This window comes from Chelon labrosus (genome assembly GCF_963514085.1).
Source record: "Chelon labrosus genome assembly, chromosome: 11".
NCBI classification, from domain to species: Eukaryota; Metazoa; Chordata; class Actinopteri; order Mugiliformes; family Mugilidae; genus Chelon; species Chelon labrosus.
The window spans coordinates 5,782,645-5,918,920 of record NC_140344.1 but is presented as its reverse complement, the minus strand read 5'-3'; the positions used below and the strand labels follow the sequence as shown (position 1 = coordinate 5,918,920).

General features: G+C 41.0%; 4 protein-coding genes across 4 annotated transcripts; all 4 read right to left on the bottom strand.

The window, feature by feature from the left end:
* Window positions 1-6,767: 6,767 nt before the first annotated feature.
* borcs5 (BLOC-1 related complex subunit 5) lies at window positions 6,768-13,009 on the bottom strand. Its single transcript, XM_084555070.1, has 5 exons — window positions 12,436-13,009; window positions 12,031-12,174; window positions 11,572-11,729; window positions 9,847-10,121; window positions 6,768-9,714 (listed from the first exon to the last, which is right to left on the bottom strand). The coding sequence occupies exons 1-4, from the start codon at window positions 12,491-12,493 to the stop codon at window positions 9,888-9,890; spliced, it is 594 nt and encodes a 197-aa protein (XP_084411196.1). The 5' UTR covers window positions 12,494-13,009; the 3' UTR covers window positions 6,768-9,714; window positions 9,847-9,887.
* Window positions 13,010-13,320: 311 nt separating this feature from the next.
* smc1b (structural maintenance of chromosomes 1B) lies at window positions 13,321-31,482 on the bottom strand (the record flags this gene model as incomplete). The annotated part of the gene is made up of 25 exons (XM_084554975.1): window positions 13,321-13,645; window positions 13,749-13,859; window positions 14,217-14,286; window positions 14,668-14,819; window positions 15,091-15,245; window positions 15,413-15,569; window positions 15,658-15,756; window positions 15,923-16,076; window positions 16,885-17,030; window positions 17,206-17,347; window positions 17,655-17,761; window positions 22,486-22,602; window positions 22,706-22,843; window positions 23,234-23,380; window positions 23,500-23,691; window positions 23,809-23,994; window positions 24,294-24,501; window positions 24,693-24,775; window positions 24,949-25,089; window positions 25,288-25,546; window positions 25,810-26,048; window positions 27,056-27,259; window positions 27,645-27,757; window positions 30,820-31,008; window positions 31,374-31,482. 25 exons carry the CDS (start codon window positions 31,480-31,482, stop codon window positions 13,526-13,528), a joined length of 3,738 nt encoding a protein of 1,245 aa, XP_084411101.1. The 3' UTR covers window positions 13,321-13,525.
* A 3,957-nt stretch (window positions 31,483-35,439) lies between these two features.
* LOC311495813 (carboxypeptidase A2-like) lies at window positions 35,440-41,535 on the bottom strand. Its single transcript, XM_084555425.1, has 11 exons — window positions 41,413-41,535; window positions 40,660-40,741; window positions 40,089-40,223; window positions 39,850-39,948; window positions 38,648-38,749; window positions 38,349-38,450; window positions 37,919-38,029; window positions 37,593-37,683; window positions 36,833-37,032; window positions 36,182-36,266; window positions 35,440-35,951 (listed from the first exon to the last, which is right to left on the bottom strand). Exons 1-11 carry the CDS (start codon window positions 41,475-41,477, stop codon window positions 35,764-35,766), a joined length of 1,260 nt encoding a protein of 419 aa, XP_084411551.1. The 5' UTR covers window positions 41,478-41,535; the 3' UTR covers window positions 35,440-35,763.
* A 17,784-nt stretch (window positions 41,536-59,319) lies between these two features.
* LOC311495953 (copine-8-like) lies at window positions 59,320-134,779 on the bottom strand (the record flags this gene model as incomplete). The annotated part of the gene is made up of 20 exons (XM_084555636.1): window positions 134,694-134,779; window positions 117,164-117,204; window positions 111,147-111,193; window positions 108,374-108,477; window positions 97,807-97,846; window positions 91,508-91,584; window positions 84,196-84,259; window positions 80,042-80,145; window positions 79,314-79,418; window positions 78,302-78,343; window positions 77,408-77,483; window positions 73,832-73,888; window positions 71,048-71,109; window positions 70,730-70,776; window positions 68,500-68,681; window positions 64,857-64,984; window positions 62,149-62,251; window positions 60,504-60,561; window positions 59,709-59,782; window positions 59,320-59,532 (listed from the first exon to the last, which is right to left on the bottom strand). The coding sequence occupies exons 1-20, from the start codon at window positions 134,774-134,776 to the stop codon at window positions 59,320-59,322; spliced, it is 1,707 nt and encodes a 568-aa protein (XP_084411762.1). The 5' UTR covers window positions 134,777-134,779.
* Window positions 134,780-136,276: the final 1,497 nt, after the last annotated feature.

Below are 136,276 nucleotides of genomic sequence, written 5' to 3'. Positions count from 1 at the left end.
AAGAAAGTAGTTGTGCGAAAGGGAATGTTGGAAATGTCAAGGATGCAGAAGGCTCTTCAAGTTTGCAGAATGATTTTCATGAAAAAGAAACCTCCAGGGTTTGGTTTAAACAAACTGTCACCTGGATTTCTACACACATGCACATAAAAGCGGGTCTTTTTGTGACATTGACCGCACAAGGCAAGCAAATGGCGAAACAGATTTTGTTTAGATTTTTTTTTCTAAGAAAATTCATATAATACCTTATAATATGAATGGAATACCTTCCCTGTCCTTGGGTCCTATTGACAATGTGAATCTTTACAAAGAAGTCGCAAACACATTCATTTTGATGAAGTAAAGAATCTGGAGGCTGAGCTCTGTTTTTTTTTAGCAAATGTTACTACAGTAAATAGTGCATTCGAGGATTATTTTCATTATTACCACACATTTTTGTCATCTGATTCCCAGCGGAAGGATGATGCACATGGAATCGAAAGAAAATAAACTGCAGTGTGTGTGCGTGTTTGTGTGATTTTTGTAAATACCTTGGGTATTTGTCTGTGTTATGGAAAACGGTAAACCACAGAGGACATCGGGCCAACATGTTCACCAGGGCCTGCTCTAATCAAACCCAGAGGGTCCTCCACAGCCTTTTCACCAACATACACGACCCGCCTAGCCGCACCGTGTCCCTGGAACAAAGCATTTGGCTCGGCCTCTTATCACCGTGAAGAGACCACTCAACATAATTGATATAGGATGTGATGCTTTTTTATTCCCCCTATAAACTGTAGCACAGACTCACATATACACAAAGCTGGAGCGCACGGCTAAGTGGAAACTGAAGAGGAGGGCGTTCTTGTAGAGGATAAGTTCGCATTAGCATATGAATAACAGGGAATCATGAATTCCTCCTACTTGTTATTGTTCGAGGTGAAGCAGTACATGTGTTCCCTCTTAAATGAGGCCGCAGTGAACTGTGTGGCTCTCACTGGCATTGTTTGAGATGTATAATAACTAGGGCCTTATTTTATGAGTTCTAAGCTAATTCATTATAAAGCATGTAGGTCTACGGTACAACTTCTGCATGCTGCCATACCATAGATGTAATGACATTTAACTTTAGTGACACTGTTGTGTTTTGCTTTGTACTCACAGTAGGACGACTGCTATCTGCTTGCATGCTGATCTCGATATTTTATGTATTCTGCATTCAGAGCAGCCATTAAGACGAGAGCAGGAGCAGAAACGAGCTGTAAACAAAGAGCCACATTTGTAACCAACAGTTGTAGGCAGAAAAGCAAAACATCAGTGCTTTGGGACTTGAATGAAAATGTCCTACAGTTAGTAACACTGCGCGTTTTGCTCTGAAAGAGAGCAGAACTCCCGGCGGGTTGTTTGACTCACTCATCTGAGCGAGTCAAACACAACAGAGCAGTGATGGACGTGGCTCCTGTCTCACAGGGTTTTCTCCACTCCTCTATGAATTATGGATGAAGTATTTAGACTCCAGAGAGGACTTCTCAGCGCACCAAATCAAGTGCTGCCTTTTTTTTTAACCACGTTACGTCCAAGCCCGGGCCTCACTGTGGCTCAATCAGTTTCAAAACAAACAATCCGGCAGCTATTCCCTCTTCGTGAAGCGCTGGGTCGGCTGCGTGGATGAGAGAAAGTAGTCAGGGTTTGGACTTCTCTTTCCGGCTCTGTTTTTCACTTCTCTCACAGCCATCCCTTTCTGTGTGTTCAACCAAATGGAATGGCCTTAATGCATTCAAAGTAGGAGAGTGTCAAAATGTGCACTCTCAGTTTGTGACATTCACTGCGTCTCAGTTTTTTGACACAGTGCTTAAACAACTTAATCATACTGACACCTCCAGGTAATTCACTTACCAGATGGCAAATACCAAAACATGTCTGAAAATTCTTTCAATGAGGTTTTAAAAACAAGTCACAATGTACCTGCATATCTACAGTGTATATTAAAAATCCCGAAGGATAGGTGTGGAGGTCGGGGTAGTGGATGGGCGCTTAGATGCAGAAGTTTGCTGTCGCAGTTTGTTGTTTTTTATCAACGGCTACCATGATCTTCAGCTAATGCTATGGTCACACTACACGCAACAAAGTTACAGTGAAGCCAAGTGTGGTCAGCTAGATTATTGATGAGCGCCGTAGAGGTGTCGCCCAAGCCCATGCGGTCGACTGTTTGAAGAGGAACTGGCAGAACGAGCAGATGTGATCGCTTAAAGCTTCACCACATCACCGGAGCGCTGAAAAGCGTTTAGCCAGCTCAGCGTGGGTCTGTAATGGCCATCACCAGTAATGGCCATCACCCTGGGACAAAAGCTGGCTTAACTTGCAGCCAGTTGCTTTTTCATTGGTTGTTTGAACACACCATTATCATACGTATTTCTACGTAGTTTACTTAATCACTGTGTTGACCTTTTTTTAATTAAGTTTAATGACTGGTTAAAAGTCATTAATCAAACCAACTTTGTTCATTGTAAATAGAAAAACGTCTGCTTATATGAAATTGAGGTCTTTCATAAGTTCTCATTATATTTTGAGTTTTACACACTAAGAAATGAATTAAAAAACTAATTAACTGATGACCAGTATAGTTACTGGGCCGAACTCTATGGCACAACCTTGTTGACTGCACATCAAAATCAGCATATAAGATCCGGAAACTCTGTGACATGGATGGATGTCTCTGAAAGGTTTAAGTATTGAAAATGTGAAGGACTGTAGCGCACAACGGTGACACAGCTACGTTACTATGATGTCAAGCAACTACTTCCCTAATTTGTTGCAGATGTAGAGTGGTAGATCGAGGCCTCTTGTCTGCATTAGCGGCTCACATCTCAAACTGAAGAGACTACCTGACTGTGTTTTTTCACCAAATTGACTTGATCCGATACTCAAAAGCCGGTGCATCTAAAGTTCAAGTGCTTTTGGTTCGACATTGCGATTGCTGAGACGTAAAGAAACGTTAAACTATTCGTGGCACCAGACCGCTCCCCCTCCACACGCAGACGCACAACTCCCTACTGCCCATTATGAGCCAATGTCACCCCTCTCCCGTCGAGCGCTAAAACTAATGCCGTAATGGACTGCTGTTTGTTTGGCTGCAGGCTGTCTCAGATGAGACACGATGGCGTCACTTGGATTTCATGGCAGCAGCCCCGGTGGCATTGAATCCCCATCTGAGTCTCAGTCGCCATCCTACTTTTGACTAAAGGCAAGATTTCAGACAATATCCCTGTTATCAGTGTTCTGATATTTCATTCTGTTGGGTTTATTTCTTCTTTTATTATGGCTGTCAAACCTTTTATTTATCCTGCAGAGTCTGGAACATGTTTTTGTTTTTTTCAGACTAATGATTTATGGAAGTTAACTTTGGGGGAAGATGTATTATTCATTTGCCAATACCCACATCTACAACGATTTTGTGCTGTTGCTGCTGTGCTGGAGCAGTTGCGGGCAAAACTGTGCTGTAAGAGAAATTTGTTTCTCATGGAGTGAGATCAACAAAATCTGTACTGTAACCTAGATGTTTAAAGAAATCATTTAAAAGTTCATGTGGCAATCATGAAGATTTCCATTTCAAAGGTATGTCTGTTAACTTATTACTGCCAAATGAGTTAACTGGGCATCTGTGGAGACATTCTTCCATCCATCCTTTATCTGTAACTGGAAGGTTCGAACAAATTCCCAGTAAGAAATCAGTATTAAGTTACTGCTAATGTAACCTTTATAAACAGGGAGTAATGGAAAAAGAAGGAGCAGCCACAGTGAGCTGTTCGATGAAGAGCTGCCGGCGACAACAGGAAACCAACTCCTTTCACTGTGTCCAAGATCACAGCTGCTCACAGAATGTTGAGAAATGGACAAATGGTCAATTATTTCCTGGAAATAGTTTGTTATGCTGCTTTCACTATTGACTGTGACTCAAAGTATTAAACTGCATTTGATGTTACCCATACTACAGGTGTCGCCAAATCAACCAGGACTAAAATGTTTGAGAAGTTATTAATTATATTTTTTGAAATACATACAATATGTGACAAATAAAAGGCACCAACGGACCCAGTCCTAACAGCTGAGCGGGGCCACAGCTGCTGCTCCTAATCAGGGCCAACATCTTCAATCACTCAATACAGTAGGCAATTTTGAATTTGTTCATTCCACAGGAACAGACAGTTGTCCTCCTGAACTACTAGAGCAAAGGCGTGTCAGTAGAAGGACATTTCACTCCGGGTGTGCCGAAGCAGCTCAGTGTCCTTCAGACTACAAGTGTGCAATGAAGCAACAAAGTGCTTTATTAGATCTCCCCTGATAGATCGGGTGTGAGGCAGATTTCATGTCTCCAGCACGAGAGATAACGTTTGGCTGAAACTCAAGAAGGAGGGTCCATCAGGTATGTATCACCGAGGGTGACTGGCGGTCAAATAAAAAAGCAGCGCTGGGTAATTTTACAGGACGAAAGTCAATACAGGCAATCGTCTAAAGGACGCTTCTCGCCTTACCTCAGGCTATTCACTAAATAATGTTTACAACAGTCCTGGGCCAAATGGGTTTAACCTGCTCAGAAAGGGGGGATTGGATTTGGCACTTTTACAGTAGGAAGGAACTCGTACAGTAGATGTTGACTTAATGGTATTAATAAAATAAACAGAAACGCATTTAAAGTGGAGGAAAGGTTACAGGTTGGCTTTTCTACCTGTTGGTAGTCAAACAGCTTTACTGTCACAGTGACATTTACCCCTTGGTCGCACACTTTTGCAGCATGTTTCAGTTTCTTGTTCAAGGGCACTTCAGCATGTGGTCCACGTACTGGTGATTGAACCTCTAACCCTCTGGTTTGTGGACACCCCATTCTACCTGCTGGTAAACAGCAACCTCAGGATTATGCAACCTTACGTTGTATAGACAGGCACCACTTTCTAAAACCGCTAAATAATAAGTAGTTTTGTATTCATATAGTGCTTTTCTACCTACAGTCACAATGACACATCTACCCAATTGTTCACACAAGCACAAACATTCACACACCAGAGCAACTCAGGGTTCAGTGTCTTGCTCAAGGACGCTTTGGAATGAGGGATTAGATTATAATGCTACCTGTTGTTGGCTGTTGTTGTGGGTGAATCTGTAATGAGTGAATTGTTGTACTTTCAGTTGGATTATTTAATTGTGGACATTTGATTGATATAGGGTTATGGCTGAAAAGCATATTGTGCAGTTAGAGCCATGTATGTCAGATACTGACACATGTATGTTCTTTTAACGGTTTATCAACACATACTCAAGTTACAGTTATACAGTGTATATACTGAAGGCTTAAAGCTCAAGTGTTTCAGGTTAGCTGATATTTTCTGAGCTTCTACACAAAGGTAAGCTACCCTGCTGACTTAACAGTCCAGTATTCTGACTGCTATCAATTAGTCTTATTGGCAGAGAGAATAGGACTAACTTTGTAGAAGCAGCAAATTGGAAAAGCTACACTTTAGTAAAAAATTTTGAAATACTGTTGAGTTGATAAAATTGGTGTATATTCATTTTGTTCACAGATGAATGAACAATTGTCTCATTTTACAAAACATACACTAGATATCCTTAAGAGAACCAGAGGATTAGCTGCTAATCAACTTCCTGTAAATTAATTAAAAGACCATTTAAAACACAATTCACAGTGAGAAAAAATGCCTATTACAAAAGCTCAGACAGAGTAAACTATGCTATTAATTATGTATTTTTCCTACTTCAATGACGAGCTGTCTGGAAAGGCAAAATTCTAGTTTCAGGGACGCAACCAGTGTCTGTTTACATTTCAGGCTAAAAGATGATTGGGATAAGAAGCCTGGACTTATTTTTAAGTTTCTAATTTTGAGTGTGCAAAACAGGAAGGAAAAAGGCAGCAAAGCAGCCTTTGATTTATATTCAAATGAGAACTATACAGGGGAAATTGGATTTCTCTTTCATTTCAGAGAATGAATTTCCTGGTGGCAGATCATATTGTATCATCTTGTGGCGCTAATATCCAGCTCTGAGCACCAGGACCTACTCTTAATCACAAAGACTCGAGGATTTTTTACACCTCCTCTCCACCAAACGCAGAGACAATTTCCATTTCTGTTCCGACGTTCAAACAATACCCCCAAGGCCATTTAAGACATTTTCGTCCGTTTTAATTTACACATGAAAGGCGATATCATATCAAAGGACTTCTACTTTAAATTCAAAAGAAACTTGTCTCTGCCTAGCGTCCCATATGTCAACGAGCCAGGCTAATTCTGTACCTCGCAGCGAGCCAGCCGGAGGAGGATCCTTTTGTAGGTGTAATTGAGTTCAGCGTGTTTATACACTGATGAAAAATTCAACAACAATTCTAATCACACTCCACTGGCTCAAGGGAAAAAAATAACTAATCCACCACTGACTACAGAGACGAGCTGCTCACCATTAGCAGCAAGACTTTTCTGGCAAAATCTTTTAATCCCTCATTTTGATTTGGTCTCGAAGATTAGTACAGACGTACGTGTTGTAAAGCCCAAAAGAGCCAAGCATCTCCCAGGCCTCTGTGATAGTTCTTACCCAAGTACACAAAGGAAATGTTTGATTAAGCTGAAGTACCCAAAGCTGACACCAAAGCTCCATACGTAGTTCAACATGTAAAAGAAATGGGGCAACATTTACATTAGCTGCTTTTTATGTTGATGTTGATGTTTCCAACACCAAAATAGAGGTGGCAGGAAATTCTTAATAATATACACTGTGCGACAATCAATGTCAGACTCAAAAAATGATGTCTTTGGGAGCACAAAAGTAATAAAAAAAAAACTAAAAATACACAAAAAGCAAAGGAAAAAATGATCCAAAGCTGGTTAATTATGCATTCACACTCCTACCCTCAGGCCAGAGGTACAGGAGTGTGAAATGCAGGATCTCAGGACTGAAGAAGTCATTTTCTCCCACTGCCATCAGATTTTTAAACAGCTGACTCTAGGAGTCTAGAATCATGGACCAAAATCATGGACTACTTCCTGCCATACAATGCACTGTTTTTCAGTTTTTGTTTACATTTCAGTTCATTGTGTTTCATTGTATACACTCTCATTTGCACTAGTTATTTTATATTTTGTATTATATGTATCTTTTTATATTCTATTTTTATATATTAGGTATTTGGGTGGGCGGCGAGAAGAATTTACAGGGAAACATGTTTCTACACTGTGTATGTGACAATGAACCCTTTAAATCTAAATTCATGGTGTGGTTAATCTAGTCACATGACTGCTAGTGGTTGCAAAAATGTTTTTGCTTTTGCTGGTGAGTTTTCCAGATACACAGTAGTAAGCTGATCTGCCTGTTAAAAAATTAAAAAATTAAAAAATTAAAAAACAAAGTTGTGGAAAGCACATGCACATCAAGCCGCCAGAGCGGTATCTTTAAACTGCAGACCATATTTGATTATCGTATGTAATGAATACAAGCTAATATTCCCCCTACGCAAGAAGATGGATTAAAAGCGTGTTAGGAATTAACCGAGTGATTATCAAAAGCACCGCCAATTAACTTTGTTTCAATCGGCAGTTTATTGCTGCTCTGGTCAACACTTAAAGCTTTGTTTATTTGTCAGTGTAAGTTTTCATCTTTATTAACTGGTTTTGGCTGGTTGTTAGACATGAGTATCTGTCGCTGTGCAGTGAGTCACTGTGGTATTTACCTGTGAGCTGGTTGGTATTTAAGAGTTTTTTTAAGGATGTAAGCAATCATAGTCATAAGGCAATCCCATAGAAAAAAAAAATGTCAGCCGTCAATCACACATGCTTTGATGAAGGTTTTTTAAGGTTGAGCGCAAGTAATGGAAATGACAACAGGTGGCCTTGTAGATGTTCAGGCTATTTAATACCTTTAAAGTCCTGCAACACCATGTGTGTGCAAAGTAACAGAACTCAGGTGTCCTTCAGGATCACGCTTAAGTACATACACCGATCAGGCATAACATTATGACCACCTGTCTAATATTGAGTAGGTCTCCCTTGTTCCAGGAGTGCTCCAGTACATCCCACAGGTACTTAATCAAGTGTCAGGCTGCACCCTGCTGGGGATGGCTGCTGCCATCAAGGAGTGTCATATTGTTATGGGGTGGGGGTGCCTGGTCTGGTCTAGGTGGGTGCTACATGTCTAAGTGACATCCACATGAATGCCAGGTCCAAACGTTTCCCAGCAGAACACTGTATTGTCACAAGATGGTCGGTGTTATTCACTTCTCCCGTCAGTGGTTTTAATGTTGTGGCTGATTGGTGTAGACCTCACTAAAACATTTGTTGGACTCCACAGTGTTATTTTTGGCACCACCTAGTGTTTCCATTCTGAAACACCGCTGCAATAATAACAACATTCACCTCTTTTCTGTTGCTGCACTGTAAACTCACCAGTAATTAAGTAGACTGGCTCTTAGCTTTGATGACATATAATTATGCAAATATTTTAAGCAAGTTTTGAGATTTCTGCTACCACAGTGTTACATGAATACAATGTTGTTAGTGGTGGACACATTTAAAACATTATAATAAATATTGGTCATGGATGTGGTTTTCCAGGAGCAAAATCTTTTAAGATTATGGTTAAACTTGCGTATCAGGGACATTTAATTTCTGATGTGGTGGTGCATTGGCAGAGAAAATCAGATTTAAGCATGAAGAGAACCACTTATGGTACGGAAACAACTTTTCAACCGATTGTTGTTAAACTGACATTTAATATTTAACAACTGACATTTAATATTTGCAGCGTTGGTAGGTGAGATGTTTGGCTATCAATGCAACAAACCAACTACGTTAATGCCAAAATTTGCTACAGTGTTAAAAAAAAAAAAAGCGTGATTGGGGCAAAGGTATCTGGTGGATCGGGTGAAAATGTTTTCCAACCATCTCTGCCTCGATTTTCTGTACCAATCTGCTACAAAACTAAAGTGTCCAAGTCTCTGTGCGATCATCAGTTTTAAATTGTTCACTGCATTCCATACAAACACGGCTGACACTCAAGCAAAAGCACCAAATAAATTAAAAGGCAGTTTCTCTCCACACAACATTTGAGGTTAGGTTTCTTATTTTAATTCCACTGCGCACTGAGTACGTCCATTCTCCTCGTGTAACCCAGTGGCAAAAAGACTTTTCTGTTCTCTCTGAGAGAATCTTCATCTTAAAATCCCAAAACACAAGAATGCATGCAGTTCCCAGGCTGTATCTTCCAGCAGTGAGCGCAACATATGGTGAAAGATGAATACGAGCAGCAAACAACAAATATTTGTAATGAGAAAAAATTCATTCATGGCAAGATGTTTTGGGAGGTGTGCACAAACCTCCAGAGCAGCAGTCTTAAATGTTTGCATATTGCTCACATCCTTATTGGAGTCTATAAAACCTGCAAAACATCTGCAGCACAAGTTTTTAGAGCATATTGATTTCCCTCTGACTCCTGAACAAATGTTTCTTCCTTCCTTGCTTTTGGATTGTGGCCCCAGGCTCAAAGGCAGCCAGTTTGATTTCCTGCAGTCAAGCGTACAGTTAGGGTACAGCGGTACAGCCCCTCGTAAGCTGGCAACTGTTCAAATAGAGCTGCTCGGGGACCGTAGCAGAGGATTATGGATGATGTGGGCAGCTTGCAGGTATAACTGGATCTTTTGAGTGGGACGTTATTGATTATTGGGATGTCAGCTCGGCACGCCTTTATGCATAAAATAAAAGAAGGAAATGAATAGTTTCTGACTTGGAGAGTCTACCATGAAAAGGAAAACTTCAACAGCTGAAGAATTTCTTTGACTCTTTCAAGTCTTATATTCCCTATAGGTGGACAGACCTGCATTATCTCCTGGATAGAGCAGCTGTGCCTTCAGGGGGCTACTTGGTGGCCGATTCCCCATCAGGCCTCATGCTGAAGGGTTCCAGGCGCTCACTCTCAGGCAGCATGTTGTTAAGGCGCTCCATCAGTGGCACCGTCTGGTCGATGCCCATCTGGATGCGCCTCAGGATCATGGACATCTCATTGACCTTCTGGATCTGCTCGGCATACTTGGCGTAGCGTTTCTGGCGCTCCTGCATTATGCTGAACAAGGTTTCCACTGACAAGTCCATCTGGAAAGAGACAGACAGCAGGGAGACAGAGAGAGATAGTTTATGACTTTTGATGGCACTTTTAATTATCTCAAAACCAAATAGGAAAATAGATTACATCAGCTAAATGCACTGTATAAGAACAACTTCTTAAATGTTTGAACAGTTTTATCAGTTTGAAACATTTATAATAAAAGATAAAGATTGGAGTGAACATCAGAAATCCAAAAAATAATCTAAAGGCACTATCATTTAGACTATAGTACTTATAGTCCTGAAATTGTAATTATTTTCATAATTCATTGTGAAATAATTATTATATCTTCTACATTAGTTGTTCTGTCCCAAGACAGACCAGACTCCAAAGACAATATTTACAGAGCAGCAGTAGGAAATACTCACCCCAAAGATGCGGGAACAAGTGAATATGCTAAATATTCACTTATTTTTAATTAATCAAAAATTTAACAAAAAATTAATAAATAATTAAAATAAAATCATTTAAAAAAAAAAAAAACCTGAATATCCATACAATCATTTTAGCACATAAATGAAAGTTTAATGGGCCCAGTTCGGCTTCATCTTCTCTGGTGAGCTGTGCTTTTTGTTCCAGATGGCGAAGTGAATTCCTTCTTAGTTATCCTGAGTAGCTGAGTACACTGGGCTCAGGGGCCTATAAATCAGGACTTGCCAAATCCTCTCACGTTCCGTTCATACCTGGCATTAACATGCCGGTTACGTGATCTGATCGCAAATGGTCAGTGCTAAGCACATCTGTAACTGTCTACAGTGACCACTTGTAATTGGATTTATGTTCTGGGCACAAAATAAACAAACACAATTTAGAGAGCACGCATACCAACTCATATTGAATAATGAATTAATGGTTAACTTATTCTTGTTTGCATGTATTTATTAGTTTTGTTGGTTACTAGCTAAAAGACTAAATATTTTAAAAGGCTTTCCCTACTAATGAATAGGCAACACGTATGCCGCTTTTGCCTTTTCTGGTACTTCATGTGCAGGCTCACGGTACAAGTCACCTTTTGTGCTTATGCAGAGGATGTCAGCTGAGTAGGTGTTCCTTCAATAACACGAGGGCGCTTTTTCTCAGTGCATCCTCAATACGTCTTGACATCAATAAGGCATTCACACCTATACTTAGAGTGTGGACAGGGCTTCATGGTCTACAAGACACCATGTTCTTTTATTTGTGCTTCATGTTTAAAATCCATTCCTCTCTTTCAAACATCAGATATATTCCATATTGTGTTCATTTCAGAACTATGTGTGATCACCCACCTTTGTCACCCACTTCTCAGCCGGGTGTCAAAATATCTAGCTGCAGGAACAAAAATCATGACATCCAATATATAGTATATGTAGATATAGTAATGTTGTTTTGGAACATAACCAATAGCACACTGTGTGTGTTGCTGTAAATATCCCACGCTGTAGCTGGCAGCCTTACCTCTTTGATTCTCTTGACGAGGGCGTTCTGGTCGAAAGCCACAGCCTCGGCACACTGGTGTAGGTGGTCCTGGTATCTGATGCAGAGTTGTAGGACCTGAGCAGCATCCAGCCTTTCCAGACACACGCTGCTGGGTGACGTCTGGCCACTCAGCACTCCTGTGGTGAGAAAAGAGGACTTACATGGACATTCTGGAAGAGAGTAACGCTTGACAACACCGTAACACTTGGTAATTACTGTAATTAGAAATGCACAGGATCTGACAGGACTGACCATCTTGCTATTTCAGGAGTGTGCCTACACAGGAAATTTGGCTCATTATCCACCTGCTAACGCAGTTCTGATGGGTTGCAGTGACAATCAGCTTGACTACAAAGATTTGAAAGCAATGAAAACTATGTGCACTGTGAAGACATAAAATGACCTTAAACCACAGCAACTGTAAAAATGAAACATTACCTTTCAAAAGTGGCTGAAAAGTTGGTATCTCTTGAAGCTTGATGACATCAGGGTCGTTGTGGATATTTCGCATTGACTGGGTCCCCTGAGCCACAACCACAATATCATCCATCTTTGCCTTCTGTTTGGCTGGAGATGGAACCACTGCAAGAACAACAATGTCATGCTGATATCGAACCAACGGACGTGTAATATCTTTCTGTTAGGAGCTCAGGCATTTTATTATAGAACCACTGTTTGTAACTGGATATTTTACATTGTGGCATTGCTTTAAGTGAGTACTTCTCCCACAACTGGAACTAGACTACCTTCTGTAACACTAAGTGCTAACGTTACCTTCGTTTACTTCTGTGAACAATGAGTTAATAATAAATATCAGAAAGCCACAGCAGAATGAAGTCTTACCAGACGAGCTGTAGTCGGAGTGTTTGTGCTCCGCATCTCCACTCTGTTCGGCTCCCATGGTGCTAGCGTTGAGTTAGCAAGCTAGCAAGTTAGCTTTGATAAACTTTCCCAGAAACGACAGCAGAGGAACCTGGTTAACTGTGATGATCCGTTTTCGAAGACCTCATACGAACTTCAGATACATCCGAAGTGACTGCGAGACGACCATGTCCACGGGAGGAGAAAGGCAGTGATATCGTGTCTGTGGTGTCAAGCTAGCTAGCTAAGACTAGGTCTGACTCACACTTGCAGTAAACACTTGTTTAGCAGAGCGCATTTGATGCTAGGCTAGTCCAGAGCAGACATCTGTCTAGGCTGAGGTATATAAATTAAAGAACTGACAAACGGTGACTTTACACGATGCAACATAAATGACTGGACACTTGACTTCTATTTATGACGATAATACACTTCCGTAAATAATGATCACGAGGTCAAACCTTCGGACCGTAACACTACTGCCCCCTACTGCCACTGTCTTATAGAAATAACTGCAACAGTAAAACTATTCTTCTGTGTTACTGTATTTATTAGTAATACTAATAACAATATGAATAGTGAGTAACAGTAATGATACGGTAACAGTTTACCTCTAAAATAAGACCCTGAGAAAATATGACAGTATGAAACACATAGTGTCATCTATCCAATCTGAATAATTTGACATGCTTTAAAGCAACTTAACACAAAACACCTAAGGTAAAAAGAAGTTAACATGCCAACATTCATCACCCTGGAAAAACTGAGAACTAACACATTAAGAAACATACGTTCTCTTCACATTTGAAGAGAATGTATGTCATGAGGATCAGGATTTATAAATGTTAAAACACACAACCTGTTCATGAACTGGTTTGTAAATCCAATCAAGCAGAAACTGAGCTATTCATTAAAATCCTAAGGGAAAAACAACCTGACGTGAAACATAGAGAGGAGAATTTGGTATTTAAGATAACTACTTTTCCTTGACAACTAGTCAAAAGATAAAAACATTGAGAACATAACCACGACTAATCAACAAAAAGAAAAATGAAACATATAGAACATAGCTTTATGCAGGTGATTCCGCTTTTCTGGACTCCTTGTCTGTCTGTTTCCCGTTGTCATCTTCAACCAGAGGGTAAGGACGCAGGTCCAGGGTCAGAATGCGGCTGAACATGCATTCATCAAACTGCGATGCAGAGAAAACCATAGTAACTGCACTGTTGTGTAATATATAAATCAAAACTTGCAACAAAAACTCCAACTTTCAACATGGTTTAAAGGGTTGTTACATCTGAATAGACTCCCAGCAAAGCGTCAGCCTTGGAGAAAAACTCCTCCTTCAGGGAGATGACAATGATCTGCATGCTCTCCCTCGACACCTCTCTGATGAAATTGGTCATCTGGATGGGTCAGAACACCCACACAAAGCATGCACAAATATGAGCCATAAAATAAGAACTGCTCTGCAGACAATGCATAGTAGCTTTGCCCTTCATTGATATGGTGAATATAGACTGTGAAACGAATCACATTTTTGTGTATAAAATGTCAAAAAAAAAAAAAAAAATTGATAATTTCCCTCATTTCAAGATGACAGGACATAAAGAGAAAAGCAATAAATTCCCACAACAGACAGTATGGACAATACGTTAGTTTGAGATAGCGTATTTTCACCTTGAACAACTTATAAATGAATCTTTCTTTACGGCAAAACTGTAGATACTAACAGTAAACCCGACGTGCAGCTGGAACCATACCTTGCTGATGTTAGTGTTGTCCAGGGCTGCATCCACCTCATCCAAGATGAAGAAAGGAGCAGGACGGTAACTGAAAGGAATGACATCTTCCATTAAAGATGAAGCAGTATTTTCAATACATGATAAAAGAAAAAAGAAACAACAGTGATAATTGGGATTCGGGTGAGATGTCCAGTGTCACTTCAGAAACTGGTCGATAGCATGAAAAAGCTGTAACGTCCTCAAAACTACAAAGCTTTCACTTTATTAGTTTAAGAATTAATGGTTATTATAAATTAAGTATTATATGGAATATTTTTTTTTCATGAAGTGTCAACAGCAATCTCTTTATTTGGGGGTTTTGAGTCATTTGATGTTTATTTTACTCATGAAACGTAGTCTGTCTGTGACCATTTTGATATATTGTTATCTAATCTGCTTTAATCTACAAGGCTTGTGAATCCAGTATTACCTGTGTATGGCAAATAGCAAGGCCAGGGCAGCGATGGCCTTTTCTCCACCAGACAGATTGTCCATGGACATGAAACGTTTCCCTGGTGCCACGCAGTTGTAGTTGATGCCACCCAAGTATGGCTCATCTGGATTCTCTGCACTCAGAATAGCCTGGAGCACATATTGCAGAAATTTCAATTTCTTTTACTTGATTTTGTTGTCACAGCTTTTATACTTTTAACAACTACTGAAATGCTCACCAGCATTGACAAGAATATACAATCATCCCTGAGGTGACCTTTCAAGTAAATATTATGTAAGAATGATTGTTTGAAACAACACTTTGGAAGAGGAAACAAAAAAGTACCTAAATGTAGATAAAAACAATAAAAACAATGAATCTTCAGTGCGTGTTACTGTGATTGTTGTTTTGTTGCCTCACCTGGGCGCTGCTGTTCCTGCATATTCTTTTATAGATTTGATCGATCACCACAGACACATGCTCAAAACACTGGCTGAAGAGGCGGAAGCGCTGTGCTTTGACCTGCTCGAACTCCTGACTGCATTTCTTGGTTGCTCTAGTGCTGGCATCAAAGGCTGAGTGAGGAAGAATAAGCTAAATCAGGTGCTTGACCTTTCACAATCCATGTTAAAGAGGCTGTCAATTAAGTCGTTCGTATGGAAAACCACTGTTTACAGAGATCTTAGTAAAACACGCTACCTACCAATATGTAAAGAAAAACTTTCTGAATGAAACATAATACCTTCTGTCACTCCCTGTAGTTTGTCCTTGACCTCAATCATTTTCTGCAGAGCTTTAAGATTGGGGGCAGTGGTGCGATGTAGCACTCCCTCCATGGAGGAGACTGATTGCCTCAACTTTTCCAGATAGTCATCCATCTCCTTCTCAGTCTTTAGACTCTGTCAACACACGTTTTCAATGATTGTGATATATGCTGGAAAATAAAGAGCAGAGAGAGAGCGTAGAAGATGAGGCTTGATGTCTTACCCTGAAATCTCCCTCCAGTAGAGAGTAGTCAATTATTATCTGTGCCTCTCTCTCATAGATGTCCAAAGTCCATGAAGAACCTTCAGATTCTGTGTCCAGCTGCATAGACCAGACAAATCAGACATCTCATTAGACTCTAGGTCCCTTCTTTACTTTTGAATATGGGATAATTTGAGTTAAATGTATTTTTCCAGTGCTTTTCCAAATTATGCTAGACTGGCGCTTAGAGGGGAATTGTGAACGCACTTCTTCACATGTGCCCTACCTGCACCTCAATGATGTCATTCAGGTTTCCTGACAGCAGAGTGATGGGCAGGCCCTGGATTTTGCAGGCCAGCAGCAAGTTATGTCTGGCCAAGCGTTTTTGCTCCAAAGCAGTTTCTGCAGTCATCACCTCCCGCTGAAGCTTCACAACCTCCCTAAGAGAAATAAAGACAGAAAGAATGTCAACATTTGGTACATTTTTGCTGGTAATATTGACATCTTTAAGTACAGAATAGCCTAGCTTATGTATCAGACCTCATACATGAACTGTCATAACTCATCATAACTGTTCTTTTAAATGAATGTGGTCTTATGTACTACTGTTGGAAACGCTTTTAAATGAACCAGAAACAATTGTCAAGCTTTAGTGTCAGTCTGTATTAGTTCATTCAATTAATATATTACTTTTAGCAGTGACTTTGTAATAATCTTGTGAGATGTTCTGTCTGTGGGCAAATCTTGTGCAAATGATAGCATCATGACCATGCGAGATAAAGTCACTAAACTTCACAGGTGCGGAGTTGAGATCAAAATAAAGACAGATGGATGTAGTCCAAGTCCTAATGGGTTGGAACGTCTACATGTTGATGGGCTGACATGATCCCAGTGCACAATAGTCCCTGGAGATTTGTTGTTGTTGGTGCAGCTACTCTTTTATTTTATATTTTTTTTTATCACAGATGACCCTTATGAAAATGAGTGGAATCATTTTCAAAAAATAATAAAATCACACGGTACGCCATCAACTGACTCTCTTCCCTCCATAACTTAAGTGATATTAAATTATAAGAGCAGCTACAGTGGGTTGAGACATAACTTCTTCTTGTACTTGGAAAAGGGGAAGTCTCCATACGGTAACACTTGTAGTATTATTATCAGTAGTAGTATGAGTGGTGACAGTAATAACTGCCATACAGGAACAGTGGCAATAGTACAATTAGGTAAAATTAGGGAGATATTTACTTGTTAATCTCCTGAAGGATTTGAGCTTTCTGGTCCAGCTCAGCTTTGACAGCAGACAACTGGCTTTTCTTTGAGAGCAGCTGGTTCTTCAGCCCCAGCAGCTTATTCTGACCCTCATCCACCACCATCAACAGCTTCTTCTCATCCTGCAAATGAACAGAAACATTGGGCTAAAAAAGTCTACAATGGCCTAAAGGACCACCAAGTCAACGGTTGTTTTTAGACGGGGTGTTTCCAGCTATAGCTAACCACTAAACAGCTACGTAAATACAGAATTTGTTAGTGACTGATATTCCAAGGAAGGAAGGGTTAAATTATGACCTTTCTCTGTTTAGCCACAGTTCCCTCCTCCTTTTTGATGGTCTCCTCTATTTTGTGGAGCTTCTTCTTATGCTGTACCAGTTGGGCTTGTTCATACTCAAGTTGTGCATTCATGCGAGCGTGCTGACTCTCAAACTCCAGGCTGAATGGATACATGTAAAAGATGTTAATGTTGCAAAACGATTGAGAACTCACTTTGAGTTCTGTTTAGAAACAAACACTACACTAGAAGAAGAAAACTAGTGAGAAATTTCACTTTATTACACACAGCTGTAATACTGTGATTAGACTCCATACAATTCACATAGAAACACAACAGTGAGGACCCATGCAGCTTTTTTAGTTTGAGGCAAATATCTTTCAGTGAGTTCTTTTTCATGAAATATTTACAGATTTAGCTGGTTAGGTTTAGCAAATGTGATACAGACAGTTCTGGTGTGTGTGTGTACCGTTTCTTATCGAGCTCTTCCTGCTGTTTCAAGTGCTCCTGCTCATACTCTCTGATGTTGTCGACACCGATCTCAGCACAGAAGTCAGAAAACACCAAGTCCTCCATCTAAATACAGAGTGTGCTGTTACATTCAAGATTCAAAAATTGTGTTGTGTTTGTGTGACAAAACACACACAATAACTACTATAACTGCAACTACCACTGCACTACTCCACTACAATACACGGCGAACAGAGTACAGAAAGATTCTCTAAACAATTCAATTCAATTTTTCAATTCAATTTTATTTATATAGCGTCAATAACAATACAAATCGTCTCAAGACGCTTTACAAAAACCCGGCCTGAAACCCCCAGAGCAAGCCTGAAGGTAGCGGTGGCAAGGAAAAACTCCCTTTTAACAGGAAGAAACCTCGAGCAGAACCCAGCTCATATGGAGGGACCCATCTGCCTAAGACCAGCCGGGTACAGACAGAAGAAAGAGAGAAGAGAACAGCAAAGAGAGAAGAGAACAGCAAGATAAACATACATCTGTCATAGATACACATATCTGACTAAAGTGTACATGTGGAATCTTATGATACAAACTGATGATGTTACATGACAGTTTGAAAATGGAAGAGGAATCATAGGCAGGTTGGAGAATTGTTCATTCAGGTAGGAGTGGATAACTGCAGGATTCCATGAAGACTGGGCAGGCTGATGAGACCACGACAACAGATGTAGTATAGAGCTCCACGGGAAACACACCACTCCAGGCCAGAGATACTCACAAGAAGAGGGGGGAAGAGGGGGGAAGGGGGGGGGAAGGGGGGTGGGACACACACAGCAGTAAACATTCTACATAGTAATAGCACAGAATTGTATGACTAGTAGTATATAGGAAATTAGAGGGCAAGAGCTCTGTGCCAGAGAAAAGAAAGTGGAGGATGCGAGAGAGGAGAGAGAAGAAAGAAGGAGGACATGTGTTTGGTGCATCGTCCCCCAGCAGCCTAGGCCTATAGCAGCATAACTAAGGGATGGTTTAGTCCAGCCCTAACTATAAGCCTGATCAAAAAGGAAAGTCTTAAGCCTGACCTTAAAAATAGAGAGAGTGTCTGCCTCCCGAACCCAAACTGGGAGCTGGTTCCACAGGAGAGGAGCCTGATAGCTGAAAGCTCTGCCTCCCATTCTACTTTTTGAAATTCTAGGAACCACAAGTAGGCCTGCACTTTCAGACCGAAGTGATCTGCTGTGATGATATGGTACAATAAGGTCTTTAAGATACGATGGAGCTAGGCCTTTAAGGGCCTTGTATGTAAGGAGGAGGTTTTTAAATTCTATTCTAGACTTTAAAGGGAGCCAGTGAAGAGAAGCTAAAACTGGAGTAATATGATCTCTCTTGCTAATTCCTGTCAATGCTCTTGCTGCGGCATTTTGAATCAACTGGAGGCTTTTTAAAGAGCTATTTGGACAGCCAGACAGTAATGAATTACAATAATCCAGTCTGGACGACACAAATGCATGAACTAGTTTTTCAGCATCACTCTGAGACAGGATGTTCCTAATTTTGACGATATTACGCAGGTGAAAGAAGGCAGTCCTGGTCACTTGCTTTATGTGACATTTAAAGGACATATCCTCATCAAATATAACACCAAGGTTTTTTACAGTAGTACTGGAGGCCAAGGTAATGCCATCCAAAGACACCATGTGATTAGATAATGAATCTCTGAGATGCTTAGGACCGAATACAATAACTTCTGTTTTGTCTGAGTTTAAGAGTAGGAAATTACAGGTCATCCAAGCCTTTATGTCTTTAAGGCATGCTTGGAGTTTAACCAACTGATTAGTTTCATCTGGTTTCATAGATAAATATAGCTGGGTGTCGTCTGCATAGCAATGAAAGTTTATGCCATGTTTTCTAATAATCTTGCCTAATGGCAACATGTATAACGTGAAGAGTATTGGTCCTAGCACAGAACCCTGAGGAACTCCATAACTTACTTTTGTATAAGTAGAGGAATCATTATTGACATGAACAAACTGGAATCTGTCAGATAGATAGGATTCAAACCAGTCTAATGCAGTTCCTTTAATCTTGACCTCACTTTCAAGTCTCTGTAGTAAAATATTATGATCAATAGTGTCAAATGCAGCACTAAGATCTAGCAGAACAAGTATAGAGACAAGTCCACTGTCTGAAGCCATGAGGAGATCATTGGTAACTTTAACCAAAGCTGTTTCTGTACTATGATGAACTCTAAAACCTGACTGAAACTCTTCAAACAGACCATTCTTGTTTAAGTGGTCACACAACTGATTAGCAACAACTTTTTCTAGAATTTTGGAAATAAAAGGAAGGTTGGAGATTGGTCTATAGTTGGCTAAAACATCTGGATCTAGAGTGGCTTTCTTGAGTAAGGGCTTAATTACAGCAATCTTAAAAGACTGAGGCACATATCCTGTTAATAAAGATAAATTTATCTGGTTCAATATGGAGGTGTTAATTAATGGAAAAACTTCTTTGAGCAATTTAGTTGGGATTGGATCTAGAAGACAGGTTGATGGTTTAGATGCTGTAATTGTTGAAGAGAGCTCAAGAAGATCTACTGGGGAGAAGGATTCCAGATATTGATAAGGTCTTACAAAAGTTTCTAATGTCGCTGTACTTGCATCTTTAACAGCTGTTGGAAGGATGCCCTGAATATTTTCTCTAATGCCGACAATTTTATTAGTAAAGAAGCTCATGAAGTCATTACTACTGAGGGCTAAAGGAATAGATGGCTCAACAGAGCTGTGGCTCTTTGTCAGCCTGGCTACAGTGCTGAAAAGAAATCTGGGGTTGTTCTTGTTTTCTTCTATTAATGATGAATAATATGCTGTTCTAATACTACTGAGAGCTTTTTTATAAGTTGTTAAACTATCTTTCCAGGCTATGCGAGCTTCTTCAGAATTAGTGGAATGCCAAATTCTTTCTAGCTTTCGGGCTGCCTGTTTTAAACAGCGCAACTGTGAATTATACCATGGAGCTAGCCTCCTCCTATTTATGACCTTCTTTTTCAGAGGAGCAACTAAGTTTAAAGTTGAACTAAGCGATGCTGCAGTGCCATCGACAAAATAATCTATTAGTGCAGGGGTTAAATTGTGGTTGCTGTCGTCCACAACATTGGTACATGGCACTGAGGTAAATAAAGAAGGAATTAATTCTTTATATCTAGTTACAGCATTGTCAGACAAACATCTACCGTAATGAAATGTCTTTTCAGTTCCTGTGTAATCCATTATTGCAAATTCAAAGGTTATGAGGAAATGATCAGACAAAAGAGGGTTATGAGTAAATACTATTAAACCTTCAGTTTCTATGCCATATGTTAGGACAAGATCTAAGGTGTGATTAAAACTGTGAGTTGATCCGTTTACGTTCTGAGAAAAGCCAATTGAATCTAATAATGATGTAAATGAGGAGCTAAGGCTGTCACTGACAACATCAACATGGATGTTAAAGTCACCTACTATAATGACTTTATCTGTTCTAAGAACTAAATCACATAAAAACTCAGAGAATTCAGCTAAAAACTCAGAATAAGGAGCAGGTGGGCGATACACCACAACAAAAAGAATTGGTTTTTGTATTTTCTGGTCTGGATGGGGAAGACTAAGAGTAAGACTTTCAAATGAATTAAAGCTCTCCTTAGGTCTAGGATTAATAGATAAATCAGAGTGGAAGATTGCTGCCACTCCTCCTCCTCTACCTGTGTTTCTAGGAATATGATAATTACTATGACTGGGTGGAGTAGACCCATTTAAACTAACATATTCATCATCCTGTAGCCACGTTTCAGTCAAACTAAATAGATCAATCTGATGATCAGTTATCAGATCATTCACTAAAAGAGATTTAGATGAGAGAGATCTGACATTTAAAAGACCACATTTAATTTTCCTATTCTTCTGTTCTACCAATGAACTTGTACTGATTTGCATCAGGTTCCTATGAGAAACTCCTCTGTTGTTATTTTTTGGTTTAAATAATCTGGGAGCAGACAGCAAACAGAAGATATACAGAATCTACAAGTGGAACTTTGAACTATACAACTTCGTTGTGTCAAGGAATGCTACAGGAAAACTTTCCTGCCTTGAGCCATCAGTCTGTACAACTCCTCATCTGTGTGTCACAGATGACACTGGACTGGTCTTACTGTTACTGCACATCTATCTATCTATCTATCTATCTATCTATACCGTGAATGTACACTGCTATTGGTCAATACTACTGTATATAAAACCTACACAGGATAACTGCAAGTTTAAGAGGTATGTATACAATGAATGAATAAATGAATACTGTTATTGGCAAATACCACTGTTAAATACCAATAGTTAGGCCAGTCCTCAAAGAGTTTAATATTTTTTTTATAGTTTATTTATAGTTTATTTGTAAGTATTCAGTGTGCTGCACAGAACAATCTTAATAGCCTTAGTTAATCTGAAATGCTTGTTTCTATGTGGGATGTCTAAATACATAAAACTCGACAAAATACTTTGTTTTAGACAGTGCTAGTAGTAGTTGATTGTGGGAAATGACACCTGAGAATGATACTCTGACAGTTTGATGAGGCATAATATAACATTCTAGTTTTATCAGTTTATTATTCCTTTGAGTTATTTACAATTTTTATTTTTATTTTTTTAACTAAAAGGTACATTTAGAAATTTAGAGACCGACAAATTACTTAAAAAAATAAAATAAAAATATATATATACGTATATATAGAAAACGCTAAGACAAAGTTCTAGTCCAGGACAGCATGTTGGCCCATGTTGAAAAAGTTCTACAGACAGCAGTACCTGGTAAATCTGAAGTCTTATCATCTTGATCTCTGCACTCTTTGCCTCCACACTCTCCTGCTGCATCTGAATCTGAGAGTCCAGGTTTGCTAACTCACTCTCCATACGAGAAATCTCCTGAAAACAGTTGGCAGGACAGATGAGAACTGAGAAACTGTTGTCAGTTCATTTCTGCACTTTTGTCACTTTGTTTCAATATATCCTTGTATGTCTAACATACCGCTTGGCATTTAATGATGCTTTTCTTCTTGAGATTTTCCAGCTCAGTTTTGGAGTATTTGAGGCGGATCTGAGCCCCCTGAGCCTGTGCAATGATCTGTTTCAGGTCTGACTCCTTCCTCCTAAGCCTCATCAGATCCTGTTATAGAATCAAAACAAAACTTTTATCATGTTCCAGACGAAAGTATTCAGCAGCCAATATGTGTTTGACAGGACATAATGTACGGCCACACAACAGCACTCAGTCAGCACTCTATGAGGAACTACAGTCTGTGTTGACAACAGCAAGATGCGATTGTTCATGCAAAATTACCAACTGTGTGTATGTTTAGAAACAATATTTCTTTGCAAACTCCTAATATGTGATGTAGTTCATTGATCTGACTGATTGAAATGGTCTTATGAAGACCGTGACAGACATCCAGTCACTTGCCAAGTATTTTTTATCTATATAAAAACAAAATCAGGTTAACAGAATTCAACAAAAATCACTGACTTTATCAAGTTCCTAAAGTCTATGTCAACTAACGCGTAACTCTGTGGTCAGCTGGTCTTTGCGTTCCGTCAGCTTCCTCATGTCCTTCTCATCCCAGACACGAGCTTTGGTCCGCAAGTCACTGGAACCTCCAGAGATTACACCCGACTTTGCAAACAATGTCCCATCTAGGGCTACTGTCTACAAGAAGCACAACCAATAAACATGTCAGTTGTTATGTTAACAAGCAGAAAAAAAATAACGCTAGTACTTCTAGTTCTACTCAACCTTCACTGATTATCTGTGGGAGAGAAGTTTACCTTAAGGCGCTCACGTCTGTCAAAGGCCACACTTCTGGCTTCTTTGATGGTTTCACAAACCAGGGCATTGCCACAGACGAACTGCACCACTTTCTTCAGCTGTGCAGCACCTGTGGCAGCATTAACCTGCACCACATCCACCAGCATCTTGGCGCCAGGCACCTCTCTCAGTTGCTCATGCAGAGGACTCACCTGTGCACACAGTAGTGATGGTTATTAATGATACAGGGTCATGTATGTCTACTTCCCTGGTTACCAAAGATACAACTCACTGTGATATAAAAAAAAAGTCCAACTATTTCAGCTTACATCCAAGTAGTCGATAGGTAGGAAGGTCTCAGGTTCCATTCGCTCCTCTTTGATGAAAGTGATACAGTCACGGGCTATTTTCTCTGTTGCCACTACGATAGCACTCATATAGCGGCCAAACACCTTGGTGACAGCCAGCTGATACTTCTTATGGATAGGGCTACACAGGTCAGACAGTCTGCCATACTGGGACAGGAAATCAGAATCTGGGTCAGAACAGGGTCAGAATACCTTACACAAATGAAACAGGTTTCTGACTTCAATAGTTGTAAGACATGAAAGTTATTAACAAATAACTGGCTAGTTCACAATAACTATTCTTCAAAATTCACCCTAATTATGTAGGTAGACTTAATGTATGGTCCTTAAGTTGTGTCCTACCAGTATCTTCAGCCAGACTTAACATACTGGCAAGGTTTTGAATGGTGGGTGACTATGCACGTACAAGATATTTAGTTATTAACTGTCCTCTGTCTGATTCTTACCACAGTTTCAGGGTAGAGTCTGCGGAGCTTCTCCAGCAGCTCTTTGCGCTGCAGCTGGCGTTTGCTCTCCTGCCTATCCAGGCGAGCATTCCCCAGCTCATCCATCACCTGGCCCAGCTCCTGGTTCACCACCTCGCAACGCTGGCGGCCTTGATGCAGCTCTGCACTCAGGCTTTCCTCCTGCCGACGGTACTCTTCTAGGGATGCCCTGAGTCATACAGTGCTTTTATAATAAACTATGCTCAGTTCAATTTTATGAAATTACAGTTTGATTTCAAGGTATGTTATTTGCCACTAATAAAAAAAGGAGTTCAACAAAGCAATAAACATAGCAATAAATTCAGTAAGGGTTTAGTAGCTAACTTAACAATTCAGCAATTTGTCATACATATGACATACATGCACGTCTTGGTGTATTCCTCTATCTTCTCTGCTCTGCATGTCAAATCATCCAGCTGAGTTTGATTGTTCTTGATGGCAGCCTAAAAAAGATGGTGGCCTCAGTTTTGTATAATTAAGGTTAAATAGATCACATATTTGTCACAGTGTGACGTGTAGATAATTACATACATACGTTTTTCAAAAGCTGTTTAATGTGTGCTCAGGAACATTGTGGAATATGTTTAGGTTACCAGAAATATGTCACGGACAGTACCTCCACTTCCTTCTTTCTACGCTGGTCGAAGGCCATCTTCTCACTGTCTGCTCTCACCTCCCAGTGCAGCTTCTCTGCTTGCTGGCTGAGGACAGCCCCCTGCTTCCGGGCCAGCTCCTTCAGTTCCTTATATCGCTCTAACTGTGACAGAAATACATACAAAAAACAAATGGGGATGTTATGGATTTTAGATTATGAAGACAGTTGATTCCTTCGATGTATTGCAGTTCACCAGATATTCCAGAAAAAAAATGAAATTACAAGAGTTTATCAAGTCCAGCTGCCTTTGTTTCAGCATTGTTTTTTGGATACCTTCATTAATAGTATATGTAATATTACCTGATCCTCATCCAGCTCAATGTCTCTCCCCCTGCCGGCTTCCTGTTCCTGGACCTGCTTCTCGTAGGTCCGCCAGGCCCTCTCAAGGTCAGCAATCTCCTGCTGACCCTCCGCCAGCTCCTGTTCTTTAATAGCCAACTGCTTCTGACTCTTCTTCAGGGCATCACACAACTCCTCAACCTTCTTCACGTGATGAGAGGTGTTCACTTTGGCTTTGATGTACTGGGACCGAGACTGGGACAGGATATGCTCCTGGGTGCTGAAACAGCATGAAAAGAGGCCAGTTAAATATGGTAAATAAAATAAAAGACTTGTTAGATCGCACCACCTAAAAATATGTTCTGATCAGGGCCTGTTAAACTGGACTGCTGAGAAGAATAGAAATAAACTTGAGCTATACTTTATATTTTAAGGGATGTGTATATTCTTACTAAAAATCTTGCTGTTGTGAAATGCACAACACAACCGCTTCACATTCCGTTAACACAAAATTTCGAAAAACACACACAAAGACAAACTCACCGGATCTCCTTCTCAATGTGCTGCTGTTCTCTCATGAGCCGTCCATGTTCCTTCTTGTGGCTTTTGAACTTTTCCTCGCAGTTCACCAGTTTATTGTTCTTAGCAGCAGCAGCGTCCTGTCTCTCCCTAAGTGTGTCACTGAGAGCACTGATGCCCTTCTCATTGCTGTAAAGCTCAGCAAGGGTCAGCTGCAGATGGTTTTGGTGGAGTTCATCCACCAATGCCTGGTACTTCTGAGCCTGGAAATAGGAGTGGAGTCAAAAGACAGACGACAATGAGAAGCCAAGATTAAGGCAGAGGGTTAATGCAGTCCATGATGCCATTTTTGGGACAACACATACATTAGAAATTTAGGACACAGTACATTATCAGAGTGGTGGGACTCATTCCCATTAGAGAAACAACATTCAAAGGAACTCAGAGAAAGTTTTCAAAAGTTATCAGGTGGAGTTCTGGTGTAGCAGTTGCCAAACTGTTGCCAAAACTGTATTTTGGCAACAGTGTTAGGGAGGAATTTGTGGTGATGCCGATGAAGAAGAAGAAGTACCAAAGTCCTCTATGTCTTATGCTGAAGGAGTTTAATTAGGCTCGTACGAGGAGAACAGAAGATTCGTCATCACAACATAAGTGCATGAGTCCACCACAAACTATCTATAGGCAAGTGAAATTATTCTCTAACAAACAGGCATTCTCGCTCTCTCTCTGTCATTCTCTGACATGAGTCTACATGCAACTTAGAAGACTGTTTTCCCAGACTCATAACCTGTTACCTGTTTATTAAATGCTTCTGATTACATACAGCTGAAATTTAATTCAAGCGGACCGCACTGATAACGCAATAGCATAATAACCTATAAATAAAAACAACTCCAAATATTTCCCTTTGTTTTAGTGCAAAGGAGTACATTATGAAAACATTTAATGAACTATCCCTTTAGAAAACATTTTATGAACATTTTTTTTGTACTACTGTTTAGTTCTGGGTCTCAGTTGTGTTTGGGTTTGTAACTCTTACTAAAACAGTGCAACCCTTAGTGGACAAATTAGGAAAATGTTCTATTTTATTGAAAATCAGTGTCTTCTAGGGCTGTATGTTTGAACCCCTATAAATAGTTCTTATTAGTTGGAATAACATCAAACTAGATATTTATTACTTTTATTAAGACAGTGGAACTTGATCAGCATGTAGAACTATGTTCAAATGTCTATAGACAGTAAAATTATATTTTTTTGTATGGTATGTTACCTCGATCTTTTCCTGGGACACCTGTTTCCTCTCAACTGTGGCAGATTTCTTTTTATTGTAGTGAAACTGCGTGTCCTCTTTGGCCTTTAATAGGGCCTCTTTCTTCTTCTGGTATTCTGCAGCGTATTCCTTGGACTGACTAATACACTCCAGCATTTTGGTCCTCTCTTTCGGGTTCTTCAAAGCTATGGACTCCACTGCCCCCTGGTGACGATCATAATAAGATGTTTGTAAAACCTTCTACAAGTTGCGCCTATCTCTACGGTCCACATTACATCATTTATTAATATGGTGATAGTCCTGTTGCTGTCATTTTTGTCCTGTCCCAGAACAAACTTATTCATCTTTTTAACAATTAATTCACACATTACATTGGACATAACACCATAAAATGTGCCATTATGTTGAATCCAAAGAGATAGTAATGTATATTTTTCAGTCTGTCATGTGTTTTTCCTGGCAGGAAAACTGTATAACAAAAAAATAATTAATTACAACAACTTTAAATAAAGTTCATGTGGCATTTCATCATGCTTTTAAAGATTAAAAACACTGATATACATTTCAGTGTAGTTAATTGGCATGTTACCTGGAACACCAGACAGTTCTGAGCTTTGGTCACGATGCCAATCTTCTCAAGCTCCTCCATGTATTTGGCAAAGCTAACATGTACGTCATTGATGCGATACTCAGAGGAGTCACCTGAAAAATGCAACACAGGGAAGTTAAGACTGATTTATTTAAGACTGTATTTTTCCTAATTTGTGATGAGAGTGAGACTTCAGCGTCATAACTGATGCAGAACGTCTGACTGACTTGTTTCCTACTGTTTCTTCGATGACGATGTTGTGGCTCAATGTTCCAATGTTTTGAGCAGGACGAACAAACTACAGCTCTAATAGACTACTGTACAGACATGGAAGATGTAAGCGCCCCATATTTATATGAAAAGTAGAAAGAAAGAGACTGAAGCAAATTTATCCTTGAAAAAATAAGAGTTGCAGCAACAGCTTACCATACAAGATATCAAGACATTTGAATTGTGATGTGACTGTAATTGCAACCTCATAGGATAAGAGGTGAACAGGTCAGTGATGGGCAGTAGCGTCGTTACTTGTAGCGACGCTACTAGCTTAACTACTTTTGTCAGTAGCTTGGCAGTAACGTCGCTATTTACAAAACCAAGTAACTTTTCAGTAGCTAAGCTCTTTTATTGATCAAGTAGCGCGGTAGCGTCCTCGAAAGCTAATTTCTCCTGGACATTTCTGACATTTCACACACAACAGCATTTCCCTGCAGCCAACAAACACATAAATTAGGAAAACAGGATGTTTCTGGTTGACAAAAACACGCCGGGTACAAGCGCATGCGTAGGCCTACAGAATGTTCACGGTGACGACATAGACAAGCGACACACACATACTGGAGAGAAAAGAGAGAGAGCCCAAGATCCGTGGAAGAGCATGAGCATACACCGTGGCCATACCTTCAAAAATATGTCACTTTAGTGGCCAATGTTCCCTCTAAGCTGCGCGCTTGCGCAATCGCGCACTGCTCGCACGTTCTCCGCGCACAAGAAAATCAATGCAGCGCATAAAAAAATCCAACATGAACTATAAATAAATTAAACAAGTAAATTGTTATTTGTTTATGTACCATTCTGCAATGTAACTCAGTGAGTGACAGCTGTCCAGCCAATGATATGATGCGGTTCACTTACGCTGCCAATCATGACAGTACGTGCCCCGCCCATATGCGCCGTGGCGCCGCTGTTTTGCAGGTTAGCTAGGTAACAGTGCGGTTAAGGCAGTGGCGCATCCACTCACCAAGACAAAGCAAAAATTAAATGTGGTTCTTTTAAGATGGAATGGCTGTCGGAGTGTGTGTCTACAACTTTTCCTCAAATTTTCTGTTTGAACTTTTCTTATTGCACTATTACAAGAGGAATGCTCTGCTTTCTATTGTTTTATATTCATTTATACAGTTTTAAGTTAAGCAGGACAGGTTTTAATCTGTTAATTTTAATATTTTTTTAATACAGGGTTTATTTTATCTCTGAAAGGTGTACATGTGTCAGTTCTTCCAGAGCAGGACTCTTCCTCACCCAGACAACAGCAGAACCCTCACACTGACATATACTACACGGCTCATGAACAACAAGATTTTTGTCCTTTTTATGTTAAGTGGGCCAAATCACTTATATTGAAAGTAACGGAAATTACTGCTATAATGGGATTCTTTTGATTAACTATGTAACTTGCTATGATCTCAGGTTTTGGACAGGTGTGATACTGGTGTGTAGCCCACAGTGGTCCACAGTGTACTCACAGAGTTTTTGTGTATGCCCAGACACGTGAAAAATTAGATGGAACATTGGTGGAGACCATGTTTTTTTATTTACTTACTGTATTTTATTTACAATTTCAGAGGGCATTCTTGTTGAAATATATCATTTCAGTTAAATTACAGTTAAATAACAGTTCTTAGGAAAATACAATTACAGTGTTAATTTGTAATGAAAATACAATGTTAATTTGGAAACTAAACTCATATTTTTGTCCTATTCAGGCTCATTCCTATAATTTTTTCTTTATTTACATACTTTATTTTATTTACAATTTCAAAAGGAATTCTTGTGTAACTAGAGCTAAAAATGTGCTATGATTTGTATTTATTTTTTTGTGTATTGGGCTATTGTTCAATGAATAAATCATATTTTAGCCTTTATCTGACTGACAGTTGTGTTGATCACTAAAATTGCATTGACTTGGCATGCAGTTTGATTAACTGAAAGTAGCTACTAATGTAGCTTATCAAGCTACTTTTGACAGACTGTAACTTAGCTTGCTACATTTTTATGGGTGGTAGCTTCTGTGTAGTGAAGCTGAATTTATTGTAGAGTAGCTAGTAGCTTAGCTCACTACAAATATCAAGTAGCTTGCCCATCACTGGAACAGGTGTGTGCTGGCAGGATGGAATAGGTGGAGAAAGGTGTTAAGTGTGTTGTGTGATAGAAGAGTAGCAGCAAGAATGAAAGGAAAAGTTTACAGGACAGTGGCGGGACCAGTGATGTTGTATGGTTTAGAGACAGGGGCTCTGAGGAAAAAACAGGAGGAGGAGGTGGAGGTAGCAGAGCTGATGATGTTGAGGTTTTCTCTGGGTGTGACCAGGATGAATTGTATTAAGTATGTGTACATTAGAGGGATAGCTCATATGGGATGTCTCAGAGATAAAGTTAGAGAGACAAGGCTGAGATGGTTTGGACATGTTCAGAGGAGGGACAGTGAATATATTGGTGGAAGGGTGCTGCTGCCAGGCAGGAGGTCTAGAGGTAGACCAAAGAGGAGGTTTATGGAAGTCGTGAAGGAGGGCATGAGGGTAGCTGGTGTGAGAAAAGAGGATACAGAGGATAGGACGAGATGGAAGCAGAAGATTTACTGCAGCGACCCCTAAAGGGAATGGCCGAAAGGGAAAGAAGACGATCATGACAACACTGTCAGTAACTTATTGCAAAAGTATTAAATGTTTAAATTGTTTTCAGGCTTGGATATACTACAAGTATTTGAAAACACCTGCTACTAACTATTTGGTAGTCTGCTGGATCAAATGAAGGCCTGTTAATTTATTATTATATATAATCACATCAAGTCAGATTTCCTTAATAAAACAGTGTGTTTCCCTGGAGGTGTTGTGGCTTCAGTAACTGCAGAATTACAGTAGAATCTGAATTAACACTAAGACAATGCAGCTGCTGTTGCACTGACCATTGATTATCCGACTGAAGACCGTCTCCTGATCCTCGTCGTCGCAGTACCGCATGGCGACGCGGGCGGTGCTGGAGACGGGCTGGCGTATATGAGCTCCATGAATCAAGTCTCTGAGGTGCTTCACTCGGAGAACGGCGGCCCGCTCCCCCATAACGAAGCTCAGGGCATCCATCACATTGGACTTGCCTGTCGTGATTTTACATGTTGAGCATACTGTGTTAAAATGCATTTGTCTTAGCTACATATATGCACACGTTAATTAGCCAAACTTAGCAGCAACACATTAAGCTCGCCAATCAATAACGCTACACATGACTACTTACGTTAAATAAAACAAGTGTGTTTTATGTTTTTACAAATTCGGCCATTATATTCATAGAATGACATAAAGCTTATTTTTGTAAACATAATATCTTCAGACCCGTTAGATTATACACCCCGAGCACTTAGCAGGGCCGCGATTAACTAGCCTAACATTAAGCTAGCAGATGTGGCTGCTAAAGTTAGCTTGATAGAAAATTAGCAAAGTTCACTCCACAGAGTTAACTTACCAGAGCCATTTGTACCAATTATACAACTGAACTGCATGAATGGACCAATAACTTGCTTTCCTCGCCATGACTTAAAGTTTTCAATGTCAATTTGTTTCAGGTAACCCATCTTAATCTCAGGAGCTGAGGTGGATCAAGCAGCTAATCGTCCAGGGAAGTAGGCAGGGGGGCGAGAGGCGGGAAATAGAAAACGTAACAGGGAAATGCAATTTTATTTTATTTTATTTTATTTCTATACAGTATATAAGTTTGAACAGGGTCAGAGGGAGTGCTCAGACCACATGCTGTGTTTTCTTTCTTTTTTTTTTTAAGCAAAGGGGAGAAAGGGGACAAACTAAATGCTAGATTTTCCGTTTTGAAGTTGAACTGAATGTTGTACTTACACAGTTTCTGTGTTGTTATGTGCTTATATTCCATATACTGATCCATAACAAATATCTACAGTAGAGTGGTTGAGTTGAGATTGGAAGTCATCTAGCAGTGTCACATCTCGATTTCTTGCTGATCTAGTCTATTCTATAAATCTTTTCAGAAGCAGCTTATTTAATAACTCATTTAGTTTGTTTGTACAGTATCTGTCCTCCATGTGATACTTTGGCTGATTTTACCAATAACACATATAGATTGATAGGCTACTTGAATCAGTATCAGGGGTGATCCTGGGCTGGTCATACTGGATATCAGATTTAAAAAAAAAAAAAAAAAAAAAAACATTCAAACATTCAATGTTTTGCATATTTCCCAAAAATATCACACAAAAGCAGGAGACAGCCTAAGAGACCTAACACCTTTGGATCTTTACTGGCTCTTCATAAGATTGTGTTTTGAACATTGTCTGTAACCTTGTTTTCCTGATGTTTTCTATTTCATTTTGAAACGATCCCTCACTGTGTCAGAGTTAGTCTAACTTGTGTTTCCGCCTATTTTTTAGCTCCTCTCCCATTAGTTTCACCGGTGTCTTCCTTCTCCATTAGTTTAATGTGTATACTGTATGTCTTACCTCAGTCAGTTTATCTGTTCTGTTGATGCTGACTGGATTTACCATGTGTTTGTATTTAAAGTGTCGAGTGTCTGTGAGATTCAAACCTGTACTAGGTGAACAGGGAGAGCTTAAAGACAATTTTAGGATCTGTGAAATCTTTTTTATACTTATGACCGATACAGAAATTGGAAAGAGGGTTGGAAACAAGCTTAAGGTTTCATGTGATAGCATTTGAGACACTTTCAAGTCATTATGTAGTTGACAGTCAAGGATTTTTTAAAACACTATATGTTGTTTAAAAAAAATGGAATATTTTGCTCATTGATGTCATTTAAGTTTCCTTCTGTTAACCCAAATAAATGCAAAATTGTGATTCCGTTCATTTTCATATGCCACAATAAATATAATACTATGAAAACTACATCTTACTTAATCATGCAAGGTTTGTTTACAGTTTCCTCATTCTGGGACACAATTTTAGAGCCAAGGACCTGCCTACAGATACAGTATCATTATATCCAAAAGACTTCATGACATGCTGATTCAACGACGAGTAGTCCTCCACTGGATAGACAGTAGATCTCATATCCACTCATATCCATGAATGCTCATCAGCTAAGTTTTTGATAGCTTATTGTTAACTGAATGTTATGGTACAGACAGATGATATAGTGCACGGTCGGGTTATGGCCGTGGTAAGCCTTACAAATTGCTTCTAATGAGCTCTGCCTCCTTTTGCTTACTTCTCACACATAGAAATGATGGACTTCAGTGCCTGTAAAACAATACACATCTTTATTCAGAGTGTTCTTCTGAAACCAAACCCTCAACCTTGTGTTGTCTTGAGATGTACATCATCCAGGCCGGTACATCCTTTGATTTTACTCCACCGATCTGTATTGGCATACAGCATATGATGGCCAGTTACTAACTACAAAATGTAGTGCGGAATCTCTAAGGATATGCACGAGGCAATTTAGCCACAGATAGGACCACATTGCACCATGGTCTCAATATTTGCAAAAAACAAAGACAAGCAGTGTTGACTGATGTTATGTTTTCAAAACTTGTTTAAAAGAACAGCTATAAAATGGTTTGTGCTTTAGTTGTGGTCATAACAGTTACCTCTTGTGTGGTATATTGCAGAGATTTAACTGGAACCTTAACTTTTAACATATGCCTCAAGTTAATCAAACTAGTTTATAATGACCACTTTGTAGACCTGGACAGGTCTCTTAAGAATCATAATGACCATTTTATTACTGAAACAAATGTAAGTAGTCTGACCTCTAAAAACACATACAGAACACTTTTAACAATATATTGCAATGATTCAGATTTTATCAGCAGTAGACCGCACTAGCAGTTTGAGACACAGATTAAAAGTTGTGAAATGTTTTATTGCTATAAACAGATTTTGGGCGATTTAACTGCCTTTTCCTCAACCATCCTTCATCAGACCAGATCTTGATAACAGGCACCTAGTTTTCCTATGTTCCTTGTGTTTTTTTGACTTTTCATTTTTGGGTTATCTTTCTGTTACCCTGCCATGCCACTACAGCACCTCTTTCACCCTGCTGTAAGATCCCATTAAACTGAATTTTCTTCATCCTGCCTTTTTTCCTTGTGCCTGAACAGAGTACATCTGCAGTATGACAGCTTTAAAGTAATATTTGAAGACTTTACTCACATCCATCGTTTATAAGAAACACAATGTTTGATCATTCAGTGTTAATTTTACAATTTTAATTTATCAGTTTTATATAGTGAAAAAAAAAACTTCTTTCTTTGGCCATTTGTGTGACTTTTTTTTTTTTTTTTTTTTTATCCAGTCACGGCGACATCTGCAAGCATCTGTGATGCTTGACAAAGCACTGTGTCAGAAGAAGTCTCAACTGCATTCAATCAGCCTGATAACATCTGGAACACTGTCTTGTTTCCAAGAAAAATAGAAATTTATAGAAACTATAAAGTACTATCCACTATAAATATTGCAGGTGACTAGTTGTAGGAGTGATGTGGTGGGTGGTGAGCATGGAGCAGTCTGAATGAATAAACACTGCCTCAGTTACAGTGTGTGTTAATTAGGCGGGACACACTGAAGTCAGCTGGACAGAAAGGGTTTGTGACTTCAGCTCCAAAGCACCGTTAACGTTTTAATGGAGAAATATTGGATATCAAAGCAATTAAAGTGTCCAGTTCTGTATATATCTACTGTACATTTACCAGTCCTGTCTTACTATCTAGTCTTTTGCAAAGAAAACAGGTGCAGGCTCAAAGTCAGAAGTGTTACAGGAGCTCATCTTGTCTTCCACACCCTCACAAGTAGTCTACTCCCAAGTAGACCTTAAACTCAGTTTATAAATCTGTGGGACGCCGTAACCTACACACGTAGCCTATACCGGTGCGAACCATTTATACTTGTGAGCTCGTCAGTCTGGCTCGCTCTGTGAAAGCGCCACCCAAACGCCAGTTGGCGCTGTATATTTTTTGAAAGTTGAGTTCATTTTTGTTTCTACTTCCTGCTTCACTTTCAGCAATGGTGACTGAAACTTTCACTGAAATTTCCCAAGACGAGTCATACTAATGTTTGTATCTCATTAAAGATACCTCCTCTGTTAACCTTTCCTTGATGTGTTCCATCTTTATTCATCCAAAACAATCACTTCAAAAATTGCAGAGATGGAGAACAGCTGGAAACATTAAAGTAGAAATACGCTACTACCAAGCGGACCAGTCAGAGCTCTTGCGGTCTGCGTCGCAGTGACGTATAGTTACATTTCTGGGGAGGTGCATGTCAGGCTACGGCATTAGGGTCTGCATAGGGTCTGGGCTGTTCCTGTAGCTACGGCATCAAATTGATGCAGAGGTATAAACCACGCATTGTATATCAGACCCTTCATCATTCATACATTCATTCATTCATCTTCTGCGACCGCTTGTCCTGTGAGGGGTCGGGGGGGCTGGAGCCTATCCCAGCTGTCATCGGGCGGGAGGCAGGGTACACCCTGGACAGGACGCCAGTCTATCGCAGGGCTAACACAGAGAGACAGACAACCATTCACACTCACATTCACACCTACGGCCAATTTAGAATCACCAATGAACCTAACCAGCATGTCTTTGGACGGTGGGAGGAAGCTGGAGTACCCGGAGAGAACCCACGCAGACACAGGGAGAACATGCAAACTCTACACAGAAAGGCCCAGTCGGCCCATGGATTCGAACCCAGAACCTTCTTGCTGTGAGGCATCAGTGCTAACCACCTGACCTTTTACCAGAGAGAGACAAACTTGCTGAAACAGGATATTTATGACTTTATTGGTCACAGAATAATGCGGCATTAGGAGAAAGCAGCAAAAATCTGAGTCGGTGGATTTAAAATATTATCATCCATCTATAAAGCCATCAATAAGGATGGTCACGGACGTACTCCATGATGTGCTTCAGAGCCAGCCAAGTCTCTGAAGCAGTGGGGATGATCTGATCAGCTGGCAGGACGAAACCATAATAGCCAGTGTCCCTCAGCTCAAAGGCAAAGGAGTATTTGATTCCTTCATCGTAGGACCAGTCAATGCTACCGCCACTGGCTTGATCTGAGGAGAAAAGAGACATGGCACTTCTATTACTAGCAACAGCACTAAAGATAATACTGTAAATAAACATACAGATATTGTACATGTACTAAATATAAATATTTACTTTTGTTACTAGTTGTTAATGAATAAAAAGTACTGTAGCATAAAGTGCAATGCAACTACATACAACTACTACAACAGCTAATGATTTGAGGTGGCACAGACAATTAGGAGAAAAGGTTACTCACAGATGATGTTACAGATGCTTCCAACCTTGTAGCTGGTGCCATAGAGGGATGTGAGTTTCTTCACTGCTGCTCTGCCAACAGAGTCCTACAGGGAAACAACACATTCAGACAAAACTGCCACAGGAGAGAATGAGGTATTAAATTTTAAGGCTTTACACACAAGTTTTATTGATATAGCCCCAAAACCACAGATTTGTGTAAAAAGTCGTAAAGTTATGTATGACTAACTACAGGGCAATGGGTCCATTAGGCCCCACATCAGAGTTCATTTGCACTGCTGTACAAACATGAAGCAGAATATTGCTGAAAAAGAGAGTAGATTAGAGTAGTTATGAGAGATGTGGTGTTATATGTGAGGAGTTTAGAGTCCATCAACCCTGAAGCAAACAATTTTCAGCAATAAAACTTTAATTAGGTGAGAAATTGCAACCTCCAACTAATGCTATCAAGCCACTCTGCACTCAAACAGCAAGATACAAGGCTGTGTTCATAATAGCTTACCAGAGTCGGAGGAAATTTAATGTGCAGGAACCCCCTTGCAGCTGCAGTTTTGATTTCGACCGAATTCACGTCAGAAAACTTGTCATAATCAATTTGCCACGTGCTTCCTCAGAGTTCCCTCCATTTTCTCAATTTAGTTATTTTTCTTACCAGCTCAGCCTGGTCAGGCACACGGCTGCAAGAGTAGCCGTAGGGGTACATGAGCAGCTGGGAGTAGGCGTGGACAGAGATGAAGGACTTGAAGTTGCCGTGGCTCTTGACCAGGTTGACCATGTTCGCCACCTCGATCTCAGAGTGAGCCGATGGGCCATGGTAGGAATCGGAGCAGGGGTTAGTACTGGCGCCGGGGCCTGGATGGAAGAAGTGATATTAAGACACAGATCATGATCTGCACAGCAGCACGGTCAGTACTGACAAACTGCGGACATCGGTGGGGTTTCATGCAACACAGCTCAAGAAGGGCTGAGAAATTTCACAGAAACATTAAGTTCACAAGCCTGAGTAATCTAATGTGAGCAAATACACCTGTTCTGCCATAAAGTCTACTTAAATGATGCATATAATATTCAGTTTTTTTAACCTTTACATATTTTTTTAGTACTGAAATCATTGTTAGCTGGGGTCTTGTATTAGTCTGCATTATATTCTGAGGGCCTTCACGTCTCAGTGTAATCTACTCCAGCAGCACCTTTAATTATGACCTCACTGCTAATTTTTTCAACGAATGACCAAACTGTTGCACTGAAGTTCGAGTTTAAAAAAGTTACTTCAGTCAGTCACAATACAATGACTGTAATGTAGCAGGTCATTTCTGTGTCCTATAGATTTATATTTGTATTTTTGGTCTCTTAAGAACAAATGTAAACTCATACATCACATTTTCATACATCGGCGACTTTACAACACTTACCACCAAAGCCTGCATTCCAGTTCCTGTTGGGATCGACTCCACGGCACAAAGAGCCCGGGTTGTGGGAGCGGGTCTTACGCCACATACGATTCTGTACGTCACACAAAGTCAGTCAGTACATCTCGCCTTTTTCTTTTCACAGGACTTCATAACAAGGAGAAACTAACTCTATTTGTTTCTTTAAAAAACAATATGATCAAACTTCTGGCTTTAACAACAGTATCAACTCAAAAATAACAAAAATCATGGCAAAACAGGCAACTGGAGGAGAGAAAATGCCACTTTTTACAAAGCCAACAGGGTCTCATTGAGTGGTGAGGACTTACATCGGTGTGGGTGAAAGCGTAGCCGTCAGGGTTGGCCAGGATCAGCATGTAAATGTCCATGGTGTTCAGAAGGGAGGTCAGGGAGGCATCGGTACCGTAATCAGTGGCAAGCTAAGAAGGAGATCAAATAGGCATGCCAAAAAAAGAGCAGTCTCTCATATCTTATACATTTTTAGTGACATTTTTATACAAAAACAATGTCTGCTACAATACAGGAAAGAGATGAAAGGAGTGTATGGAATGTGATACTCATTGAACTCCATCACTTACTACTGAGTCCCAAAAATAAAATAACACTATTATTTAGGATTTCCGTTTTTAAAAAAAAGGCATTATATGTACATTAATTACTTAATTACATTAAGTGCCTGAGTATGAATGGTACTGGTTGAGTAATAATTAGGGCAGTTATGACTGAGTTTGGTTGTACCTTGTTGGCTGTCCACACTGCCGTAGCAGGAGACACCCACTCTCTGGCGTGGATACCAGTGTCGATCCAGATCGCAGGGCGCTTAACGCCGCCAGTGCTGAACTAAACACAAAGTCAACAGAGGCAGATTCTTGTTACTTTAGATAAGCTTTGTACAAGTGTATGACATATGAAGTTTGTGGAACATAAGGTTTTCTCACTCCTAGTAAGCTACCATTGATAATATATATATATTTTTTAATAAACCTTTTATTATAAAACTAATTAACAGGTACTTGACATTTGCAGTGTTATCATACCTTGAGGACATACATGGGCCTGTTCTCATAGGATCTACCAATTTCCTGCTTCTCGACCAGATTAGGGTACTGAGCCACCAGAGTGTCCATCCAGCTGTAGATCTGTATGCACAGAGAACAGTCATCACAATGCAGACGAATGTAAACACACATACTAAACACACATATAAGACACACTTAAAAATCTGCAATAATTCTAAATAAGGCTGACCTGACTAGTTCAGGAAATGCCCATATCTACATTAGACCGTACAGCTGATAGTATGGCCTTTACTGAATTTCAGAATATGTACTGCATTCTTTATTAGAAAGGTTTATTTATGCACTACACTTATGGTTGTTACCTTAATGATTTCAGCATAAAACAAAATCAGTAAGTTACCCCTTTAAAAACTGGCAACTAATATTGCATTAATAGTAAAAGTTGTGTTTATGTGTGTCTTCTTAATACACATTCTGATAGGATACCTGGACATATCCAGGACGCAGTTGCAAAGCCGCAAAGTTGATCCGTGTCAGTCTTACTTTTGCTGTTAAATTAGCATCTAAAAAGTTAACTTCCCTCTATCAGACTAACTCTGCGTGACAGGTATCAGTGACGCATGTGGACCAAATGAGAAAAGGGGACAATGTCACTCATAATTTGTGGCTTGCTGACAATATCGTGGCGTGAGAAACTTTTTACAGAGCCCAGTAACTGTAACCTGTAAATACACAGCAGTCGTTTTTTCAGTAGTTACAAATATCTAGCAAATGAGGTTTACATTTCGAAACCATAGCATCTTGGCCTTGTTCTGAACTACCGTGCTCTGATGTCATACTACTGGACATTAAAGTATAAACGTAACTATTGAATCTTTACTGAGGGTAAAAAAATGGGTTTCTGTTGGATTGGACCGAGCTGGGAAGCGGCATCTCTCCTGTTTTTAAGTAAAAATATCAACATACCAACAGAAGCCACTCCTAACTTAATCGTTCACTCCAGCCATATGAAGGGGAGCATTACCGGTAACGTACATTTAATAGAAGAGAAAGACTATTTGATGGGTTGGGTCCATCTTGATGTGCTTGTTTCACTGTATGTGTCATTTCTAAGTATTTCGTGAACCAATCAAGATTTGCTCAGATGCGTTCTAATCAGGGATTTCTAGAGAGTCTCATCTGGAGTGAATGTATTCCATCCTCATGTGTCAGTCGCTTACTGTCTCCACAGAATGATAGGCTGCAAAGTTGAAGCTCCTGGTGCTGCGTTCCATCATCTTGTTCCTCTCCATCTCAGCTTTCTCTTCATTGAGAAGCTCCTGAGAGTGACACACAAGGAATTCATTACACTACTGGCATCATTTCATTCATTTCAAATCAATCCTTGGATGCTGCAATCGAGGTCAAAAGGAGTGTGTGAAATATATTCATGAACCAGCGCATTTGGACGATTACAAACCTGAAGGTTGTCAATCATGACGGAGTAGGGGATGTCGTGGACACGGAGGTACTCCTTCACAGAGCTCAGACTGGAGCGGGGCACTCGGATTTCGACAGGAAGCTCAGCTGAGACTGGGTGGAGCCAGAAGTCCAGCTGGAACCAAAGAGCAAATGAGAAGTCACAGACTGGACTGTAAAAGAATTCAATGCAATTCAACTCGCTTCAAACGAAAAAGTGTTGCTATTAGTTTCAATCTAAATCTCAAAGGAGCAGATAATAGACTGAATAAAAAAAGGTTAATCTCTGGAAGCATTACATCACAAGAACTTCTGGGACCCGGAGACTTTGAGATTCTCTGACATGTGGAGTTGAGTCTGTTAACTTTAAGCCCACATAAACTCTCAACTGGATTATTAAAAGTGTATCAGCACTGTTGACCTTAATGTGCCTTTTGTACTTCTGGGAGGTTCGTGAATAAATGTTTGGCGCGAGCGGCTCAGAAAACCGGAACGTAGAGTAGTTGTTTTTGCTGTATACCCAAAGCAATAATCGTGTGCGTGTTTGTGTGTGTGCGTGTGTGTGTGCGTACCTCCCACTCCTCTTGAGTCTCCAGAGCCTTCAAGAGCTGGACCTGTTCCTCCGACTGCACATTGACCCTGATGACCTGATCTCTAAAAGAAATTCATTTCAGTCTCTGAGCGTGATTATTTAATTTTTTTTTTATCAACACTCTTATTATCTGGCAAAATACAGAGAGTACAGCAGAAGATGAATATTCAGTTTAGTGGCTACAAATATAACCAGCAATTACTGGGGCAGCACGGCGAGGGCCCTGAGCTCCACACTCCTTAATAAGACTGCAATCTTGACTTAATCTCACCATTAAGTGAATCCATCAGTGTGCTTTTGCAACTTGTGTAGTTAGCGGGCTCTGAAAAGTTCTTAAAATCTTCGAAGTAAGACGTGGTTTATTGTGGTGTGTTAGAGTTTTTTCATTGCCATACACGGCACTTTTTAGTAAACGTAACACATGTATTGTATATTTGATCGCATTCAACCACATATTCTGCTGCCAGGCTGTAACATATATCAGTTTCGTAGGTAAATGATTGTTTAGGTGTTACAAATGTTGATACTGATGTGATAAAGTGCCCTTTATATATATTATTTGAGGATTATTCCTGTTAAGCAAAAGGTTAATGACATAATCCTATACAGAAAACAACTGAATCACCAAGCTGGGCTGTAAATGTTATTTTTTTAAAAAAAATATATATATGTAAAATGTATGAGCTGGGAGTGCTAAAAAGACACAGTGAAAGCAAGGTAAATATGAACATACCCATTGAAGACCTTCTCTGCTTGGGCCGCAGCCACAAGCACCAAAAGCAACCAGAGGCCTCTCATCGTCACAGTACGTCCAGACTGGATGGCACAAGTGTGTCAAACATTGGTTTTTCTAGCCTCTTAAGAGTCAGGTGGGCTGTTCTCATGGAGGAGAGTCAGCTCAGATAATAATGTACCTACCTGGAAAAAGCTTATTTGGGGTGACGGAGGCGCTGATTAAGCAGTGTGTAATCTTTTCAGTGCTCAGCTGCAGATAGCTGTAGTTTCCCCAGACAGTTTACGGGCTCGTGTGAAGCAGTCGGTCTGCTTAAATAAACTTGTTCCCATTAATTCAAATGAATTCTGCACACTGTGTGACTGTTGCGTGGCAGTCACAGTGTGTGCAGACCCGCAGGTTTTATTTTTTTTATCGTATAGGGTGCAACAAACAGCCTTAGGCACATTAGAAAAAGATGTTTAGAAAGCACACATGCTGACTCTGCAGAACCTGTAAGACACGGTGGTTTACTACACTTTGATCAACTGGGTTAAACAACATTAAATAGTGTCCTAGGATGGATCTGAACTCCTTACAGTTTTATTCTACTGAACTACTTCAACATGCGTGCTATTTATAACCAAGCTACTCATAAGTCATAGCTACATATGTTTTATTAGCTGGGATCAGATGAAGTAAATTTTACACTGTTGGAGTAAAACTCTTCAGTATTCTAGAACTGTAAACATCTGAGTAAAGGAAAAGGAAAGCAAATAAAGGAAAACACGTAAAAACTTTATAATAGTATAGTATAGTATAGTACTGACCAGTTTACAGTACAAAGTGATATTTATGAAAAAACAATGCTTACAACTTTGTGCAAACATTTTCGAAGGAGACTTCCTGTTGCAACGTGACAAAGTACCAGAGCACAAATCCAGGTCCAGGTCCACAATTCTTTTTTATGCTGACGAAAGTGGGTTTGGAGTTTGGGAATTGATTATGCTCTGGCAAATATCGGATGGGCCAATCAAATCGTTTGGGTGGGCTTTACGCAGCTGGACAGAAGAGTAACAGCTATGCAGTCGTCACAGAGCACCGTGGAGGTGAATTTGTTTTCAACAGAATGGTTATAATTGATGTGGGACTATCCGATTGTGTGCGGCGGTATTTTTTCTCTGTATCAGCTGAACCATGACCCAGAATGAAATCCAAACGATGTGTTACCAGATTCACACATGATGATAAATGAGCATGGCTATGGCAGACTAGGTCCATAAAAAAATGGAAAGACTTTACTACGCAAAACTCTGACCCCATCCAACATCACTGAGGGTTCACTAGAACACTAACTGCGATCGACTGGTTACTGTGCCCACATGCAAGGTTTCATTAATGTTTTGTGAAAAGGTATGTAGACACTCAAACACTGCACCTATAGTTTGAGAAACTCCAGGCATGACTCTGCTGTTGTAACAGCCTCCACTCTTCAGGTTCCAGGCCTTTCACCTGAACCTGGCTGAAGGATTTGCTCTCACTCAGTCACACAACACTTCCAACGCCGATGTGAACCTGAAGAGTGGAGGCTGCTACAACAGCAGAGTCACGCCTGGAGTTTTACCATGGGACTTTCACACACTATAGGTGCAGTGTTTCCAAATGAAACCTTGCATGTGGGCACAGTAACCAGTAGATGGCAGTGCATTACCACCTCTACATGACACAGAACTGTATCATAGAGTGATTTATGCTCTGTTTACGGCTAAGAGAGACTGAGGCTGGAATTCAGCTGCACATGAAATTATCGATCACGTACTTGTCTAGGTTTGTGTTATAACATTTCAGTAGGTGAGTGTGTTGGGTCATAAAAACAGAGTATATCGGCGGCAGTTTATGATTAGAGCCAAAGCTAGTACCAGCTTCTTAAATTTGATTGTGGCCTTTTTGTGCCATTATCAGATTGTACCAACGAAGAGAAAACAGGAAGTCATGGGGATAGAGAGAGAGGATGCAGGATGGAAATAAACCTGCACCACTGCAGTGAAGACTATATCTTCAAATATATGGGGCCCCCTGCACCGGCTGAGCGTGAACTCCATGTTTTTGACAAAAATCAATCAAGAATGTCATCTGAAGACTGTATAATTGAATAATGGAAACAATTAATTAGTTATAGTATATGAAACTATTTTGTCGTTGAAATTTAAACATCTACAAAATATATATATTGGCTCTACTAAATGTAGACAGTGTGTTCCTCCATAGTGTAGGCCTGTTCTACTACTGTTTGTCATAACAAGTAGCGGATATCAGCATGCAGAATAAATCCATGCTGATATCCGCTGGTATCAGACTGCGCATCACACAGCGTCCCTGCTCCCACCAGCTGTTGTGACACCCCAGCCAAACCCTCCCTCCTCTCAGAATGAATAAAAAGAGGGTTTTAACGTGTCACTTCCCTTCCTTTTCACTCCCAGACAATCCCACGAGACAAAGTGAGAGGAGGAGGGGTTTTAATAGGCGCGGGAGCCTACAGGGCGACGTGGGAGTTGAGCTGGGACTTTTTCCATCTTTCGCAGTGTGGAAATTATTTATCGCTATTCCTGCTGTGTGGTCGTGTGTGTAAAAGTTTAATGTCTGCATGAAAAGTGCCTTTACATGCAAATGTTGATGCGGTGTGTGTTTTTTTCCCCCCGCCAGTTGCCTCTAAAAGCTATACGAACAAGGCCACCCCGACCAGCTTGTTCCACATGACTTCCTCTGCTGCGCTATAAATAAATCCATTTACATTGCATTTCATGGCTGAGCTCTCTCTCAATATTTCAGAGCCCCGTCAGTAAATTGACCATTAATCATTTATTGCTCAGTTGTTCATCTCATTTTGCACATAGTGTGTGTTTAGATACTGCAGAGCACCTGCCCAAACATAATCACATTTTTGATTTGTATTTTCAGGGAAGAAATAGGAAGTGCTGTGTGAGAGATGAAATATTGATCCGCATTCATTTTATTTCAGGGCCAGTGATGAGAGGCTGCAAGCTCCTTAAATTGAATGCCGGTCACCTGAGCGCTTCGGTCATGTGACTCCTTCTGCCCAGCCTGGTGGTCAGATGACAGGGGCAAGAAGGAGTCGGTCAACGGTGACATCTTTGTTCTGCTTAGATATCAGCCTCCAATCTTCCTTTTTATGGCTGCTGTTCACTGCGGTGTTCTGCCAACTTTCTCCCCTCCTGCATGTCTCATCAACAAGATAGGAACTCTCAACAGCAGGTGTGAACAAGATATAATGAGAGCACGGTGACAGCGAGAAAGTAAATGTTTCTCTGCCGGTGGGAAAGAAAGCGTCAGATTTAAAATGCACCGAGACATGTGACTGAGCCTTCTGATCTATTTAGGCCACAATCCCTTTTCCCTGCCTCTGAATACTTAATACTGTTTGACACTCGGATGATCTGGTTGATTCAGTGGGATTGACACAGAATAGATCAATAAATATCATATATTATCATAGCTGACACATGAACTCAGCAATACCCTGATGGATGTTTATTAACACAAATTAAAAAGAAAAAAAAAAAATGAAACCACTGAAGAGCAACCAGATTATAGAAGAGATGCCAGCAATAGTGTTTCAAGTAATTCTGACCACCAGGGGACAGAAAAGCTCCACAACAGCACTCTTTTCAAACTGTTACAATGATGTGTTCATTTACTTCCACATCTGGCAGGCACAGCAACATCAGCATCCCACTGGAGCAATGCTTCCCACCACATTATGAATGAATGTCCACTATACACTTTTGTGTTGGTCCACGCTCTCTTGAGACCAATATCTGGTTTGTTAGCTGCCAGAAGCTTCGTGCTGGGATGGTAGTGGAATTGTCGGAGCCCGTTTGCTGAAAACCATTGAGGTCTTTGATTTTATATGAGAGGTCAAGAGCAGAGAGACTCTTCTAAGATGCAAGTTAAAAGAGGTTAAACCAAGACAAAATATGACAGAGGTGCAGAATTGGCTTTTAGATTTAGCAGCAACTAAAAAAGTGAAAAGGGTTGATAAGCAAAGCAATATTTAGTTGTGCTCTAAAGTGCACAGAGAAATAAATAACATTGACCAAATTGTAACAATACAGTGTTCTGCTGGGAAACCTTTGGACCACCCACCTAGACCAGACCAGACACCCCCACCCCATAGCAATGACACTCCTTGATGGCAGCAGCCATCCCCAGCAGGATGCAGCCTGACACTCTCTGGTGAGTCAGAACTGTTTTGGAGGCACAAGAGAGACCTATATACAATATTTGGAAGGTGGTCATAATGTTATGGCTGATCGGTGTATAATGACATATTATTCATATAAAAAAAGAAAGAAGGAATTTTAAGTGTTAAATTTTAAATCTAACCTTTTTCTGTTCATGCATTTCAGATTAGTAAATGACCCCTGCTTTCAAACATCAGCAAACGTCTGTATTTAGACAGAGAGGCAAAACTCAAAATTCCATTTTTCATTAAGCTCCTTTGTTGACACTGTGTCTCATCCACACTGACTTTGTTAAAAACATGCGCTCAGGCGTTTACACTGATCTGTATAAAGATTATATAAGCTATGAAACAGAGCCACATCTCTAGAAAATCCACCCTGGCACTGTCACATTTACATTCTCCATTTCTGCCAGTTGAGCCTTGATGGAGCTATACGTCCGTGTGACATCACAGACGCAAAGTCCGGACAGGCTCTGCTGGCTTGTTTCTCGCTGCAAGAGGACGAGCAGCAAATGTTGACTTTCCCAGGGTCCACATTTTAATGCTGAAAATCAGCTGTTTCGTTTTCCCTCTTAATGTTGTTACTTAGGCATACTCAAACGACACGTCTCCCTGAAGACGAACTCATTACCTTTCCCTCCCTGTCAACCACCGGAGCTTACAGCGAGCTGACAAACTGTCCTTTGGGCTGTTTAACTCTGTCAAGATTCCAGGCCACATTAGCCTTGTTTTTTCATAAACAGCCACACTGCTTCACAGAAATCCCTTTAACAAATCCTGCATCAAACCCTTTTAAAGCTGTCTCGTATCCTTTTCATTGTGATACATATTCCTCAGCCTTGATTGGATGATGGAGCATTTCATTCTGCGTCTGACTCCACATCAGTGCTTCCTGCCTTAAGATTTATTTGTTATGTAATAGTCTAAGAAAAAGCCACCACAACGCAGGAAGGCCTCAGCTCGTGTAAAAATAGATCGCCAGGCACAAAACGATCTGGCTATATTTAGCAACACCCCTGCCATCCACTTCTAAGAATAGTAGCAGAGACATTTCATATTCACCCCAAGACTAAGCCTTGTACTTGCCAGGACGTTTTTATCCTCGTACTTTCTGAGTGGAGTGGACAGTCGCTGCCTTCTGCAGGGTTGGTGCATGTTTGTGTGCCATAGCTGCAGGGTTTCAGAGGTGTGTGTCATCAAAATTTTACACACAATTCCTTATTCCATTACTCATCACCACCTATTTCAGCATGCAGGCATCTCACAGTTGATGAGCTTATAAGGGGGAATGAGGGAAATAAAAGTGGCAGACGCGGGAGCACGGAAACCCGAGCCGCTCGGCATATCGGCTCAAGTGATATTAGGCTCATGCTGAGCTTGTTCAAGTCTGCTTTATTGCTTTAGCGTCTCAGCACTCAATACAGACTGTCCCTGTAGTGAGAAAAGCTGAGACATGTGATTCCCTGAGAGGTGAATATTAAAAAGTATTTTTTGTGGGCAAAGAAAATAATCAAACTGTTTTATGGGAACTATAGTTTAGACAAATATCTTTTCACATATTGTGAGTTGTTGTAAGATTAAATCAGGGAAGACAAAAACATATCTTTTACTGCAGCATTCTTATTAAAGGAGTAGTCCAACATTAGGGAAATATATGAATTCCCTTTCTGGCTGGGAGGTAGATGAGGAGATTAACACCTCTCTCATACTGATCCACTAATGATACTGCTAGAGCCTAGAGACAATTACTCTAGCTTGGTGTAGCATAAAGAGTGGAAGTTTTGGTTGCTGAGATCAAAAAGGGGATGCCACAGGGGACAATTCCAGGACCTGTACCATTTTTCTTACATGTTCTATCTCACTCCATATGCAGACAATACAGTCATGTCTCTCATTCAAACATTCTGACCACAACAAGTAGGCCGAGCTCCTAATGTGATGGAAAAGTCTGGAAGTGCCACAACATTTTAAAAATAGACAAATTGGTCCCGATGAGCTGCCCTGAAAATAGTAGCCCAGACGTGTTTAATCAAATGAGGAATGTCAGAAATCAGTTCAGTCGCTATTATCACAGTCAGAGGTCTGCGCTTTGGTATCCTCACAGCTCAGTTACTGCAATGTCTGGCCGGAAGCAAGACTAGATAAACATAAATAAAAAGCGTTTTTTACACGTCACCTTATTTTGCCCTCATTGCACTTGCTGCCAGTCTGTCTTAGAAAACTGATTTATTATTTATTTCACATATGTCCTTGCACGGCCTTCCTGACCACATTCTTGTTGTTTTTGGCCATTTAGGTTTTCAAAATTCCAAACAAAAGCTGAATGAAGCTTTTTATATGTTTTAATATGTTATTAATAGCCTGGAAGCCGGTCCGATTTTCTCCTCACTCATGAATCTTTCTTTGTGGTGGCAGGTTGGTCTGGAGTTGCTCCGTTGGGAACCGTTTATGTTCCAGCAAAGAGCTACCAGGCTGATCAAGTTGTTTGGGTGGGCTTTTTGAGGTTATGGACAGAAGAGTAAGAGCGACATACATGTCATATGCAAATTGGTTGTAGGACTATCGGATAGCATGTGCAAGGGTTTTTTCCGCCCTCTGTATTAGTACCCCATACCTCAAAATCAAATACAAATTGTGTGTTACTGACTCATATTCTGATAGGAATTGCTTTTTGTCTCATTCATTCATCTTCTGTAACCGCTTGTTCCTGTGAAGGGTCACGGGGGTCTACTGGAGCCTATCCCAGCTGTCATCGGGCGAGAGGCGGGGTACACACTGGACAGGTCTCCAGTCTATCACAGGGCTAACACAGAGAGACAGACAACCATTCACAATCACATTCACACCTACGGCCAATTTAGAATCAACAATGAACCTAACGTGCATGTCTTTGGACAGTGGGAATAAGTCGGAGAGCTTTTTGTCTCATTAAGTAGTTTTCGTACTACCTTTGTATAACCTTTGTTATGATATTTTAATCTCAACCGTGTTTAAACTGAATTCTTTATTCTTATGAAAGATGTTATTCACATATATTACTAATATCAATTCACAATGTAATTCTGGTGTTCCTACAAGCACATGCTACAGATGTCCAGCTACTGCAGGTTGTATCTTTCATACATTGTTTTTGAGTGTGTGGCACTAGCAATGCCAATTAATGTTTCTGATTATAGCTCTAAGTGAGAGGCGGTCATTATAATATAATAACTCATCACGAAGTAAAAAGTAATACGCAGATAAACATATGGAGCAGATAGCAATGAGGGCTCATTAAAATCTTGGACAGGACTGAAACAAGGCCAAAAGAAAAGTCTACCGCCTGTAATTAGCACACTGTCACTCGTGACACAGCAGCCCACGCGCTTAGCATGTCAGATCACTTCCCAACAGCATCAGCCGATTGTTTTGTTGCTCTTCTGAAGAGCAGCAAGCAAGCAAACAATTCGTATCCATCAGGGCCAGAGGTCTCTAACCATCGGACGTTTTCAGTGGATCTGTCACGGGACATTTGAGTGAAAGCGCGTAACAACTGTGCCAGATAATAAGCAGAACAGCCTCCGATTTAACAGAGAAACCCTGGACTGTGGATTTATAAAGACAGGCACATTCGCACACGAACCACAGCCTATGCAGCATTTCCGCAGACCACTAAATAAATATAGCACACAGAATAACATATTCACGTTATGCTTTTGTGAACGCACACTATTTTTAATTTTTATTTTTTTAAATGTGCATCATAGATGTTGAAGTCAGATTTCCTGCACCGTGAAGCAGATGGTGCCCTGATGTTTGCTTATTTCTGGTCTGAAAAGGCTGTGTAGTTTTTGTCTCTCTTGACACGCCACGCTGCAATAAATAATAAAACAGACTCCATAAAATGAGATCTTGCAAAGAATGCCAGTGTCATACAATGTAAAAAGTACAAAGGCTTTGAGAAATCCTTCAGTTGAGCTCCAGATGGCTCAGTGAGAGAGAGAGACCCCCCTAGTATTTGAAGGTGCTTCCACCAACATTTGGCTATACTATTGTCATCTGAAAAAACCTTATAGATACACTGGAAAATACTGGAGACCAAATATAGGTATGTTCATTGTTCATGTATCAGTTCCTCAAACTCTGAGATGTTGGACATACAAGCGTTCCATCAAGTAAGTGAAACCCATTTATTTCTCTTCATGTTTTTGCTAAGTCCCCTAGCCAGAAGTTATCAAATAATGTGTGACCCAGCAGTTTTGTTTGTTTTGTGTGTTCCCGTTATTCAAATGAACCTTTATCAAGAAGTAAATAAGTTAAAGTTTCAACCAATGTGACCCGAGGGAGGAGAGTGGGGTGGATGGATGGGTCAGCAAAATATTGGAATTTGAAACAGGTGGCCACTGTTGGTTGCCGGTGTCCAATCCAGGGCCGCTGTTTTTTTTTAACCAAGCTCATTACACCTGATTCCTAACCTTCATATTTATGACAATGAAGGTCCTCTAAGTTTTATGCTGTAAATTGTTTTTTCCTGAACCTAACCCAACATTTTCCAGTGCACTACTGGATTGACACTATTGGTTTTGGTGAATGAAAAGACAACGATGAATTATCTTGAGGACAGAGGACCTTAAAGCCCTACTTAAATGACTGCAGAAATACACATTCCTTCATTGCTGTAGATGTGGGGACCTATGATGGTTCCGTCTGAATGTCTTTGGAGCAGAGCAGGAGTTCCCTCAAAAGTTCAATTTCGTGGAATTTCTACACAATCTGCCTTGACAACCTGGACCTTATTTCTGGCATAAAATACGATTGTTTACTCACCCATATAACTTTTGTGTAATTTGTAGTCCTTCGGGAGATATTTAGATCTGTGTATATCCATATAGTGGGTTAATGAATGGTGATTGATGATGATGATCACTTTAAGTCTAGTGAAGGAAGAACTATTAAATCACACAAAAGAGTTCCCTTTATTAATATGAACACACACTGTAGTCTATTTAGACAGAATCCCACATTTAATTAGCTGTAGGTGGAAAAACTCAAAAGAGTACTTCTTGTGTACTAATCTGCTGAAAATACCACCACAGCTAAAAGTCAAATCCTTTTTTTATAAATTCAAATTGTACCTGCAACTAAAATTTCTGACTTGTTTTAAACATGGCCAAACACTTGGCAGGGAAACATGCTGTAATAGCATTTGTTTGTCTCAATATAAAAGAAAAATATAAAGCATCGCCAGCCTTAACTGACTGGCCAGATACAGATTTTAATACATGACTGTAAGAGGAGGCAAAGGGCGCACTATATTTGTACTCAAAATTCAGGCAAAAGAAGGCAGCACTTGTCAGCCACATTATCTTTGGAAGCAAGACAGCGTGTCGCCCTGTTAAACACATCTTGAGATTAACACTTTAAAGGTGTAAGGGTGTGAATCTATTCCAGTGCGCTGGCTCAGTTTGAAGACATTTAATTGGCAGCATCAACCAGGACAGGTGTCTGTCACATCTGAGAATAACACAAAATGTTGTTTTTATGTTAAACCATAGACTCTATATAAATATGAACAACGCGTTCCCACTGCCTTGCATTGGCCAAAGAGAAGTTAGTGTCCCGGGGATATGGGCGGCGCCATCTTGCATGTTTGGAGCCAGAGTCAGAGCAGTACGATCTGAGAGTAGAGCCACAAGGCGATGCATTATCGATGACGCGCCCACACTTACTCACTCGCGTTTTTATTTAATTAGTACTGCGCTCTGCTCCACCTCCGCCAGTTACAAAGAAATGTTGGATTATATACTGTACTCATTTATTCATTAATCTTCTCATGGTTTTACGGGACTGCTTAATAGAGCGGTTGGCATGGCAACTCATATCCATCATGATGTCACATCCTGTTTCTATAGTGTCAAATAACTAACTAAAACTAAATTTATCAGAAAAATGGACACTTGAAAGCTTCAGCATTGCATTAGCTACCTAAAATGACTGAAACCATGCTGGAAAAAAATTATTTGACGTGAATTGATCTATACTGCAGTCAGCCACCAGGATTTTACAGTCTACGTGTTAAACAGGCACCCCACTTAACACCACCCGCAACAACCAGATATGTCAGTGCTGTGTTAATTAACATGATGGATATATTGTTACATATTAGCCTGAGCACCTTCCTCACAACTAAAGAAAGTTAGCCAGGAACCCCTCTGCTGGAAACTGATTATGTTCCTGCAAAGTGCCTAACCACTTAATGTCACAACATCATTGTTCTGATTGGCTGTAGGACTATCCAATTGAGTGCAACTGCGTGGCGTGCATGCCACGTAATGAAATTAAAGGAAACATTTAAAAGATCTGTATTTCTTTAAAAATTGTGTAAACAACAATAGTTTCTTTCATGTTTTTTGTATCTGTGGGGCTCAGCTTCAAAATCAGCTGATAATCCAGGAAACAGTGAAACAGTCACATGACTGGTTCTTGGAAAAATTACGCAGTTTCAGTTCAGCATGCCATTATTTTCAACCTCTGGGACTTGATCTTCTTGACGCACTAACATGGATGTCACGACCAGTGTTGGGCACGTTACTTTTAAAAAGTAATTAGTTAAAGTTATTAGTTACTTCTCCCAAAAAGTAACTGAATTACTCTACTATAAAAGTAACTAATTACCAGGGAAAGTAACTATTGCGTTACTTTGAAAAATATATGTTTAAATATGTCTAAGAATTAGAATTTTTTTCTGAGCATAATGTACACTTCATGTGTACGTTCTTGCCTTTTACCTCAGTGAGGTTAAAGTAGTACCTATACTTCCACCTTGAAAACGGCAACTTTGCCTCTGAATGCTCCAAACTCTCCATTGCTGCAGTCTATCTCTGCTCGCTGTGTGATACTGCTATTTTGTGTGTAAACAACACCCGCCCAACTGAACACTGCCCTGCCGCTGATTGGCTTACCATGAAATCTTACCCTACCTTAGCAAATCATCATCACTTATGCGGCCTTCGCAGCTTTTGTGGCCACAAGTAACGCACCACGTTTAACTCTTGGCAACGGTAACGGCGTTGTAACGGAGGAAATAGTAATTAGTTAGATTACTCGTTACTGAAAAAAATAACGCCGTTTATTTTAACGCCGTTATTCCCATCACTGGTCACGACACTTTCCTAAATGGGTCATGGATCTATTCTTTAGCATTACTTGGATCGTCTGCAAGTAGGAACTGATCATCAAACTAAAGCAAAAAAAGCCTAAAGCAAAGCCAAGTGACTGCACACCAGCCGTGATAAAGACGGTCAAGCCACTGTCCCTCTCCCTTCCAAGGTTCCCCACAGTTCCAGGTTGCGTTGAATGGAAACAATTAATCTGCCAACTTGAAGACAGTTGTTGCTTGCACACGATGTATCCTGGTACATGTAAGCTGTGCAATAATGGCTGTGCAGGCAGGTCATCTCAGAAAACTCACATTTCTGTGTGAATATAACACACAGAGGAATGTATTGCCTCAGTTGACTACATAGCCATCAACACTGACTGGATAGTCACATAAAAAGTGTGTAGTTTTCCCTTTAATGAGGTTGGCTTCTGTGAACTTTGGAGGAACACCAAATTAGTTTTAACCCAGTTTCCTTTGTGAGCACAGAAGAAAAAGAAGAAGAAAATGATTTGATAAGAATATTTATTTAAAGACTTCAGTTCTTACAGAAATAGTAATTTTAAATGAATCAATCCTTTGTGGCTTCCGTATTTCCTATTAGAACAGTAAAACCTGTGCTGTCATATCACTAACCTCAAGAACAACATGTATCTATGGACAAATCATCTCTGATTGGTCTTTGTGTACTCACGAGCATCATGCAAAAGTCATGAACTGCCCCCTGAGGGCTGAAGAAAAACAAAAAAAAAAGAAGATGAACAGTTTATTTTCAAATACAGAGCTGTAGTCACTTTTAAAATGGCTTTATGATGCTGAACGGAAGATTGGGAAGATTACTCCCAGCCGAATGATTCTGTCCGCTGAGAGCGAGACATGTTTGGGTCATTCTTGTTCTTATTCACGTCACTTCAACCTTGCCGTCTGAGAGAACAATACTGAAATGAGTCTGACTGAGAAGCGGCCATGTACCAAAACAGTAACAAAAAGTATCGTAGAAGAAAAATCTGTCATAAAAAGAAATATCCGAAGGCATTACACAATTCCAGTGAGATTGTTAAGGCAAAAAAGTTCTCTAAAATACCACGCAAAGATGTCATAGTACAAGTAAATGTCGCTTAAACCCAAGATGTGCATCGCTGTTAGAAAAAAAGAAAAAGAATCTACACATGCGATGTCTAATGCATGCTATAAAAAAACATCAGGATAAAACAGGATACTCGTCACAAGCATTCCATTGAACCACTTTGTCGATATCATAATTTACAGCACACGGCGTTCATGTCATATTTGTGAAGATTACACAGGCGTTCATATGGCCTGGCATGCTGACATGCTACCGCCTCAGCAGAGTGACGTGGATGCAACAATGATCAGAGGGAGGCAGCGGGGTGCAAGCCTACTCCATTAAAGCTGGTTTGACCACCAGTGGCTCTGGTTTTACACTGATATAGCCACAGAGGAACACGGACTTCACACATTGCAGGTTTGCTTGGACCTCCACTGGATTTCTTTAGCAACTGCATTCATTTACTCTTCCTGAGGGGGAACTCTGTGCACCCCAACAAAAAGATGTAACTGATTTCATATCTATACTGTACAGTGTAGAGGAGCGTAGCAGTCATTTAATTGCATGATGTAGCTTTGTCTGGACTCAAGAGGGTGTCTTGATAATTGGGTTGACATATTTACAAATTAAAAATAAACTGACCACTTGCTAAACCTCTTCCTCCGGCACTGATTCTTTAATAATATCTCACCAACTGTTGGTATGTCAGGTCTGTTCAACATATGATTTCGTCACCTGTGCAAGCAGTGAAAGAGTTGGTTTGGATTTCTTTTTTTGGGGGGTTTCCAAAATACAAGACCAACAGTTATTAATTTACCATCTTATCAGTTTACCGTCTAACCAACAAACTTTGGGAACATTTACACTCAAACAGGGAAAGCAATCAGCTTTAGCATTACTTTTGTAATGTTAACTAAAACTGCACTGCACTATTAAAAATACGTACAAGTATATAATCCAAGCCATCAATTGGGGATATAAAGTACGATGGTCCAAAATAACTTCATTACTCATCATCATGTCTATGACAAGGATCTTACACTGAACATAACGCTGACTTTGTCTGGGTCGTGCTATAGTTATAGTCTTTAAGCATAACATTGTATGTAAACATAATTTACATATTTAATTTATTTGTGCCTATAAAGTAGAAATGACAAGTCTACGTGTGTTTACTGGTGATCGAAACCAAGAATCCATTGTTCAAACAAAAGGGTAAGAATTTTGTAGTAACCTTACAAATGATTATTTTTAAAAATATACCTTTAGTGCTGTTTGAGAACAGAAGGCTTGGCAGGGACAGCAGTAGTGCAAAGATCGGGGTTTAGCAAACAGTAAACTGGTTTTGATGCTGCAAAGAACCTTGTGTTTTTGGTCCTGTTTCTTTGATTGAGAAAAATGTTGGTCCAAGGGCCATCTTTGAGAATTTTCACATTAAAATTATCACAAAATATTTTGTTTGTGTATATCATTATTGCCTGTCAGTGCATGTATTTTAATGAACACTCAGATCCAGACAAGGAGCCAACTTAATCCCAAATCTTCATGCATGTAATCCATTTCAAGTTGCCTCTGAGTTCTTGAAAAAAAAAAAAAAAAACAGGTTGAATAATAATCTTCTGACAGCTTCTCATGGCATGTGGAATCTAAAAACCACTGTTTCTCTGACAAAACAAGCACGAAACCCTTATTCTTCACACAGCCTTCGCTGTTATGTAAGTATCATGCATGTTTCATATACAAATACATGTACTGGATGTACAGTATATGGGAGTGTGGGTGTGTGATGGAGCTGACATCTTGTCGTGATAAATAAATGAAAGGCCCTGCCTTGTGTTTAAGGAAGAGAGTCACAGAGTCGTGGCAGTTTGCTGCAAGTCAACTCTCCAGAAAGCAGATGTCTGATATATACAGGATATATATTTACAAGTACATATAAAAAGACTGTTCCTGCCTGATCTGGTCCAGTCTGGTGTTGTCCAGTCTAATGCCAGACTAGAGACCAGTGCTACATTGTGCAATTCGACCTCCCCCGCCATATAGAAGAGTATAAAATCAATCAGGACGACCTCTCCCCACATGGAGGGACCCTATTCAGTCAAACTGAATAACCAGTTTCTCTGGGATGAGACGCTACACTTAACAATATGTCAAATTTGGCAGAAGAAATCTTGCTACAGATTGTATTTGATCACTAGTTCTACTTTGAAATGTCTTTCACATATGAAACACACACCATTATGTAACGGTTGGCTTATAAAAAAATACAGGCCTGTCGTTCATGATTTAAATATGAATAACCTATGTATAAACATTAATAAGGCCTGTTAGTCATGATTTAAATATGATTACAGGCCTCAGTATAAAATGTAATACCTATATGAGCAGTAAAGAAGCAGCATTACACATTCGGTAAAATGACCAAGAAAGGCAAAAAATTGTACAGTGTAGAAACGTCTGGGAAAACGTTTCACAAGCAGTTCAGAAGGAGACGTTCTAATCGAGCATCATCAGCCAAGAAGCGTTTTATGGTTTTGAGGCGTGAGTTTGGAAAAATGCTGTAAACCTTCTTTTATATTGATTCCTTGACTGAATAGGGCCCTAAAAATGACAGATAAAATCTACAGTATGCAGTACACAGATACAGTAAAACGCTGTTCTTCACAAATTTACAAGAATCTGAAAGGAACTCTGGATACTGCGGCCGATGCAATAAGAAACTATTGTGCTTTGCTGAGAGTTAGACTGTAGAGGTTTTATATTGTACAGCCATTAGTGAGCTAAAAATGATTGTACTATTACCTGAAAAACTGAGCTTCACTTATCAAATGTTCAACAGAAACGCGTGAAACATTTGTTGCCTCATTCTTTGGAGAGGACAGCAGCTGTTGATTAACTTGGATCCTAAAGAAGTCACAGTGGATTGCAGTGGTTAGGAATTTTAAGAAGAAAATCTTGAACAACTTCCATAGAAAAGAGGCATTAACTTCTAGCCATGTTAGTGAGAAGTGAAACCAGGTGAACTTCCAACGCAACACAAATATATTGTAGCCGACAGTTGGTCTGGAGTTGCTCTGTTGGGAACTGATTATGCTCCTGGAAAGATCGTCCAGGTCAGTCAAATTGTTTGGTGGGGTTTATGCAGTGATGGACAGAAGAGAAGAGTTGATATTGCTTGAACGGCTTGGTTGATTGGTGGCATGACTGTCCAACTGCACTGCGAGAGAAATGAGTCTACGCCTAGCTAGGAAGCCGTGGATTAAGATTTATTTTTGACATAATGTAGTGGCTGCTCTATGGGATGCAGGATATTGTGACCTAATCCATCAGTGGTGATTAATGTCCTTTAACACAAATAAATGGCTAACGTGCTTCATCAATTCTGTGTGAGAGTTTAGCTTTAATCAGATCAGCAAAATTTAAGGTGAGATATTTTCCCGGCAGAACTCCACTGATTTCAAACCAGAGAGCAGAAGCCAGACAAAACAATAGTTACAGACCTTTACCATGGGAATGAACTGAAACGGTTTAAATTGTAAAAGAAGAGAGAAATACCTATCATGTATAGTAAGAAGATGCCGGAAAAGGTGAAATTACCAAGTATCGATCTTAAAAAGCTCAGGAAATTACTTGTGAGCAGAGACAATAGACTCTGCTTTAGCAAAGGAGTTTGGAGTGCACCATTTAGTGGAATCAGCTGAAATGCACCTATTGCATGAAAAAAAGGCAAAATGAATGCAGTCTTTAAGACTATTGTATAAGCGCTTGAGCCAGATTAAACAGTCCAACGGAGCCATACAGCCTATGGCCAGAGGGCCGTAGTTTGCCCACCACAGCTTTAGAGGATGAGCAGAGACAGATAATGGATGGAAATCTGACTGGCTAAGTCTAATTTGGAAAAACTTGTCAATAGGCACAACATTTAACGTTTGAACTGCTACAAAAAGGGTGGCGGCTATGTTGAAACAGGGAGAGCGCAATGGAATCCACCGTGACCGATGTGAATCTAAGCAGAGAACAGCTGCTGCCTGTTTAATAACGAAACGTTTTCGGTAGAGTATTTCTTTGAAGAGATGCCATAAGATACTAAACCTTCCCGATGATTACTGGTTTCAAACTTTAGTTACAATTGTGTTGAACATGGAACAAAAAAAGACCCCACAGTCATTACATTGATCAACATGGGTAGCTGTTAAAAGAAAAGCAGTTTTCGTTTTCTATGCACATATTCACAGTGTGTTGCTAGCATAGAGGTGCTAGTCACCAGATCCGATAGCAAACAAAGCGCTAGATTTACTGACCTATAGTTTGGCAAATATGTTGTATAATTAGTGAGTAAGGTAAAACTGTGGCTTACCAAATATCCATGACAACACTTGGTATTTTGACTTTTCTTTTTTTTTTTTGGCAATATCAAACAAAGTGAGAGGTAGAGAGACGTAAAACAAAACAAAAATGGAAATGCGTCTGAAGTACAGTGTTATTTCATGAAAACAAAGAGACTGAAAAACGTGACACACAGTCAGGTTCGGTAGCGCGGTGTGTGTTTTTGACTTCTGGGCTTGGAGATCCACATTTCCAGAACCCACTGTGGACACGGTGGCTGCGAATGTTATATGACAGAAGAATAAGGCTGGTTCAAGTCCCTGTTGCATTTTGACTCGACTAGACTCCCAGGGAGCGCAGCTTCCTTTTGAGTCAAGGCAGGTGGATGGAGCAGAAGATTGAAGCGTGGGAAGATTTCAGGCTTGTGATGGGTGTGTTTGCAATGGAACATGGCAGCAGTGGTGGTGATGAGGTGGGGAGTTAGTGTCGGAGGGACAAAGCCCTGAGTGCGGGACAACAGTGCATGCTTCTCTTAAACTAGCACATGCTTCATTTAGTTAAAAAAAAAAACATTTACACTCTGCAATGTGGCACAAGGGCCTAAATGTTTTTGTACAAAGTCATAACCCCCTGTTTCTGCAGCCGAAAAATAGTAATCTGAAAAGTTTTCACATTGATTGGTATAAATTTCATCCTGAAAAAAATCTCCACTCCAGTCCCTAATATTGTAAACATTGAGATATCAAGAGACATGATTTTGTGAAAGGTAGAGGAAGTGGAAATAGCAAGCAGATGAACAGTGTTCTGAAACGGAGCCTCCTCAGACTTTAGCGTTTCAGTCTGCCTGCTGTGAGTGGTCATTTCCCGTCCTGTTCACGCTTCCTGATGCGGTTAGGTGATCTCAGAACGTCACCACGACTCTTCAAAACCCCATCTTGGTTCACGCAAGTCCGCCCTTCTAAAACGTTTACCTGCATCACTGTTCACCGCCAAAGTGCAACATGAGAGAGCAGGCGAAGTTTGCCATGTGCTCGTAAGCTTCCAGTGAAGAGAAGCAAGAAGAAGAAGTTGAGAGAGGAGAGCAGAGGCCAGTTGAGATGGCTGACCGGCGTTGAGGTGAGGCCTTGGCTTTTAGATTCGGCTTACCCGTCTGGTGAGGAGGGGGTGGATAGCTGGTGGTGGACAGGGGGTGTAAGGAGGTGGCAAGGGGCCAGGTTTGATCCCTCGGGTCCTCATGTAGGACAGGAACTGGTCAGGGATTTCGGCTAGGACTTCTTTAGCCAGGCGAGCCATGCTGAGGATGTGGTTCCCTCGTCGGTCGATGTAGTCTCTGAAAGGAACAAACTGAAAGGGGAGAGGAGAGGAAACAAGACAGGCAGTTAAAAAAAATGGCAAACTCGGAACAAGAGCACAACAGCGGGTCAAACACCATGACCTTTCCACATTAATCATAAACCCCACATTTGTCTGGAAACATTGTGCTGAGTGAACAGCCTCAAGTCTCCGGGGATATCGCCTACCTGAACAATGTCCCTCTCTGCGTACCGTCCCTGGGATGAGATCCTCTCTTCGTCCCCGTCCAGTTCGATCATTTCTGAGGAGGGAAGCACATCAGTCACGCCCTGTCAGGGGACTTGAACAGCCATGCCAAAGCTACGGTGAGCAAACACGACACGCGGTTAGCGCGCTTCAATCTGCCGGGGCCATTAGCGTGCCACTGGCTTGCGTTTCCCGCGGAACGAGAACACAGAATCTGCATCGCTGAGCGTGAAGCCATGTGGATGCAAGTTCCACATAACTGTGCACAAAGGGGAAACACGCGAGAATGTGTGTACGCAGAGCCGGCGATGGGAACCACAGGGACATTATGCACACTGTCTTCATAAGCGTGATAATCGTTGAAACCTATTGACTGTGCAGGCTCACTGCTCAGCGCGAGTGAGCGCGTTTCTCCGGAGGACTGCTGTGCGAATTGTAAACTTGAATGTCAGGAGGGTGGTGAGTAATGTGGCCAACAGCCATTAAAAAAAAAAAAAAAAAAAAGAAGAAGACAATAAAGCCCTACCTCTGGCCTGACAAATGGGTGTTTTCACATCTACCTCAGCTTCCGTGGAGGAGGAGAGGAAAAATCAAGGGGAAGGAAAGTGGGGGAGTGAAGTAAAGAAAAGCTGCGCAAGGGAGGGCTGAACCATGTGGGAGATGAGATAGGAGGGAGAACGAAGGTTGAAGCCAAATGATTACGGCACGCTAAACACACACACACACACACCTACACACACACACACACGCATGCACGTGATCTTCACCCTGCTTACCATCAAATTCCGCTGGTCCAACCCCGACTATTATAATTGACATGGGCAGAGACGCGGCCTGCAAAGGGAGGAAAGGGACAGAATAAGCACATCAAAGGCGGGGAAGAAGCAGTGTTCATCCTTTTCACCATTTGCTATCTTAAACCCCGCAGGCTGTCAGTGAAAGACCCCCGCAAATGACTAACTGTATCTTACAGTAAGCGTAAGAATCCACGGAGGGGAAGCTCAATGGAAAAAATTCAATGCCGTTGTTAAGACAGACGGGGCTCGTCCTATTCCTTCTGCCCTGTGGAGCTTGTCTCTGTAAAGCCTCTTGTCCGGGGCAGTTCTACAGTTTCTAATTTCATGCATCTACAACTTTGCCTAAATCTCCCAGAGCTTGACAGTTTAAAAATGACTCCCATTTACATCTTCCTGTGCCCTGAGCTTCAGCTGAACTGCCGCCCTGCAACGCAATATTGTTTATTAAATCTGAGTGGAGTGGGACAGCGAGGTACAGTTGGCGTGATGAATGATGAATGAAGGTTTTCCAATATTTCATAACTTCCCGTGGTTATTGGATAAACGCCCAAACTGCTCGAGATATGAGGGGCACGGATCCACCGTGGGCTAGTAAATAATTGCTCTCTCGAATCTTAACTTACAATAACATTACATCACGAGGGGGCGTGGGGGAGGAAGGGGGAGGCCGGACGCGTGGTGAGCGGAGCTGTGCAGAGCGGAGCAACAAAGCGCAGGCAGCGGAGGTCCAAAATACACGCGCTCGCCCAAAATTGTTACACACATTAACCGTGATCACTCTAATTAGAAAGCGGAGTTATTAGAGCTGAACGTGGCGGGGATTGGAGGGAGCGAGGGGTGGGGGTGACTATGCTGACCCCCCTCCCCCTCCCCTTTTCCACTCACTTCCCTCATTAGTGGAGATGAGAGAGAAGCACTAAAAGGCAAAGACAGCATGTGCGCTGCCGCTGATACTCTCTCCCTTTCATATTGCGCGTTTGCTGGTTTATTAGGATCTCCGTTGACTTAATCATAGCTGGACCTCCAGGCTCCCTCGCATGTTTAATAGTACATGAACTGAACGTAGTGCTCTGTGGATCATTTCTGTTCCAGGTCTTTACACTCTGGAGTCGTTCCAGATCTCTGGAAGCTTACCAGCATTATTCCAACTCCGAACATCAGCAGGCCTAATATCCTCAACGGCTTTCGGCATATGGTGTTAACTTCACTAACAATAAAAAAAACTCTCTGAGAATATTGTGAAAGCAGAAATGATGGGTGTAGGTGGATCGATGTAGTTTGCGTATGAGCCTGGGAGAGGGGTTGATGATCTATTCTGAACGTGTTTGTACGCGGCCATCCAGAACGACAAGGCAAATCAGATAACATTATGCCTTTAACGCGATACAACCTCACATGCTACTATTTCCATTTAGATCATGAACCTATTAGGTGGATCATCAGTTTTCTCACTAGCAGAACTCAGATAGCAGTCATTAGTGGTTGTAGATCTGAACCAGTGTTAACTGGCTCACAGCAGGGTTGTGTTTTCTCCCCCTCACTTGAACAAACATGTGCGCGGCATTTTGTCTTCCAAGCAGGCATACAGAGAGAGACAGAACTGAAACGTGACGTGGTACTGTACATTGACTATGGACTCCTTGGTCTGTGCCATGTCCGTGATCACGCCGTCAGAGATGATGAGCAGGATGAAGTACTGTGAGCCGTCCATCACTGCCGACGCATACCTGGCAGAGACGAGAGGGGAAACGAGAGAGAGGGTAAACGAACCAAGAGTTAAAAACCAGACGCAAACTGGTGAAAAGCCTGAACTTCTCCATCATGCCACACTTTAAACACTTCATCTGTATTAAAGCTTCATTTCAGTTCATTTACCATCTTCTCCGCTGACCAGTTAATTTACTCATGGGGAGAAAGTATATGAACGTGTGATATTAAATTGCCATTTTACTCAAACTCATAGTAGGTTATTACCCCTCAGAGATCAATAAAATTAGAATCACATCTTGTTGAAGATGAATGGTCTAATTACAAGTAATGTCAAACAGTATGTTACCTAAAATGTAAAATAAGCATTTATTTTGTTATCGGCTGCACAATTCTTGAAATGTTCTTGGTACAAAGTGCAGTTCAGTATAATTACACTCACTTGGGAGTTAATCAGGTACACTAGTGAAAATAAATGCATCTAATATAACAGTCCAGCTGTAAATCTTAACTTCATGAAAGTTTCAAGATTCGTTTCAAATAACTTGGGAGAGCTGTTGATTCAACGGTGTGGTTTGTAGTACTATTGAATTGTTTTGTGTTGTACCGACACATGTTGCTGTTATTTTGGCAATCCTATTTTAGTCAGTGGGCTAGGCTAAGTAACAGAAACACTTTAGTGTTTAATTCAGTCCAGTTGAATCACCACCTCTCTGATGCTGTTTCAACATAAACTGAACATGAGAACAGGCAAAAAGGGATTAAGAACTGGCTTATTAGAATGCAATCCTTCTCACTAGTGTACCTAATGAACTGGAAAGAGAGTGTATTTCAGTAATGGTAGAGTGGTTTTCATTTAAAACGGTCAATTCTCAATCCAAAAGCTTTTTCATTCTTTATTTATGCAGGATATCTCTGGTGTTTGTAAGACATCTGGCGACAGCATTAAAAGTTAATAATAGAACATTAACAATTCACACCGATCAGGCATGTCATTATGACCTAATATTGTGTCAGTCTCCCTTGTGCCTCCAAAACAGTTGTGACTCATCAGAGAATGGACATGGGCCTTCTGAGGGTGTCCTGTGGTGTCTGGCAACAGAATGTTATTAGTGGGGGCCTTTGGGTCCTATGGGTTGAGGGGAGGGGCTTCTGTGTTTCATCCCACAGACACTTGATCGGTTTAGGATCTAGTGAATTTGGAGGTCAGGTCAACACCTTGTGCTGTTCTTCATGATTTTTGAGTTGTTCCTAAACCGTCTTTGTGTGTGTGCCTGTGTCAGGCTGCATCCTGCTGGGGATGGCTGCTGCCATCAAGGAGTGTCATTGCTATGGGGTGGGGGTGCCTGGTCTGGTCTAGGTGGGTGCTACATGTCTAAGTAACATCCACATGAATGCCAGGTCCAAAAGTTTCCCAGCAGAACACTGAATTGTCACAAGGTGGTCAACACTATCTGCTTCTCCTGGTAGTGGTCATAATGTTGGTCGGTGTAGATCAGTATGTACTATCTATGAAGAACATCCTGATGAAGCTCACACCTATTACACTGATGTAAAATTATTATTGTGAATTATGGTTTATGAAATAAACTCACTGTTGTTGGTGTAGCTCTAGTTTCTAACTCCCAGTGGTTACATAAAGGGTTAAATGTTTGATGTGATGCTGCAGGACATTGCTTTCAGAGTGCACTGTATGTTTAACAGCCCTCTTACGCAAAACAGTCAAGCGATTAGGAATTTGACGTGACTTGGTGTCACTTTTTTAAGCAACGTCTTCCCGGGTTTTAGTCAGATGGTCCACAGAAGTGAGCGCTGAACAATGCAGCTATTCTTGGGCTGAGTGGGCGGACGGTGCTCGCAGAGAAAGATGGGATTTGAAAGCAGATGATGAAAGGTGGGAGAAGTGCTTGTTACAGTCAGTCTTGAGGATCATGAGACAAGATCTGGCGATATGAGACGTCAGGTGGGAGTTGGAAAATACTGTACTACAAAACAGCCCCAAACTTTTCATCAGTGAGTGCTTGTGTAAATTGGGTGAGTGCTGGTGACAGTTTCTCTTAGCATCTGCTAGAAGTGTAAATTATTTGTTTGAAGCTTTTGAAACAGTGGAAGAACAGCTTCTTGCCATTGTTGCTCCAATAAAAATGTAACTGAACTGTGCTGAAGGGCCCATATGCTGAAGCAGCAGTACATATTTTGTTCTGGTGTCTATAGGGATTCATTTACTGTTTATCTGTGAAACGGTGGGAGGTGTGACATTTACTGTTATTCACGGTGCCGTTTCATGGGGATGTTATTTTTACATTTTCTTGGTTCTTTGTGCAGCATCTCAAGGCGGCTGATCATCTATCATGCTAACCAATCTCAAGCACTATCATGACCAGCGTGCACACCAACGCCGCAGGCATTGATTCCGCTTATTGTTCTCATTAGCACTTTTGTTTGAATGTCCTCCCTTCGCTTCACAAATCACTGCACAGCGGCCCACGCGCACAGCGGGAAATTCACCGAAGCTGATTGATCTAATAGGAATTTTTTCCTTCCGAGCTGTTACCGTATGCAATGACGTTTGCACGTGCCGGCCCACGGGTTCCACATCCCTCGCCGTGATTATAGTGGACCTACCTGGCCACATGGTTGATAACAGGGGAGAAGTGGGTGGGTCCGTAGAGACGCACGGACTTGAGACTCTGGTAATAGGCCTCCATCACCCCCTCGATTCCATTGCAGTATGGGTTCTGTGGATTACCATTCTGCACAAAAGAAGAAACACAAACACAGGAATGAGTAAAGAATTAGATATGACAGCTTTTAAATATTTTTCTTAAGCACAAAGGTTCATTTTAGCAATATATAATTAATCAGAATTCACAATGGTCACCTTTTTATGGTATATTAAAGTGTATATTTCTTATGTAACCTTGAACAAAGTTTATATTAAGAGTTAACTCCAAATACAAAGCATCTCTTTGTCTACTAATCCCTGTGTCAGTTGAAATTCTGACTCATAGATAAAATTTGCATCGAGTGTCTCTTAACAGATGCAATACAGTTCAAGTGTTTTGTTGTTGTTCTTGTGTGCTATGGTAAATCACAAGATATTAGTTTATTTATCTTGATTATACTTTTAAGCCACTTCTAGGACTCAACCAAAAGGATTTTGTTTTCAAGCTCTGCTGTTTTGTTTGCATTAATTTATCCTCAGTCACCTTCTTCCTTTAGGTGTTTTAAACCCCACGGACTAACAGTTTATACGCAGTGTCACCTTCATTGATTTAATGTCAACCGGGGAACATTCTGAAAAATGTGTTAAATGTATTCAAGGGTGGTCAGAGCGTCTCTCTTACATTAGATTTCTGCCAGACACGCAGGACCTGCGTGCGCTAACACTATATATCAGTGTTAAAATGAAATTGAACCTACTGAAGTTTGTTTTGATTTTCCGAGACAACGTAGCTAGAAGGAATAATAAGATGAGTATCATTCTAAAGGAGAAAAATACATGAAATACTTTGTCCCCCCCCCCGACCCTTAACAGGAATAAGCGGGTACAGAAGATGAATGAATGAATGAATGAATGAATGAACTTTGCTCCTCCTTTATGAGGAAAAGGGCTGGGTTTGCAATTCATTTTCAAAACGGACATGTTTTGCATGCAAACTGAAGGATAATAGGATTACAAGCAGGCATACAGAGAGGCATCAAAAAAGGCCACCCAGGGGCAAAACATCAATAGTACTCAAATATTGCAAAAAATAAAAATAAAAAATTACCTAGTGTAAGAGACACTAAAGGGCTGTATGCAAAATCGGCACATATTTTACGGAAATGTCGACAGTTTAATTCTTCTGTTGTGGCATTTTTGTGGAGAATATCCTGAAGCAATTCATTTCACATTTTAAACTCTGCGCTAGAGGTTGTAAAAAGACAAAATGTAATGATAATTCATCTTGGAATGGCTTTGTCTAATAGAGGCCCATCCGCTGGCTTCTAAATCACACTCCTGTTCAAGTATATGGAACCAAAGTCATAGTAATGCTTTCTCCCACATTCTTTAAATGACATCCAAATCGATGTGCGGCTGACTGGTTTGAAAAGGAAAGTTGCAGAAGATAAATAATGCGTTATTTAGGCTACCCATATGTTTTGGGCTATTGTAATTACCTCAGCGAGAAACCATCTTGACTAACTCTGCTTGGTCACCCATGAGTATGAACGGCGCACATGAGACTACTTTGGTTTGTAAATGGAGCTTACATAATTACTGAGATTCAGTGGTGGCCTTCTCCCACCGCGGCTACACAGCTGTAGCCTTCCTCTTTAAGAGCTGACTAAGTTGAATCCTTAATGGTTAGATTAATGCATATGTGCCTTGTCTCAAGGTTCAGTGCTTCTGGGGAAGCTGTTACCCAGCGTTGAGCAGCTGTAATGGCTGTAAATGCCTCTGGAGAAACATCTGGAGGTCAGACTAGACGACAACAAGGATTATGGATGGCTGAGGAGTGGTCAGGATGCAAAGAGCCCTGGACTGCTTGACATTGTCAGAGTGGTATGGAGGGATGGATGGATGAGAAAGTTAAAACACTGGATGCTAATAGCGATAAATGACGGACACAGATAATCCTTCCCCATTGTGCGCTGTTTGTGCTTCTCGTATGTTGGTAAAACTTTCATGAAGAAATAACTGGTTCTATCATTGTTACGCCATCAGAACTAAGATTGGCATTACACGGCAAATAAATAAAAGAAATCTGGTGTGTTCATGCAGCTAAAGTGGCTTGTTTCCTGCCAAAAACTAAACAACTGATTTGCTTGCGTGTGCAATCAGGTTGGATGCATTTGTTCATGTTTTTGAACAGCAGCTCTCACCATCCACCAACACACTTTTGTCTGTAATTGGTCACGTGCACATAAAAGTGTCTGTTGGCATGTTGTATTTTTCAAATATCATTTTGTTTTTTTTTTGTTTTTTTTTAAATAAACAGAACCACGACAGGAGCAAAACAACTGGTCGGTGGCAAATTTTTCGATCCATAAAGTGAGTAAAAAGAATCATTATGCAGGAAGTGCAGGTGAAAATGTTGGGTTTGCCGTTCTTGGTCTATTTAATGAAATTCTCTTTGATTTCAAAGGGATTCAACACTCCGCAACAGGAACAGGATCTCTTTCTGTATGTCAAATCCAATATTTTTTGATGAATGCTTTTGGGAACTTTATTTTTCATCCATATAAACTTTTAGTTTGGGATCAGGCTGAAGAAATACTGTTCATGTAAGCCGGGAGTTGAGACGCTTGCTGCTCGTGACTTTTGATCAGTCACTATGATCAGGCCTAAATTATAATCTGTCTGGTACTTTTGTTTCTGACCAAGTTCCTGCAAACCTGATTTGTGATTTGTGCTCACTGATATTTAACAAATGTTAGCAGACTAACTGATTACAAAACGGTGGTAAAGAGGAAATCTACTAAACTTTAACATTTTAGGATTTTGAACACATTAGCACCTTAGCCTTAAAGAAAGGATGTCCCTATATACAGACTCAAATAGTTGAGTTATAATTTGTTTTCCATGTGTTCATATCACTCAAAAATATGCATCTAATTCAATTCAGGTTTGAGTCAAATATTTAAAAAATAGTATTACACACACAAATAAGGGCTAAAATGTGTTTGAAACCGGCCCATCAGAAAGTCTTATCTTGCCTGCGGCATGAATTTGCAAAGTGCGAAAATTATGGAGAAGACTAACAGTATTGATGAAGGTTCATGAAGTAAAGAGAATGTCCTATGTTCAACATGGTTCCTGAACACACCAGGTGTCGGTCTGTTTTATTTTTCTGAAAAAATTTCAGATAGTTCATTAAATGTTAACATTTTCATTATATACATGTACTTCTTTGCACTAAAACAAAGGGAAAAAGTTGGAGGTGTGGTTATTTCTAGGTTAATATGCTATTATGTTACTGTTCCCGGCCACTTGAAATCAAACTGAGCTATATGTGGCCCTAAAATACTAAAATAAGTTTGGATTTTATTACTTTTCATCCTCACTTCAAGAAAGTTTTGAGCTGTTTCTGACCTGGTGGAGGCCTCGGAAACACTGACAGATCATAGTGGTAATGGAACAAACGAATGGTCTGATATTTGTAGACAAACGCGGATAAATTCAAATGTTTGTACACCAAAAATTGATAAATGTAGAGATAAAAGATCAGAGGGTTTGTGTAAATGTATGAAGAGTTGGATGTTAAGAAGGTGGCTGCCTCACCAGGGCAAACTCATGCGACACCCGTCCGTCCGGTGGAAGCTTGGCACCAAAGCCCAGAGCCGGAAACATCTTGTCACTGTCGTAGTCCTGGATGATCTCTCCTACGGCCCGCAGCGCCATGGCGTAGTCGTTCAGTTGGTACGGGCTCATGTAATGAAGTGAGGTGGGCTGGGAAGGATTGCCTGGGACCCGAATGGTTCAGCACAATAAAACACACACATCAGCGTCATACTGTAATTATACACGCTTCTCCTGGGCTGTGAGTCATATTAAAATAAAAAGCAGGGGAGTGGGTGAAAGGGGTTAAATCGCACACTGGAGTTTTAATTACACAAACATTTCTCCAAGGCACAGCTGCACTGGAGGCACAAATAGTCTCAGTGGTTCCCAAAAAACACAGGGGTTAATGTGAGTTAATACAGTATTCCAAAATATGTAAGTGACAAGAAAGCCACTGTTGCCAACACTTGAGAGACTTGAAATCTTGAGCTATCCAGACCCTAAGCTGAATTTGTGAATGGACTAAAAATGTGATTCAGAGCTGATGCATGACAGTGGCCTGATAAAACATGTTTTAAAATGAAAATAAATCTATTTTCTTCACTTCTTTTAAGAATTAAAATTCAACCAAACTATGATAAACTAGGAAAGACTCATCAATCAATCAAGCCCAGCTTTAATCTGTCCGTTCTGTATTTGAAGCATTAGGAGGCGAGTGAGAACTGATAAAAATAAACACATAAAAAGTGAATCAAACTACTCATAACACAAAGATGATGGTGAAAGATAAGTCAGAACCAACGCTATTTTAGTTTGTCTCTAAATACTTCTGAGCTCTGTCTGTAGCGCGCAGCCCCAAGCCCAGTGGTTATTTCTGATAATGTCAATCTTTAAAAATGGGTCATGAACATATAGTTTTATTTTGGAAAAAGCTCAGTAATGTCCTTAAATAGCTGGACACAGCAAATGTCGCTCAAGCAGGAGTTAAATTGTATATTTCTCAGCTGTGGATTGGTGCTGATAACGGCAGGAGGATGTATGTGGATGTGAATTCAGATAACCTAGTGTGTGTGTGTTCATGGACACGAAGAAACGTGTCACATAGTGCAAAAGTGGAAAGTCAAAAACTAGAAGCAAGACCAACTCGCCTGCCCACAAATGTTGGTCTGGAAACTCTCTGTTGGGAACTGATTATGCTCCAGCTAAGATCTGAAGATCTGGGTCAACTGTCTTTATGAGATGATGGTGAGTAACAGTGATGTAGTCTTACACGTCATCTTTACGCCATAGAGTTGAATTAGTTTACAACAAAATGGCTCTGATTGGGTTGGAGGATTAACCAGCAGCGTGCAGCGGTACTTTTGACTTGGAATCGATTCAATTAGCCCCATAATGAAATCCAAATAGAGTGTTACCAGACTCTTACTCTGATGAGAACTGCGTCTGACTGCACCAGGCTGGCTCACTGATGTATTTTTGCTAATTATCAGACCTCATCAAAGCTTTACGCCACAGACAAATGACATATTATGAGGCTGAAGTTAAAAAGAGGGGGGAAAACAAATGAGGAAAACAAATCTGCTTCGTACAATATTATAAAGAAATGTTATCTTATCTTATGCAGATATGGAATTATTTGAGTCATCCATTTCTCTTGGGATATATAGATACAAAATTATATAACCTACATTAACTCACTAAATCATGAGAACTACAATGAGAACATCACTCATTTTAGACTTAGACTTAGATAAACTTTATTCATCCACAAGGGAAATTGCTTGGTGTGATTGCTTGATCTGTGATTAAGTTCACTGTGCTGAATGGCTAATTTCGTTTGTTTGTCGTTGAATTGCAGTGTGGTTTACCTGTGGGGCCTCATAAGCCCTCACTATGATCAGGGCTGGAAATGGAATTTGAATGTGGGTGTAATGACTATCTCTCTACGCTGAGGAATAAACTTCACACAGCGTGGCGAGCACAGAGCATCACACTGAGCTCAGAAGTTTAAAGCCGGGAGATAATGTTCTAACAATCGTCCAACTTTTTTGCTGCTTTATCTTTTCCCTCTGTAGTTGAATTTAGGCTGAAGTGTCATTAGACTAAGTCAAAGCGACTGATAATACATCCCTTAAGAGTTCACTTCATATAAAGATCTGATTACAAAGTTTTATCTGTTCGATACACTGATGGGATTTTATTAATAAGACAGACGCTTTGAAACACTTACCATTTGATGCCGTGAAATCAATTGCCACCGTGAAATTAATCTGAGTCCTACAAAAGAAAAATAAATCATGTATGTAGAAACATGGGACCATCAATCATGTCAGATTATACCACAGTACGTTTCAAAGCATGCAACGGCGAGCAATTAAACAGCAGGTTATCGGCAGCTGTCTCTCTTAATATTGCAGCTGAGAGATAACTCGGCGCATTAATCCTCTCAGCTGAGTCTCTGCAGAGTCTACACCGCTAACTGCAAGGATTTAATGAGAGTAATGCCGAAGCATGATCTAGTGCTATCAGCTAATGTGAACGAACTTACCCGCCTCTGATGTAGTCCAAGAAGGACAGCTCAGTGTCCACCAGGCAAGACAGGAGGGTGACCTGTCGGTCAGACAAGTGTGGGAATTAAACAAGAATCCTTTTTTTGCAGCGTGAGCAGAATCTGTTAATGTAACACTCGATTTTCCAGAATACACGTTTTAAACCACTCATCATGTACAAGTACAAGCATGTTAAAAGGGGATCAGACTGATTAGGAAGGCTGTTTTTTTTGGTTTTGGTATGGTCCCACTGTATTTCATGCTGTTGTGCAACTCTGACATACGTACATGCTGAACTGAAAAGAAATTATAGATACATACAAACATGAGCTGTTACGATGTTCATGTAATTGTTTGGATCCAGATTCAAGGGAAAATGTCAAAACAAATTATCTGTAGAAAACAAGTGTTGCTAGTTTGAAACTAATTTGAAACTAGTTTCTGGGTGTTGCATTACTGTTCAGACAAAACAAGCATTAGATCCACAGCACCAATATGAATGAGTATGAATAAAAGTAGTATAAAAAAGAAGAAGGTTGCATAGGCAGTAGTGTTAGGTAAATAAAAATAATACAATTAATTTCAGTAAGTGAATACATGTGTAGAAATGCAAACAAATAACTAATTTGACTAAGAAGAAATACAATAGAGTATTTGGAAGTTTGGAAATTTAGTTAGATGCAGATGGATGTGGTGAGTACCTTAGTACAGGCATTAAAGGTATTACTAAAGAACAGTGAAGGTGAAGAAAAAGGTTACAAAGAGCTGGCAAATTTAATGAACTTTTGAAGAGGAGCGTCTTAATATATCCATGGGTAGCCTACTAAGGAGCATCCTTAATGAAGTGGGGAAGTTATGATAAATGTTACTTTTTTTTTTATTTTAGGACATTTTATGACAGTTTTCATTGCCAGTTTTAAGTTAGTGTGTTAATAGCATGTTAACACAAATTCCGTTTTGAATGAGAATTTTTCCAACACAAGTGCGTTCTGTTATTATGACCTCAACCCTCCCCGTAGTTTGGGAAATGTGGAAGCACTCTGAAAAGCAAGCAGAGTCTGAAGTGCGGTTGTAGTACATCATTTTACCATGCAGAGGGAAGTAACACAACCTGTAAATGGTAAATGGTAAATAGTAAATGGCCTTGCTTTTATATATCGCTTTTCTACCTATTGGTACTCAGAGCGCTTTACAGTCACAGATGCATCTACCCATTCACTCACACAAGCACACACGCACTGACACACCAGTGCCACACTGGGAGCAACTGGAGGTTCAGTGTCTTGCTCAAGGACACTTTGGCATATGCACATTCTGGGGATCGAACCACTAACCCTCTGGTTCATGGACAACCAGCTCTACCTACTCACCTGTGGCATCAAAATTCCAACCTCTATCTGTACTTTCTTGTACTTGTGCTAATGGCAATACGGTCTATTCTGTTTTGTCAAAACTGCCCAAAATCCCTAATAAAGAAGAAAAAGCAAGCATAAACAAATGAGCAATGGATAAAGAATCAGGTATTTTGAACGGCAAGTTCAGCTTCAAAGTCCTGCCAGATGGTTACGAGACCAAAGTTATCAGCATTCAGATTCAGAAAACTTTATTTGTCCCCGGGGGGCAATTGAAGGCGCAAAAAATAGAACAATACACAGAGGATGTAAACATGGCTGTATGAATAAAGTGCAGACAGGGTAAGTGTAAAGTGTGTTTGCTGTTGATGTGAACTGAGTTATGAGCTCAGCAAGGAGCTGAGACCTCTAAAAGAGTGATAAAGACTTGAAAAAGATCTCTTCCAGGTATATTTACAATAGATCTAAAAAAAAGTATGATTCATTTGCATTAACTATGGAAATCATTTGATTAATCGCGATTACTCATTTTAAGCAACTGACTGCTCTATAGCAAATGTATAGTTATCATGCAGAAATAAGCACTACATATATAATTTTGTACCTATCTTTCATTGTTCTTGTTGTATTGTATTGCTTTTCCTTTTCCTTTTCTCTTGAAGGGATTCATTTCCCTACCAGAGGTTACACGCATTTTTGTTCTGTATGTTTTTTCCTTCACTGAGAGTAGCAACAGAGGTATAGATGCATACAAGTTTTGCTACAAAGACATCAGATTAACCTCAGCTTCTTAGGGAAACAAGGTGGCACAGTGGTGTAGTGGTTCTGGGGTCCTCTGGGGCCTTTTCGTGCACATGTTCGCCCCGTGCCATGCGTGGGTTTTCGCTCTGGCTTCCTCCCAAAGTCCAAAGACATGCTCATTAAGTTGACTGGTGATTCTAAATTGGCCGTAGGTGTGCATGTGAATGTGAATGGTTGTCTGTCTCTCTGTGTTAGCCCTGTGATAGACTGGAGACCTGTCCAGGGTGTACCCCGCTTCTTGCTCAGTGACAGCTGGGATAGGCTCCAGCCCCCTATCCCCCGCCAGCGACCCTTCCGTTACGGAAAACGAATGAATGAAAGCTGACAACCATATTCTCAGCATAAAGGACAACAAAACATACAAATAGAAACAGAGCAATATAGCTGATGTGACTTAAGAGAGACCAAAAGTAAATAAGATGTGAAACTATCATGCACCTTCTTGACACTATTATCATTTATTATATTGGAACCAGGCATCTAAGGTTAAGAATACATATAAAAACAAATCACAAAAATGGTAGTTGGAATTTGATATTTAGAAGCAAGCTAAAGAGTGTAATAGCAGCCCTGGGGTAATAATGAAAAACACAGCAATAATAATAAAAACATAAACATTTAAAAACTCACCGTTCCTGAGTTTTGGTACTTTTTCTTCTTCTTCCCTTTCTTCTTTGGATTTAGCACCTGCAAACAAATCACGAGTTTGTATAAGCTTTGTCTCAAATGACAGCCAGAGTTTTTGAATCACGTCTTCTTCTTGGTTCAATCAACAAAGACTTTTTTAGCAAAATGACATTATGCTGCTTCCAAAAGAGTCAGACTTTTTTTGGTCAATGTGATATTCAGAGTCTGGATAAAAACCAGAACAGAGCTAACAACGCTGGTGTGAGCTGACGATCAGAGAGCACACTCTCCCTACTATTACACTAAGTGAGAGAGATTGTGCTTGCATTAGCAGCTTTATGACTCTTAACCTTGCTTGCACAGCTGATTGACCAGTCAGTGAGCTGCACTTTAGAGGCATTAGAGGATGGAGCTTAGGTAAATCAATGAGGAATCGGTCCTAGCTCAATCGCATAGACTGTATATCATTGTGCATAGCATCCTGTCCAATAGTTATTGAATAGCCTGTGCTGACCACAACCATAAGGTGGGTTTTCTTTTTCCTTTTTTTTAGATTTGAAATGGATGTAAGTAATCTCAATCAATACAAACAAATGAATAAATATGAGATGATAATATATTCTGAAAAGGGGGAAACAACACTCACATGTGATAAACCCGCCTACAGTGTCGGCTGTGCTTGGACTCTAAACTAGTTCCACATCAAGGGGAGCATCGGTTTTGTGCCTCAGCACATATGTGCCCAGATTATAAATTAAAACAGTGAGGGAATTTCTACTTGCAATGGATCAGTGAGGTGACAAACTCTGACGTACGTATCTCCAAATGTTGCTTGTCATCCATCTTTGGAAATACACAATACTGTGGACTGAATTTTTATTTATTTGTTTTTTGTTTTTGTATGCTTCCTACATTCAGATGTACACTATTTTAGTTTTCCTTTTTTCTGAAGCCGATCCTGTGCTCATATAAGAATGTCACTGCGTGGGCAGCACTACGCCAAGCGTTCCTCTGTATGGTGGCATTTGTTCTGTGATTAAACACAGTGGAGAATTTAATTATGTGCGTGTCTAATCTTCTAGAAGTACACATAAACAAATTATCATACTCAGACAAAATAAAAATAAAAATGATAAAAAACACTGGCTTCTCAGAGACTGAGCATTAGACGAGTCTGTTACATTTACACTGTCTGATTTACTGCACTTATGTAAAGGAGGATCTGGCAAAGACTCACTGAATACGATTTTTTCTCTCTCTTACATTCTGCCTGTATTCTTCAGTTGGTGAATTTCCACTACTTCTTGCTGTAATTCTCTCTGTCACTTCCCACCGGTTTCTGCATGTGTTCCAGGTGCCAATTAACTTTGTGCTTGCTGTAAGTCTTCCATGGTTGCGAAGCCTTGTTATTTACTTAAGGTTGATCTCTCCTTAAACTGCCACAAGTAGCATTCAGAGTATACTTTAGGTACACAGCACAGCTCTCACCTCTATTAACAATTCTGTAGAGGAAATCACATGTGCAGAGAGACATGTATTCTGCAAGAGCCTCACTTTCACGTAATATACCTCTGGTTAACGCCTGACTGATCATAAGGAGGAAATTTTTTTCTACAACCTGGCATTTTTTTTGGCTGCCTTTAGCATTTTTACTGGTGACCTGTGCAGTCTCCTCCAGAGCTTAACCCACATCACAGAGTTCCCTCTGGCTGCTTTAAATGTTTGTAAGTATTTTTTATTTTTTACAGGAGACGAAACAACTTGTCTTTTTCAAAAGGGCTGTTTGAGTTTAGTTCTTTTTTGAGTTACAGTTTGTATTAGGGTCAGGATCAGGCTAGGTCTGGGCAAACCCTTGCGGAATACCAACACTGTGGGGCCATGTTGTCCCTATGGGGCCATTTTTCTGGACCCAACTACTTTTGTTTTACGTTACAAGTTGAACCCCAATTAGCAGCCACATATGGCCTGCAGAAGCCAAATGTCTGGCCTGTGTATTGTCATTATATGTGAAATAACAATGCACAAAATGTAAAATAAAATGCACAATGCTTAGCCAATTGACCTCCACACATAGAACACGCTGGTGTTACAATACATGGTGTCCGTGCAGTTGTATAACTCCCTAAAGCTGCCTCTAGGGGGTGCTTGTGGCCTCTTACTCATTCATTTATGCAAATATGGTCAAATGGCTGAAATCAGGGAAACTGTCAAGTGGGATACCTGTTCCTGAGCCTATGCTCTTTGTTATTTATGTTGTGGGTCATGTGTAACTTTATTGCAATGTAATTCAAATTACGAATTTAAATTTCATAACTCCTTAAGTTGCTACAATTTTTGTTTAACACAGCATTTCCCCCAACTTATCTGCTTTCTGCCTCTGAGCCTGAGCCTGTCATACATCCTCTTGTGCATAACTTTGTTGCGTTATATCAAATGCGGGAGCGCATTGTTGTGATCGTGATTATTTTTTTAGATGATAGATAGATAGATAGACAACTTTATTGATCCCTTTGGGAGGTTCCCGCAGGGAAATTGACATAATGTGTGTTCTGGTCATTTGAGCATGATTAAACATGCCGCCTTTAATATAGCAAAAAAAAAAAAATTTTGGGAACCGCTGATTTAAAAAAACAAATAGAAGCAAAGAGACAACATCAGGAAAACTGGAAAAGGCAGTACTACTTTAACAAAGACAATAACACAAAGATAAAAGCAAATTAAGCGGTTTGCCACAAAAATGTCTAATAATGTGCCTGTCTCTGTTTGTCTTCCATCTCTGCCTCACTTGGCTCTCCTAGAGGTGAATGTGGTTGTAGAGATGCTGCCAATGGCTGTCTCTGTGGAATAGTTGTCTCTTAGGACATTTTGCTGATGGTACACTGTTTAACTGTCAGTGTTTATTGTTACTGATGTAACTGGTGGTACGCAGACATATGTCAGGCCTTTGTAGGAAAGTTGTAGGCATAGTCATCTTTGCCTGAGGGAACTCCTTTCCTGCTGTGTGCCACTGGATGTAGAGCTGTTGTTTGTCTCTGGTCCAGAACATGGTCCACACATTGTGGTTTTGAACTTACTTTGTTTCAAAAACAGGCTTTGTGAACTCCAGGCCTCAATTATTATTATTATTACTACACAACAATTACTGTATACTACTGCTGTTACTAATAATACTGATAGTAGGAGCAGCAAAAACAACATCTCCACATAAAACTACTGTTATTGGCACAATGGAAAAAAAATGTTGTCTTGGCTTGGAGTGCTTCACTATATTCATTCATTCATCTTCTGTAACTGCTTGTCCTCTGAAGGGTTGCGGGGGTGCTGGAGCCTATCCCAGCTGTCATTGGGCGAGAGGTACACCGGTACACCCTTGAAAGGTGCTTCACAATATTAATTAATTGGGGGAACCTGGGTTACAGGTTAGATTTAGGTCAGGGTCGGGCACTTAGTTAAGATAATTAGGTTAGGGTAAGGGGCTAGGCAATGTATTAGGTCAATGCAAAGTCCTTTCAAAGATAAAAGCACGATTCTGTGTGTGTGTGTGTGTGTGTGTGTGCGTGTGTGTGTGAAGAATATCACCTCATATATGTGGAACTGTGACTGGCTTCTGGACATTTCCCTGTAGCTGGTGCTGAACTCGCCGATAAAGTCGTGGCTGTGAAAATCAACACACAGTCACACACGAGTGGGAAAAAAAACGCGCCATGTATTACAGCGAGAGTAGTAAAGCACCGTCAGAACAAGCCATTAATAACTGTACAAACGCCCGCTTGAGAAGGACAGAGTTTACTCATTAATTTGTAATGCATTTACGTCTCCTCAAAGTACAGGAGAATCACTAACAGCCTCCTTGGTTACAAGGAGGTGCCAGCGTAGCAACCAATTTTATAATTTCATGGAGATAATCAGCACAGTTGGAATCAGGGTCAGATATTAATGGGAGCTCAGGGCGAAATGCCCTTGAAATGTCAAAAACCATCTGTGAAATGAACAATGAAGGGACAACACGTGCCCCATAGTGCCAAGAATTCACTTGCTTCAAAAGATAAACACTATCTTTATACCTTCATTGACAGTACAAAGATAGCCGTTGAGAGAGCGCTCAAGCAATATTAATAGTTAATGTATTTTTAAAGAGGCAGGGAGTGTTGTCACACGCAGGGCTCCACAGTGATATTTTTCCACAATATCTGCTCTAACAGTGAAAAACAAGAGTGTGTCTGAGGACAGACATTTTGGAGTGGGATCTGTGACTATAATCCCAAAAGCTCTTCCCTACTTTGCACATATGCTCTGATTTTACCGTTTTTGATATATTACCGACAGTTTTCATTTATTTCATTATTTTTATTTTTTTCGGAGCAGGATCGCTGTGTGACTCTGATTCTTAAACAGCATTTAGATTTAGCAGATCACATTAAATTTAGCTCAGATTAACACTTGAGCATCTGAAAATGAAAACTGATGCCTCACCCTCCATCTCTGTCCCAGTCGTACACCTCCACCTTGATGCTCCTGCAGAGAAAGAGAAGAGGATGGGGGGGAATAAAATTCAAGAAAACAAGAAGCACCACAGATTTAAAGTGTTTCTTCTTAAAGAGCAACTGTCTACTGGAAGGCCACAAGTGTATCAGCTCATGTAAATAAGACAGGGCAGGTGCAGCTTTTATTAGAAGAACATTATTCGTGCAGTATATCGTAGTGATTGGTAAGATGAATAAGATTTATAAACAAGAACTGCAGGGCACTCAGAGAGTACTTTAACTCCACCACTGCTGCCCAGTTCTAAGTCAACTGTATATTAAATTAAAGTATGCTAAAGTATGTGTCTACGTCATCTGAGAACTCAAGACTCATTGCAGGGCTGGTTCTGTGGAGCTCTACAACGACAAACTATTTGTCCTAGCATCAGCTTCTGGGGTGAAAAAAGAAACCGATGGGGAAGTGCCAAAAACTGAAGATTTTCAAATGTCTGCTTGGGTCCAAAATGAGTTTACCTCCAAAACCTCCTTGTTAAAATGCCCAAATTTACAGCAGAACCAAACATGTTTACAGTTTGGTAAAAAAAAAAAAATAGACTTTGTTGGGGAAGTGGTGGAGTCCGGTAATGCTAAGGTGGTTACTGCCAAAGGTGACGTTCTCACAGCTCGCCTTGTCCTAAGTCGATTTGCAGTAACATTTTGAAATGCTGGTTTATAAAACTGAAGCAGTCTTATTTTTTTAGTGCTGTATCTGTAAGCTAGTGGTTGAGCTTGGTGACTGTAAGCACTAAAGGATCAACTCTCAATGTCGCTCTCTTGCTGTTAAATTAAATACAATCAGTGACCTGCTCCACTTCTATTCCTAAGTAGCTTTTAAGCTCAGCTGTAAAAATAGTGTTCAGCAATACTCTTCTCTAAATTCTTTCTGTTCCATATATTATTATCCCTCCGGTATACTGTAGACATTGCCAGTTGTTTGTGTTCTCGGGATTCTCCTACTGTACCTGTCATAGTCTCCATTACAAAGCGCCCTGACAGGAATTTTAAAAGCCTGCCACACTGGATCCAGAGTATTCTTCACCACTTCTGTCTTGTGGCAGATGGTATACCTGTGAGACGTACAAAAAATGTTAACAGTTGACAAATTTGCCTCCAATTTGAAGACAGAACGCCTCCTCTCTTTGTCACTACGGGGAGTGTAAAGTAAAAAGTATTTCATAAAGCTTGACTGAATTGGATGGAATAATGGCATCCTGTTCTTTTCTATGTGGCATCTAGACTGGCTCTTTGTAACCGCCGCGTGCTGCTGTTATACCCTGCAGCTGAACATTTAGGCTGCATCAGTAAATACCCAGCTGCACTAAAAGAGAATGTGTTAAGTGCGAGACGCTGAAGTCTAGTTGAATAAAAGCATCTGCGGGGCAAAGAAACTGCGACCTCCCCACACAGTGTTTTTTTGCTAACTCTATCCCTCCTTCTAGTGCTTTCTCTCATTGAAGCATGGATGGCATATATGAATAAATCGCATATACACAGAGGATTACGTAACACCACGTAGTCTGTTTAGATCTTATATTTTCTGTATAGGAGCTTTTGGAGCATGAACAAACACGCCCAGAGTCTGTATGCATTCCATCATACATGCTGTTAATGTGTAAGGGTAAAATGACATAGCTGCATTTGTTCATTTGTTTTTTCACGCGGAGCACAGGGAATCTGCACGTCAACTTACGATCCGTCTTCGTTACTGCGGTAAAAGACGAGAAATGGATCAGACTTCCCGAAGAAGTCCTTCTTGTCCAGCTTGTTTCCACAAAATTGGAGCATCACCGACTCCTAAAGAAGAGGAAAGGAACCAAAATGCGGACGTTACTGAGGAAATGACACACAATGTGACCTGCTATTCAGGAAAAATAAATAAATAAATAAATAAACATGATGGAAAGTGATAGACCACTTCTCCTCGTTATGTGTCAGTTTACATACAGGATATATTCTGTTTCCCCTCACTGAGTCTTTGTAGCCGCTATCAAATTCATCTCCACCTGCTCCAAAACCAACACTAGAAGATTACATTGAGATTGTCAGGGATAATTCCAGCCTCGAACACTCCTCTGAAACATGCTGTTGGTTTCTCTTAATTAATTTCATTTGTTTCCATGGATGTCTTCATGAAAAATAGATTTCAGCTTGTTCCATTTAGCTCTACAGCGTGGAGAAGATTGTAGATTGTGTAGATTGTACACAATACAAACGCCCTGTACAAAAAGGGCCAGAGTCGCCTTCACCTGCTGAGACGACTGAGGTCCTTTGGAGTGTGCAGGTCACTGCTCAGGACTTTTTATGACTCTGTGGTGGCCTCTGCCATCCTGTATGCAGCGGTCTGCTGGAGCAGTGGGAGCTCAGAGAGGGACAGGAAGAGACTGAACAAGCTGGTCAGACGGGCCAGCTCTGTCCTGGACTGCTATCTGGACTCCATCGAGGAGGTGGGTGAGAAGAGGATGTTAGCCAAGCTGACATCAATCGTGGACAACACCTCTCACCCTCTGCATCAGACTGTAGGGGACCTAAGCAGCTCCTTCAGCAGCAGACTGCTGCATCCACGCAGCAAGAAGTCACGCTACCACAGGTCCTTCATTCCAACCACCTGCTGTACAACACCAGCCTCAAAAATAACCCACGTTTTTGTTTTTTTACAGTCAGTTTGCACAAATAAAATCTGCTTTTTACACAGCCTTACACTGCACGAACCACTACCTCACTGTCTCATAGTTTTTTATAGTTTAGCAATTATTTATTTGTAATTGTAAGTTTCCATCCACCACAATGTACATAGAGAATGTCTTTATATCCCTGTTTTTCTCTATATCTTTTTCAGAGTGTTTGTATTTTTGTATATATTTTTGCCAAATTCCACGCTACTGTGACAAGGAAATTTCCCGTATGTGGGATAAATAAACAATGTCTTATGTCTTAGAACAGTGAGTAAACACACGAACTGAGACATTGACAAATAAAGCTCGAGCTGGTCAGTTCGTCTGACTGCAGCATACATTACAGCACATTTTCTATTGCCAGAAGCAAAACAGAAGTCTCTGTCTGTTTAACAATTGTTCCCACTTCTTCTTGTCTCGCCCGGTCATACTTTGCTACAGAATAACATCTCAGGACCCATGCATTTTGACTTTGAAGGAATGACAAAAAAATGTGAAATTCACAGCTCGTCGCTGCGACCTCTGAAACAAAACATTCACTGTGAAGCGACCCGTCTATCTACATGTGCCAAAAACACAACCAAACAACAAAACTGACCAAGATTGTACTTTTTTCCCCTTTCATTCTTCATATGAACAGACTCACAGTCTGGTTCAGAAAAACATTTCACATGACAGCGATGTCAAACAGTTTGCTGTGTCTTGAACTGAACACCAGCTCTCCTAAACTGAATGAAACCTTGAATAAAAGTTAAGAAACAGGGCCAAAAGAAATAAAGAGAAAACTGTTCAAAACTTTCTACACATCTGTGAAGTGAACATAACATAAAACATGTCGTCTGTTCTGTAATGATGCTTGATGCTTCTTCTGACAGCACTGTAATATATTTAGAAACGTACTTTTAGATGATACACTTAGTTTCCGAATTAAAGTCAAACTTCTGGTGTCATGGCAACACTAGTGTCTAAACATAGAAAATCTGTGGTAATATGCAACGTGGTTAAAAAAATGTATATCTATATATATATATATATATATATATATATATATATATATATACACACACACACACACACACACAGAACATTCCAGGCTTCGCTGTTTTAGACGGCTATTATTCCATCACATGGGAGGACAAAATCTTTCTTTTGATGAGGAACATGTGGCAAATGTAGCTACGTGTGCACTTTGAAAATCTTAACAATACTGGTACGAACCACATTATGTGTCAAAGGTTAGTTTCCACACATGTGACTTATTTGATTGTAATACGTGCCTGTATATTGCTTCCTGCAAATGTGGTGGTGTCTACCATGTTTGAGGCTTTGGATCATAGACAGTATAAAGATGGACGATAGAACCTCTCCTTAAAAGTGAAGCCAAAGCAAGTAGAGCTCCCCCTGGTGGCTGACTGCAGTATAGGTCATAAGCTCCACCCCCCTCCATGTTAGTGGATGGGACTTGGGCCAAATTAAAACACAAAAGTACATGTCAAATAAATCTTTTTCGAGGATGGCTTCTGTCATTTCATTTAGTTAATATAATACTGATGCATGTTCAAGTGTCCATTTTTCTGAGAAGTTTGATCTAAGTTTATTGACGCTATAGAAACAGGATGTGACATCATTATCACCACAAGTTGCCATGCCAACTGCAGTGAAAATTGGAAAAAATAAATAAGTACAGTGTATAATCCAACATTTCCGCATGACTCCGTATAACTGGTGGAGGTAGAGCAGAATGCAGTATCAATTAAACGAAAACGTGAGTGAGTCTGAAGGAAGTGTGTACGGGCATCAATAACGTGGCTCCATGTGGCTCCACTCTTGGACTGTACTGCGCATATGGTCAGAACCCCCTCTTGTGGTATTCATGACCTGCAAATTTTCAGTAGACTTTTCCAAGAAATGGTGGAAGTGAATGATAAGGTAATGTTGAATATGTTGATATTCCCAACAACCTCATCTTTTGATTATACCTTTGCATTTCCTACATTAACTCACCTGCTTGTTAGCATTCAAAACCGTTAGCCTCAGTGGCTGGAATAGTTGCCTAACAGCAGCTAATGTCATCATTTGAACACCAAGCATTTTATCTCCCATGTCGTAATCACAAACTCACAGAGGCATTAGAAAGCCTTCTTAGCTATGAATTTACTATATGGTGAGTCCTGAAGAAATAAACAGCATGGTCAAAAAAAGCAGTCGAAAAAAAAAAACAGAAAAGGAAATAATACGATTTGAAAATGCCAAGGAGTACTGTTCAAACTCCGATAAAAAAAATGCAGAATTGGGGATTCTGCTGACACTAAGACACAGTCAAATAGATCAACAAAGGTGTCAGCAAAAAAAATGGATCGGAAAGAAAGAACTACTTCAGCTGAAATACAAGCTTCTCTGCAAAAGGTGACGTGGCTTCAATACGCAGAATAAGGAGGTACTTGAATATAAAAGGGCTGCATGGTCCAGTTGCTATGATAAAAAGCGCACCAGCACTATTGTGAAGCATGGAAGTGCTCTTCTTTTTGTTTTCTTTTGTGTGTGAGGTACGGCGGCACAGGAATTAGTGTCAGAACTAATTGCCAGATGCAGCATGTTATCTGAAAATATAAAGGACAGTTTGTACTCGTTAGCCTGGAAGCTGTGCATGGGTTACACATGGACTGAGAATGGGCCCCAATGGCAACTATCACAAAAGACTGGGAGCCGATCAGGCATATCATTATGACCTCGTAGGTCTCCCTTGTGCCTCCAGACTCATCAGAGAATGGACATGGGCCTTCTGAGGGTGTCCTGTGGTGTCTGACAACAGAATGTTGTTAGTGGGGGCCTTTGGGTCCTATGGGTTGAGGAGAGGGCCCTCTGTGGATCATCCCACAGATACTTGATCAGTTTGGGATCTAGTGAATTTGGAGGCCAGGTCAACACCTTGTGCTGTTCACACCTTGCAAATTCTTGCAGGGTATGTAAACTTATGAGCTGAACTGCCCATTGATTTCCTGGAGAATTACCCTTAACTACTACTTGTTTGTGTTAGCCCTAATAAAAAGTTTTAGGTGTAACAATGAGGAGTACCAGATGGGTCAGGGAGAAGTAGGAACCAGAGAATGCAGCTCTTAAATGACCAAAACTCTACCTCGAATCAAAACACGTGCACCAAACAGATTCTTACCCTGCAATTGCTCAGCTCTTCTGCTCTCACTATGATGGTGCCACATTTCTTCCCTGGGATCCCACTAGAATTAAAAAAGAGAGAGAGAAAACGGGTCATGCTAAATAAAACATTCTGGTGGTGTACACTGTATATATCATATTTAATTAGTCTGGTTCTACTGTACAAAGCGCTGTAAAAATAAAGTTGTGCTTTTCCTCCTAGAATCAGATCAGCGTCCTCACCTCGTTCATTAGTGTGTAACAGAAAATCCATTTCTATTCACCTTGGAGTCATTTTTATTCACTAAGATCCCGTATTCTTACTTCGGTTTTACGTCACTACCCTGACTTCTGACTAAATTTAGGATTAAATTAAAGATCCTCCTCCACATCTTCAAGGCCTTTAATAATCTTGGTCAGTGAACTACAAATGCCCTACATCCCTGCTAGGCCCCATTTGAGACGGGCCTGCTAGCTGTACCTCGTTCCAGACTGAGAAGAACACAAGGTGACTGTGAGGTTACTGTTCTGAGCCCAAAGCTGGTGATGTCAGGTAAGCAAACTCACAGGTGAAGACCTGTTGTGACCTGAAGTGTTTTTTTTCTACCTGAGTTATTATTCTGATTTGTACAGCCTTTGTTTCTTGATTCAATATTTTTGGACAGCCTGGTCTTTCAAGATCTCATTCTTTTTCAAAGACCTAAGGTCTTGAAAGATGTTATATACCTTAACTGTTACTTACAGTTTGTGCAGTATATCTTTAGTCTATGCATTTTACTGCTGTTTCAACTTCCTGATTAAATTTAAAGTCTAATCTGAAAGATTCAGTTCCCTATTGTTTCTTTTTCATGTAGTGTTTATTAGCCGCCCACAGTAATAATCAAGGTCTTTAAGACTGTATGATTATTCTGCCCTTTAAATATCAATAAAATGTTGGAAATGTTAAAAGTGTAAATTTCTGTCAACCGGGACCCCTGCAGACCTGGATTGTAATTTCTCCTCATCTTTCGCTCACATGCGTTGCCTGATTGTCACAATAAATATTCATTAATATGGAATGAAAACCATCAGAAAACAACATCAAAATAATGTAACCACATCCAGTGACATTTCAGTTGCAATATTTGTTTGCATCCTGAGCAGGCGAAGCGTAATATTCAGCCAATAAAGCCAAGGGAGACTGACCACTAAAAATAGACCAAATGAATGCCACAGGCCCCGGGCCTGTTACAGAACGACGAAGGGCAAAGATAATTTCATTTGGCTAAGTACTGTCCAGTAACAACAGAGAATGAGCACAGAATTAAATTAAAAATGGAAAAATTGGTAGTAAATTGAGGCAAGGCTTTTTGAAACTGCCCCCGTCACCTGAGACTCACCGCCATCCCTTTGATGAACAGGAAAGCATTTGGGGAAATGAATTCAATGTACGAACGGAGACATTACTAGTAAGATGGAAAAACGGTGCGGCAAAGAGATGGATGAAGTCACTGAGGCAAAGACAGGAAGGATGGAGAATGAGTATGAGAGGTTGTTGAGTGAAGGGAGACTAAGCCTGAAAACGTCAGTGCATGGTTCCACAAGTATCATGGAAATTAGTTTTTAGAGTGTGGTGTTCCTAGTGCTCACACTCATCATCTTATATATATCTATGTCTTGCATCTATACGTGCTATATGTCCAAAAAGTAGCAGAAATGTTTTTGTGTCTATTTCTAGAAATACACACAGTGATGTTTTCACACTTGTTTATCATCATTACAACACATCCACTTCATAGACTGCACCCCCCTTGCTGCTGCAGAGTGACTACTTCCTCTCTATGTACAGTAACTGTTATGGGTGTCCATTGTTAAGCAGAACTGATGTAATGCTGCATGACGTTTCCATCTGTGTTTTGGGCCGCAGACGACCCATTATCTCTGACACCGTGTCGACACAGAAAGCATAGCATGTGCGGCATGTTTTTGCTGAGCACCAATGACCACCTCTGTGTGCACACAGGAAGCCTTCAGGTACATCGTAGGGCAGGCGAGTTTTGGAAATGCTCAGAACACAGTTGGGGTTGAACGACTTCGGATTTTTAACTACTATGTGGTGAAAGTCGAGTTGACGTCGCCTAGTCGATGATGTCACATAAAAACACAGTGTATAGTAACGCTGTGCAAAACTGAAATCTATATTCTTGACCTGAATACATATTGTGGTGTCATTAGAAGCTATGGAGGCTTTTCTGAAATTTTACTGAAGCTTGAACATGGGCTACTGTCGGTCGTATCTCTCGTCACCACCATAAACACCGTCAGGCTGACGCTTGCAATACGCGGCGCTCTCAGCTCTACCATAACTCCCGTCTCTTGCGTGGTGCATTCACTGACATCAAGAACAAAAAAACACGCTCTACAACCACAGCAACAATGTCAAATAATGGAACACAACAGAACTACATGCGCTTATCAATACTGTGCGCTGCAGATATGTATAACCTATATAAATCAGCACCGCCAATAGCGTTTAATAGTAGTTCACAGCGTGTTGTAAGATAGGACAATGTAGCCGGAATAAAAAGAATGCAGTCTACCGCTGAAGCCTGTCACAACAGAATGGGCTGCATCTTAAGTGAAGTATTTCCACGCACTTGATGAACCGCTGCTAGTTTGCTGCAATGACATGCCTCAGAGGCGTCCACGTTGTTATTAGCATGTGATCGACGACTAGTCGACTTCCTGCTAAAAGCGTCATGGCGCAGCAGTAAAGTCAACTAGTCAACTATTCGGTACAACCCCTAGAACACAGTACACATTGACTGTGTTTAAATGAAGACAAATATTTGTCTAATTATTGGAATAATCAGAACCAAAATGCCCAATTTAACCACATCAACTGGAACAGAGAGAAGGGTGGTGCAAAAAAACTGTAACCACTTGCCCTCTGGAGGGTCTTGGGGGGAACCTATCCCAGCTGTCATTGGGCCAGAGGTGGGGTACATCCTAGACAGGTCTCCAGTCTATCTCAGGGCTAACACAGAGAGACAGACAACCATTCACACTCACATTCACACCTATGGCCAATTTAAAGGGGAACTCCGGCGCAAAATGAACCTGGGGTTAATAACACATGTGTACCGAGTTCGACCGTTCTCTGGTATTTGTTTTCATGTATTTGTTTTGTTAGTCAAATGTGACCAGTTTTCTTGCAAACCGCTATTTAGCGTATAACGCTAGCCTTCGGGGCACACCGACACATAAAAAGAAATCGCTATTTCTATACCACTAACAAGGCTCACAATATCACCACACTTACACGGTAGCATAACTAGGGTCTCTACATGTAAACCGAAGCATTGAGAACTTTGCAAGTATACAGGCAGTTTATTAAAAAAGGAATACAGTACCGTTCATGTCCGGCTCGCTTATCCAGGCGGGCGCCATCTTGGGGAAACTGAACTGTCTGTTGCCGGAAGAAAGCACTGAGAGCATAGAAGCACTGAACGAAGAGAGTTCAGTTTCCCCAAGATGGCGCCCGCCTGGATAAGCGAGCCGGACGCGAACGGTACTGTATTCCTTTTTTAATAAACTGCCTGTATACTTGCAAAGTTCTCAATGCTTCGGTTTACATGTAGAGACCCTAGTTATGCTACCGTGTAAGTGTGGTGATATTGTGAGCCTTGTTAGTGGTATAGAAATAGCGATTTCTTTTTATGTGTACGTGTGCCCCGAAGGCTAGCGTTATACGCTAAATAGCGGTTTGCAAGAAAACTGGTCACATTTGACTAACAAAACAAATGCATGAAAACAAATACCAGAGAACGGTTGAACTCGGTACACATGTGTTATTAACCCCAGGTTCATTTTGCGCCGGAGTTCCCCTTTAAAATCACCAATGAACCTAACGAACATGTCTTTGGACAGTGGGAGGAAGCTGGACTCAGGGAGAACATGCAAACTCCACACAGAAAGGCCCCAGTCGGGTGGTGGACTCAAACCCAGAATCTAAAGATATGCCTTCAGTTGCAGCTAATTTCCTTCTTGGTTGAAATGTTGCCTTAATCACCAAATTTATACCGTACACAAATATGGTATATCTTGAAAATGAAGTCGCGCTGTGTGTGTGTTCGGAACATATTGTCATTTCGGTTGTTTTTTCATCTTTATTCATGTGATTCACTCCCACTTGACTGAAAAGAAGTTTGCTGCTTTTGACTTAGACGGAGCGACAACCAAACACACACACACACACGCACACACACACGGTTGCAAACATAAACAAGCCCTGCAGAATAATAAAGGACATCTAAAAATATCTTCACATGTCTAAAAAAAGTTTAAAAAAATAAATCATGCAGGTATGCACGGGCACGCACAAAGACCCACGCGCAGCAGATCTGAAATACGGTGAGTGACTGCAGGCAGAGGTGATTATGTAACCACGCAACAGCAAGGCATTCTTACATCATATTTCTTGCGTGTCATTCTTTAGCGGGCCCATTCAGTGGCAACCACTCATTGATTCGGCCGTGCACATACAACACACACACACACACAGAGAGACAGTAATGGATGTAGATGCTAGTATAGTCACTTACTTCTAGCTCACTTGATTGCTTTATCTTCCTTGCCCCCCCCCCCCCCCCACACACACACACACACTCTCAAACAAACACACACACTGGACATGACTGGAGGACATGGAGATGAGGCGACGGTTACACTACCGATGGTTCACTGCCTCAGGAGGAAAACAAAAACAACAACAAACTGTTCACTTCAGTAAGCTCGACAAAAGAAGATGCTGTAATTCTTCTCCATGAGTTACAGTGCCACTGAGATAATATTCAGTCATTAAAAACTCTCTTTAAAGTGTGATGTATTTTTAAATTTGGTTGTATTGTTTGGTGTTGGGGTGACGGGCGGGCAGTGATTACCATGATGCAATTTAGTCTGTTTTTTTACAACCTGGACCTTATTTCTGGCATAAAACACAAACGTTTACTCACCCACATAACTTTTGTGTAATTTGAAGTCGTTCGGTAGATATTTAGATCTGCGTATATCCATATAGTGGGAGTGACTGGGGCATCGAAACGCAGTCACTAAATAACGCATTATCTGCTGCTAGTTTTTTTGCAAGATTTTTTCGATTCTGAGGTTGTGGACGAACCGTAGCAGAGGCAAAATCACAGGTAAACAAGCCGACCGTCGTGGGTGCGCGCGATGCTCAGAGATGACATCATCCAGGTAAGAAGACATCATCCGGGGTCTGTAGGTCAATCTGCAGACCCTGGATGATGATAACAGGTAACTCCGGACTCAACAGGGAATAGCACTAGCGTACGATAACAAAATATACGTGAAATGAACGAGTTTCGCGGCAGATAATGGTTATTTAAAGGCTGTGTTTCAGTGCCCCAGTCACTCCCACTATATGGATATACACAGATCTAAATATCTCCTGACTGACTGCAAATTACACAAAAGTTATATGGGTGAGTAAACGATCGTATTTTATGCCAGAAATAAGTTCCAGGTTGTAAAAAACAGTAGTTCCCCTTTAAGACTTAAATGCAATAAATGTAGATATTTACGTGATAATAATGATATCCTGAAGCACTGACATGTTGTCTTAAGGTTCTCTGTGGAGTTCTTGTAAACAAACCAAATATAGGTTGCATTTAAGGGTAGACTAAAATACATCTTTAAGGTCTAACTATGATGACTGCATTTTTTTTAGATCCAGCGTTGTCTTTCCTGTCTTTGCCGAAGCACTAGAATATTCAGTACCGTGCAGACATTATATAATAAAGTAACAGTTTTTGTATCGATTGATTTTATGAGGAAGAAAATATCTTAATAAATCCCTTTAAAGGATCTCCTTCACAGTATTTCATGGCACAGTACTTGTCAGATAAATTGTTCCAGCATCTTTGAGTCCAAAGCTCTTCCATGGATTTAGTTTGTCTCAGTGTCTTCTGTTTCTAAACGCAATCCAGACTGACTCCATGACGTTGAGACCAGGTCCATCTGCTGGAGGACTCACTGTGGCTGAAAACAGTTTGATGTGATGCTTGTTTGGGGTCATTGTCAAAATGAATTTAGGATTGATCCGTGATACTGTGTGACAAATTATAATCTAGAGATCTGAAGTATGTAAATCTTTTGCACTGAATTGTATTTTGGCATATTACTGCAGATCAGTGGAATAATGTGACACTATTGGAAAGACATATCTGTTGAGTCACTGATGTTCATGGTTGCTTCCACTGAGCTGAAAAGGTCAGCAAGGAACTTTAAACTGACATTCAGCCCTAACAGTTTTCAGTACTCAATACCATAATGACACGATTTTAATCACTGATTTATTTTTCTTATTTTCTATATAAACTCGTTTTAATTGTGTTTAATCATGAAAATAAATACAGTACACATCACATTTTTTATCTTTTTTAAATACTCCCAGAGTAATTAAACATAAAAGAGACCAACCTGATCCATTCCAACAGAGCAGAGAAGGTATTGGTATTTGATTGCCCCACTTATACCACATAAGGAGAGTGATTTAGTGTCAAACCTTTAGTTGAAGATGTTTGCATGTCTGTAGGAAACATGTAGCTGCTCAACTCTTAATGTGTTTATGCTGTATAAAGATGATGATTTTTTTAATCAGCATTAGACTAGACTAGCTAATATTAGAGAGCGTGAGTGGGGGAAGACTTCCTGTACAAAAGAAGATATTTCTAAGCTAAGACGAACCCCGCGCTGATAGCCAGTGTCAAATCTTTCCTGAACTGGCTGCAGGTTTAATCACTATTTTGTTCCACTAATCAGCGAAATTCAGACATTAATTCATTTGAAAATCTCCCCAATTATCCCTTTATGCATCATTTAGGCTGCGGTTCAGCTTAGGCCTCTTCAGAAAATTAGCTGGGAGCTCACCGCTGACATCTCTGCTTTGGGTGAACTGTCCCTTTTCACTGCATGCTGTTTACCATCTCGACATGTTTACGGTCTGTCATTAGGCCTGCTTCTGTTTAACTATTCATCTCATTTGGCTGATGGAGACACTGTACGCTTTCATGAGCATCTTGGCTCATTTTCATGGCTCTGCTTCATTTCACTTCAAAGACAAACAGTGGCAAGCGGTGTTAAAATCACATGCTGATTTTCAATTCAGTCCCACTAAGGAGCAGAATCGAAAATCCGCTTTTCATAATATCTAATGATGGAGTAACGCAACATAAAAGCTTTTGCGCCATCACAGTTATGAGTGTCTGGTTAAAAATTGCAGAAGAGTGTATTTCCTTGTCTGCAGGTGCATGGTTTGTTGTGCTACTTACATCAAGGGTTTTTCCAAGCGGCTTCCCAAGGAGCCGACTATTTCACCCAGCGTACAGAAAGCCTGGCCCAGGAAGTCCTGCATGGGGGACATGGAGAGCAGGAGAACATTCATTATGAGGCCCTTCATACTTCTTCATTCACAATTAATTACTCCAAATACACGTACCCAATGTAAAGACACCCATCCCTTCTTGCTATCTATCCTTTATGTCATACACCCGCTAAACAATTAGTCCATAAAAGAGCTGACATGACGATCATGACATCTGATTAAAAGTTTCACTAATTTTTCAAGCAAAAATGCAAAATGTTCTCTAGTGTCAACAGTGATAATTTGATTCTTTGTTGGTAATCTGAACTGGTCATCTTGAGCTCTGAGAAATGAAAACGGAGCAGCATTCTCCCAATTTTCCAGCATTTTCTAGGCCTCCTGCCACTCCTGATTGCAGTATCTTTTGTCAGTCGTGACAAACAAGGCAGCGCCCGATGTGTGATTGGCTGCTGCTTCAAAACAGTCATACGGATACTGTATGCAACACAGCAGGAACACATGGGAAAAATAAAAATAAAAAAAAAGTTGGGGTGGAAAACAGATCACTAAGCTACTTTACTTGTCAGGCTGCCTTCAGTGTTAGTGTTAAAGGAACAAATCAACATCTTCCCTTCTCCATCCATGTGTATTTGGCACTCTGACACCCAAGCCCAGCATGCAAAGAGACTTGTGCCCTTGTTGATCACTGTAGGGTGACCACAAGACAAGAGCCAGTTTAGGAAGGAGGAGCCTTGGGCCAGAAAGCAGAACAAAGCAGAGAGAGGGGAGGCTGTATAAAAAATCTGTTTACAACAGGCGTGGACCGGCTGCTTGAGCACCGATACCGAGGCCTCCCCGACCAGATTGTGTGTGCATGTGTGTGCCTGAGTCAGCGTGCGTGTACACGTGCATGTGTGTGCGCATGTGCTCGACAGATGAGCCGCGCTGAGTCCGGCGGGCAGAAAGCTGCGCCAAAGATCTTTGCCGGTGCTGAGGAAATTTCTCCCCCAGCCGAGGTCTCGAAACAAAAAGAGATGACAAAAACGCTCTGGCCTTTCCATAAGAAACTGCTGCTAGCTAGCAGCCCCGGCCCAGCGCTCGCTACTCCTCAGAAAATCTGAGGAGAGAGGTCGAGGCGCCTCAGTCGAACGGATACAGCGGCAAAAGGAGGGAAAAGGTTTGAAGGGTATCACCATGTAAAAAAAGATTACAGCTGACTCCCACAGTACATTAAGCTGTGGACATCCAGAGACCATGTCCACTTCTTGGTTGACAAAGAAAAACAGTTTGAATCAAAGTGACATTACAGTATTTGTCAAATAAGACTGTTCATAAACATTTCATGCATGACATGACTGCAAGCCAGATGATCACAATGCACAAGATTGTCATGGTTCTGTGTTTTCCTGTGAACCTGTTTTGAGTTTCCTGTTTTATTTTGTAAAGTTCTTCCTTGGTTTCCTGTTTAGTGTTACTCCCTGCGTTTCCCCCTTATGATTGTTTCATTGGTTTCTCCTTGTGTGCTCTGCCTGCATTACTTTCACCTGTGTCTCATCACCCCTCTGCCCACTTGTGTGTATATATAGCCCTGCCTTTCCCTTTGTTCTCTGCCGTGTCGTACTGAAATCCTTCAATGTTGTGTGGAACTTCTGTCTTGTCGTCCGTCTGTGTCCATGTCTCCCTGTGGTTTTTCTCTTTGCGTTTGGATTTACCTGCCATCTCTGCAGCGCCTTCTGTTTCTGTCGTTTTCATTAAATACATTTTGTTGCCAACTCCTGCCTCAATCCCATGCTATCAGTTAAAGCAGCAATACTAGAAATATGAATAACACCTTCTATATGGAGACTTACGTGTCCTAGAACTTCATCACAGGATATATGAGGTATGTGTTGTTAGTCGTTCTGCCTTTCTTCTACCTAATTTCTCTACTTCTTTCCATTGAAACACAACAAAGTGCGTGCATCACCTTTTCCATTTATTCCTTAATGGCTTTTCACAATAACACTGTTAACAATCTACATAGAAATAGGATTATAAATAAAATATATTGTTTCTTAATGTTCCAAAACGAGCATTTGCAACATTTACGCAACAGTTCTGATAGAACTTTATGTCTGAAATGTCACGAGAAGCCCTCCGGTTGCCTCAGTTTATCATTTAAATGGAAAGCGCTCTTTGTTTGTGTCTTCAGCTATAAGCAACTTGCCATCCTGATGCAAACAAGTGACTCCTCAGGGTGTATAGCTGAAAGTAGCAGCGGATGCTGATCTGATGCAATCACTGAGAAATATTGTCCCTTACTTAGGTTATTCAGATGACAATTATAATTTTACGAGGTGATGGGGCATCACCTCATAACCAGTAAGAGTTATATTCAGATTCCTTGGAAGGGTATCAGTAATCCTGTGAAGTCCTGGGTTCACCTGTATTAAAGTGCTCGACACTTTTTGACAGCGTCATAAAGAAAATGACACGGAAATGATGTAAAGGTTGTGTGGGGGAATGCTACAAGATGTATGTGCTTTTCTAGTGCAAGGATATTTCATGGTGGGAACAAAAATTTGCAGTAAAATTTGAAATGAAATAAAGAGGTTATTTCCTACCTGGATTCACTTACTAAAGCTTGTGAATAAAGACTTTGAAACGAGGGACATTGGTGTATTTTACCACAGAAGTAAAAAGGAGTTAAATAATCAGCACAGGGCTGTCTTCAGAATAAAAAAGTAACACTCAAAACATACCCCGTCTGTAATTAGATTCTACTGTATGTCCTATCTCTGCACTTTTTCCCCTGCAGCCATATCTGCATGAGGTATGCAAACCATATGGCACAAGAAAAACATCTGCTTTGATAGGAGGAAGGATGCATCCTCAAAGACTGCCAGTGAAGCTGCCACGAGAAATACTGTACTCGCGTGCATTTACACCCCCACCCCCTTCCTCCCCACAGCCCCCCATATTTTCTGTTATTTATAGCCATGAGACTGGGGATGGACTGGACAATGGAGCCATCACTGCGAGCCAGATCTCCAGTCCCACACATCCACGACGACGACAGGATGCATCCAAGCGTCCCCAGCCTTCATGCTTAGAGTGAGTTGCTGCACTCACATTGCTCCGCGCTCACAGTGGAAGCCTGGGGGCACGCTGGGGATGGGGATGGGGATGGGGAAGGGGCTAAGGCTGTGGCTGAGGAAAAGAACTCCCCCAGCAGTTGGCTGAAAGGATGAAGCAAGGGAACAGGAAGGGGCTTATAGAAAGAACTGGTGCAGGGGGGGCTGCCGAAACTTCTGTGTGAACTAAAAGAGAAGGACGTGACTGCAGGCCAGCGAAGTATAAAGGTACAGGTTTTAAATCAAAAATAGGCAGTGGCAGGAGTACATGAAGGATGGATACCGAGAAGAGCATGAGTAAGAACCAAACAGACATCTGATAAGACATGAAAAAAGCTGATATAGCCTCATCTTATTAAACCCTGTCAAACAGCTGTCTTTGGTATGCCAGTCAAAGCGCAGGTTGTCTATTATTTCTTTCCGATGAGCCCTCGTATCAACGGCTACAATGCAGTGTATCAGGAATATTCCATCACTTCACCTTGAAAAGATCTTTGGTAGCTATGTGTTTATGATCACTTGCATGGTCTTGTTTTAGTGCAAATACAGACAACTCCACCTCAAACTAAGATCTGAGACACACCAAGCCGTTGACCAACGCTGGGCCGCAGATAAGCTCCCGCGGCCCTCGTTTTTTGCAGCCCGTTCAGCAGCTTTTCAGGCAGTGGAGCATGCTGAGTCAGTGCCAGAGACCATTGGTGAGAGTCATCACTGATTTCACTGTTCATCGTAGCGAACCAGTGCACAAGAAAAGAAACGGAAATGTCAAAGATAAGCAATGACAAAGCCAAGAAGGCACACTGATTTAAACATTCGTGTACTCTAATTCTCAAAAATATATTCACACTGCCGAGGCCAAAAAAAAAAAAAAAAAAAAAAGCTGCAGACCAACTGATCAGTGAACTTATCTAGTAATCGAGTTGTAGGTTTTCTGGTTTCTCTTTTTGAACGTCAAATACACTTTACTGCCACTTGTTTCCTCTCACAATGGTGCTGAACATACATGCAGGTTGCTAGTTGTGTGCTACAGTAGAAGCGTCCTAGAATGGCAAGCCTTGGGCAGGAACCAGCTAGCAGCCAGTTAATTCCCCTTCTGTGTCCAGGAGGTTTCCAGCATCCCCCTTTCTCCTGGGGCTCCAGTCTACAAAAAATAATAACCCCAGAGTGGAGGCAGCCAACCAGCTGGATTCTATTTATAGAAAGATATATATGCACATAAGCGACTCATTTCAAAAGTCAGAGCTTCCTATACTACGCATTGTTAACAACAGATGAGCTGCACAAATGTTGCATGCACACACCCGTGTCGCCATTTTTCATGCAGCTCTGTTAAATGAGCCATCTTTTGGCGCTTTCATAGCAGTAAACCGTTTAGGCTTCTATAGCCCATTCACTGCACCTCCCCGTGGGGAGATGAAACATTGAAACCATACAGTCAACACATGCTGCTCAGAGGGCGTTAACAGTCACGGCTGTGTTCACTATGTCACCGGTGGGTAATATCGTTCTGGGAAAGGGCAGAGGGAGGACCTGAAGCATGTAGAAGCTAAGTGAACAAACAACTTTAAAGAATCCTATAGAGTAGATCAAAGCACTTTGAATGGAATATACATTGTTGTATTTCAGATCAAATGTGCAGAAACACAAGGGCCTGAAAAACAACAAATGATTGCTCAGATAGATGGTGAGAGGCGGGGTACACCCTGGGCAGGTTGCCAGCCTATTGCAGGGCTAACACAGAGAGACAGACAACCATTCACACCTAATGAACATGTCTTTGGACGGTGGGAGTATCTGGACAGAACCTACGCAGACACAGGGGGAACATGCAGACTCCACACAGAAATGGATTTGAACCCAGGACCGTCTTGCTGGGAGGCACCAGTGCTAACCACCACAGCAGTGTGCCACACTTGGTCATAACTTCATTCATTCATCTTCTGCAACCGCTTGTTCCTGTGAAGTGTCGCGGGGGGCTGGAGCCTATCCCAGCTTTCATCAGGCGAGAGACGGGGTACACCCTGGACAGGTCTCCAGTCTATCACAGGGCTAACACAGAGAGACAGACAACCATTCACACTCACACTTACACCTATGGCCAATTTAGAATCACCAATGAACGTAATGAGCATGTCTTTGGACAGTGGGAGGAAGCTGGAGTACCCGGAGAGAACCCACGCAGACATAGGGAGAACATGCAAACTCCACACAGGAAACATGGAACCTTCTTGCTGTGAGGCATCAGTGCTGACCACCATGCAGCCCTGGTCATAACTGGTCATAACTTATAATTCATTTAAGCCATGTATTTAAAAAACAACACAAATCTTACAGCTTCTCCTAGAAACAAAAAATATGTCCTACTAATTTGGCACATGGAATAGATTTTTTAAGGACACATAATACATCTGGCAAGTTCCAGAATTTTGATACTGAACAGTGACAATATTTTTATGGTTCAGTTGAAGCAATCAAAGCACAAAAGACATACAGTGACATATAGCAAATAAAACAGCACAGGTTTACTGACCATTTAATTGAACCCTAACCTTAATCAATGTGCTTCTGTTGCCTGAACCAAACCGTACACACAACTCAGAATTCAAACCTTCTCCAGTGACAAAGTTCTGAGCTTTACAGACTCTTCATCAACCTCAACCCCCTCCCCATGTGTTTCAAACAGTGTCACTGAAAGTAACTCAGGCAGCACTTCTGTTTTCTGTTAGATGTGACTGGAAAAATACATTTGTGGGAGACTACTAAGTAGATTCTAGGAAACTGAGTTAGCTTCTCAAATGTGAGGGTTTTAACACTTGTCTGTCAACTTTTCTTAACAAAAAGCTCTGACCCAACAATTCTGTAAGCAAACCACTGAACTGTATAGAAACAGTATGTGATCCTCTGCTGTAAGTTTCACACAGTGTCTCCCAATAACAGGAAGCATGTCAAAACACGTCTTAGTTTTAGAAACTGGTGTAAAAAATCTAAAAGAGAGTTTACAACATTACTGCTTTGTTTCCCTTAATCCACTCTTACCTCCAGCACTCAGATTCAAATCAGGCTACTATTGTATTGGCAGCATAAATGTGGCTGAACAGTATTTAAATAAAGACATGGCTGATTGTTGGACAGCTGAGGTGAAGGAGACACTCACATGTTTGGAGAGGTTGTCACTCTTGCAGTCTAAATCATACCTGCAGAGAAGAAGAAAGAGATTAATCACACGAACAAAGGCCATGATGGAAATTGAGGAGCATATCTGTGCCCAAAAGCCTACCAAAACAAAATTTAGCAGTCTACGGCACTAGCTTCTCTCCCTTATCATCTAGCATTTAGGCAAAGCTCTTCTGCGCTAATCACTGTAGAGAAGCTGTTCAGGCTTAAATTAGGGATGTCACTGTGACAGTTTTCATGCATAAAGGTACAACAACATCAGTGGCCTCACTATTGTTGACAATTGTAATTGTAACAACATTTTCCCCAACAACTTTAAAACTTTTGCTATTGATGTTGTAGCAGCAGCTGCCTTGGGGTAGATATTTCATTGACGAATTCTAGTTGGTTCTCACGCTGTATGAAAAATGTGAAATGATTAAGTCAGAAATAACACAGAAACACTGCACCTTCAGGGGTTTTGTAGATCCATGCCTCAGTTTAAGCGTGTTCTACACACATACAACATCTATATTCGTCAATAAACAGGAACAAACCAACGTTATATTCACTGCCTGACCTTTTTTTATTTGGTGGTGACTTTTTTCTTTGGCCAGACAGTGTATAATTCATCACATACAGTCACTATACTAGCAGTCTTCGCACGGCCAAGTAGCATTAGCCGTGGCACAGCAACACTAGAATACACAATGTTTTAGCAACATCATAACCTGATTAACAGTACCGTTGTCCAGATGTCCGTTTGCAGACATGCTTTATGTAACTTCCACTCCATATGTTTATGTCAGCTTATCATTATTAGCTTTGATTTCTTTTTGAGTTGTGTGCTTACACTTGCTGTATTGCACAGAACATCATTATTCCCCAAAGTCTTGATGTCCTGAAGGGTTAACACTTCTCCCCAAATACACTGACTTCTACAATGACAAACTCTCCAATGGAATTCTGCCAAAAAGAAAAGTCACCTTAGGGAACAGAACTGAGAAGACACCAACACAGAAAACTAGAAAAATTACTAATGTCATTGATTCATTTACAATATAGCACAAATGTGAGTGGTAGAGTGGGTGTCCACTAATTACAGGGTTGGTGGTTCAATCCATTCTTATGTGAGTGTGTGAATGAAAAACAGCATTGAGTACCCTGCTAAAACTTGGTTTATACTCCCGGAACCAGTCTATGTGGAGCCTATGCCTTAGGGCAGGGGCGTCAAACTCATTTTAGTTCAAGGGCCACATACAGTCCCAATTTGATCTCAAGTGGGCTGGACCAGTAAGATAATAACCTATACGTAACGACAGCTCCTGATTTTTCCATTTGTTTTAGTGCAAAAAAGAACAAGTAAATTAGGAGAATGTTTACAGTTGATAAACTAGCCTTTAAAAAAGGAAATTTCTTAAGTAAAATAAGTGCAGCTTGGGCACTTTGCTGTTTGTTGTTTAGTCCTGGGTGTCTGTGTTGTGTTCTGTCCACTTCTCTTACTAAAACAGTGGACAACTTAGGGCTAACAGTTATTTTCATTGAAAAACTGCAGTCTTCTATGTAATTTTTGTACTTTGCAAATTCACACTGTGGGCCAGATTAGACCCTGTGGTGGGCCGCTTTTGGCCCGCGGGCCGTATGTTTGACACCTGTGCCTTAGGGGGTTACACAAGTGGAAGCATTTATACGTGTCTGCAGGGGCGTCATTGTGCTGCCTTTGTTCTGTAATAATGGCAATAAGACTCAAGGCAGCAGCTAGTCAGCTGTATCCAGTTTAACTCTGAACTTCAACACAATAGCGACTAGAACTAAGTGACTCATGTTGGAGTTGAAGTCAATAAATGTGGATCAGTTAGTCTCTTTGAAATCACGACGGCATTTCAGACCAATCAGAAATGTTAGGGTCCGTGTTGCCGTGGCGCACAGTTTTATTTCTGCCAAGGGATGCACGTCAGGTTACGCCCTCATGTCATGACAATGGTGCAGGGTCCAGAGCTATTCTGTAGCTGCAGCTGTTTTGTTGAATTGTGCTGCTTTACTTTGCTTTTGTTTAACACATATTGTACATTGGGCATGACACCATGACACCAAATCAATTCAAACTAAATCTGGATCCATGTATCTTTGGATATATCTTCTTCCTGTCAAACTTGGGGCAACAATGTCATGTTATGCTAGTAGTGGCTAATGATGCCTTGAGTCTTGAGCCTCAGGGAGAGATTAGGTGTGAGCTGCAGATGTCTGGTAATGTCACTTCATTAAAACTTCACATGACTGCCTCTGGTGCCATGGCAGGCTTTATTCAACCTTGTCCAAGACCAGTATTAAATTATTGACAGATGCTGACGTGTCAGTGGGATTCCCCTTAAAGCAAAGTGAGCTTTCTCTTTCCACAAAGCTTACAGTTGCTTTGTAATAGATTCTCTGTTACAGAAAAATATATCTATATGTCTGAAGCACCGTTAGACTTACAAAATACCCTAAAAGAATTTAAAGGTATAACAATTCGACACTCTCAAACATTCATACAAAGCCATAAGTAATGACTTAGTGATGACCATGTAATCTACTTGCTCCCCAGAGAGCAATTTATCCAGCTTTCTCTGCTTCCCGCAATATGGAACCTACTTCGGTGTGTCAATATGTGTGTGATGTGTGCAGCGGAGTGTGTAAATGGGAGAGCCCGAGCATTTCTTTCTTCAGACAGCATGCCATGTACGATAAGGCGCCTGCTGACAATACTGGGGGATGCTGTGTGTCACAACAGGATGGAGCCGAGAGCCCCGGCACAGTGCTGTTACTAACGTAATTCCATAAGAGCAAGGAAACGCGCTGCTGTTACGCAACCCGCTGCCAGCAAAATGCACAGGTGCGCTTCATGTTCTATTCGCCCCCTGCCTCTGTCACTCCCAAATGCTCATAAATGATTCATTTAATTTTATTTAATTATGAGGGCCAAAGAAGGAGGAAGCAAAAGGGGAGGGGGTAGTGAGAGGTTGGGAAAAACCATACCACTGCTGCATGTATGATGACTTGGCTGCACATGCTCGCCCACACATACGCACAAACACCCATAAGAGTGCTTGCTGGAGTAGATGTCCCACGGCGCCTTGCGAGTGCGCATTTGCTGTGTGTGACTGGATGTGTGTGTTTATGTAGATGACATCACTCTGCATAGGCACTGGGCCAGACAGGATTTCTCTTGGTTCTGTGCTGCCTGTCTTGCGGGGAGGAGCGGCTGCTCAGAGCTCCGTTTGAACTGAGCAATGATGACTAATGATGGCACACAAACAAATGGGGCCAGAGAGGCAGGCAAACAACAGCAGACAGCACAATGATACTCGAGCTTCCATTCCTAACAGCTATATGAAGCCTTCATACCGACCGATACAAGATACTGAATAAATAAAAACGTGTATACAAAGCTGTAACTGGTCTTAGTAGATTATCCAGAACATTTCACCAAAAACACTGCTAGAAAAGGAACGGAATAACAATCTTTTATGTAGTTCAAGCACTTGGTCTATACTGCATTGGACAAAAGCGCCAAATTAAAGGAACACAATGAATATGTTCAACAACATTCATGGAAAATTATGGTCTGATTGTCTACAATTCAAATGCAAATGAACAAATTGTGGCTTTAATTATATTTTTAACCTAGGCGATGGTATCGTTAATACTTTTAATTACAGGAAATAGCGAATGATCTTGGTTTTAGATTGTATTGTTTCCGGTTCTGCTGACTGGTTCTTAAAGTAAGGTTCTATTTATAATAAGGCACAGTAGCAGAATGCTTTCTGTTACTGTTTCACATTAGCATTAGCATTAACCTTTTGTTATGGGCTTGCTGCCATACTGTACTGTTTTTATTTACCACAGTGGAAGCACAAGTCATATTCAGTACTGTGAATCCACTGAGCATGTCTGGTCAAACTTCCACATATGTGCTTACTTATGTAGTGTTCCAAGTCTGAATGGGCAGTGTTGTTTCTTATCAAATAAGCTCTGCACTCACAAAAAAAAAAGCATTTGTGAGTTTCAGCGCTGACCATTGCCCATATACTGAGTCTTACATACACTTCTAGTGAACAGTGTGTTTGCAGATATCAAGTGATAGATTCATGTATCCTTGTAGAGGAGAGTAGAATATAATGTCTCCTGAGCTGCACGTTGTTGCAGTCTCACATGGTTGATGTTGCTGTCCATGGTGCTGAAGACACAATGTCACTTTGTTTTGCAGTAACAGCTGACTGAAACCTCAGACTGAGTCCACTGAGTTCTGCTGACATTGACAGCCCTGAGTTCTACTGTTGGTTTTCTTTGATTTGATTTCACCAAATGTTTAAGTGATTGCCAATCATGATCAATTAGGACTTTTTTTTGACCACATTTCTTCCTGGAAGACCATGGTTCCCCACTATCCTTCCAGTTTTTAATAATGCGTTGGACAGTTCTTAACCTAATTTTAGTAGCTTCTTCAATCTCCTTAGATGTTTTCTCTGCTTGATGCATGCCAATGATTTGACCCTTCTCAAACAGACTAACATCTTTTCCACGACCACAGGATGTGTCTTTAGACATGGTTGTTTAAGAAATGAGAAGCTACTCATTGCATCAGTTGGGGTTAAATAACTTGTTGCCAGCTGAAAGATAATCACCCATGCAGTAACTATCCAATAGGAGGCTTGTACCTATTTGCTAAATTAAATCCAGGTGGCGACTTTTTTTTTTTTTTTTGGCCAGGCAGTGTATAAATATCCATCTGATGAATATGAACCCATTGATTGATTATCAGGCCGACCAGATACTGTGCTTTTCTCAGGAGCTAGGACTGCCTGCAGCATATAGAACATTTTGCTTCCAATCAATGATAAAAAGCATCTTTCTAAATGCAATCCTTGCAAAAGGTTCAACTTTAGGCCTGATTATTTATTCCAATCTGTCATAAACAAATTGAATACAGCTTTTTGGGTGTGCATTTCACTATTTTTTTTCTTTTCTTTCTTGATTAGAGAACCATCCACCCAGGGGGGCAGCATTTCACTTCAAAAAAAAAAAAAGAAAAAAAAAAAAAAAAAAAGAAGCCTTTTGGAGAATAATAAGGAAGGTGTAGGTAACGAAGGGCTGCAAGAGCTCTGGGAGCTCCAAGTAAAATAAGTTCCAGACCTCAGGACAGAGCAGGAGGCAGGAGTAACCGCTGGTCCTATAATGAGAACTCTGACAAGCGTATGCGTGAACATGCATGCTTCTGCTCGACATGAGTGGAAAAGTGCAAATGTGTCGGTGTGCAAGGAAGTGTGTGTGTGTTTTCGGACATTTTTCTTGTTTTGAGGGAAAGTGCGCGTGTGTGTGCACGTGTGTGTGTGTGTGTGTCGGGGCAGCCATGTCCTAGCTGCAAGTGATCATAGGGCCATCAGCCCAGGAGACAGTAACAAGGCCTGATGCTCACCCACTCACAACAAGCCCTGCAGGGAGTCAGTCAGGCCACTTACACACACACACACACACACACACACTCTCTCTCCATCATCCTCGATCACCCACTCTTCACTGCTTGTCAGCTTTCAACATCTTGCATGATACTCTGGCAAAGTCTGCACTAGTTTCCTCCACCAAACCGGAATATACACATGAATGGTAAAACTCACACAAGCAACTTTCCATTGACATAATCATAATGCGCTCCCTAGCCCCTAATCCTAATTGTAACCTCTACTCTAAAACCAAGTCTTTACAGGGTTTAAGCCTCAAAAAGTTGGTATTCAGCAAGAGTTTGGTCCCACAGCTTAATAAAAACAAGACCACACTCTCACACATATACAGTAAAGTTATTCATACCCTCATATACAATACAAATACAGAATTTACTTCACAAAAAGGAGATATATAGACCTGGGCCCGTATTCCTAAAGATTCTAAGAATCCTCTAAGAGAGCTCCTAACTTAGCCTAAAAATTCCTAGCTAGGAGTCTTAGCTTAGGAGTAATTCCAGAAAATTCTTAGAGAACTCTTAGTAAGGAATGGACAGAAACTCTTATCTAAGTGAGGAGGTGTGGTTGACCCCATTGCTAGGTATGAGTCATCATTTCAAGAGGTGTGATTGGTTGATCCTAAAAGCTAGATAAAAATACAGTTTTGGTGATAACTGGCCTAGAATGGACGTCAAATTAATAGACTTAATAACAGAATCTAATCTCTATGAAGACTGTGCAATTATAAATAATACTTTACATAAAAATAAATAAATAGTAAGCTATACTTTAAAAAAGTATCCTATAAAATGTGTGATTAAACTCAGTCCCGCTTGCACAGTATTCACATGCTGATAGTTCTATTTATTTGCTTTCATTCATTTACCATGCTGGTAACATTTTGCACTTCACCCATTTGGTATTAACGAGAGTAAAGTGGCTCAGCTTTCATCAATTTCTGTGATTGCTAACTGGCCTAGAAGAAGCAGTGTTGGTTGGTGTTCAAATCTTCCACAAACTGAACATCAGAGGAGAAGAAATGAAGTAGGAAACCCAACTGGACAGAGGAACAGTGTTTGCTTCTGGATTAACTGGTCAATGAGAAAGTGTTTAGAGACGTAGACTTGACCCCAAGTCATCACTGCTGCATTGTTGCATTTTTGCATTTTTCCTGTTGCTAAATACCTCAGTGTTGTGATGACTTTCATTTCTGGTGATATTGTGATTGTAACAAGCTTCATTGTCATTCAGTGTTTGGAGAATATCTCTCCTGCCTCTTCTTTCAGGCATTCTCTCCTCTACTTAAGAAATTCCTAAGGCTGCTAAAAGTCCTCCTCCCTTCTCTTAGCAGATCTCACCTTAGGAGCACTCTTAAGAGCTAAGATTCTTTAGGAATAGCTTTTATCTTTACTAGGAGCTACTCCTAACTTTGAGAGGAAATTCTTAGAAAATATCATGATTCTAAGAATTTTCTTAGAATTTGGCCACTAGGAGCAACTCTTAGCGCTAAGAATCTTTAGGAATATGGGCCCTGAACTACTTCCTCCACTGATTTATAAATATATATATATACTCACATTCCTTAGTATCTGACACAGGCTGTTATATACAACCAAGATACTAAGCACTGCTTTCAAACGGCTACCATCTCTCCTTGACCTTCAGCATAACCTCCCACAGCTTGTGAGCAGCATGTAGCCCCACTGACAGGCCAACAAGTAAACAAGCAAAACAGCCTTTCCATATTTCATGAGCTATGATGGGAAGATACAGTGAATACGTGTGAGGCCGGACACAGAGGAAGATCCACTCTGGATTATCATAATCACTCTGACAGCTCGTCTTTTAGGGCAATATGAGGATTTATTTAACAGTGTCATGAGTTAAAATATAGGTGCACATGATGTGGATAAGATAATGTGGATAAGATATTATGGAAATCTGTCACACACCTACTAAACTGTATATCACATCACATACCAATTCACTCTATTCATAAGCCAAGAGCCAAGTAAGTGTTGCTGACATTATAGCAGCCATCTAGATGCCATCTAGACACATTTTCAATGTCCTGATGTAATTTTTTAATGTAAATAATATCTTTTACCATAGCTTCTTTCACTTTATGTATTCTGTACAAGTGTATGCATATATATTCCTACCCTTCGCAGCTTCAACTCTTCTGGGAAGGCTTTCCACAAAGTTTAGGAGTGTGTTTATGGGAGTTTTTGATGGAGAAGTGTGATTTGTCACTCCAGAGAACACGTCTCCACTGCTCTAGAGTCCATGCTTTACACCACTGCATCCGACACTTTACATTGCACTTGGTGATGTATGGCTATGGATGCAGCTGCTCGGGCATGGAAACCCATTCCATGAAGCTCCCTACACACTGTTCTTGAGCTAATCTGAAGGCCACATGAAGTTTGGAGGTCTGTAGTGATTGACTCAGAAAGTTGGCGACCTCTGCATCCGCCGACCCCACTCTGTCATTTTACGTGGCCTGGCTGAGGTGCTGTCGTTCCCAGTTGCTTCCACTTTGTTATAATACCACTGACAGTTGACTGTGGAATATTTAGGACCGAGGAAATTCCACGACTGGGCTTGCAGCACAGGTGGCATCCTATCACAGTACCACGCTGGAATTCACTGAGCTCCTGAGAGTGACCCATTCTTTCAAATGTTTGTAGAAGCAGTCTGCATGACGAGGTGCTTGATTTTATACACCTGTGGCCATGGAAGTGATTGGAACACACAAATTCAATTATTTTGATGGGTGATTGAATACAATATATTATATATATATAGTTTTAGTCTCTAAAGTCTCTAGAAATCCCCCATTCATAACAGCTCATGGTTTATATAACTAACTAGTTTCAGTTGTATTAAGGCTTAAATTAATAATAGTAAGTTGCTAGCTCATCCACCCCAGTTCCACTCAGCTCCACCTCTTTGCCCATTTTTGTATTAGCTGTGAGTTAGGTGAAGTTGGGTACTGCCAACCTAGCAACTGCTGGAGCCACCTTCAAAACTGATTTTAAGGTATATACGGAATGTGTGACGAAGTGATGGAGGACTCGTACTTCTTTGTATACGCCTCACGATTCTGTGTGATGTTGGCCAGTGTTTGGCCGTTGGCAAGAGTTTTGGCCATTGGTGAGTGCCTATGCCCTTAGTCTTTATGGAGTGTCCCACACCGTTGGCACTACTAAAATCGGTGGAAGAAAGAGTGTGTCAGAGCTCACTCCGATTGTTCATCTTAGAGAACCAGAGCATGAGAAGAGAAATGGCAATGACGAAAAAAAAAAGCATGCCTTCTTCTTCTTTATCTAATTTGAACATATACAAATACTGTACGAAAGACATGATCTTCTAGGATGAATGAAATGTAGACCAACTGGAGAGGACAGCTCTGCATGATGGTTTGTTGCTTGTCTTAGCTTCCTAGCCTGACTGCTAGCTTTTCCAGTTTCCCCTTTTGAGAGACAAATACAGACTAGTGCCACCTGCTGGTATGAACAGTTATTGCCTTTCACGCAGGCGTAAAACATAGGCACCAGCTGGCAGCACACTTGCAGCGTGTTCAAGTGCAGCTTTTTTTTCCAGACACAGGCCACGTGAAGCGATGTGAAGCGCCATGAGTTAACGTCACAGTCGGCCTTTGTTGCCAGCAGTTCTTTGATGTCGGCTTAAGGTATTGCCGGGCCAAATCTCTTTGGAGGAAGACAAATTAATCCAGAAGCCAGCATTTGAAACTCCTAATTTGTCTGCATGACTAAACTTTTTTAAATACATAATTAGAAAAGTGGTCCTATTTTGTAATAAGTAAAATACATTTGTTATGGTTGATATGACAGTAACCTTTTTGAGAGGCGATTATTAATTATAATAAAATAATAATAATTCTGTTGTTTTAAAATTGTATTCTATTACATTCCAACTCTTATTCTGTGTATCCAGAACTTTTTTCTTCTGGATGTAACATGGTGCATAAGGGATAAAGAGCTGGTCGACATCAGCTGCATGATTCATGCCTTAAAATCACTGGCTTATTTATTAGCTGCTTGTCATATTGACATTTATGCATGGGTACAGCACGTGCATTACCTTAAACTTATACTTGACCCTTCTTACTACCCATGGCAGCGCTCTTTGCTGCTGCAAGTCAATCCACCACCTCGCCCTGCTCCTTGTGCACCAACTGGATGTAATGTTGATGTATGTTTATTAATGAGAGTTAGTTCTCCAAACACACTCACTGTTGGTGCTCTGAATGAGTAGTGATCTGTGCAATTAATAAGTCAAAGGTGCAAGGGGATTTTAGTAATCACAATTTGCGTTGCCTCATACGACACAGGCTCTGAACTTTCTGAATCTTAATCAACAGACATATGGCATCAATGTCTTCCAATAATACAAAATAAAATGAACGAAGGAGCAGAATAAGATTGTGTCTCAAAAGTTTGTTTTCCACTGTGTTAGCGGAATAATCACATTTTAACCTAGCAGGTTCTGTCGGAGCAGTAAGGTCTGAGAAAGTCTGCTGACCCAGAGATACCCACCCAGAGCTTAAGGCAGTCAATTAAAATTGCATGATCAACTGTGTCAAATGCCGTACTTTTTAAGACAGCAATCTTCTGCATCTGCTGTCAAAAGGAGGTCATTTGTCACTTTCATCAGGGCTTTTTTGCGAGCTACATGGCACCGTGAAACGTGACTCAAATTTATACGAATAAGGGTGAAGACTTAAATGTAGTATCTAGAGACCATTAGCATATTGCTGTGAGGAAAAACCTGTCCTGGACCATAAGCATCACAAAACTTGTGATTTTCCGCGGCCATCTGGTCCCACTCTGTCTCAAAACGGTGTGTGAATGGGGCGACTTCAAATGGAAACGCTGATGAAAAAGTGGCACGAATTCTTGTCTTTTATTTAGCAGGGAGAAGACTTACATCTCCCTCTGCGCAAACCATGAATATTTCAGTCTTAACTTTGCTCCAGCACTTTCACCCACACCTACATGACACACACAAGTACACTATGACCAGCACACACACACACCAGCACGCATAAGTCAATTGTTAACTCACAGGTCAAAGCGTAGATTCTGCCTCTCCTCAAAGAAATAGTCCAGGATGAATTTGCGGACAAAGTCAGGGTTGAGGGTGTTGTCTATGACTTCTGTTCTGCCAAACTAGAAGACAAAAAAAGACAGGTGATGTTTAGCTGCATAATTCCTTTCACAAACTACTGCATTTCAAAAAATCCAGGACAGAAAATCTGCCCCACAGACTCTATTATGAACCAATATTACAATCCTGTGATAAATGCTAACTTTGTACATATTTAATTAGGTAACATCCAGTTCACCAGAAGCTGACAGCTGGTGAAAGTTCGGGCTTTTCCTGCAAAGTAAGTACTGAGTCTGAGTTTGAAAAGGACCTTCTGATGTAGCTAAACCCGTTTCGCACAAGTGAAGTAGCTTTCAGTTGTAACTTTTCTCTCCATTTTTCATCCACATGTTGATTTTGTTTTCTAGAAATATAAAGTAAAGCTTCAAAGGGCTACACGTGGGCATGGTTACACATCCATAATGTGGCCATCTGGGCAGTGGCGGCTGGTGAATTTTGTGTTGGGGGGGGGCGCAAAGTTTGTAAATCAAACCCCTGTCGGGGGCTCTGGGGGCATCCTCCCCCTGTAGATTTTTGTGATTTTCACGTACAAACTAAGCATTCTGGTGCATTCTGACAAAATAATAAAGACAAAATAGAACATCTCCTTACAAAGACAAATGGGGCCATGGAACTAAGTTTTAACTTAATTTATTTGCCTTGTAAAATCCAGCAAGTTTAAAAATGCTAATACATCAAACATTTTAATCGCATATAAATATTTGATCTGAGAACAGTTATTTTTTCATATGGATTTTTAGTATACCATTGAATAATGACTGAAATTTCCCATCCAAGGGGCCAACCAAAGCGGTCTCATCAGCTTCTTCGTTCATGTTCACTGTGGTTTGTAGTCTGAAGTAATGAACGCTAGTTGGTGCTCCAGTATAATCGGTCCGCCGAACTCATCCAGTGAGAAACGTTCCGCGGTGCAAAAATAAGTGTGATTAAAACGCGTAAAAAATGATTAACCCGTTATTTTTGTGTAATTAATTAATCTTAATTAACAAGTTAAAGTCCCGGCCCTAGTTTTAAGTCCTTCATCCCCGTTGTAGTCCATAACATCTCTGTCCCGGGACTTTGAAACAGCACGCAGGTGAAACAAAAAAAGCCGTTTAGCATACACGTTTGAGGTGAAGCTCCTTGTGTATGTCCTACCACGATCAGTAGGCTAGCCTGCTGCGAAATGTTTAAGTCCGGACAGTCGGGTCCCAACTCCTTCATCCTTTTCTTCTCCACAGCCGACCTAGTATATACAGTCAATCCAGCCGACCGACGAAAATTGCGCGAATGCTTCCTGATGGACGTGATTGATTGATGAATTGTCCAATCAAGCAGCTATCTCTTTGCTCAGTTACGTATGACTCAAGCGCGTTAGGGCGAGCCCCGAATCCTCATTGAAAATGCATTGAAGGCTCATTTTCCGAAAAAAAAAGTTTTAACATGAGAGTCAATGGGAGAAGCTGGGGCGATTTTCTACGCTGATGAATTTGCCCAGAGAGGCGGGACCATTTGAAACGCGACTTGAACCTGACGATTCTGATTGGACAATGACAGATAATATGTCTAGAACACTGAAAACTACTTTTGCTGTGATAGAATTTGTAAAAAAAAAAATCCTCTTTCTCCCAGCTGGTAGGGCGTCGCCCAAATCGCCCCTATACACCATCCGCCCCTGCATCTGGGTACATGCTAACTTAACGTAAGGACACACCAAACTGACAACAAACTACTACTGGCAAAGAGGGCCGACAGTGACGTCATCAAAAAGTTGCAATTGGTCAAAATGCCAAAACTTTGGCCAATCACCTGCTCAGAAGTTACTCTTCATACCAGCAGGTGGCAGTAGCTAGGAGAGCTAGGATTAGCAAGAAGACTGAGGAAAGATGGCATCGATGAGCAAGCTAGGAAGAGCAACAAGCTGCTGTACAGAGCTGGCCTCTCTTCAGTCACGGTGATCAACTGGTCTATAGTATATTTATTGTAGATGATCATGTTGTTGAAAAAAATAATCTTGAGTGCCCTTTGGATTTCGTCTTTTTGCCTACTTTTGTTGTCCTGTTTTCTACCTGTGCACTGGTTCGCTAATCTGAACAGCCAATCAGATCTCTCTCACTCTCTCCGCCAATTCAACATGGACTGAAAAGCCACCAACATGTAAAAAAAAAATAATAATAATAATAACATCTGAGATCATTTTGTGGACTTATTTTTTTTTTTGTGGAATTTACCTGAAACTAGCAAGAGATAAAGGTAAAGCTACCGTTATCTCTATTTAAACGATCAACATAAATACACTCACAGCAACACAAAAATACATTTAATTGCAGAACTGGGGTCCTATGTGGTGTCTCACTGAGAACTCAGATGGCCCCTGACATGGGTTAACTACTTTAGTCATACAAACAGTTTCATGTGGATGCACACTTCCTGAAAACAAATACCAGCACATGACTTTTTAGATGCTCAGCCGAAAACAAGTAAATAAAACAACCAAAACTGATCTGGGTTAATTGTGGCAAATTCAACAATGAAAAAAATAAAATCCCCATAAATTCTCATTGTTTTATAATTTAACAACATGGCTCATAGGCTTTCCAGAAAGTCACACACTACATCAGTATGGCTCGCTGAAATGCTGCATTGCTGCCCTTTATGAGCAAATCCCCCGCCATCCCACCCTTGTACTCACCTCTCTCCATTCCCTGTTGGCTATTCCTTGAGTGTACAGGACACAAACTGTTGAATTACAAACAGAGGAGAAGAGAGAAACAGGAGAGGGTTAGATTGATTGAAGAGTATTTAACAGCTGAGAGCGTGTTCTTTCCCTGGACCTCAACATGAGAGGGAAAACGCCCTAATTAAATGTCACAAGAACTCTGCCTTGGAGCATGATGGTATTTCCGAGAAGGGAAGAAGAGGGAGAGAAGGGGAGGACGTGGATGTGGATGGGACTAGTGAATGTTTGTGTGGGCACTACTGACATTCATCTCCGTCTGAAGGAGTCCTGGAGTGTTGTTTGACAACGGACAACAAGCGAGAACAAAATGAAGCAATCAGCTGGCACTAAAGTGACATTTCATTTACATTCTAACAGCCTTCACTTTATTCACACACATCTGTCACGTGGCAGCGCCCGACGACTCCGAAAACCCCAAGGATCAGACACAAATATTCATTTTCACTGGTAACGAAACATGATGCAAGAGTGAATCTTTGACGTCCTAGATATTTTTTTCCACTATGTCCCAATCATATTTCACTTAAGTGTCACTTGCAGAAGAGCTCCTGATCACAACAAACGATCAAATAAGATAAAGATGATATCAGATTGGTAAACTAGATATTTTGGATGGAAGATTACAATTACGTAGATTGTACGTTAATTTGTCCAAAGTGAGGGAATAATTTATCAGAGACCTTATTAAATAATGATCTGCACACTTTTTTTTAAAACTGAAAAGGCCTACTACAGCAGCACAACCAGGATCACAAGTACCTCCAGAGGAAACATCCTGGGGTTCCAAGCACTGTAGTGTAACTGGGCTATTACAATGAGTTTTTTCTAATTTCTGTTTGCTAGCTATTGCCCGTTTTCAGTCCAACTAGGTAGGCTCAATTGTACATTCCCCCCTCATTTAAGGAGGGGGGGGCATATGCAATGCACATATGCTGCAGCTTCATGGTGGATTGCATATTCTTCCTTATCTATCTTATTTTAGGACATCTGTGCTTATGCATCTCTTTTCATGTTACGCCTTTCCAGCCAACCATGCTCGTTGTGATGATGAATGTGATGAGCACAAGCATGTTATTTATGTAGAAGACAAGTTACTGTTAGCGTTGTTTTGGTCAACTATTGTAACCTTAAGCTTGGTGAGCAGCACTACTTTTGTTTTTAATATTGGGGCATGAAATAAAATAAAAGAACAGTATTTAAGGTATCACAAAGTGGTCCATTAATAAATTGTAGCTTTAAGCAATTTAAACATCTGGTACAATACTTTAGCATCTGCCACCTGGTAACGGCGCCACTGCTACAGTTTTTGAGACATGCATAGTTCTCCATGTATGCAGACATAAATATCACAGTTATATCTTCAGTTAGAAATGAAGCCTTAGCCAACGGCTATGTGTCTATTTCTTCATGCAGAAAAATGACAACTCTGCACAGAACATGCAAATTTCAAACCTAAAACCTTCATGCTGCGATGGCAGGGTGCTAACTACTGCGTTTATCTGCTGAAGGTTGCTTACACCTACTCAGGAGTGTTATGGTAGTGGGAGTCTACGTCATCATGTCTAATGTAGTGTTTAGTTCCTGTCTGGTGAGGGCACAACTGCTACCCCCAGGCCCTGACCACCAGCCAACAATCGTGTAGTCCAAATACTGACGCTGACATCTCGTTGTTTTGAGGACAGAAAGGCAGCAAATCTTCTGATTCATTTGGTGAATCCTGATTGACTTAGTCATGGTAATAGTAAAACTTTAGCATGACACAAACGTAATAACAGACTGACAAGCTAATAAGATCCAATCCAGTTCAATAATTCCAAAAGAAATGAGAATAAATCTACCTTTTTCGTTGCTGCTTAAAACTCTGCTATCCAGACTAAAAGACCTCTGCTTCTGAAGGGTTGCTGTTTACCGCTTTGAACTGGTCACCATCCTCTGGGAACCATCTTAAAACACACCTCTTAAGGAAGGCAGGGGAACGGGTTTCCAGCCCATTCCACCTGAGCAACAATGATCACTGGCTCTAAAAGGCCACGACGACAACCTCTGCATGTCCTTGTCCTGTTTGCTCGCACAAACGCACTAAAAAGTGAAGAGAAAAATGCAGCAGACACGAGCCTGTCAGATTATGTTGAGCGCTAAGTAACCACTAAGATGCTCTGCCCGGCTGGTAGACCACCCACGGGAGTTCCTCTGTGGTTCAAGAGACTATTATGTATTTAAAAGAGAGCAGGTTTCATTTCGGCAACTGTATTTGCAATGCAATTGGTATTTATTGGTTGGCTACTGCCTTTGTGGTCTTCAAACACATCTGTTACATAGCAGGAACTCACCAAGTACCAAGTCCACACATTGTGCTGTTGGTGTCAGTCAGGATTACATCCCTTCAACTTAAATGTACACACACAAAGACAACAAAAGTTTCTCCACACTTAAAATGTTCCTCTTTGTGATTTGATAATGTTCAAATCACCAGTTTGCAAAAAAGAGTCATTCATTTAGTTTGGATTTAGGCATGAAGATGGGAAGCCATAATTAATCTACAGGACGGAGGTTCACTGAAGCCAAGAGGTGAATCCATTTCAATTCAGCATAACAACTCTAAAATAAAGGGCCTGACAGCAAGGACCAAAAATAACACACACACACAGGTAATCAGATGCATGACAGCTGCACAAAGAAAAAAGAATTTGAGTTGCTCTTGTGACATCTGATTATGAAGGCCACTTCTTTCACCGAGCTGACATGCATTATCATTAACTGCAGCATTAATTAATTGTAAATTTATGCGCGACTTAATGTATGAGCTGCCACCAACTGATGAAGTGACGCGACTCACTTAATCACGGACTCATTAGCAGTTGTGATGGCGAGCGAGCATCATCCTGCGTTTTAAAAGTTTATCCCATAAATCACAACCTCCCTCTTTACATTTTATAAATTAGAACAGAGCTCAGATACACAATGTTATTATTTTTCAAATGGTGTGTTATTTTTCTCACACCACACTGCGAGAGGGCAAACACTAAGGTTGCTAATTACCCTGCGACCGGTTGCAGAAGTGCTTAAACTTGTCGTGTTTTGCCCGGCGGTCGCTTGGGACGCTGTACGTGCCGCGCTGCAGACGTGTGCAGCGAGCCGGGGTTCAGCTGTTGGAATATACAGTCATCCTTTAATCTTGCCATGATGCATCGGATGACACATGGTCTCCGCGTTATTGTGCGGGGGAAAAAGCGATACGTCAATCACCTGTAAATAGCGACGCATCAGTGCTGGTGCACTTTCAACTCTTGCAATTCATCAGGCTGATGATGAGGGCAGGAGGCTGACAACGCTGTAGCACCTCTTACACCCTCTCCGATTTGAATGGAGGAGATACTGACGGAGCACACCTTCACAATTCCCGTCTGCTTAATGCCCTTTTCCAATCTGCTGGAGCGGACTGATCAAAGCACATCCACCTTCATGCACCACAGGAACAATGGCTATAATACACACACATATAAGCAGATGAACGCGCACACAAAAGAGAAAACACTGCTGTTGTTCAGCTTTATAAGCTAATATGAATATGGTACGTGAGCTTGCCTGAGGCCCCCGGTTGTGTGCGCTTTTATGTGTGTGTGTGTGTGTGTGGCTCTGCCGAGGCGGTCTAATGCTGTGTGACTGGGGCCAGTGCTGTCAGCAGAGCAGAGACATGGACGCAGCACAAGTGCCTCCTTGCATAAACGTTGGGGCGGCCAGGGATGCTCATCCTCCGTTCCCACCGTCTGACATTTAAAGGCCCAATCCGCGATTCTGGGAGCTCATCAATTATGGGTTTACACACAACCTACCCAGGCTAAAAACACCACCGGGGTCGCGGTGCAGCACCCGGGTGGCAAAGCGCTGAATATTTAGGGAATCGAGCAAGGCGATGCTGAAAGAACGAGCGCCAGAAACAAATGGACAAATGAAGGGTAAAAAACAAAAAAGATTATTCAGCGTTATCGTTTCAACATACCCCAAAGTCAGCGTTTTCCTCCTATCGTGATATTTTTAGGTGGCTGGGAACAGACAGTAGTGCCACTGTTTGTTACCAAAAGCAAAGGAGTGGCAGATGAAAACAGCAAAGAAATACTTTAAAATCCACAAGGTTGTCTTCTGTGCACGTGTGTCCTGTGTACGTGAGTATGAGAGGATCTCGGTACGTGCATTGTTTTTGGTTTGTCAAAAAAATAATTTAATTTTTAATCCAAAAAAACAGTGAAAAAATAAGCCTTTCTTTTATTCTGTAGTCTAAAACATAAAAGATAAAGTCAATGTAATACTTAATTTTCTTTCACGAACACATCTGCAACACCTCTACACCACTCTCACAGGCATGGATCGTTACAACATTTTCGATGTTTGTGGAAAGACCAGGTGCTTCTTCATGGCCAGAAGACAAATGCTCAGAGATAAATTCAGATGTCTTGTGTCATGAAGTCTAAAATTACATCTGAATGTTGTTCCAAAGTCATGTTTGTGGTCCGTTTTGGCTAACAGAAAGGTTTTTCTAGAGAGTTACCAAATCACTGACCACTGCAAACAACTTCTTCTTCATTGAAACGAAAGGTAAATTGAATTGTTTAATTGCTTTTTAAATAGAAATCCAAACTCTTTCTTTTATTTCAGAGTCAAACTTGAAGTACCAAAGAGTACACAGACCGGACCTGTTCTCAGTTTTGTATCCAGTTAGGTTCCATATGAAATTATTCTATAAAGTCGCTCAAATGCCTAGTCCATGAAAACAGAGATGACACAAGGGCTATACCACGGACATGCCATGAATATACCATGACCTGAATGACTGAGAACCTTGACAGACTCAAATGCCTAATGTCTTCTTAACTGAAGCAGCCATCAAAAGCCCACACAGAATCATCTGAAACTGGCTTATCTTAAATCAGAAGGTACTGATCTACAAATAATCCCAAAACCATACCCAAAAATATATCATCAGTCCTAAAACGGTCAATGGAGATCGAAGACGCACAGAGAGGGACGCAACTTACTGTTCCGCCTGTCAACACTGAGCGCTTGCTCTTGTGCTTTAATAAAGGGTGATTTAATAAAACATGGGCTCTGTCTTCGTTCTGCTCGGTCGGTGTGCAGACGGTGAACGTGTAGGACACTCATAGGATGAAATCATACCCACAGGTGTGATTAATTCGGCATGATGCGCCTCACCTGAGGGTTGAAGTCAAATGGCTACACGCTCAGTGACATGAAAAAGCCTCCCTCTTTCTCTTCTCCGGCTTCGTTCCTTCCTGAATGGATGAATACTATGGACAGGAGAGGCTTTCCTGCGTTGTCTTCCATTTCATGTCCCTTCGCGGTGACGCACGTCTCGTAATCAAGGCCATTATCTGGTTTTCAGTGGTGGCGGTGTGAGGATGCGTTTGAGTCAAGAGAAGCACGCCTATTCTCTCAAATGAGACCTCAGTTCGCACGTTTACCAGGTAGAATTTCAGTCTTACATTTTGTGCTTCCCCGTCACGCCGATTATCGCTGGATTGCAGACTGTGCCTTTAAAAACCACTGGACCAGTTGCCAAATTGAACCCCTGCTGTCAGGCGGGTGAAGAGTGTGTGTTTGTGTGTGTGTGTGTGTGTGTATCTTTTAATCTGTAGGAGGGAAATGACTGGTTTGTGTGTGGAGATGATCTGGTTCCCCTCACTCACACCAGGAGCAGAGAACAGTGACGAATACGACCCCTGACATATGCAAATGTCTCCTGATTCACACAGGCAAGGCAGAGTGTGTATGTGGTGTGTGTGTGCGTGCGTGCACAGTTAATATCAGCCTGCATGGTGGATGTTTGTCTGCAGAATTTAACGTCCACGTGTGCACGTGCACGTGGGTCTGTGTTTGTGTGTGTTCGGCGTACTGGGAGCTGTTGTGTGGACCTGTGTGTGTGTGTGCGTGTGAGCGATGAGAGACGAGCTTACTTGGATCGGACTTGGAGAATGTGTCTCTATCCAGCAGGTTTCTGAAAAAGAAGGAAACAAAGAGACACGAATTAGACGCCTCTCCCACGTCAACACGGGAAGTGAAACCAGAAAAGCCATTGCATCATTAAAGCTAATTAGCTCCCTCACTGACCCTGACAACTTGTTTACCCATAATCCTCCTCTGACAAAACCCATTTCATCCCGTCATTTAGGCAGCCACATTAAGAGGACTATAAAATCGAGCTCAAAGTGGAGCCCATGTATATTTCAAACATACGTAGAAAACAGCAGAAAAGAGGACCTATTTTTCACTTTTTTGCACTCCCCCGGCGCCAGAAGCAACAGAGGAGGCTGCCATCAAATTTACATGACACTCCAGTCTTTGCTCTTTGCACAGTGAGGAACAAATGCGCCGAAGAGTCCCATCACAGAGCAGATGCTCGGCGCTGCTGAGGTACTCCACGGCTAAACAGCTCCGAAGGAATTAAATATGCACATAATGATGACAAGTTCCAGCTGCCTGAGACTAGAAACAAAGGAAATCGAGGAGCGGCTCGGCTCGGCTCGGCTCGGGGAAGGGAGACCTGGCCCGAAACGGCACACCGGGTCTTAGTGGTTTTAATGCCACGTCGATGGCTCGCAGCGTGCAGGTCTCAGGTGGAGGCAGCCGAGAGTTCAATGACACCCGTGGGGGCTTCAGTGAACCCTGCTCTCTCCTCGCTCACTCGCTCAGCTGAGTGAATGTTATATTAGGACTCCATAAAGCTTTCATAGAGTTAAACCAGAAAAAAAAAAAAATCATATGGATGCTTGGCTGTCAGCATGAGGATGTAGGGCAACTGAAAGGGTTTTACATGCCATCAAAATATAATATGGACATAAAATTTAAAACTGCACTCTGTTAAATGGATATTTTAAATCAGATTACACATTCATTGGAGCCAGCATTGGGAAACACATTCCATCCAGATCATTGGAACAGCCTAGGAACAGCTTCATGAAGTTAAATAGCTACTGTGTCGGCTTGTGTTTTATCTGCATGTTTTAATAGTCGCAAGATCATGTACATATACCACAATGCGTCTGTAACTTTCGAAATGACTACAACTCAATCAGAGGTAAACTTTATTATCAAAAAATGGAACAATGAGCGGCTTGACAAGTTTCTATGCACATTTTTTTTTGTCCATTGCAAAATCTCATCAGTATTGAGATCCATTCTGGTGACCTTTAAAGCCTTCAGATTTGAATTCGTAAAATATGGACTTTGTGTGGAGCACCACTTTCAGCAGCAGGATTTTTGTCCATATTGTTCACTGCTGACAGAGAAAAAAAAAGATGAACGGAGAGAGCGGGGAGAGAGGCTCCAGATATCACGCTAGCTGCAGGGTGAGCACTCTGTCGGCCGTCCTTTCCTGTATGACAAGCAGCGAGTCTCTTGGAGCAGTTGATGGCGAGTGATCTATCTAGATCAGGCGCACGTGCTGTGCTGATCCCAGTGTGGCCCAGATGGTAAAACTGCCACGCTCTGCTGCTCAGCTGCCAAGGCACGCCCACCGGCCCTTCCCAAGCTTTGAGAAGTTAAATAAATCATAATAAGCGATGGAATTGAGCCTAGTCATATCTAAGCTGTTTTTTATGACTGGCAGAAAGTCTTAGAGGCTGCGTTGGAGTGAGAAGTGGGCGACTTCACCTGCCAAATGGGATAAATGTCCAATAAAGAGAAATACTGTACCCAGTTGGCTCCCGGAGGAGTATACTTGGAGGCAGGGAACAAGACGCAGTGAAGGAAGGAAAGAGGAATAAAAAAGCTCTAAAGACAGCACGCAACTGTATGTGCGTGTGTGCTCGGAGGCAGAAGTGCACACACTTCTACGGATATGGTAACCTCCACATGATTCATGCGCACCCGAGGGCTTCCACCTGGCCCTGATAGCAGTGGGCGACTCTGTAAAAAGCCCTTTCCTCCACAGGCAGCCCGGGAAACTTCCAGGCTGTCCGAGCAGAGTGCCTCGTAGTTCATCAAACATTTACGATCGCAGTCCCTCCTCAACACCAGAATTACATTTGAAATCCCACCAGTTACATCACAGCCACATAAACATGGCAGCTGGAGCTTTAAATACCTGTGTGGGAGCGTGGGAGTGGGGACTTCCATCTCTGAGAGCAACAGAGAGGAAATTGTGTACTCGGGGAGCAAAATAAATAAAATAAAAGCACAATGGTAATGCTCGCCTTCAGATGGATGCAGCCAGAAATAAAAAGAGGTGGAGTAGGACTGTAATACAATGAAAATGATCTTTAATTCTTTTTCTAATTGTACGCAGGATTGTGTTTCTTACCCACCATGTTTAAATGGTGTGTTTGACAAATATTCTGTATAACTTAACAAATATAAAATGGGAAAATATAGAGAAAGTGATATGTTCCAACGACAATGTGCATATTGACTTTTAATGGTATCGACTGGGGTCGCACCAATGCATCGACTTAAAGGGGAATTACCGAAAATACGATCGTTTACTCACCCATATAACTTTGGTGTTATTTGGAGTCGTTCGGACGATATTTAGATCCGCGTATATCCATATAGTGAGAGTGACTGGGGCACCGAAACACAGCCTCTAAATAACGCATTATCTGCCACGAAACTCGTTCATTTCACCAATATTTTGTTATGTTACGCTAGTGCTATTCCCCGTTGAGTCCAGAGTTACCTGTTATCATCATCCGGGGTCTGTAGGTGAACCTACTAACCTCTGACCTGGATGATGTCATCTCGCGCGCACCCGCGACTGTCGGCTTGTTTACCTGTAATTTGCTACTGCTCATTTTTTGCAACATGGCTGAATATTTTTCCAAATAGACAACAGGTAACTCCGGACTCAACGGAGAATAGCACTAGCGTATCATAACAAAACACTGGTAAAATAAACCAGTTTTGCGGCAGATAATGCGTTATTTAGAGGCTGCGTGGCGGTGCCCCAGTCACTCCCACTATATGGATATACACGGGTGTAAATATCTGACGAACGACACCAAATGACACCAAAGTTATATGGGTGAGTAAACGATTGTATTTTATGCCAGAAATAAGGTCCAGGTTGTAAAAAACGGTAATTCCCCTTTAACTGACTGCAAGATGGTAAATGGTAAATGGCCTTGCTTTTATATAGCGCTTTTCTACCTATTGGCACTCAAAGCGCTTTTACAGTCACAGACACATCTACCTATTCGCTCACACAAGCACACACACATTCACACACCAGTGCCACGCACTGGGAGCAACTGGGGGTTCAGTGTCTTGCTCAAGGACACTTCGGCATATGGCACATTCCGGGGATCGAACCGCTAACCCTCTGGTTCGTGGACAACCCGCTCTACCTACTGAGCCACAGCCGACACACTATATAAAGCCCTATCATAATCATCAAAGGTGTGGGCATTCTTTAAACAGAGAAATTATATAATAATAACAATATTAGTAATAATACACCGCTTGTAAAAAATAATGTAAATGTCTATGCGCAGGCACTTCAACAGAGAAGAGCCACCCGTTTCAAAACATCAAAACAGTGAGACAGCAGCGATAGTATTTTTGTCTGTTTGTTGTTTTGTCTGATTGTTGGTTGGTGGTCAGTGCCTGGGAGTCGCCGTTGTGTCCTGTCTGCTGTGATTCAGACAAGAACTCAACAAAACCTCACTAGAGCAGATGCTAATGTCTGGCACGGTAACACTGCTTTCCAGTTCACATTCGCAAGTTGAAAGCAGTGTGTTTCTGCACATACAATGAAATTAAATAAATTGATGTTAGGCTATAATAGGGAGTAAGCAACCTTTAGCAAATACATAATACAGACTTGTTTACAATTACAGTCAGCACTAATCACTGAAGTTAATTATACTCAACACTATGTATGCTAATTAACGGCAGAATACAGTAAACAACCTTTCTTAATTAGGTCAACACTGGATAAAACTGAAATTTTGGGATGAATAATATTATAACGTAAAACTTCAAATCCTCATTCCTAGATTTCACCTTAAAATACGATCATTGTGAGAAAATGTTTGAATAAAAGGTTATTATCTAGTGATGAGGAAACAAAAGATTAATGCACTACTCGGAAAATGGGCTCTGTCATAACCTGATACCCAACCCTTGTGACCAATATATTAGGCACACCTGGGCAACTTAAAACTATTTAATGCAAAAGCTCTGTCTCCACAAGCACACACACTTCCAGAGAGAAATGACATCTGCCAGAGAATTTATCAGTTCTGGAAGTGCCAGTAACAATTGCTAATGGCAGTTATTGACCTGTCCAACAAGTCCAGGGGCCAAATATGGACAAATTTTAAAGGTCAATTTGCTACAAGCTTCCCAAAAGGTGGTTATTACCCAGCAGGCCCCAGATATTTGCATACAACTGTATGGGAATATAAAATGAGACCAGTGTTACAGAGATGGGGTAGAGCTTTTAAAAGATTGATCTGCTATACTATATGAACCTGAGTACACTGTTCATCACTGCTCACAATTTAAAGTTGAGGTTTCATATTTTAGACATTCATTTTTAATAATTTCCAAATGATTCGATGCTAACAGATTTTCAAATCACTGTACAAAAAACACCGGAAACCCGTGATTGCAAGGATGGAAAATGAAATCATCTACTCCTTCTTTAACAATTTCCCACCATTCATCATCCTTCAGCTCACTTAACACATATTACGAGGTGGCTGTGAGTGCATGCATTTTTAGCCTGCGTGGCCCCGGTGGAACTGAAAGCATTAACCCCGGCAGAGTTGCCGCCGCCATCCTCCGCTCACTCGGCTCCACGGGTGCACAGGTGGAGAGAAAACCTTGCCAGCTAGAAAACTTCCTCGCCTCCTTGCTTCTTAAAGTCAAAGAGCTTCCGATTGCCGCGTGGGCGGTTACTCCCATTGCGTAACTTCACGTAACCCCACCGGCTTGACATTTCACCCCCCCGGGGCCAGGGTGCAGCTGCGCTTACTGTACAAGAGGCAGTAGTGATCTGTAGAGCTACAAATGAGCTAATAAAGAGGTTCCTTATGTGAACGAAGGCACGGTAATGAACAACACAAGCTTGTCCTGCTGGGAGGATGAGACCAGATCAATACAGTCAATTGAGGCTGAGGAAAACTCTGAGCTGGGACTGATCAATCCACCTTAGAAGCACCTGAGACACTCTCTTAACTGAACGATTTTGCTGTCTCTGTATGAGTTTGAAGGTGTCTTCAGGGTAAAGTGAAAGTGCATCCAATAATAAGAACCAAAGGAATGTACGTTTTACCAGATACGTAAATAAGAGCCTGACTCTTTGATACAACAGTTTTCTACATGACGAATTTTGGGGCAAAACTCTTACTATGTAACATCTGATTATTTCTGTAAATCATACTGCTACCTCCATCCATAAATTTAGCCTAGAGTAACAGCAAATGGTTCTGATTGGTTGTAGGACCACACAACTGTGTGTGGAGATATTTTTTTCCCGCCCCATAATGAAATCCGAATGGTGTGTTACCAGACTCATATTCTGATAAGAAGTGAGTCTGACTACTCCAGGCTAACCCTACATTTTATCTCCTAATAAAAGCTATAAAAACAACGAGAGGGAAACCAGCTCAGGTGCACATGTGAACACTGAAACAGCTTGTGCTGGATATTATCATTCCTCCTCTTCCCTTTCAGGCCATGAAATATTTCTCCCTAATGGGATTTAAATAAATGTTGGGAGAAAAATTCAGGAAAAATTCTCTCTCTTTTAGTACAAATTTCCCTTTTTATGTTCCCCTTGGCAGTTGCTCCCTGTCGCAGATGCAGCAGTAGAGGAGCAGAAGAAAATGCTTTATACTCAACACTTTTAACTTTGACAGACATTAGCTTCAGATGAACAAATAACAAGTGAGCATGTCCCCTTTGCTTTCATCCCCTCCTTATAGAGGGAGGTATTTAATGTCCAGTATTCCCAAGACAAGCAATTACAGCGAGCAGAATCTTTTTCTTATTAAAAATAACCACATATGCCATTTACACATGAGCGGTTCATTGCGGCCATAGGTACGTTTCAGTATGACAAGAAGAGCTACAAAATCTGTGCAGAGAGGGGATTGGGGTGGATGGAAGGTTGAACAGGGCTGATTGTCATTTCAAACTGATTGTGCCATGAGCAACCATTCCATTTTATAAACCTCAGGTTTATTATTCTAACATTGATGACAAAGGTCCTTTACTTTAACCTAAACCTCCATTTCTTCTGTAACCTGTAAAGTGTATAAACCTACACGAACAGAGGTGAAAAATATCCTTTTTGTGGTATTCAGAGGGTAGGGACAATACAGTTATGGTAGTTGAGGTCAGAGCACCTGTTCAGTGGTTTTATGGATATCTTACCATTTCTTCCATGGATCGATTAATTGATATTCTAATCAGATTAACGTTATGAGATAACTAGTGATCACAATGTTCATGTACTGTAGATGCTAGGGGTTGAACAACGTATGATTTTTTAAAGTCGACTAATATGCGGTGAATGTCGGCGTCAACTAGTCGTAGACAGTAGACAGTAATGCTTTGCAACAATGAAATCTATATACTTGACCTGAATACATATTGTAGCGTCTTACACAAAGGAAGCAATGGAGGCTTTTCTGAAAGGTAACTGAAGCTTGAACACAGGCTACTGTCGGCCGTAGCCCACGTCAACACCATAAACACCGTCAGTCTGACACTCCTAACATGCGAATCTCGCTAAAAAAAATCTGCAACAATGTCAACTAATAGAACACAACAGAAGTGAACATAAACACATGCGCTCATGGTAAATGGCCTTGCTTTTTATATAGCGCTTTTCTACCTATTGGTACTCAAAGCGCTTTACAGTCATAGACACATCTACACATTCGCTCACACAAGCACACACACATTCACACACCAGTGCCACGCACTGGGAGCAACTGGGGGTTCAGTGTCTTGCTCAAGGACACTTCGGCATGTGGCACATTCCGGGGATCGAACCGCGTGGACAACCTGCTCTACCTACTGAGCCACAGCCGCCCCCGGCTCATCAATACTGTGCGCTGCAGATTGCCTTGTAAGACAGGATAATGTAGCCGGGGAAAAAAAAAGCCTTTTCCATGCATAGCAGCTAAAGGTCTAATAACTTCAGACAATGAAATTCACCAGCAAATTGTTGATGTGCAGCCTCATCTCTCTGTTACCACAGGGTGTTTGGTGAAGTTGTCAATTGACTGCCTCTGAGAGGATTTGGACCGTTCCTCTGCTAGCGTTAGCGGGTGTCTTTTCAGATGAGTGCGCATTGCAGTGGTACTTTTGTTGTATTTCAGGACTGACTTACATATTCTGCATGTCATGGTAGAATGGGCTTCATCTTTAGTTAAGTATTTCCACACACTCTGCAATGACCCACTGGGCTCCTCATCTGCCTTCTCAGAGCCGTCCGTGTTGTTACTGTCACGTGATCATCGACTAGTCGACTTCCTGCTTAAAGCGTCATGGCACAGCAGTAAAATCGACTAGTCGACTAGTCGGTACAACCCCTAGTAGACATATTCCGGCCAACTTTAGTCCCGCATGAAAGAATACAGAGCATGCAGGGTGAATACAGGTCCAGCAAAAAGTTGAACGAAAAGTTGAGAAAGCTGAACAAGTCTCCGTTTTTACCACAACACAACCCAGTGTCATCCAGTAAGTCCCTGCCTTGAGCCAATCAAATACATCTCTAGTTAGGATTACTTTGTGAAAGTGAATGCTGTTGGCACATTAGCTGCCTTCATGATAACTTCTCTTTACTGTAAAAAACTGTTTTTTTCAAATCACTGTGTTATGGTAACCACATTAATATGTCAAACTGAATTTAATGGTGTGTATTTAACTTTATCATTAGTACTTAAAACAGCACGACCTGGCCTGAATCCCTACTTACACAAACTGTCACCACGCTTATACTCTGATTTTAGTTTTGTCCTGATAAGTCATGTCATTTTGTCATGTATAGGCAGTGGCAGGCCTTACGTTTTCCACCTAGGCCTTCAATGACCTCCAACCTTATTCAAAATACCTCTTAATTGATCATTATGATGCCACTGCTATAGAAACCATCAACAGCATACGCAATAAAACAAGACACTGCATCGTATCTCATATTGCGGGATGAATGCCATTACTTAAGCAAGAAACTCACTTAGAACAATTCAAAAAGTCTCCTCTCACTCACTGCAGCTGCACACCAGCCTCACATACGTCAAATCCAGCAGAAGCATCAATGTTGACCCAATAAAATGGCAAAAGTATACATAAAAGATGTAAATATAATTCATTTTACTCACCAGAACTTTTTTAGAGTTCTCCTCAGAGCCCGTCAACCTGAAAGTTTCCCCGGCTAGGTCAGGCTAGGTGGACTTTCCTCACAATATCCAGCTTTTCCTTTAAAGTTCGTTGTGAAAATGGCTTTCTAAGAAGACTTGCAACCAAATCGATAGCCTCTCCTCCTTCCGCCATCATGGGTTCAAAAAATAGCCATCAAAACGTTAATGGGGACGATTTGCTTGTGCAGCTCGCAACACTTGAACCACTAGCTTGGCTTAAACAGAGCGGCTCTGTGATCCTCCAATCAGAGGACGTGAAAACACTGACACTACACTGACGCTACCGTAGGCCACAGAGAAGGTCCAAGAATACGAACTGGAAATGTGATTGGTACAGCGTTATTACAATGTGTTTCAAGCTTCAGCCGTCTGCAGTTTTAATAGTGAAGGCCCAGGCAGATTTCTTTGACTCCAGCAACATGTGATGGTTGAAATATGATTGGATAAATATAAAGCTCTAGATTGCTCTAATGTAAAGTTACAGGAATCACGGCAGCTTAGAGACAGACAAGCAATAAAATGAAAAGAATAGGCTATTGGGAATAATTTAATAAGATTAATAGAAAAAATTTAAAATGTAAGTCAGTGACTTTGAGAAAGTTTAATGCCAGCAGAGAAGGCTTTGCTGGCCCTGACAGCCCAGTATACTTATAGAGTAAAATGCTGGCATAGAATTTCAGGTTTCAGGTTTTTTCAGGATAGCAGTTCATCAGGGTGCACAAATTCCTCGGCATCTAAGCTGCCATTTGTGACTATTTGCTCACATATCCATTTTGAGGTGGTACTGTCACCTATTATACTGATGGGCATTTTTTTAAATACATGTTACCTGGTAACTTTTAGATGTCATTTGCATAATTACATTTCACACATATATTACATTCTAATATGATTTATGATGAATTATAATGGCTCTGCCACTCTATGTGGCGCAAGAGGCTTAAACTGGTCATTTATCACTAGAAGCAGAAGTCATTATTACGCAGCCTGGTCCACAGAGAATTTATTTTTCTATACGGCTGCACGAATAAATCAATTTAAGGTTAGCAGTCAATAGAATTGGAACTATTTTAAAGTCTTTGTTTGTCTAATCATTATGTTAATTTAAGCAAAATGTGACATTCTCGTTATGAGTTCTTTATCCTGCATGACAATAAACGGAGGCGTTTCCCTTTTCATACTTTTGACAGTTGGTGAAGGCTATACATTGAGAGTGTGACTGTCATTTCTCAGTATTTTATAGACAAAATAAATAAATAAATAAAGATTATTCATTAAGTAAGCGTATTATTTGCAAAGCTCTTTCCCAGTGAAGTTGGTTTGCAGTGGAGATCTGGTCATCATTTATCAACATATAAGAACAGAGCTACCATTCTGAATCCACACCCCTTCATACAGATCCTGCTATGATGTATTTACTACTTCCTCTGAAGCTCTAAAATTAACCCTACTGAGATGACGATTCTGCATAAATCTGCATAAAAAAAACATTTTGTGCTGAGTAGAAAGGCATCAAACGCTGGATACTAATCAACATGATGTCTTCAAATCTGTCCGCAGCAATCACAGAAATGGAGGAAAGTGGCTACGCAAAAGATGAAAGCGGAGGAACGGGGGGGGGGGGGCAGGGGCGGGGTGGCAGGAGGTGAGGTGGTTACTAATGTGATGGACAGAGGCATGTCGTCTCTCTGAGGTAACCAGGTGAAGCTACGGTGGCTGGCTGGTGCCTTAATTAGACCAAATGACTGCCTCAAAAAACTCATTAATGGAGCCACTCAGCATGACCCTGACCGGGCCTCCTGTGGTTTGGACTCGCCACCTGAGGCTGATTTGATCTGTTGGTTTTACGCTCTCTGCTTCTCTAGGAAATTCTTCTTAGATGTAAATTGTTGAGGATTTAGGGAGAAAAAGCTGCAAGGGGAAGCAAGATCAAATCAAAGGTAAACAAGTGTTTAGTCTGATTCATTACATTTGTGTTCCTACTTGTATTCATAGCGGCAGTTCTTTCATTTCAGTTAGTTGTCAACAGATCTAACAGGTAATAAGAAGCAGGAGTGAATAAAAAGCAATGGGTAAAGAACAAAGAAACATGCAGGATAATACCTCAGTAGAAAAAGTGACAGATTACATAAACCAACTGTAGCAGGAGGGATGTTTGCACCTCATTATAACAGCGTACACAGCCACAAAGAGCCTTGCTGCTCCGAAAATACTCTCCCTCACAACGACACTGTGCTTTTTAATCATTTGAGTCACAAGTTCATTTGACTGAGCGTTGAGTGCCAACAATTATAATAGGAGTGGTTTGACAAGCTGAGGGGAAACAAACACGTTTGAGAATATTAATTAAATGATTCATTTATGGGCAGAAAAATCTGTTCCTCTGGTCACCCAGCGGTTAGGTAAATTGCTGAAGATGATGTATCACTGCGACAAATTTGTAATTTCCTCTAAAACAATGTGATGATGTGAGTATGTACTCAGCACTGCTGCTGTAATATGCGGCTTGCATCTTTTCCTCAAAATGTGTAACATAGACTGTATATAAATATGGACAATGCATCCACACTTGCTTGCCAAACTGACGCTAGTTTCCTGGGCATACAGGCAGCGCCATCTTTCAGGTTTGGAGCCAGAGTCTGCACAGTCGGTCCGAGAGTGGAGTCACATGGAGCCGCGTTATCGATGCCCCGCCCACACTTCCTCTACACTCACTCACGTTTTCTTTAATACTGCATTCTTCTCTACCTCCACCAGTTACAAAGAAATGTTGGATTATACACTGTACTTATTTATCTATTATTATTTTTTTCAAATACTCATGGTCCTACAGGACCGCTTCACGGAGGTGTTGGCATAGCAACTTGTAGTCATCATGATGTCACATCCTGTTTCTATACCGTCAAATAACTAACTAAAACGAAATTTAGCAGAATAATTGACACTTGAACATGCATCAGTGTTATATTAACTAACAAAAATGACAGAAACCATCCCTGAAAAAAAAAATGCATCTTCTAACATAGAGGGGGTGGAGCTTATAACCTACTGGTTGCAACCAGTCAACAGGGGGAGCTCTACTTGCTTTGGTTTCACTTTAAAGGAGCTGATCCTTCGTCCGTCTTTATACAGTCTATGGTCCCAAACTGTTTTAGTATCTATTTAGAAAAGAAGTAGCCAGTTACAAAAATATTGCTGTCGTCTTTATCAGAGTCGTTGTCAAAGTAACAATACATATCTCTGAATTCACATTTCTGATTTGTGTCTTATGATACCTTAATCTTTATGTCATGCTTCTGGATGTTTTATTTCGTTTGATTTTAGTATTGTTTTAATGATTTTATGCGTCTCACTGCAATCCTGAATAAAAATGTAAATGTAACACAGGTGAACCAAAGTGCTTTACAAAAGATTAAACAACGATTAAAACAACACACCCGAAAACAAGTACATTAGTAAAAGAAAGCTAAAAAAACTAAAAACAATAAATGAGAGGATAAAAAGTAAAATAAAATAGAATAAAAATAAATAAAATAAATATAAAAGTGTCATCACACTACCGGGTACTAAAAGCCATTTTAAATATACGTTTTAAGTCTTGATTTGAAAAGGCCCAGGTCAGTAATGAGACGCATGTCACTGGAGAGCTTATTCCAGAGCCTAGGTGCATTTTGTATTATTGGACTAAACACAATGAATAAGTGGCATATAGATATTTCACAGTCAAATCAATTAACTGCATCCCTGCTGTACCACATCACCTCAGTGCAATATGATCTATTATAATCTATTAGCAGCAACCAATATGCTGGGCTAGGCAAAGATCAAGCTTCTATTCACACGGACAAACATACAAGCATGCCACCACTTTGGATCGGCCGCATGTTTTTCATTAGACCAACCGTGATTTAGGTCCATCCAGCAACTGTACATTTTAGTGCCTTTCAGTGGACGGGTCATTGTGCAGCTTCAAAGACCTCAGTGTGAAGAATGTCACGTGTGATTATGTGTTTACAGTACACGTCTGCAGAAAAATGAGGCAATCATTTCCAGAGAAAAGAGGTGCAGTGTATCGGCTGCTTTCAGATGGCTCTCCTCAGGGCCCTGGGGTCGGATCACTGATATCAGTGGCAAAAGCTGCTGCTCCTGTACGTATGGGCTTTAAACGAACCAATTTTTTGTGTCAGTAAATGGAAATAACAACAGAAGCATAATTATGAAATTGTAACAGCTTATCTACACTCACTTGCCAGTTCATTGGGTACACTTGGGAAAACAAATGCGTTTTAATGTAACAGTCCTGCACTAAATATAAGCGTACAGTATTCAGCATTAGTTTCAAATAACTGAGAGAGTTGTGTTTTTTCATTTTAAAGGCTGTGGTTTGTAGTACTATTGAATTGTATTGTGTTGTACTGACACATGTTTCTATTATTCTGGCAACCCCATTTGCGTCGGTGGGCTAGGTTAAATACCACAACCACTTTAGTGTTTCATTCAATCAAGGTTAACAGCACCACAAACTATATCCTCCAAAATGACCATCCAGTATCCACCACCTTTCTGGCGCTTGTACGTCTGTGTCAGTTCTGATAAATAATGCATGTGATTCAATCAATTTGTTATATCCAACATCTCTTTGGAATTCCTGCTGCATGGTAAACCTTCATCTCTTTGATTCGGCTGATTGGCATTACAACAATTAACTTAAAAAATAAACAATGGACCACAAGACAACACTTACAGCAGCCTTTTGTAACCATCTTATTACTGCAGGCTCTTTGTGGGTGGAACTAAATCATAAGTAACCTCCAGACAGGATTTCTTCTCTGCTCTCCTAAGTCTTTCTGTCTCTATCTTCACCGCCCTCGTGGAAAGTGTCTGCATCGGCTGTGACACATCGACCGGCCTCTCAGCAGGTCAGTACCCGGCTTCAAAGCAGCCAAACCGCAACATGTCAATTCTTCGACGGGATACCCTTCCTACCTTTTGTGCCCAAAGGTCACGGCTATCTCTCTGCCAAGGACCACTCAGATAATAAAAAGACAGTGGACGTGGACAGAGACGTCTTTCTGTGCAAACATTCCCTCGATGGCCGAGGCTCTTTGGATTGCGCACCTCTAAGGCGCCGCCGTGCTCGCTGTTGACTGTGTGTGTCGGCGAGGCCGTGCGATCGGGAATGATGGGCATGGGGGATTTTCTTCTCACTAACATATTGGACTTGAGTTAATCAATCTGTCAGCTCTGCTGCTTGACTACACAAGTGATGAGAACAGAGATGGTTTGGATGTATTGAGTGAAGGAGGGCTTTCACTCAAGGATGGGATCTTTCTAGACTGAACGCTTCAGTGGCTTTGTCGACACGCAGACACACCAAAGTGAGAAAATCACACCGCCCACGCGCTGAAGGCTGGTAAATTTTGTTTTGGTGCGGCTGTAGAAGGTGTCAGCGCATGTCTGTTTTAAAAATACTCCAACTAATGCAACGGATGTGTCAAGTAGTACACTGGTATCTCCATCCTTTAGATACAACTCAAGAGATCCAGTGAAACTTTGAACATGCCGACCATGAGTGGAACCACAACGATTGGCCGATTAATGGATTATTTAAAATCTATATCTCCAGAGCCGCTGAGGTCTTGTCTCAACAGACTAAATTGTACCATGTGAACTGATTTTCAGCAGCAAAATAAACCTCCAGCTTGTTGTATTTTTTACCAACTCACTGGGCCAGGTATCATGTTTTAATAACTTTTCTTTTTTTTTTCTGGAGCCTACTTCCTGCCCGCTCCACACTGAAACACTTGATTTGACAAACCGCCTGCAGCAGTTCATGCAAAAACAATAAAACAACAGCAATATACAGCGTGACTGGCAGAGGTGTCGAGGTATCCGCTCCTGATATTTGCGCCTGTCAAATACATAAAAGGAGGTTAATGGAATTTTGCTTGTTCTGCTCACAGTGCTGAGAGCGGACACGGAACTCAGCATGTCACGGGAACAACTTCTGATTCACTCTACAAACCTGCCCGTGAATGCCCGGGGAAACTCTCCACGGAAGAAGCGCCACCCATGGAAGTCGCTCTGTGACCATGCTGAGTAATAGGGACACTGTTGCTGACTTGTTGCTGTCAAATGTCAGTCTGTGATGCCTTGGTTCATGGCAAATGAAATGACATTCACCGCTGCTTCAGAAGATACAGATATCTAACAAGGTGCAGTTCATGCGTGCACCTAGTCAAAAAGTATTCAATGTATTTTAATTCATACCTGGATGCCTAACCAACTTTCTCACACACACATTTTATTTATTTTTTTTTGTTAATCTCGAAGCGACCTGTTGGGACCCGATTATGCTCTGGCAAAGATCTGCTTGGCCAATCAAAACGTTTGGACAGGCTTTATGCGGTGATGGACAGAAGAGTAACTAGTCACCCCCATCATCTGAGCGCTGCTGAGCTGAATTTGTCTACAACAATATATCTCTGATTGTTTGTAAGACTATCCAGTTGGGTGCAGAAGTAATTCTTTTCCTCCTCGTAATGAAATCCAAGTGGAGTGTTAACACTTATATTCTGGTAATAACTGAATTGGCTGTCCCAGGCTATTCTAATACAGCACCACTGTAGTACAGCTTCATTAGAGTGTCTGGATTTGTATCGTCTATAGCGGTTTGGAATATTCTTACGATGCGCTTCATCCCGAGGACCTCGTTAGAAGCTGATTTTATTCATTTAAGATGACTTTTCTAGTTCAGTCTATCACAGGCTGCCATAAGCCGAGCAAGAGACCTCCCCACATGGATGTTTCCTAGTGACAGCTGACACATACATTACTTAATGGTTCTGTGACTCAAAGTGCGTCTCCAACTATTAAAGAAATACGGTGGAGCTTTGTCCATTTTCAGTCCCATCTATTTCCTAGGATTACGCGTTCGTCTTTACGGTCAGGAACGTGTGCAAGCCGATGCTTATACATTATGTTTGCATGAGTAAGGGCAGCCTTGAATAATGAGATGAGTCATATGTGAAGACTGTATCTTTTAAGATTTCATTATTTCACAATATATATATATATATATATAGATGGATAGATTTCTTTTGTTTTAGTTTTTTTGTCCAGATGGTGGTTTTCTCATTTTGGAAAAGATGTCTCCACAGGCTCTGATCTCAAACTCATTAAGGTCATTACCAGGCCGACTTCTTCCGTCGAGCTTCTATCAGGCTTTTATCTTAGACGGGGGCAAAAAACAACAGCGGCAGCTCGGTCTCCGGCAACAGCTGGCTGATTGTAGGTCAGTGGAAGCGCAATTCAGTCTGAAGTCTTTGTTTTTCTGTTCATTGAACGTCTAAAACCAGGTTTACAAGACTGACGGCTCCCGAGACGGAATATTTTAAACCTAAGCCTAAATCTGGACCTGAACGATGTGAGGAAAGCAGAACTCTTGGTTTGAAAACCTTCACCTGTAACATTATATTACTGTATTATAAAGATGTTTTGGGCATGACTGCTGCCTTTAGAGATGAAGAAATCAGGCAACTAATAGCAGATGAAAGTGCAACTATTATTATTATTATAACTAGCTGGTAATTGGTTCCATTTTCTCAAATGGAAGGATACCTAGAAAAACGAACACTCAGCTGCTGCTGGGGTCTGACAATATTAGCTTGAGTGAAATCCTAGAAAATTCTGTGTCATCACACTGTATTGATTTTATACAGACAGGCAACAAATTGAGGAAACGGCACCTGAATAAATGAGGGAAGAAACAACTGATTCAGATGCTTCCATACAGATCATCTGTGTGGCGCTACAATTGGCTTAGTTTTAAGGTGGATTTTTTCAAACAGTACAAAATGGACTTTCCTCTTTTAGTTTCTGTAACAATCATGCAACAAATCATCACATTTAAGAATCTAAAAGCAGACAATGTTTGACGTCTTTCGTTTGGTTCTATTTGGGTGAAGATATGCTGTTAGGTGGATGTTTTTCAGACTGACGTGTTAAACAGTGCTTCCAATCACGACACCAAGTGAGTGAAAATCTTCAGGAAGACTCAGAGAACATATCACAAATAGCAAAGCGGTAGCTGTACAACCGTTAATCAAAGAATCAACTGGAACTGATCAATTGTTGACATACATTTCAGGCTGCTTCCAGCCTCTCAGTAACAAGGATGCCGCTGCTTTTCTTTTCCTTACATGAATCTTGGCTTGTTTTGCCCAACCAAGGGTCCAAACCTCAATCTGAAGGTGTCACCTAATGTGTCAGGAAACATCTGACCTTTCATTGACCAAACAGTTAACTAGAATTGAGAAATATATCTGCGGATCAATCCTTGACAGCCACCCCGCTGTTCTGGAGCTTTGCTTTGGATGGACGCCTAACTAAGAAGCCCCAGATCAATGCAAGCACAGGAGAGATCAATGAATGGATGGCTGGATAATTTGCTATTTAATTAGAGCGATCGACTGACCGCTTGTTGTAGAAAATGTTCACATCATCTTATAACGCTTCACATTTCAGAAACGGGAGAGGGAATGGCTGATGTCTTTAAAAACTGACTGGATGCTGATACTGTAGTAAAAGAGCCCCAAGGTGAGGCGGGCATCCTTCACAGACTCGTCCTGCAGGAAATCCTGAGGTGATCCTCAAAATTATGGGTGGAAAAAATGGTATTATGATTAAGTGGTCATTTGCTGTGGTGCAAACAGAATTCCCACTGGCCTGCGTGAGGCAGCTGTATCAGCGCTGGGAGACGTGGCAGCAGAGTAAAGACATGTCAACTCTGACCTCCATCTGGCGCTCATCCAAAGGCGAAGTGCAGGCAGCAGCCGCACAGAACGCAACTGGGTACGTCTTTGGCTCCACGTGTAAACCAAAATACTTAGAATTACGCATTCTGGGCTCGGATTCACGTTAGAACAAACCGACTTTGCAATAAAATAAATAAGCGCAGTGGGAGTTTCTGGCCGTTAACCCTGCTCTATGCAGCCTGCACTGACAGTTACTCACAGCCAAGTGCAAACGTTGGAATAATATTGGACATGTATTACTCATATGATCGTGCACTGTGTCTCCGTGCCATGAAGCTGCAGCGGTTCGTACTCACCTACAAGAAACCGTGAGTTCAACTTTAGTGGCAGGTATCGCAGCGGTGAAGGGGTCTGCGTCCCCGATGCACGCCATATTCATCGAGCTGCTGCCTGGTCGGTCACAAATCTCCCCCTATCCAGCGGCGCCTCGACGGCGGCATGAGAGGAACCGAGACAAGAGGAAGGAGGGGGAAAAAAAGAAAAGAAAGAGGAATAAACAAGACGCCGGGGAACGAAAGCGTCAACGAGCCGTTTGTTTTCTGGAAGCGCCGCGAAGCGCCGGAGAGAAAGGGGAGGAAAAGAAAACCCACACGGACGCGGAGCTGCTGCGCGCCGGAGTCGCGTCTCTGTGCGCCTCTGTGCTCCGGAGGAGAGAGGACGGTGTGTAGGGGCGGGAAAACACACATACCGACACTCACAAACACACACAGGCTGCACGCTGGGTGGGAGTGCGCTGTATCCATCCATTTGTAAGGACTAAATATAGAAAGAAAATTTCTCTCCTCAGCGGTGCGTTTAGGGTTCAGAAGATTAATGCTAGGCTCAGGTTTAGTTCAGGTTCAGGGTTTACGCATTGTACTGAGACTGGGGTTTGGAATTAAGGATTAATAGCAGCAGAAAAAAATAAGAATCTGTACTATAGCCCTATAGAGATCTTGTTTGGTGCCACATACATTCAGATCAATAATAATAATAATAATAAAAATCAACAATAATCCAGAGATGTCTAAAATCAGTGCCTTGAGTAAATTCAGATTAGATTAGGGTAAAGGTTGTCCAGTTGTACAGAAGAGGATTAGGGCAACTGTAAAAATCTAAATTAAGACTTTTTCTCAATTTTTTTTTTCCAACTCCAAAGTTCATGACCTTTTCTCCTCAGAGTTTTGACTTGTTTCTAACCCTGAAGTTTATGACTTTTTCTCAGAATGACCCTAATCCTCTTCCATACCTTTTCATCTATAATCCCAGGGGGAAAATCTTGTCCCTGCCTCAACAATGTTTAGTTTTAGTTCTAATGTAACACCAATCTAAATTAAGGACTTTGGGTATGTAGATTTAGGATAAACTACTTTCAAGTACCTATGCAGGGTCTTCAAAAAGAATATCTAAAGTTCAATAACTCTAAAACGCCCACTCAACGTCATTGATTGCTGGGACTGGGAGATGAGATTCGTGTGTCTTAAACCCCATCTAAGACTCTTATGGATCACTTCCCACTTCTTGTTTTTAATGAAAATGTGCCTGGTAGTTGAGCAGGATATGAAGTGTGAAGGGGTTTTCACATGATAATGAATTATTCTCTTATCCCAGCAGTAGTCTGACAATTCCTGTTTAAATATTAACAGTTTTGCTGTATAACTGCTGTGTGCATTAGTGTTAGGAGCTCCCGTAATCATGTGACTGACACCGAATTACTCAAAAGAGACAACTTGGTAATTGGGAGGAGAAATGGCAAAGAAAAATATCTATCAAACTATTAAGGACTGTTCACAAGACAGCCAGCTGAGATATGAGGGAGAAAATGTCATGATCACTGTTTGGAACTGCGACTTAAAATACTGTAATAAGTTGAGGATCATCGTAAATGGGCACGTATTTA

Bases quoted from the DNA above. Each gene is read 5' to 3' on its own strand.
- borcs5 (XM_084555070.1), bottom strand. From the start codon at position 12,493: ATGGGAGCCGAACAGAGTGGAGATGCGGAGCACAAACACTCCGACTAC. The intron at 12,175-12,435 runs GTAAGACTTCAT...TTGTTCTTGCAG, and splicing joins CTCCGACTACAGCTCGTCTG to TGGTTCCATCTCCAGCCAAA. The intron at 10,122-11,571 runs GTAAGGCTGCCA...GTCTCTTTCCAG, and splicing joins TCGTCAAGAGAATCAAAGAG to ATGGACTTGTCAGTGGAAAC.
- LOC311495813 (XM_084555425.1), bottom strand. From the start codon at position 41,477: ATGAGAGGCCTCTGGTTGCTTTTGGTGCTTGTGGCTGCGGCCCAAGCA. The intron at 38,030-38,348 runs GTACAACCAAAC...TCTCCTTCTTAG, and splicing joins CAGTGTGGACAGCCAACAAG to CTTGCCACTGATTACGGTAC. The intron at 36,267-36,832 runs GTAAGAAAAATA...GTTTCCCTGTAG, and splicing joins TGCCTGACCAGGCTGAGCTG to GACTCTGTTGGCAGAGCAGC.